The 144179-nt window shown below is 41.1% G+C and overlaps 5 protein-coding genes across 6 annotated transcripts; 1 reads left to right on the top strand and 4 right to left on the bottom strand.

Annotated features, from left to right (window-relative positions):
• Positions 1–42154: 42154 nt before the first annotated feature.
• opa1 (OPA1 mitochondrial dynamin like GTPase) lies at positions 42155–61302 on the bottom strand. Its single transcript, XM_070908438.1, has 29 exons — positions 61183–61302; positions 59770–60094; positions 59543–59639; positions 59239–59346; positions 58096–58149; positions 56387–56469; positions 54508–54663; positions 52610–52663; positions 52190–52294; positions 51893–51979; positions 51369–51482; positions 50989–51069; positions 50809–50883; positions 50644–50715; positions 50210–50309; positions 49834–49964; positions 49275–49347; positions 48903–48975; positions 48703–48818; positions 47592–47656; positions 47310–47386; positions 45397–45562; positions 44942–45094; positions 44571–44679; positions 43955–44034; positions 43580–43720; positions 43188–43304; positions 42983–43076; positions 42155–42300 (listed from the first exon to the last, which is right to left on the bottom strand). The coding sequence occupies exons 1-29, from the start codon at positions 61209–61211 to the stop codon at positions 42155–42157; spliced, it is 3081 nt and encodes a 1026-aa protein (XP_070764539.1). The 5' UTR covers positions 61212–61302.
• A 6199-nt stretch (positions 61303–67501) lies between these two features.
• On the bottom strand, positions 67502–96893 carry atp13a3 (ATPase 13A3). Its single transcript, XM_070908488.1, has 34 exons — positions 96808–96893; positions 89922–90002; positions 84819–84905; positions 84550–84723; positions 82930–83163; positions 82705–82775; positions 82392–82475; positions 81987–82056; positions 80430–80564; positions 79786–79858; positions 78829–78960; positions 78463–78645; positions 77728–77885; positions 76555–76743; positions 76325–76386; positions 75561–75711; positions 75207–75326; positions 74887–74904; positions 74526–74679; positions 74131–74251; positions 73740–73864; positions 72666–72826; positions 72351–72479; positions 72149–72228; positions 71881–71923; positions 71665–71774; positions 71157–71253; positions 71002–71074; positions 70687–70864; positions 70304–70482; positions 70107–70195; positions 69799–69879; positions 68931–69023; positions 67502–67699 (listed from the first exon to the last, which is right to left on the bottom strand). The coding sequence occupies exons 3-34, from the start codon at positions 84867–84869 to the stop codon at positions 67502–67504; spliced, it is 3816 nt and encodes a 1271-aa protein (XP_070764589.1). The 5' UTR covers positions 84870–84905; positions 89922–90002; positions 96808–96893.
• A 2232-nt stretch (positions 96894–99125) lies between these two features.
• On the bottom strand, positions 99126–105856 carry tmem44 (transmembrane protein 44). The gene is made up of 11 exons (XM_070908916.1): positions 105672–105856; positions 105461–105587; positions 105298–105388; positions 104910–105067; positions 104411–104497; positions 104121–104291; positions 103667–103824; positions 103210–103297; positions 102966–103103; positions 99627–99782; positions 99126–99302 (listed from the first exon to the last, which is right to left on the bottom strand). Exons 1-11 carry the CDS (start codon positions 105854–105856, stop codon positions 99126–99128), a joined length of 1536 nt encoding a protein of 511 aa, XP_070765017.1.
• A 1101-nt stretch (positions 105857–106957) lies between these two features.
• lsg1 (large 60S subunit nuclear export GTPase 1) lies at positions 106958–112047 on the bottom strand. The gene is made up of 14 exons (XM_070909108.1): positions 111840–112047; positions 111177–111303; positions 110811–110931; positions 110636–110722; positions 110350–110436; positions 110182–110242; positions 109664–109840; positions 109091–109423; positions 108745–108846; positions 108491–108634; positions 108194–108317; positions 107979–108058; positions 107707–107877; positions 106958–107552 (listed from the first exon to the last, which is right to left on the bottom strand). Exons 1-14 carry the CDS (start codon positions 111936–111938, stop codon positions 107373–107375), a joined length of 1893 nt encoding a protein of 630 aa, XP_070765209.1. The 5' UTR covers positions 111939–112047; the 3' UTR covers positions 106958–107372.
• A 1252-nt stretch (positions 112048–113299) lies between these two features.
• fam43a (family with sequence similarity 43 member A) lies at positions 113300–115256 on the top strand. Of its 2 annotated transcripts, none has more exons than XM_070908838.1 (2): positions 113300–113340; positions 113465–115256. In XM_070908838.1, exon 2 carries the CDS (start codon positions 113498–113500, stop codon positions 114536–114538), a length of 1041 nt encoding a protein of 346 aa, XP_070764939.1. In that variant the 5' UTR covers positions 113300–113340; positions 113465–113497; the 3' UTR covers positions 114539–115256. The 2 variants fall into 2 exon arrangements, with proteins under 2 accessions (XP_070764939.1, XP_070764938.1); XM_070908837.1 differs by having other exon boundaries at positions 113327–113340; positions 113462–115256.
• The last annotated feature ends 28923 nt before the right edge of the window (positions 115257–144179 follow it).

Here is a 144179-nt window from a genome sequence, read left to right as displayed (position 1 = left end):
TTTTTTTATCAAAACAATAGTTATCCTAGAGTTAAGATAATAAGAGTTGAGTGAGACGAAGTCAGTAGTCACAGAATTCAAGAACCAATTCAAGTACAAAAACTAAGTTTTTCAGCAACAGCCACAGGAAGTTGTTGCAATTTCATTCAATGGCACAAAGTAAAATAACAAGATTATGATAAATTATATTCTCAACTGTCAATGTAATGCATACAAAAATGTATACCTGATATGAAACACTCAACTTGTTGATGCTGATGACTATAACTTTTCACTTATACTCTAACGTATAACATCTTCTTCTATGAGCAGTGGAGTGTAACTGAGTACATTTACTCAATTACAATTTTGATGGGCTCGTACTTGAGTATTTTCCTCTTATGCAACATTATACTTCTATTCCACTATATTTCAGAGTGAAATATTAACTATTAAATAATATAAATACTTTTTCCTCTAAAATATATGATCCGCTAATAAAATATGATAACATTAACTAATTGTTAAACTTGACTTCTACCTTAAACTTCTGCTTAAACATGAATGCATCAGTAATAATAATACAGTGATACACTCTTAATCCTGCCATTTTGCATAAAGATTACTTTTACCTTTGATACATTAAGTACATTTTGCAAATACTTTTACTTCAGTCTGACTCTGACTTTTTCTTGTAACAGAGTATCTTTATACTGTAATATTCTATGGAAAAGATCTCAGAACTTATAGACTGAGAAATGTGAGTTAGCGAAGCTACAAAGTTATATATTTTTATATTGGATATATCATGTTTTCAGAAAAGGCAGCAACAGATGCTACAGATTTTAGATGTAAAAACATTCCCCAGAAAAGTTTTGCCAAACAGTTATTATTGATCTGACTCATCATTAATTGCACAGTTTTAAAAAAAGCGGCACAGTGATTCTATCCTCTTAGATCAACAGAGGCTCCGGCTCTTTTGCCGTTCAGCAGATTACCAGAGTCAAGTGTGGTATAGTTCTCAGCCCCAATGCCCACTCCTCTCCCAGCGAGAGAGACGCAAAGAGAAAACTGGAGTGAAGATGTTCTCTCAAGCGGCCGGTAGTGAAAGAGTGGAGACCCTCACTGCTAAATGCTGGGGGCCCTCTTCAGACAGATAGCAGCAGGACGTCTGCCTCCAACCCCCCAGTGATCAAGTTCACCCTCTCCACGAGCACCTGGCCCCTCAGTTTGAAGGCCTGTCACTCACAGCGGGTGAAAGAAGAGCAAAAGGTTGGGGGGGTATTGTGTCAGCCAAGAGAGAAGAGGCAAGAAGAAGAGAGGAGAGGAAAGGAGGGGAGAAGAGGGGAAAGCAAGGACATGGAGAGGAAATGAAAGGAAAGGAGAGGAAAGGAAAGGAGTGGAGAGAGGAGAGGAAAGCAAGGAAGTGGAGAGGAGAGGAAATGAAAGGAAAGGATGAGACACTCAGTATTCCTGTAGATGAAGTGAATGCTGGATGGACGGATTGTGTGCATTGCAAATGCAGCATTCACGTGCAAGAGTGTTTTATTCTTTTGCGCCTCCTCTCTCATTTTGAAGACCAGAGCTGAAAATTCTGAGTTGGGCTTACCAGCTGGGCGGCTCCTACAACCCAACAACCCCCTCAGCCCTCCTCAGCTCCCCATGTTTCCATGTTTCTCCCACTTCCCGTGTCACCATGTCTGCCCGTCCCGTGGGGCTGCAGGTTTCTGGTCCAGCAGCCTGGGACAAGGCCACCATTAACTGCAGGGCTGTGCAGAGGGCACGTGGGACAAAAGGCCCAACACGCCGTCCCTGCCCTCAGACAAGGCCTGAAACAAATGTTACAGGGCTGGCGCAGAAGGGAATCATCCGGCCGGTGTCACTGAATACATTTACCTACCTCAGAGCCTTTTCAGCCCTGTGCTTTGTTTTAGCCCAGGAAGAAGGGAAGGCGTCAATGGAGGGGCGGGAGGAGGTGGGGACTAGGGGGGATGTCAGTGTGTGTGTGTGTGTGTGTGTGTGTGTGTGTGTGTGTGTGTGTGTGTGTGTGTGTGTATGCAATGAGAGAAAAACGCAAGGAGGGAGGAAGGGAAGTGAACAAATGAAATGAACGAAAGAAGCTCCAGGTTTCCACAGTGACCGCCTGAGCTCCGAAAACACCACAGCGTTTGTAAGGGAATGGGAGGAGGTGTGTGTGTGTGTGAGTGTGTGTGTGTGTGTGTGTGTGTGTGTGTGTGTGTGTGTGTGTGTGTGTGTCCTCCCCCCGCAAGGACGCCAGGAGGTCTTGTTGATTGTTGTGTTTTGTTTTTCTTTTGGCCTCCCAGTCCCTTTTCTCCTCCTTTGTCTCTGCTATCCTTCCTGGGGTCTTTTTAGGCTAATTGGAGACCTGGAGAGCAGAGCAAACTCCAGACAAGACGTTCTCTAAGCTCCTCGACTCCAGTTTGGCCAAATAATTAACAGCAAGAGAGAAGCATTCGGTCAACAGGAGTGGAAGTCACAAAGTCACATTGCAGGTCTGAGTGGCTCGCTGTTGTTTCTCTCAAAGTGTTTGACTTAAGTTTGAATTCCTCACAAATCCAACAAGAAGGACTGGAGTACTCCAGAAGATACAGATCAGGAATTAGTATCAGCTGCACATTCAAAGCTTTGCCATGTTTGACTTGATTTTAAGAGGCTTCTGGATTTTAAATGGTTAAACAAAGATGAAGGCAAAGTTTTAATTTCAAAACATTGTGTATAAGGATCACTTTAAGGTTCAAAATGCAGCCAATGCCATTTATTCCTCCTCAAATATTTTTTGTGAGCAAGTGTCTTCAAAGAGACTTCAGAGTTTTCTAAATTGGTTTTGCTTTTCTGCTAGTTATCATTTTGTAAGAGTGTGTGTTACTTTTCATTATTTCATTTCATTTAATTTAAGTCTTGACCATTTGAAATGATAAAATTGAGAAAAGTAGCAAATCCTCACAAACGATAAGATGGATATAGGGGATGTTGGGGATTTTTGCTTGAAAAATAATCTAAATGAATTATTAAAATAGCTGCAGATTAATTTTCTGGCAACCGTTTAATTGACTAAAAAAGCTAAATCAAATCTTAGTCAATCAATCAAAGTTTGTTCGGCAGGTTTCCAATTTACAATTCGATGATGAACTTTAATTTGAAAAGAGTTTATGCACAATCTGCACTAGAGTACACTGAAATTTGAATAAAGAGAAGAAATTGTATCAGAAGTTATACACAAAATGTCCACTGAGTGCACACCTCCCTCCAATAAAAAATGTAAAAACTCAAACTCATCCCCTACCCCAACAGAAAGTAATTAGTGTGTCATTTCTCCCATAATCCCTTCAACTAATCTCCTCCAATCCACTGGGTTTGATTCAGTCATCTTTTCTCTCATATTCTAATCCATTTTGCCTTTGAGTTTTTGTGTGGGTCGCAGCGCGCCGCCCCGCTCACAAAGAGCAGTCACTGAGCTATGACATTAAAGGTATTGTTGAGCAGGCCTTGGCCCAGCAGCCCCCTTATATGGGCTCACTATGCAAGGAAGTACGTGTTTTCATCCTTGTTGTCATGGGGATGAACACACACACACACACACACACACACACACACACACACACGAGCACACAACCGCCTCCCCCTTCATCAGCCTTCCCTTGTACTGATTTTAGCTGACATAAATTCATTCTTTTGTGCGGGACATGCTGGCTCGTCTCCCACCATGTAGCTGCTTTCAGCACCTGAACTTTAAAATATGAACCAGGAAACTCTGTGTTTCTGTAGTATGAGGGCGGTGCGGGTGAAATATGCTTTATGAAGGTAAGACCTGGGGATGAGAGCAAGGTCTTATGTATAACTCAGGCTGTGCCACCGCAAACTGCCAGTGCTATTCATCAGGGCTTTCAAGGGAGTCTCAGAGAACAGATGAGAAACAGAGCTGACTGCAGCGTAGGGTTAAACATGACCTCGGGAAATCACCGGCTGTAACCACACACACATACTGTATATTATCTATGAACTGTGCATGGGAACATGTGGACATGGCGCAACATGTTCAAGCATTCAGTGAACACCCACGCATGCATGTGTGCTTATGAACATGGGAAAATAAAATATAAAGATAGAGACATACACTTGTGTATATGTGCTATATGTGTATATATGTGTACATGCGCACATGATTACACTCATAACTTTGGGATTAGGAGGAAAAGTTTTACTCTATATATAAATCTAACCTTTCTCTCTCAATACAGAGGTTTAATGTAGTATAAATACAGTATACTTTATATATTCTCTCAATACTGAGGTTTAATGTAGTATAAATACAGTATACCTTATATACTCTCTCAATAAAGAGGTTTAATACTGTATGAATACAGTATACTTTATATACTCTCGATAAAGAGGTACATAAGGTACACAAAAGAGGTACATAAATCCATAACAATACATCATATGTTTTGTATGTAAAAGTCCTGCAAAGTAACTCGTGACTACAGCTGTTAGATAGAGGTAATGGAGTAAAAAGTACAACAATTCCCTCTGAAGGGTTGTGAGGTACAATCATACTGCCTTGTCTCTTAAAAATTACATATAGATTATTCTAATAAATAGCTTACTGAGGTACTGTGACTTGAGTAAATGTACTTTCCACTGTTGCTGATGTATCTTTTTCCATCCCACTATCATTAGGAACTATTTTCTCACGTCAATACAAAATACAGTCGTTTTTTTCTACAAAAGGTAGAAAAGAGAGAAAACGTATCACAGTGTGTTTGCATTCCCAGGTCGTACGATACAGACACGCTTCGTCAAACCTGCTGGCATTTCAATAGACAGGCGAAAGACACCCTTTGACGACTGGTCTTTGGATTACCCAAAGGAGCCAGAACATTGTTTCTGGAAAGACATATTGCAGTTGAGTTTTCATTGTTTTGTATTGATTTGAGCACCAAATATTAAATCATATTTGTCTCCATTATCCTGGGTGGATTTTAAAGGTCTTAATGGCAGAAATCTCAAAACCATGTCATATAAAACCTAAGCTATCTGTATGGGAAGGTACCTGTGAGAATAAGTAATTTGGGTGAAATGACCCTTTAATGTTAGATGACATCAGATACAGAGAACCTTGTCCCAGTTTTTGACTCTGAGTTGACACTGTTGTATATATTATCCATCTGTCACTGTCATTATCACTGCCTTTCCCACTCTGCCTCTTCTTGGTTTTCTCTCCATCACTCTGTCTGTCTCTCAGTCTCAGACTGCCTCTAACCTGTCTGCCACTGTCTCAAAACCAACAAAGAAATATGTTTGCCATACATTCACCACGGCCATATGTCAAAATAGAGGTCCTATTGTCGCACGAGACACCTCCTTCAAATCTCCATGCTGGCTAATTGAGTTTGTCTATGAAGCGTTCATTCACTGTCAGACGTTTGACAGAAGAAGAGAGCCAAGTCCTCCCTCGTCAATCTTTTCCCGAAAGTCAACACTGGGCCAGACATGCACGCACACGCACAGAAACACACACACTACAATACAGCGCCGAGGGGTCTGGGACATCCCGCAGACAGCATCCTGTTCCCGCTGAATGGCTCTTGTGTCACAAAGGACAATTTGGCTTCTTTCTGGCCCGGCTACCTGCGTGGGATCTGAATGCCTCCCTGACTGACTTGTGGCCTCAGGTTTTTTGTGTTTTGTTTTGGGAACGTCTCTCCCTTCTTCCCTCTCTCCTCCTCCCTCCCTCACTCCCTCTCCTCTCTTTCTCTTCGTCTCAAGTGGTCTGCAGAGGGTGTCCTGGGAACCTGGCTGGCTGCCCCGCTGACAACTCGCACACTCACCCGGCCACCACCACCACCCACCCACCCCCATCCCTTCAGGACAGACCCCCTGAATTAGCCCTTATTAGCCCACTGTCTGACACCCAGGCTGGACACTCACTGACATGCACAAGCTTTACATACACACAATGACATATGAAGCAGACACATTAACACACAGGCACCCTGACATGCAAATACACACTGAAATGCAGACACACAGACGAACGCACAGTGCAGACAATGGCAGGGCCTAACAAGCAGTGTGCCAGAGAAAGGGAAAAAGGCATGTGAAAAGAGTAATTTACCAATTTTCACACACACACAGGGCAGAGTGTTGTCCTTATGTTTTCTTCAGGACTGAGATAGAACCAGTTCTTTCAGTTTGCAGCTCAGCATCTTATAACCTCTGACTCTGGACATCTATGGCCAATTTTCCCAAAGTAGAAAGCACTATAAAGACTGCTGCAGAGTTGTTATGAATGTTGGTATCTACAGTGTGTGTAGCATCTGCTTTGTGTACAGTTATAGGCCAAATGTATTTGTATGATGCAAAGTCAGTTATATACTATAAGACTTCACAACAATCCCCAAAGAGATCCTCAACAAGGACAAACTCACATTAAAACCTTATGAGGAAAAAAATAATTCTCTACACCTCATTTAAAACTTAATGCTTGGAGAAAAGTTGCTGGGGCCACTTGTATTTATATCTTCAATGAACACCACATAACTGGTGGCTTGTGAGCTTGCTTAGTCAGGTAAATATTACGTGACATTATTCAACACATTAAGTATGGTTTGTTCTGAATGGTTAAAATGGTGCTGGATGCAACTGCAGCCTCACACAGCAGCCAGTCAGAGCTGAAACCCATCCACGTTGTTGTCCATTGTCCCTTTACACTGTGTTTACGATGTGGTATGTCAGTGTGTACAGTGGGGCTCAAAAACCTTTCATTTTGCCCGTGCAATGTCATCCTGTATGATACAGCACTGTAATTGGTATTGGTGTTTCAAACTGAATCTGAAACTGCAGTTGTTCAGTAGAGTTTCTGCTGTGAGTCTACTATGCCCACGTGGTGTACATGGAGTGTGTGTCTGTGTGTGTGTGTGTGTGTGTGTGTGTGTGTGTGTGTGTGTGTGTGTGTGTGTGCGCGTGTGTGTGTGCAGGGAACGTGGCGGCAGGCAGCAATTCCCCCCTGAGGATCCTCGCTCATTACCCAGAGGTCACAGCCCACGCCTGGCCACTTCCTGCCTGACCTCCCTCAGGAGAGGAGAGCATGCTGGGCTGTGGATCACACGTGCTGGTCACAAACAATCCAACTTCCTGTCCCAGTTTGGGTTGGAGACACAGAGAGAGAAATAGAGAGAGAGACATAGAGAGGGAGAGAGAGAGTCCTGGCTTCTATCTGCCACTTGCTGTGCTCACTTCCTCCACTCTCACGCTCCCTCTCTGTCTCTTGCTCTTATTCATTAGCCTCCTGACTATTCACCCCAGCCCAGCCAGCCCAGCCCCAGAACTGGGAACAAAATACTCACTGGCCATCTTGTTCCAAACTTCCTCCCACACTCCTCCATATAAAGACATGAGTCATATGGGCCTGAATCAAGTTTGAATGAGGAGGTTTTTCAAATGTGGGACTTTCTCAGTGTATTGGGGGAAATTTGTGAACTGACTTAAATAAAGTCGTTGTGCTGTTCTACACTGTTGGGCCAAGCAACTTGTGCAACTTGTTAACGGTTTCTTATGATCACCACCAAACAAGAAGCGACTGGACTGTAGAAGAAAACCTAGAAAGTTATGAAGAGAGATCATTTTGTATGCTTCGTACAGCCTGACCAATACTGGGTGTTTGAGGCAAATACCAATATTGATATTTGAGACTTCAAAAAATGCAATAACAATATATCAACTGGTCATTTTTATTTTGAATAAGGATTCCTTCATTTTATTATTTAGAAGAATTTAACTGAGCGGGACATTTTACAGTTGAAAAAGAAACTGCCTCGCTGGTGTATGTACTGTAATGGCAGCACTGTTTGTAAATGACCTCTTTATGATGAGTAAGAAAGGCCAAATAATCAGCTAATGAAAGTCATTCTTGCATGATGTTACTCTGAGACAAGCATGCAGATGTTGAGCCTTTACTCCTTTCTTAATTTCTGTGAATATTGTATATTATATTTGTTATCTTCTTTTTTACTCTTGGTTGTCTTTTTTCTTTCACCTTGAAGCCAAAAAATGTCACTTTTGAATCTTGTCTGGGCCAACTTCAAAGTATTCCAAAGATTCAAAAGGCTATTGATCAACTTTGTGCGAGTCTTTTCACGCCTCCATGCAGAACAGCATGAAATCTTAAATCTAATAACAGATAGATTTCACATATGCTTACATCACGTCCAAAACTTTAGATCTATAGCATCTGTCACTTCATAAGTGTTAGCCAACACTCGGTATTGAGCATCCAGAGAGGACTTTGGCTGAAAAGCTGGGCAAAATGAAGACTGATGTGCTGAATAGCATCTCAGGACATCTTATTGATGCCAGATGGGCTTTGTGAGCACTAGATTGGCCCCAAGAAAGAGACCCTGCACAAACATTATTGTTTACCAGTGCCGAGCCATTGTTGGTCCAGCGTCTGTCGCTGACGCACCAGCATCCTGCCAAATTAGACTCCAGCGGCAGGGGTGCTGCTATCCCCTCGCTTTCAGGGCTCTTGCGGCCCCTTTGGCTTGATCACAAGTCCTTTTTATCATCGGTCAGCAGCCAATACAATGACCCTCCAGGAGACTGACCTCCTGACTCACCGCAGGGAGCCCTGCCAGGCTTGAGCAGGGTCAGGACAGTCATGGCTGGTGTGGAGGCCGGTCCAGGGTTGTTGACTCTGGGACCTGACCCTGGCCTGTTCTCCTCCCGCGGGGTCAGGCCTAGAGCTCAGAAGACCGAGGTCTCCTGCAGAGAACAGGGGATGAGCAGCTATTCACTGGAGCTGTGTCCGGCTCAGCGCTGACCACCGGGGACTGAGTAGGTCAGCCGGGCCAGGCTCCTGCTGCTGACCACAGATCAGAGAGTGAAAGCAGCCGTGCTCATTAGGGAAGGCATTCTGCTCCAGAGATATGTGTGAAATGTCCCAATTAGCTGGAATTAGGTTGCACGGTGCAGTGACGCCCCAATTTATCATATTGATCAGACTCCTGGTGTTCAGTCCCATTCCTCATATTCACAAAGGCGTGATGGCAAGCAGCAGCACAACCCATGCAGAACTAACACTAAAAAAATCCAGATGGTGGATAACATTAACATTACATATGCAACAATATCACTCCATGATAGGACCTGGATGGTGTTAACATTTACATGTAGAAAAAACAGATTCACACACTAACACAGATCTCCCTGAAGACCTACAGTGAGGCAGCATGTATGGTCAGGTCTCTGATCTGACATGATCTCTCAGGGTGATGGATGACATTGGTTGGCTCCTCTACCTGTTTGCTGTCTCAGATCACAGCTCACACATCGGGCTCTGAGCTCACTGCATTTGTGTGACAATATTGCAAGCTGTGTGGGTATTATATGCATCAAAGCCAGAGGTTTTCCCGATCAGAAAAAGTGAGAGTCTTACCCCAAATTACGTTTTGCTTCATATCATTACACTTTGTAAGACTTCTGTCAGTGGAGAAATTGGCGTCTGTGCCACTTACAGTGTTTTTCTGCCTGTATGGTGATATGAAATACTGGTGGAAAACCCCAGCTCCAGCTCTTTATCTATAGTTTTGCAGTAACTAATAAACAAGTCTGCAGCCCTGCTTAGGCTTAGGCACAGCAGTTTGAGCTGAATGCTAACATGCTGACAATGCTGACATGCTGATTTAGTTTAGGAGAAAATGTACCATTTTCATCATCTCAGTGTAGTGTGTTAGCATGCTAAAATGTGCTTATTAGCACTAAACACAAAGTTCAACTGAGACTGACGGGAATGTCATTAGTTTTGCAGGTATTTGGTGAAAAAATGACATTTACGTCCTGATGATCGCACAGGACAGAAAGTCAGGGGCTTCCCAGAATCATTAGGATTAATACTATGATTAATTCATGGTAACCATGAATGTCTGCACAAAAGTTTATGGCAATCTATCCTAAAGATGTTGAGATATTTGAGTCTGGACCAAAGTGGTGGGCCGACCCTCTGACAAACCCCCATTGCCATCCCTAGAGTACAAAACAAAATACACAACCAGACAAGTGAGCCAGCTATGCCCTCCTCATGCACCTCTGGTGTTCAGGCTCAATAGAGAGAAAAGGCAAAAAAGCGCAGCGGTCAGAAGGTGAACTGATAAGACACAAGGACAGGTTGTGCCTTGTTCCATAAGACTCCCCCATGTCTGTCTCCCCCTCATCCATCCATCCATCCACCTAACCGCACATCCATCTCTCTCTGTCGACACTGTGTGACTGAGCTCAGGCCTGGAGAGGAAGCCCCTGTCAAGATAGGGTCCTTATCACGACTAGGTCAGCCCCTCCTGTTCCCATCATCCGTCAGGCGGGCAGCCACCTGGACGACTGCTGACCCTCGCTACAACCTGATTGGACAGCCCGGCGGAGAGGACACACAGGAGTGGAAGAGATAAGATAGATAACAAGCCTCAGCACATTCTTGTAATTCAGCATTTTTTCTTCATGACATAGCGAGGTTTTGGAAGTCTATCATCCTTTTCTTTTCATCTTACATAAGAATGTTTTCATATTACGCGATAAATGACACTGTTAAAAAGAGTCAAAGAGAGGTCAAGACTGTCAAATCTAACCAGGAAGCCAATGCTCCTCTGGAGTTCAAGTCAAACTGCCCTCTTTCAAGTCGTCCTGGGCTGTATTTTCATGTGTGGAAAGCCCTCAGATATCCTCAGAGACATCCCCCCTCTCCCTCACTCTACTCCCCTCATCCTCTTCACCCCTTCCTCCTATTCTGTTTGTTTTGCTTGTATTAGTACCCCTGAGGGCCGAATTATGGATCAACAGAGGAACATCCATCTCCATCTCGCTTTAGCCTCCCGCTCGTGCTAAAATAAGTGGCCAATTAACTTGGCGGCGACCGTGTGTGCTTGTCCCCATCTGACTGTAGATTAATGACCGGCCAACGCTTTCCCTCCCCAGGCCCATTTATCAGAACCAGCAACTAGGTCACATGATGATTAAAGTCCAGACCGCCGCAGCCTCCTGGGGCTCAGGTCCCAACATTGCTGCAGACTCCAATTGGATTTAATTGCTGGCCTTTCTCTTAGCTGTGAGAAGAAAAAGAGACAAGTCCATTGGCAGGTCCCATTAGCCTGTGAAGCAACAAGAGCTGAGGAGTCTGGGATGTCGCACGTCCTGTGAGTGTGTGTTTGAAGAGGACTTGGAGTCCACTTCATTAAAACATACCCACTTAGGTGCAGTTGGACTTTACTCAGACTCGTCTTACATCAAAGACCTGACAACCTGTGATGAGTTGGTACAGTAGTGGAGAGGGAGGATGACTTCCAGTTTCATATAAGGGAAGAAATACAAGCCGTCAGACGATAATACAGGTTTTAAACAAATCCCCAGGCAAGTCAAAAGATGAAATGATTACACTAATTGTCCGTTGTAAACATCCAACACAGTTTACAGACTGATTTCTTGGTTCTAGGTTCAACTTTGACCAATCATACTTACCATAGCTGAGCAGACACAATGCCCCTGTTTACACCTGGCATTAACATGCAGGTGACAGGATGCACCCAAGACGCATTAAGGATTCAGAAGATAAGACCAAAAGTTTGACAAAAAAATCTTAACTCAAGGATCACATACTAGCTTTTACAGAGTTTTCAGCTCACAGTCTTCGTCAGCTGATGGAGTTTGTAAAGTTGTCCTAACATGACATGTATGTATTGTATGTACTTCAGTCATATGACAACTGGTGGTTGTATATGGGGGCACAAATATTAATTGCAAATATGAAACTCACAGTTTACACATATTCCAATATGGCCTGAAATCAATGGCTTCATTGTCTTGAACACATTTCATGATGATATTATATGATATTAACACAACATCTATCAAGCTCGTCAATAAAAATTCAAATCCACATTTCCATACCTCTTGTGAACAAACCTCTCTACCTGCTCTCCTTTGTCCCATATGCAGCCAAAATTCATCACATTGTAAATACATCAAACTTGTCAAGAGAATCAGATCATTTAGCACTCATCAGTAAAATGGCTCTTTATTCCCTCTCTGATCCTGAGGAATGTGTCTTAAAGAGAGGCTTGTGTTACTGCAGTCGCCCTGCGTGCTCCTACACCACTTCATCTCCCTGCCCACCTCATTGATCAGCATTACTTTGGCTGAAAATGTGCTTAGTGCATGTAAGTTAGCGAGAGGTGCTTGATGAAATTAGTCTGGCAGACGGTTGTAATAGAATTAACGTGTGTGGGTCAGTCTCTAAGGGCGGCCTGAAGACATCAGCAGCTGTGAAAGTCGAAGTGAATCAGGAGTCTGGCAACATCTTTTTATTAGCTGCTAATTGAGTCCTGAGTCAACAAGTGGAGTGTATGGAGTGTGTGTGTGTGTGTGTGTGTGTGTGGTGGGATGAGAGATGGCTAACCTGGAGAGCACGTTGGACTCCTGCAACACACCTGGAATCATTTTCATCTCCACCCACAGATTTTTGAAGGTCGAAATGAGCTTGTTTAACAGTGGATATTTTTGCTCCAATTGTTCTAATTTTAAGGGTATTTTTGGTTCTTTTGAACTTGTTTTAAGGCAGATGTTTGATATATTTTCTTCTGTTGCCAGATGCATTACACCGAAAGTGTCCACTGCTTTAGGCTGCTGTCTCAGTTGCTTTCTAATCAAAACATTTTCCTTGATTTAAACCCAGAGCACACTGGAAACAAACAGTTATACGTTTGTCCTTCCCACTGCTTATCTTCTGTAATTGATCACTTGTCGCTTGCAAGGAAATACAGAAACTCAGAGGACACAAAGAAAGGAAGTGAGGAAAGTGAATGAGACTAGAAAACACAGACGTCGTACAGCTCTTTACTTATATTGTCACAAAAATCCACTTAGTTTCTGGGTCACAAATGAAAGGAGGAGGAAGGGAGCAAAGAAGAGGCACTTTTAACAACATTTGAAATAATTTTCAAAATCAAGTTTGTCTTATACATTTTGACTTTTCCATTCTTAATGATTAGCTGATGCTCTCATCCAGAGCCCTATCATCCTCTGGTGATGGTCACGGCAGAAGTTGTCCATGGCTGGGTGCTCTGGATGCTCACCATGCAGAGCTGGACAGAGTGAAGGAGGGTATCGATGGCATTTGAAAGGCAACAGAGCGCTGCGGCCAGTCTGACCCTGTCCTGCCCCGGCCTTTCAGCACCGGGCCTTTCAGATGCGGCTGGACAATACCGACTGCTGTCCGGCCTCCAACTGGCCTCTGAGCCGATTAGGAACCGGACCTGCCACAGAGGGACAGAGCGATGGACACCACCCACATCCAACAACCACCCACCCCCTCGCTCCCCGTTACTGGGCCTCCAAAGGGGTCGCTTGGGGCCAAGGTCAGTGGCCAGGCTGACCTCTGATCTCCTGCCATGTTTGGACACATCCACACACAATGTGAGGCCCAAGGCAGCTGATTAGAATATGGACGGGATGAAAGAGAGCAAGAGGGCTCCGGACTGTTGCAGGCACTTGTTTGTGTGTGTGCATGTATGTTGTTGGCATGGCGACCTGGTCAGTGACTGTCGGACCACCGGACCTTCACTGAAACCCCCTCCCCTCCCCCAGATGTGCAGCTCTTGTCCCAGGTCTCTTTGTTGGGGGCCAGGAGGGAGGAATTACACCAGGGATGATCCCGTATTACTGGGCCTGCCTGCCTTTCAGGTTGGGCTTAGTTTTGTTGACTGGGTCTGGTCTTATCCTCCTCCCTGTGTTGCCACCACTGAGCTGATCCCTTTGATGTCCTCATACACTGACTACCACAATTTTCACATTTTGTCCCCTCTAAAAATGGGAGGCATTGTGTTGGATTTGGTGTAAAGATAATATGCAACACAGATGATGAAACAACTGCAGTTACATATAATAAGATGAAGAATTCCATTTCAATATGAGGTGAAACACACCTACTGTGACCAAAATATTGTTGTTCTTGTAATTACTTCAAAGGTCACAATTACAAAATACTGGCATCAGAAAAGATATATGTCCAAATAAATAAAGTTGAGCATCCTACAAAAAATGAAGGGTTGGTTCAAGGGTTTTACAATGATCCACAGAACACACCGTCAACAGTTTTCAAAGGGACTGTCCAAAGTATAAAGTAGTTTCGATTAAAAGTGTTGACAGCAAGTGTGGGATGAACTGGGACACTGACTCTGTAAAGGCAGAAAGTGTATTTTCAGAAAGTGCCACAAATTACATTCACCTCAATTGCATGAGGGTGCAGGTAAAAATCATAGTCTGATATCTCAAAATCCAGCCATATAAAAACATAATAGCCTGCATGACAAACACACAGTGAGCTAAAGACAAGGAGAAAGTCTAAGAGGGACTATATTTTCCATGATTTTTGTTCTGGAGTGAGAAAACAGGCTTCCATTTTGTCAACTTAACTGTATTGAACAGTAATATGGGAATAATACTGGATAACATTAACAGTAAGTGGATGTCCCACATCAGTGGGCGATTACGACCCCAGCCATGTTTATATTGATAAGGCTTATATTGATAGTGTTTAACAGCGGGGTGTTTGATTTTTCTTTTTATCCTCTCTGATCTTGTGTCCCATGTTCAATGATTTCTGTTGATGATAAGTAATAGAATGCAAGCAGTTCATTTGTATGATGCATTTTCTTTCCTTCTCTCCTCCCTCTGTCTTTCTACTTCCTTGATCTTTTCAATTGTCCTCGCCTCCTGTTTTCCTTCATTTAATCTACATTATTGAGGTGTGCTTTATAAGGTCAAAGACTGTTTCATTTATTTTAACATTTCTCTGTGTCCCACAATAAAACAAAGACCTTTTTGTGAAAATGAACCTCAATGCGAAAACACTTTTAGGAACTGAACCAACTGAGCTGCTCCTCGTCTCTACAGTGCCGCCTGCATCCTGCAGCTGTCCTGACTCCTGCCCATTTGGACTGTATTAACCTGCGACCCACAACTAACCCCTCACCTCCCAGCTGTGTGTGTGTGTGTGTGTGTGTGTGTGTGTGTGTGTGTGTGTGTGTATGTGTAGTGAGACGCCTTGTGTATGACCTGTGGTCCATACCTTTTTTACTGTTCAGTGTGCACAGCCAGAGGGTTTGTGGGTGTGTATGTTACTATAAATATGTGTGTGTGTGTGTGTGTGTGTGTGTGTGTGTGTGTGTGTGTGTGTGTGTGTGTGTGTGTCTCATGGTGGAGCAGGAATGGCCAGGGGTCTCGCTCTGACGCCCCTGTGTGTACTCATTCAGCACAGAGGTCGTGTGTCAGGGGTCAAAGGGTCTATGGGGGGAGTAAGAGGTGGTTGGTGGTGGTGACTTGGGTGGGGGGGGGTTGCACATGCCCCAGGGTAGGTAGACTATCTTAATTGGCCTCTGGAGACTTTGAGGAACGTGTTAAATGTATGTGAGTGTGTGTGTGTCTGTATGTAAAGATGAGCCTGTTGTATCTTCATGGATGTGATATGAGAGGATGATGATGATGATTGATAAAGTTCAGTAAACTGATCTTATATAAATCTGACAGGAAAGAACTTTAAGGTGAAACAGACTAGGGATGTCAGTTTCGGTTAATTTTGCTTTCAATAGCCCAACACCCATTAACTGGTACCTAACCGGTAAATTTTTAAGAAAAAACACAAAATGCATAACCAGTCCAAAATACTTGCGGTGGTTAACTGATTAACGGTTAACCGTTGGCATCTCTAAAACAGATGAACATGAAGAAAATGATAGAACCAGAGGAATCAGAATAAGCGAAAGAGCAGTTAGAAAGTCAACCAAAACAAAAAGAATAAGAAACAGTTGTGAAGTAAAAAAAGATACTTTTAAAGTTCATTATCAGTCAAAGAGTTTGTTATCTGTTTTCTGAGAAAACACTGCAGTTATTTCCTGGTTAAACCTTGCTAAATAAGGATAAGTACAGTGCAAGGTGATTCATTTAAACTATGCATCAGAAACACTGAGGAAGTGTTTGAATGTAAGGTTGTTGAAAGAATGAACACAATCATCTTTGAGATCCTCAAATCCTTAAAGAGCACTGAAAGCTGCTGGGCTGTGCTTGTGTGTGTGTGTGTGTGCATGTGAGAGATAAAGGATTAAACATTTTGTGTTAACGTTCTTTATATCTCCTCTTTAGTAGAGCTATGTGCCTGTGAGTGTGTGTGTGTGTGTGTGTGTTCAGGTTGCTATGCTCCTGTTTGCTCAGGGACAGTCAGTCTTGTGCCCTGCGACAACATTATCCACCTATTAAAGTCGTGCCATTATTTACCTTTCTCCTCTCAAAGGGACGGGCCATGTCCGCTTGATAAAAGGCTGCAGTGTGTTTCACTCGAGGCTGGAGAGACGACGACGACTACAGTCACTGAGTGTTGGCAGAGCAAACACTCCTGAGTACCCAGGATCACACACACACACACACACACACACACACACACACACAATGCAGAGGAAGGACATGCACATACAGCCAGGCAATAGTTCTGAGAAACAATCTTTTAATCTAAAGGAAACAATCTCATTAACACACAAAAACCCAAACACTCACACACATGCACATCGCTGATGCACATGATGGAAACCGAAAACATTCACTGATAATGGAGACAATAACTAATATAATAATAATAGTTTTTTTCAGAATGTAAACAAGAAATGAATGTGAACTTGACAAAAACAAAGCAAAATAAAGATGTAATGTCTTCATTGTTGTTTGTTTGTTTTCAGCAATCTTTCTCACGACCATTCACAATTTATTTTAAGTTGTTGCCGCATTGAGTAGCTCTTCTATTTTCCTTCTGCATTGCATTGTGGGTCAACTCCACACTGACCAATCAAGAGGATTTAGTACGCATACTGACTTTTTTAACAAGACTTAATTTTGTTGCTTTTTTTCAGCCTGAACACCCTACATACTGAAAATTGTTTAAATGAGTATCTAGTGTGGATTTGGGACATGATCATTTGGCTAAGCATTTATTGTACACTGTGCATACACTGTCTACACACTTAAGTGGGTTGCACTAAAAAGGATTAATCTAAAATAAGGGTTAAACATCCTAAAACAATAAATCCAGATTTGAATTTGAACTCAGTTATAAACTTTCAAACTGATTTAAAATTGAATAAAATTAGAAACTTTAAGTTAAAGCTGTCACATACTAGGGTGAACCAATGATCACTGTTGAAATGATAATATAAACATTTGGAGCGATAGGGCTGATGTTAATCTTAAGGGCTAAACTGAGACTTAAAGAAAGGTTTGAGATGAGCCTTGTTTACTTCAATACTAAGTTTAAAGTTTTTTTATTAAATACAGCAATAAGATAAACCACTGTTTAATGCAGGTTTAAACTTAATTCTGGTTGGTGCAGCCCACGCTCAAAGTCTCAAAAAGACAAACACACACACACACACACTCACACACACACACACACACACACACACACACACACACACACACACACACACACACACACACACACACACGGACATGCCCTGGCCTGCTGTTGTCCAGTGGTGGTAGAGCTGTTCTCTGGCAACAGTCAAACACTCAGTGGGCCGTAGAAAAAACCCTGACTGACTGGTTCAATATTTGCCGGTCCAGAGAGGAGGCGTGTGGAGGCTGCAGGGGGTCAGGAGGTCAGCGGGGAGAAGCGATGGCCTTTCAGGATGGACACGACTGACTAGCAGGTGAACAAACAGAGAGGCTGCAGCTGAGGAGGAGCACTATGATGACATGATAGGACGCCACGGAGATGGATTTCACTTTAAAAGTTAGGTTTAGTTTTACAATATGTGAGATGAACAATCAACCACACAAAAGCTTACAAGCTCACATTTTTTTAAAGTGCAGCTGTGTGACCAATGTTAGTAGACCAGAGTCAGGAATGAAGACACTGAAAGCTGCACGCTGATGACTACAAGATTTGACTTTCGATATTTATCTGGCTATTCATTCATTTTCACTCCTCCATGTGTGTTTCATGTCTACATCAGTAAATAAGGACAAGATGTTCTCTGGACAACGTGCATTGTCTTCATTTTCCCAAACTTCACCTTCTCAGAGCTGTTCGTCATTCAGTACATCTTAAATCTCTTATTATCTTGTTTTCAACTCTTATTTGTGCAAAGGTCATGTGTGTGTGAAGCAAATGTGCAAGAATTCCTGACGACACTGAATATGTAACTTGTCTTAATCTGATGCGATGTCAGGCAGGTTGAAATCGAAGTATTCTGGGAAAACACAGAACTACTCATTCGGATAAGCCTGTTTTACTGTTTAACTCCAAGAACACATGTAAAACAGGCTTGTTGGAAAATGCAAATCTAATTAAAAGCATAAGCTCGCTGAAAATCAGATCAGGACTCCCTGAAAAGAGACAAAAGCTCACGAACATGATCACTTTACCAAGCGCGTTGTCATTTCTGCTCCGCTTTAACACACGATGCTGTGAACGCTACAGAGCCTCGCCTCAAACATTGCCACTCAGGCTGACTGTGTGTTTGCTTTTGGTTTAAGCGCCTGCTAAGATACTATTGATGGCCAGTCAAGTAATGTCACCAGACCGTTTTTGGTCCGGCCTCGTTGTGGCACTTAGACGATGAAAGCCGGTCCTCAGTGCCCCCCATCCGGCAACAAGTGCAGCCCCCTGTCAGCGCCACCCTGCAGGAGGAGGCAGATCAGCCTGACTGACGTAAGTAGTGTGGACAGATACAATTTCAGCCTGGCAACGCAGCCAGGATCTGGCAACCCTTCTCTGTGTTTACCTAAAGGCTGAGGCAGCTGAGCCCAGACCTCACCTGCTGGCCTCAGTGGTTGCCATGAATGCTCACATAATCCCACTAAGTCCATGCAAACCCAGAGCCGCTTCTTGTGCTAAAAGCTCAGAGTCCCTCCCTCTCACTAAGACCTCCACTCGATTAAGAAACTGTTTGTGCGACGATCAGTTTTTCCATGGCAACTTTGCATAACTCTGCAGAGGAAAGTTCCCACCCCTCTGTTGTTGCACACACACGCGCACGCACACACACACACACACACACACACACAAACACACACACACACACACACAACCCTTTCATTTCTTCAACCACAGCATTTCATCACTCAGTCACACTTTACAGACCATCTTTGGAAGGCAGGTATACCTTCAATTGAATTTATTGAATTTCTCTAAGTGTCACAGTCTTTATGATAGCGTCCACACTGCAGACTCAATCGTTGTGGATATCTGATGTTTGTGGGATTGGATCAATATCAATATGAACTGATTTTTAGCAGACATGTCCACAGAGTAAGAATTTTAAATATGTACCCATACTTTTCCTGCTTGTTTCCAACACATTTCAGTGGCAAGACATTGAGGTGTTTAACCAAATGATCCGAATCAGCTATTTGGATTTGTTTTCATTTGTGCTTTGTTCTGTATGCTAACATTGGCTTAGCTAAGCTGGTGTGAGCGGCAGAAATGGCCACTGTTGCAGGTGAATTTTTTATCACATTCTAATTTGAGCATTCAGAGTAAAGATTTCTTTCTCTTTAGTATGAAAGTCTTGAGGGACAGGTTTGTTGGAGAAGCCACCTAATGGGACAAACGATATGAGAGGATCTTGCATTCTGTCTGTCTCTGAAGCTCAACTGGGACATTTTACTGACAAGCAGACAATGTTTTTGTTTTGTCAATACAATTTTGTACAGTATTTGTAATCAGTGTGTGGGCTCCATTCTTTGTGTATTAGAAAAATACAAGACAAATTGTTAGGATACATACTCCAATTCAGTAGTGCAGGTAGGAACTGCGGTGGTGGAGGAAGTATTAAGATCCTTTACTTAAGTAAAAGTACTAATACCACTGTAAAAATTTTAATTAAAAATGTTACTTAAGTAAAAGTATTTAAGTATAATAAGGAAAATGCACTTAAAGTATTACAAGTAAAAGTACTCAATGGCTCCTGTGACTGTTATACTATTATATATTATTACTCATATATTCATGTAAAAGCAGGATTTTACTGTTGTAGTTAGTTGAGGTGGAGCTCATTTTGTATCAGACTCATGATTATTTTCATTATGGATTAATCTGCTGATTATTTCTCAGTATTTGCTTTATTGTTTGGTTTGTGAAAATTCTGAAAATGGTGAGAAATGCCCTCAAAAAGTGACACGACAACAATGCTTGTTTTGTCCAACAATTAGCACAAACCTTTTAAATTATTAATGTAAATCTAAATATTTTCTATAAGAATAATTGGAAAAGCTGTGTGAAGCTCTAACCATGAAATGTTTCTACATGAAAAACGGCAAAATAGTTGCCAATTAATTCTGTCAATCAATTAATCGACTGTCATCATCATTTCAGCTGTACTTGTATAAACTGTTGGGTTTATAACAAAACATCATACTCTTTGAGCTCTTTTGTGTGCTAGTAACTAAAGCTGTCAGATAATTGTAGTGGAGTAAAAAGTAATATTTCCCTCTGAAGTGTGGTGGAGCAGAAGAAAAGAAAATACACTTAAAGTACCTCAAATTTGTACTTAAGTACAGTTCTTGAGTAAATGTACTTCCACCACTGAAGTCCTTCTGAAGTTTTGGCTACTGACTCTAATCACCGAACAATGGCTCAGATGTGAGTGTAAATCTCCACTGTGATATTCTAAGCAGCGGTGTGATGACAGTCCGGCTCCAGTGTTTGTTTGTTTTTGTTGCGTGGTGGGCGACCCTGTGTGTGAGCGGACACCCTGCATCTTTGGGGATTAGCAGGAAAATATAGATCCACCATCAGGGATTTATTAATGGAGGCTGTTTCCCTCCACAATGGGCTGATTCATTTATGACGTCCCGTGCCGCGAGACTATGAGGTCATTTTATGGATTCTTTCAGGGTGGACGTGAGACTTGAAGGGCGAGAACATGCAGTGGTCCTCTGCCCGGCCACCCCTGTGGAAACACACACACACACACACACACACACATATATAGATACAGGACCACCACAGGATTCACACGGTCGAGCCTCCTTCAATTCCTAAAATTTAAGCACTGCCATAATTTATAGCTCACACAGAATAAGAACAGGGCTCTCTGTATGTATGTGTGTGTGTTGGGGGTGTGACAAGAAGGGTCACTGACCTTTGTGACTTGGCTAAAATCCCCATGGGCCTAATTCAGCATTGGAATGGACCCCACAGCGCAATGGGAAGATGCCTCCAACATAATGAACACAAAGGCCAATTGTGACGCTATTCTCTGCGGGGCAGAAAGCAGCGGGCCCCAGGGACAGTAGAAGGTTTTGTTGGCTGAAACGGAGAAGGAAGCCTGTTGCTTCAACAAGCCTCTGATAAGATTCATCAGCAGTGACTCAACAGCAGCAGTTTGTCTCCCGGGGCGCAAAGTGTTAGATTTACATCCACTGTATTTATCTGCACTTGTTGACTGAAGTGCTGATAAGTGACTCTCACAGGCCAAATCAGCGTCTTTTATGTGTTATAGTGTCTCTTCTGTTTTAACAATGTACAGATTATTAGAAAGCAAACAGAGCAAAGGTTACTCTGGATTATCTTTTAGAGCCTAATAAATTCAGATTTTCTGAAAGGCGTCACTTCACTCCACTTTCTCTAATATATAAGAATAAATCTTTACCCTTCATGCTTGTTAGCTTCATGATGGGAGACCAATGAGAGACAATTTATCAAACAGCCTTTAAAGTGGCCTTAAACCGCTATAATTGGTAAATGTCTACCTGAGGATGCTTTATATCAGCTATGCAGTGCCAACCAGCCAATTTCAGCCAGGCTCCCATCAGTTGTCAGCCATATACGTTAATATTGTACGTTAATGCCTCTCCCACAACCTCACCCGACAGCTCAATAACAGAGGGAGAACAAAGCCAGCTTCGCCAACAAGAAGGCAAACAAATGCTAACACTGCTGCTACTGCCAAAAAACGCCCATCCCCACTATTTATTGCCCTTTTCTGAGACTTATTCAACGTTTTCATCATATACCGACCCACACCCCCTGCCAAAAGACCCAGAATGTGTCTGTGTGATGAGGTGGGGGATTAAAAAAAACGAAGCAACAAGATCTGCGCTTTCTTTTTCTTAAGAAAGACTAGAAATGAAGCTTTGTGCACGTCCGCTGCTGTGGCATATTTGAAAGGTCTGGCCCGGCTGCTTTTGTGTCACCAACATAAAGGGGATTGAGGGAAAACACAAACTGAACCACTGTGCCGTTGTGGCTCTGGCTATTAGTCAACGTGACGGCCTTTGCAGATGCTAATGGTGTATAGTGTGTCCCGGCCGGCCTCCCTCCTCCCAGAACGTGGCTATCTGGTAGCACAAAGGCCTTCAGCTGGAGGTTGACTTTTCCCCCTTTCTTTTCACGGCTGCTACAAAGTCATTAGGCTTTTTTCACTCCTTTCCCCTTGTTTTTAAGAAAACAGGGGAATATAATAGCCACACAGAAAACCAAAAGTTGACGTGAGGTTATCTCCATGTGTAAAGCCTCAGGTGATGGTTGTGAGGATGAGGCCTGCCCCCCCTGCATCCATCCCTCCCCACTGTGCTGCCCTTTGAGCAATGTGGAGATGAAGTAACAACCAGGCTCTTGTGAAAGAAGAGAGGATGCCCAGGAGTGGAGGACCTCTGGACTCTGACTTATTAATCAGTCAGGCCCTCAGTTGCCTGCCTGCCTGCCTCTCCCTAGCTGTTGCCTCGGGCTGCAACATGTCCTGCTCAGGGTTGAGATGATAGCCTGCAGAGTTAAATACTATGAGGGTTTGCCCAGACCTGGAGCAGAGGCCTCATCGCATTAGCACACAGGTCACTCCAACCAGAGGCAACCAGCTGTGGGAGAACAACAGACTATGTGATGGAAACACACAAACATGCAACACAACTCTCCAAGAATGAGAGTGAAAGGATGCATCAAAGGTGACAAGTGCCTGCAACTCGCCAGCTTCTTATGTACCTGAAACATCTAAACAACTCTTGATTTTTTGCCATGAAATGTTGAGCAGACATTCATCGTCCCAAGAGGAGGATTTGTGCAAGCTGTGGTGATCACTTAACCGTTCCTCTGGCGGCATCATCAGGTCCAATTTGTCCTGCAAAACTAATAACATCCCCATCAGCCTCAGCAGCACTTTATTTAGTGCTAATTAGCAAATGTTAGCATGCTAACACAAGATGAAGAACATGGTAAGCATTACAATATTGTAATTGTGAGCATGCTAGTATGCTTACGTTAGCATTTAGCTCAAAGCACTGCCTCACAGAGCCGCAAGCATGTCTGTAGACGGAGTCTTCTTTTATGAGTTTCAATGTTCATTCTTGACCTTAGAAACAGCAGTTGATTGCAATCTGTCCACATGTACATTTAGTAGTTGTTTTTGGTCTTTTCAGTCATTTCACATGATCTTCATCAGTAGATAGAGTCTGTGCAGTTGTCACAGAGATGTTCAAGTTTTCAACTTTTTGACTGCTCTCACCTTCAACTTGTTTAAGGTCAAGAATCATCTTTGAACATCAACTTTTAAGCTGACACGGACAAGAAGTCCTTAACATGCTCAGAAATAGATGGAACTTTGAAAACATCTCCATGGTAATTGGGCAAACTCCATCTGCTGATGAAGATAATACATGGATAGAAGCTCCACTAAGAGCTACTGAAAGGACCTTGAGATGAGACGGTTTCTTCATTTTATTTGAGCTTCTCACTGGCTAAAGGTTCAGGTAAATGGACACTGTTCAAGGAAACACTCAAAAAAAAAGAAGAAGTGCTGATATTGAGCTGACTGAAAATGCACTCAACAGCAGGTAATTTCAAATGTGCCAATGTATGCAGATTTAACTGACTGTGACTGGACAAGCGGACACATCATGAAAAGGGTCATTTTTATATATGTCAATTTTATTTTCTTTTAAACACAAATTTAATAAATAAAGCACATCTGATGGGGTACACCATGCAAACATTACTTTCTACAACATAAAACATTTCTTCGAACCAACTCACTGATGTTCTGTTACACGTGGCTCGCTCTGCATACACGTGCTGTACATGATAGTAGCTCAGTTACTTCCCATTAACTTTACCTGTACAGAATGCACTGCATGTTCTATATATATACCCATATACACATGAATGAATGAACAGGGCTAACACGGCCTCTCACCCCTTTTTCTGTGAAACATCAGACTGTTTTTCAAGCTAGAGTGGGTGGATGTCTACATGGGTGATGAAAAGAGTCAGAGTAGTCCAAACGATGACAGTGCAAAGAGAGTGGATGTGAGATAAAGGGGTTAAAGATGGGAATGAAGAAGAAGCACAAGATTGGGAACAGTGTGGAAACATCCAGCCCTGGACAGTGACAAAAGCATAAATCTTCAGTCCTTAGCCACCAGCATATTTTCACTTTTTCCTGCTAATTTACAAAGGGAGATAACTATTCTTCTTGGTTTTTGGGTGTTTGATCTCATCCCTGAAGCAGCAAGAGGAATAAGATCTTAATGACCATTCAATCACAGACGAGAGGAAAAGTGAAAAAGTACTTGTGCACCTGTGCTGTGCACATGTACATAGACATACCTGTCCCACCAAATAAACAAAAGGACATCAAACCTGGTGCAGATTGACAACCCACCTACCCCTGTGTAACTGGACCAACTGGTTCACGATGGACTGGATACTAGACCGGGACAGACTAAAGCCCAGGTCCAAAGTAGAGACGTGCAGTGTAACAACTGACAGATAGTGTCATTGTTTTTCAAAATAAAATAAAATGTACCTTTAAACTGATAGTTAATGTAATTTTAAACTGTTATGACAAACATCTTTAACTGATGTTGTAATATGGCTCTTAAACACTTAGTATAATCAGTTAAAAACTGCAGCACTTTAATAATTTAGGATTGAGAAACATTCTGAATGAATGTTTAACGTTTTCAATATATTAAGTGTTCTATAATTGTTTTGGAAGTTGTATCATTACCTGTCAGTTGCAACATGGAGAGAGCGTAGATGAAATGGAAGTGCAAACATCACACACACACACACACAGACAAAGACAGAAACAAAAAGGTAAGTTAGGTGCATTTGGCAGACATATAAAGATAGTACTGTCAAATAAACCCCATTATATCAAAATAATACAGACAAGAAAGAAATACAAGAAAATACATCTATACATAATATTGTTTCCAACACCTTCAGAGCTGATGATGTCCTATTAATGAGTGGTTGTTGTGGTGTTACAATGAAGAGATGATGGGAGGGAGGCTGAATATTGAACCAGGTCTTATAGATTTAAGGTGAGAACACAGTCTCGTCAGGGGTACATGTAGAGTAAATGTAGATTACAGCTGCAGCTTGGAGGGATAACGTAAGTGCTTTGGATCCTAAGTGCAACTTAAAAGAAGTGGTAAATGTTACATAGAAGCAAATTCCTGTGTACCAGGTAGGTATCATGGCGTATTTTAGGAGCACCAGGCGAGATGAAGGTTCGAAATTCAAGGCTATTTCACCCATCCGGAACAGCGCCTCTCTATACAGAGATCAGTGAAGATACACGCTCCTGAAATCACATATACACAGACACCATTAGCTGCAAAAAAAAAAACTAGGGAGATAAACATGTACACAATCCTCATTTATTGAAAATGAGTGGTCAGATGTCTGACGACACTGTGCAAGCTTCTCATTCTCCTCCTGATGTGACTGGGCTCCTGTGCAGAAGTCCCCCCGTTAACTCAAGACAGTTCGCGAGACAAAAGAAAGGGAAAAAAATTAAGGAAAATCAAAGAGAAAGCTTGGAAATTGTTCCTCCATCTTTAGGTCCGTCTTTTCATCAGCATCAAAGGGAGACAGGGAGCCAAGCGGTGGGTATTAAAATCAGGTGAGTGGTGGGACAGGGCCAGGGTCTGACGATGGTCATTTACAGATTTAGTTGTCTTTGTTCAGTGCATTTTCTCTGTTCTGATCCATAAATGTACTTTCAATACTTCTGTAAAGAAAAGGGGAGAAGGAACAACAGAACACATTACAGTAGTTTCCCGCTACAAGCACTGGTTTGGGATCTTGTTAAGACAATTATGACAAAATATGACAAACATTTACTATTATTATTATTCAATATTATTATTAATTACTATTAATTATTATTATTAATTAGTATAGTTAATTATTATTATTAATATTATTATTATATACTTTTTATAATATATTTGATATATTTTCATTTCATAATCCAATAATAATTCTATTGGTGAGCTTTGATTTGGCTGCATTACTGAAGATCATTTCGGTACAGGTAAATCTACCAGGGCTTTACTATACAGTACAGAGACAAATACCTGGTTCTCTTATTTTTCCTTGTGAAGAGCTTCTATGAAGGCTTCAAGTTTCTCCTGGATCTCACGAACTTTCTCTGCAAAAAAGCAAACGAAGCAGTTTGGTTAGTCAAATCCCTGATAAATACACAAAATACTGACACAAAACAAAAACACTGAAAATGTCAATTAATTGATTAGTCGACCAACAGAAAATTGGCAACAATTTTGATAATCAATTCAATGTTAAATGTCAGAAAGCAAGAATTTGCTTAAGTAGTTCCAGCTTTATAAATCCAGCTTTTCGCTGCTTTTCTGTGTTTTAAATGCTTGTAAACTGAATATCTTTTGGTTTTGGACTGTTGGTCGGTAGATATTTGATGACAACAGCTTAGCCTCTGGGAAACTGCAATGGGTATTTTTTTTTTTTACTATTTTATGATGTTTAATAGACTAAATGATCAAATTGATTAACTGAGAAAGGAATCCTTAGATAAATCAACAATGAAAATAATCATTGGTTGCAGTCCCAGTAAGACGAATGTCGTTTGGGTTCTGAAGACATCACATTGGGTTCATGGAAACAATCTTCTAACATTATACAGATATAGTGATTAATCGATCATCAGGAAAACAACTGGCAGGTTCATTAACAATGGACATAATTGTTAGTTGCAACATTTCCAATGACTTTTTAAGCATGAACTAGTTTCCTTCAGTGTGAGTCCGAATGCCTCGTGGTGTGTGTGTGTGTGTGTGTGTGTGTGTGTGTGTGTGTGTGTGTGTGTGTGTGTGTGTGTGTTTTCACTAAAACACAATGAGTATTACATGAAGCAACTTCACGATGGGTAGCAGGTCATAAATCTGCTCTTCAAACAGAGAAAACAATTAAACAATATTCTCATCTCTACCGTATATTTGTGCAGGTGGAAATACCCTCACAATTTTCACCAAAGCACCAGATGGTCCCCTCTGACAGTGACAGCCAAACCTCAAGGCAGACCTCCTTCACACATCTGATGATGAAGGCTTGTGTACCCTTTCCCAGTTAGCATAGACCACATCAAAGCTCTCACCCTCCCCTTTTCATGGTACGTACCTCACGGGCACGTTGCTAATGGACAAAAGGAGATACCATAACAACAACAACATTTCACATGAAAGGGGGGAATCTACTGGAAAAACAGTCAGTCACTTCTTTTCATGATTACGTTCCTATTGTCTGGAGACTGCATAAGACGAGCAATCCTTCCATCCAACATGTACTGTCACACGAGATGAGCGAGCCATCTAAAGCAGTCTTAATCGCTGATTAAACAGTGGCTGAAGGAAGTCTGTGGGCCAACACAGAGAAAAGGAAGCAGTGGCTCGCAATGCCAGCTGCACCTCCAGGCCTGGCTGGCTCTCCAGCTTCCCTGTCACCCTCGCTAATCTGTCTGGATCTCCCCCAAGCACAAACTCAAACACCGGCTCTGAAGAACAAACTAGCACTGCTCTATCTTGATCAATCAGCCACACGAGATCCATAGGCGACCTATTGTCGATTGTTTTCCTGCAAGGAGGCCCAATGGAAACAGTTTTAAAAAGACTTCGTTTTCAGGGAGATAAATCATTGTGGCTTGGACCTCAGAGCAACAGTGTCCTAAGTGTCCATTTCAGGTCGACACAAAGGTGATAACTGTGTGCGTGCTTTGGAGTGAAACTAAATATCGTACTCAGGGGCTTGTGTGCAGCCCCCTATTGATGGGAGCACGGCTGCCGAGGTATCCTTTTCCTGACGGATGAAAAGCACAAAGTTGTTAGGAGAGATTCAGGCACACCCCCACACACGTCTTGAAACACTGGCAGAGCTGAGAAGTGCTGGATAACACAAAAGCTGAAACACACACGCATGCACACACACACACACACACACGCAGGTAGGCAGAACTGAGACAAATTAACTGACAACCAGAAAAGCTTTGCCCTGAGAGACACACAGACACAACCACCCAAAAGTCTTGAAAACCAGCAAGAGCTGTACAGTCATGCCACCTCCACCTCTTTTCACCTTCCTACACATTCACCACTGGCAGGTGGCAAAAAAGAAAAAAAAATCCCCAGCCTTTGATACTGTGTTAACATTCTCAGGCAACTCAGGGCGTTAGGTGGAGATTACGACACCTAATGGAGGTATTAAGGGGGCCTGTCGAGGGGCACGCTGACAAGTCACTGCAGCAGGTGTGGGGTTGAATGAAACACAACCCTGTGGTACGCCATTCCCACACACAGCCCACCGCAGGGCACGGCTCAAAGGCAACTGACAGAGTACAGCCGTGTGGGCTGTGTGCCCTGACCACAGGACAACATAACTCAATCCAAGCCAATCAGAGCAGGATTACCAACATCTGTCCGACCTGAGGAAAAGAAGAGATGTGAGGTATGGGGAGGGGGGAGTTTTGGTTGGTGTGAGGAAAGGAGCGTACTGACTGTCAGAGCATCAAAACATGGGAAATCCCCCGTCTCAAGCTTCAAAGCTTTTAACTGGGTTTAGATGTGGCTGATGATAAGGTGCTCTATGGAGCCTCAGTGTTTCAGATGCAGACCGATTAACGCGGGTCAAACATTGAGGATCCTGCCAACTGTCGGGCAGAGACAAGAAAGCTCTGTTAAATCACTGGGGGCAGCGGTGGTCGAGCAGTTAGATTAGAGGGCTTGTGATAAGAAAAGACACAGGTTTGATTCCCCATATTGGCTGGGAAAGCTTACAGTGGGAGGCTGAAAATCACTCTCCTTTTCTTCAACACCTGCTGCTGAGGCAACTGAACCCCATCATTGATCCAGTGCTTCAGTGGAGCACAACACAGAACTGTGGTTGTACTGGGCAGCACTTGTTTATTTATTTTTTTCCTATACAGCCCAAAATCACATAGTTGCCACAGGAGGTTTTATACTCTTACATGTCACCCTTTATCCACTTTCAGGCTGACTTTAGCAAAAATCCTTCTTTATATTACTATAAACCTCTGAGCATAATCTCGATGGTACCTAAAACACCACATTTTTTCCTTACAGTTTCAACATCACCTCAATGCAAATTAGAAAAAACTCATACAAAAAACTTTGGAGTTTTACCTGTGCCTGGATACCTGTGCAATTAGAGCTCATGACATTTTGGAAAGAAGACTATATAGATCAGAACAGCAAAACCCATCAACCACTCTCTTACAGCGGGATGCTTAATGACTTTAAAATGAGTCTTCAGCAGCTTTTAGGGGCCCAGGAGGCCACTGGTGAATGTGAATGGCGTCTTTCAGAAAAGCCAATATTCTGTGGATAAAAAAAACTGTGAGAAACAGATATTTATTTCCCCCAGCACCATCTGTTTGCCACCAAAAGACAGCAGCAAGAGGAAGAAAAGGCCACAAACAAGGCTTTCTTTTCACGGTCCTGTAGAAATGCAACAAAAAAAAAAAAAAACAGTGGACAGAGTCACCATTGCCTGTTCCTCGCTGAGCAGAGGGAGTAGCGATCTAAGACTCCATTTAGGCCCCTGTTTACCTAAGAGATGAGCCCCAAAACACAGTCATTCAACCGCTCACCCCTTTATCTGGTCATGAATATTCTCATAATCCTCTGGCCTCTATCCCAGAGGCTCCTTCTTTAAGATGCTGGTGTTGTGTGGGTTGGCGAGGGTGGAGGGACTCTCGCCCATTGAGAGAGAGAGAGAGAGAGAGAGAGAGAGAGAGAGAGAGAGAGAGAGAGAGAGAGAGAGAGAGAGAGAGAGAGAGAGAGAGAGAGAGAGAGAGAGAGAGAGAGAGAGAGAGAGAGAGAGAGAGAGAGAGAGGGAGAGAGGAGCCTTTCCCCCCAATCCCCTCTTTCAAGGCCTTCTATCGGCTGATCTCCACATGAAATGATATCTCTTTCACTCGCACTCTGTGAGTCCCCTAAGCCTGCTACGGCCGAAGCGCTGGCAGAAGGAGGGCTGAGCCACAAAGCCTTTAATTGACCTGTAATTAGACTGTGAAACTGCGTGGCCCTGCTGGACAAGTAGCCAACACAGAGGAGAGGGAGAACAGAGGAGAGAAAAAGATGAGAGGGAGAGGACAGGGAGGCCTGCAACTTACTGTGAGATAGAAAAAAACACTAATCCTCTTACTGTGGGAGATGGCCACTCTCCTGTAAAGAAAGGGTGGCTGTTATGAAAAAGTGGCAATAGCGGATGAAGTTTGGTGCCAAGGTTGAGGCTACTTTAGCATGCTGCTCTCAAAATTTTTCTACTGACAACTGAGCAGCAGTTCACAGCATGGTCACTAGAGAGAGTGGGGCCGATGGTTTGGTTCCTGTCCCAACCTGTCATCATTCATGAAGAAACTTTTTATATCTCATGACTGCCAGGGTCACAGTGTAGGTGGGGACACTGAACGTTTAAACGCTCTGCTATTTCCGTCTTTGAAAGCCGATCTCCTAATGTAACAAACAGAAAAGCCTTTTTCCTCAGCATGCTGCTTGATTTGTCACTAAATCTGTATTGTCAAGCTATAAAAAACTGGGCCATGGGAGACGTGGACACGGGGAGAGCGGGGATGTCGACGGCCCTAACGCCATGTCAATGACAGAGCAATGAATCAGCCTCTCTTATCTAGAAAACAGATGCCTGGGAGAGAGCAGCCCAACCTGGGGAAAGACACACGTAGGTCTGAACGGGTCAAAGCTTGGGGTCAGCCAGAGGGCAGACTAAACACAAACAGCAAAATGCAGCGGAAAATCTTTTGAAAGAGCCAGGTGACGACTGTTGCTGGGCTATGTGGTACAGGTTTTATTGACAGGCACTGCTTGTACGTTTGAAGGGCCAGACATTTTAGAAGATTTTAATGCAGGGCGTTAGAAAAATGAGGATAGTAGAGACAAAAATCCGGTGGGTTTAGCTCTAGGCCTGATGGGTTTAACTGAGTGTAGAGCCACAACAGTAATTGTGAATGATGCTGATGCAACATATCATCTAAATTTAGAAGTAACCAGTCCCCATCAATCCCCATACTCATTCTTAAAAATGAACAGGTCTGAAACAGCAAGTCGACTCATGCCTCATGGTGTAAATCACACAAAGTCAGGGGTCTGAAGTTTTCTAAGATTCACCTTTGGCAGTCAAATGGAGCCCTGTGCTGAGGCTAAGTGGCAATCAATCTTTAGTAGCCACATGGGCCTGGGGATGCGAGGCTGACAAGTCTGCTTTAAATTGAGCTCGTGTCATGATCCCTCAGAGAAACGCCCCTCTGCTGAATCAACCACAGGTGTGTGGACCAAGATAACTAATGCTGAACTGAGTGAACAGAGTGAGCACACAAAACACACACACTCGGGTTTGAAAATGCATGCATGCATCGAGCCCTGTTGATACCTGGGCCTAAATGTTAAGAATCAGTTTTTAAACCACCTTCTCTCAGTCTCTTCTTGACATGGCACTGACCCCAAACCAGCCGATCAAACAAGACGACAGAGAGAGATAAGGCAGGACAGCTCTACTCTTCCCCCGGCTGCCCTCAGGTAAATACATGTTTCCAGCTGCTCTGGACCCCACACACCGTCACATCCACATAACGCTGAAGAGACAGCAAACGCACCTGGAATTCCTTTGAGCCTCTAGCAAAGGCCTGTTCAGGCCCATAGGCTGGAGTCACTGGACAGCAGGTGTTAGTAGTGCTGGTGCCTCAAAAACTAGAGTACACTATACTAAAGAAATCCAAGAACCAGTTCATCTCTTTCTTGACACTCAAAAACGGCAGCGTAAATAAAATCCATACTCATAAAATAGCCTACCCACACATACAATACTCTACATTAACCAGCATCACATTTTGAAAGACATTTTGGGCACCTGATGATTTGATATGTGCTTGTTTAGTTTAATTGGACAATTTTGCTGTAAGCAATCCAAAGTGAGTCTGGATTAACTTCATAATAGCGTTCAGGAAACACATTTTATAGTGTTTTCCCCTTCTTAAAATTAGTTTATTGGAAAGTTTGTCCTATCTGAACAATATATTCTTAACTACAGAATTATTCCATAAACAGGATCCAAAATGTCTATTAACTAGACAACAATAAATCAAGAAGAGGATTAAACCTCCCAGGGCAGTATGGTCATGACATGAGAAAATTCCAACCTAAAGTTTGCATTTTTTCACCTATAACAGAGACGGAGTATGGTTTTCCTATTACCTCATCTTAACCAGCATCTGATGTCAGGTCTTTGTGTGTGTGCATGTGTGTGAGTGACAGGAGGATCAGTGAGAATGGGTCCCTGGTGGCCACCCTACTCTGGAAACATGTGAACAGAAGCCCCGCTGAGATTCCCCTCCCATCACACACTTCCTTCTCTTTCCTAAGTTCCCACACTTGCTCTCTGTTGCTCCCCGAGGAGAAAGAAAAATGGCTTCGCAGTCTTCATAGTTTTATTTCTTTATCACCACCTCTATTATCGCCTCGATTGGTTGTCATCTAAAACACACAGCTCTTTTTCCTTGTTTCCTCAGTCCACTGGATTTATTTCCTGAGTTTCTAGGGAGGATATTCAGAAGAAACCACATCACCTGAAGATCAGCCAACTAAACCTGACTGTAAAACTGTAAATGGTGTTGGAGCAACATTGCTAACATGGGCAAAACAAATGTTATCAACAACTTTAAAGTTAGCCATTTGGTGGATGTTTAAATGCTGGAACCCTGGAGTACAAACACTAAGTGTGAGTGTCAAACCCACAGTTTTTGTTCTGTAAGCAACTATACAAAGACACATCTAAGCCTGTTTCAACAACTGATCATCCTGGCCAGTGATCAACAGCGGTTATCAAGAGCTTGTCAGATCAGATGCTGGATAGCTGCGTACAATATGTCTTTGTGTCAATATGTCTTAGAAATACAGTCCTGCTGGTTCTTGACATGAGAGGAAGGTATACCGGAGTGAAGAAAGGAAGCCCGTAAGAGAGACGGGGAGGGTATAAAGGGGAAGAGATGGATGATGGGAAAGTGGAAAGACTTTGGTAAATGGGGGCAGGTGGCTTGTTGCAGCCTTGGTGAAGTGAGGTGACAAGCAGAAGTAAAAAAGAGACAGCAAATTAGAAAATATTGACAGTGTAGAGCAGAGTATAACAGAGGAGCTGTGATAATGGGAGAGGAAGTGAATGCAGAGGACAACGAAAAGAGAGAGACGCCACATGTTTAACATCAGTCATGCTTCTTATGATCTGTCTCGTCAGGAGAGAGGGATCAAAGTTAGAAACAAGAGATGGTCAGAGATAGTGAGGCACAATTAAACAGTGGACAGTGAAGCAAGTATGACGGTGGAGCAATATTGGGTGGAAATCTAATGTAGGACCATTTCATAAACTATATAAAAGAAAACGTGACCTGGATGATCAAATTTCTGAAACTATATATGGACAGTATCAAAACAAGGGCAGCAGGAAACATAATATGGATATGAAAGCCCACTCTAGTAAACCAGATATGATGACAAAAATGTCTTTCATACTGTATTAACCTTGTTTTTCACTGATGTAGTAGGGGGCACAGTACAAAGAAAAATACTCAAGACATTTACAGATGTTTTAGGGTGCCTTGCACTAGAAAAGTAGTTACTGTTAACTTCGGAAGTCACTTTCACACAACATTAACAGAACAAGATTAGATAAAATACAGGAGGGGCAGCTTCATCTGTGCCAGTGTTATGACAACCGTGGATCTACTGTTTGTGTACTCAATGCTCCCGGGGAGAAAATGGATCATTTGGCAGCAACTCTGCAGCCTGAGGTGTCCTCCACCGTGGGAAAAAAACAAACTGATATTGTATCACTTCTAAGCCTTCTTAGTTTACAGTTCCACACTGAATTAAATAGATAGTTAGTGGGAATGAGTGTTAGAGAAAGAGCAAGAAAGGTGGAAAAAAAAGAGGGAGCAAAAGAAAAAGACAAGCAAAGCAGTGATGTGTGTGGAGAGTGAGAGACAGAAGTGTAGATGGAGAAACAAAACAACAGAGCAAATCATTCAAATTCATAAAAGGTCATATTGAAGAAAGAGAGCATGTAAAGACAATAGCCCCCAAAGTGCCAAAGAGCAGACAGTCTGCCCACTCTCACCCTGAACAGAACCACTCCCACGCTCCAAAATGCAGACCAGTTGACTCCGGCCATGTCTACAATGATGTGGATACATTTTAATTTCTTTCTCTCTCCGTTTTGGCTTTCCATCCATAGTAAGGTGGCAATTTTGACCCCTGAAACAGAGACTTTTTGAAAAACATTGTCTGCAGCGAACAGTAATTATGAAGACTAGATTGTGTTGTAGTGTGGATGAACTTTCTGTATTCACTCAGTTTGTTTGTAAACACAGCCAAACAGCTGTCTGACACACACACACACACACACACACACACACACACACACACACACACACACACACACACACACACACACACACACACACACACTGACATAAAATAATGATTAAATAATGATGAGAATAATGATATCTGTAGTCTCAATGCAGCAGGCCAGAAATTAGTGATCAAATCACTACTTTATACTCATGTAGTAGTCCATACTAGATGATTATGGTGATCCACAATTAAGTTCTTTGTCAATTGGAAGATGAAGTTTTTTGGTGAACTGGTGAAAGATCTGAAAACGTCAGTGTGGACAATGTGTGCCACAATGACACAGGAGAACATTTTGAACAACTGCGTTCAAAACGAGTGGGTGGATTGGTTGCATTTGTTGCTAGGGGTGTTTATACAGCTTACAGTTATCAATAACATCAAAACAATCTAGTTTCCAGAAGAACGGCCATTAAAACAACTGAAGCATTAATACCCAGAAGTGGAAACTTGTCCTCATGAAGCCACACAGAAAACCTGAACCAGCTGCAAGGTTTGTGCAAGAGCAACAACAGCGTGCCGACAGCCTATCCTTCTCTCCCCCTTGAGAGCAGCCACATGTGCACACAACACCTTAAGACGATACGTCATCCCTTACAGAGGAGCACTTCTCGTTGAGCCCACACTAATCACTCTGGAGGAAGCTGCTCAAAGGAGGAGGAGGGGGTAGGAGATGAAAGGAAACGAAGTGAGCGTGAGGCTGAGAGGGCATTCCGGTGAGCAAGCCCAGACAACCAGAGCTTTATTGTACTCTGCTTCCACAAAAAAGAAAGGAAAAGGAGAAAGTGACTGCATGTGCAAACATGAAAACACTTCACACATTATCACTGTGCTCAAGAGCACCTTCTGTTGACACCTTTAATTCCTCAACCCTGAAATAGCCTCAACACAAAAGCTGAAATCCATAATTTTCTCCAATTGTTGCATTAATCGGTGGCAACAAGCCTACAGTGAAGACGTTGAAGTTATTGTAAAAGGTTGCGAAATTGTAACTCTGCTTTGATGCACTGCCAGACACACTTGTTAACCTTTAATAGATATAGAGATACATCTACCTTATAGATATTGATCAGAGTAATGACGGCAATCTCCACTGTAACTGGATTTATTACTGCGAGGATCGCAAACTATGAATACCTTGACATCTGGCTCTATAAAAAAAAAAAAAAAAAAAAATTCTGATTGATTAACAAAAGACTGTTCTTACTGCAAGTGCAAGAGATAATGGAACAATGTGAAAAATCCCAAATAATCTGCCAAAGTTAATTTGATCCCAAACACTAAAGTAGATCTTTGAAGAATGGAGAAACTGCCATACTGGCATCACTCACTTGCATGGTCTCATAAGAATAAAAGAACAACAAAAAGGACACACACATTCATATAGGTATAAGCATAAGTGGACACACACACACACACCCATATATACTGTATATACTCCGTCATCGTCTCTCACATAACTTCTTTCCCATGACTAACATTTTACATTAGCAACTGACCTCAACTTCACACCGAAGAAAAGAGCTGATGTAATAATGTGTCAATAAAAGCCATAGTGTGTGTATGTGTTTGTGAGTGCATGCAGGTGCTCGTGCCAGTGCACGGTACACAAGCTCTTCATTAATCCGACAAGGCAGATAAAAAGCCACCAAGAGACAAGTGACAGCCGGGAACCGCTTTTTCCCCTTCATGGAAGGCCGATTCATGTGACGGAGTACAGAAAAGAACTATTACGGTGATTTACACAGCAATTTGCCAACACTGTAAGCAAAGTGAAAGGCTGTGGGTCACTGGTAGACAGAGAAATTCAGTATGCATTCATAGTCAAGGTAATTAGGAGTAAACTCAAAACTAATACTGTGGGAATACAAAGGTGGTCAAGAAATACCATAAGCCTTCAAGTTAACACAACTATCAAATACTACCAACAGCTCCTTTGAAAATGAGTTTATATGTTATAAATGACAAATGTTCCATATGACATAATTTGCTGACACAAACCTTTTAGCAAAATAGTGCAGTGATGATTTATGCTCATGAGTGTTAAGTGTCTGGAAGCTCACAATATTAATTATGACATGCAACAGAGTAGTAATTCTGGAAACACTCTGGTATATAGTGCACTTCCTAAAATCAGGCAACACGGTACCTTTTCCAGTACAACACACACACACACACACACACACACACACACACACACACACACACACACACACACACACACACACACACACACACACACACACACACACACACACACACACACACACACACACACACACAAAATTTCTATGAGGGGCAATGACGCAGCCAAGCGACATCCCAGTGGTCTCCTAAGAGGCCGGTGCAGGAACATTAGGCCTGGGCTTTGCTCCAGAGACGGCACTGTGCCATACAGCTGGTCTGGCACACGCTGACAAACACACACACCTCTTTGCAATGTACATTGTACCACTCATTAACGGTGCTTTTCACGCTCCCTCTCACTCACTGACGCACACACCTGACCTGCATTTGTAACCTGAGCAATGCTGAGCCTGCCTGCGAGTAGAGGCAAATAGAGCTTAACAACAAACTGCCTCTGGGAGCACATTTCTGCGCCTTTGTTAAGTGTGTTTATCCTTTCTCCCGCCTCCTATCTGTCCCTCTTTTCCCTCCTCTCTTCCCTCCTTTTCCTATAGCAGAGGTTGTCAGGTGAAGGTGGGGTCTTCACTCTTGTTTCTCATTCTTTTTCTCTCCCGCTCTGTCAAGGGGGAGTAAAGGGAGAGAGGTCAGTTGGACAGAATTTGACAGAGGTAGCGAAACAGTGACACAGAGATCCAGAGAGATGAAGAGGTGGAAAAGAAAGCTAGCTGGATCAAGTAGCCTGTGGTATTAGCTGGCTGACCTGTGGGGTCAGGCCATAGTTTGGGCCTGAGGCAATCTGAGCTTCTGTCTTTTTAAGGGCTGACGAATGGGGGCAACAGCTCTAAGGAATGATTATTTCATAATGCATCAAGTAAGGTTGCATTTCCTTGTTGAACATTAGGACATTACACGGCTGGAAAGAGCTGTGTGGCTCCTGTCAAGTGCCCTAAAAGGATGATTAAACTAAAAATTACTGTGGTAACAGGCTGGTGTTGAAGTTGCAAAGACACTTCTTTGACTGAAAGAATCTCTGCAGATACAACTTTTTGGTTCAAAAGACTTTTGAACCCTCAGAAACTCGCTTACTTTGTGCTTTGAGGCGTGTCACAGAGTCAGCCCATCAGCCATGCAGTTCAGTCTAGACTGATGAACCCACATACCCACGTCCACACACACGGGTCTAAGCTGCATTACACAGAAAGGTCTGTGCAAAGTGCCAGAAAGCTAATGACCCAGATCCTCCACTCACCCACTAACTCAACCTGACAGATTGACAAAGCTAAAACTTACATTTTCTGGGTAGGAGGAAAAGAGAAATCTGACATCACCGTAAAATTAGGGCTAAGTGATATGGGCATGCTGAGAGGTACATTCAAAGAATATTGCAATGTTGCAGTTAAAACAAAATAAGTGGTGTTACATTGTATAAAATATTTTTCAGGGCATTTTCATGCATCTACTGGAGTGTAGACAGTAGAGAGACAGGAAATGAGAAGAGAGGGGCATGAAATAACAAAGGTCCCCTGAAACGTTGGTCAGGAACGGTCAGCACCTTAAACCCCCAGGACACCAGGCCACCCAGAGTGGTGTAAGGTTGAGCATTCTTTGGTGGGAATTTTGTCCTCTTTATAAGCCATAATGGCATTAAACCAGCTGTATTTCAGTTGTTGCTTCCCATTCTATGAAAGTGAAAATGACTGAAAAACTGAGATTTACTAGAGAGCAAAGTTCACGTGTTCCCATGCTGGACCCCATGAGCCTGTGAGAGGGTATGGTGTGCATGCACAGGTGTGTTTTCTACCCTATAGATCTCATGACAGATTCCAACCACATTCCCACATCTATCACTGAGTGGAGTCTTTGGTGGTGGGAAGTGGGAATGTCATGCCTGTTTGGGAAAGTTTGGGATCAACTTGCCTTATAGGATTTGCAAGGCCAGGCAGGTCTGGGCATTCCTGACAGTGTGTGGAATGGAGAGGACTAGGACTGTGTGTGTGTGTGAGAGTGTGTGTGAGAGAGAGAGAGAGAGTCAGAGTGTGTGTGTGTGTGTTCGTTCTCTCCTCTCCCTTAGGCTGGTGTCACAGAAAACCTGACTCCACTGCAGAGGAAGTGAAAACTGTTCACTGCAAAAAAAGACTGTGTATTTCTATCTATTTTCTATGCGTCGCTCCATGTAGTTTGACTGTGCCTGTGTGTATAGGTATCCTTGGTGTGTGTGCGCATGTGACTGTGGATGTAAGTTACTCTGAATGTTTGTCTCCTCAAATGCACAGTGAAGTGTGTGTGTGTGCGTGTGCATGTGTGTGAGTTTTCTCAGGGCGATAACTGAGTCTTGGTCAACCAAACCGAACACACACACACACACACACACACACACACACACACACACACACACACACACAGAGATAAACCAACCACTCAAAGTCTTGCATCATTCATATGTGGGCCTTTACAACATGAGTCTCCTATCAGTAATCAGGAAGCCCATATGAAGAAGGGAAACAATAGGGATTGTGTGCACTTGTAAGAGTTTAAATAAATGTAGAACACTCTTACAGGGTTAATGTTTGAATGTTTGACGCCCCAGCAACACCCATCAATTAGGTTCTGTATATAAAAGCCAAGAATATCTGGCAGCAGGAAGTAGACTGCAGGATGAGATTTCTCAGGGCCAGAGGGCAAAGCACTGGCTATGTACTGACAGGATTCAATTGGCAGAATATAAATATACATGTCATAAGGTCAGGGTATCTGTAAGTTCTAAGTTTAACACTTTATAAGCTCTTTAAATTTCATGTGGAATTGGATTTGAGATAAATAAAAAAATTATGTGACTATTACGGATTGAGAATAGCCAATGAAAAGCCCTGAAAATACAAACCTTCAAGTTAAAGACAATATTGCCAGAAACCAGTCAGTCTGAAGTCATTCAGCCTAGTATTACTACAAATATAATCTAAAGAAAAATGTCAGTGAGACAAGATTACGGTAGCAAATTCCAATACACACAGACTTGTTGCCAAAGGATATAAATGATACATCCATTAATCGCATTTTTAATTACCTCCAATTGGTGTATTAAAGGCATTTTAATGTTCTTCATTTTCAGGGGTTTTAAGGATTCCTTGGTGTAAATGAGAGAATAGTGTTGTGTGTGTGCAACTTATACTTTGAGGTGGGTGTGTGTAAATTATGCTCGCCAGTGTTGTGTGCCTTTGTGGTGACAGGAACTATGATTATGTGTGTGTGTGTGTGTGTGTGTGTGTGTCATACAGAGAGTTCTGAAATGGCAGCAAATCTTGTGTGCCGCTTTGTGAATACAGACTTTGCTTAGCAAGCAGAGTTTTGCTGAGTAAGACCAAAGCAGGAGACGAGTCAACCCTCATTGTACTAGCTGTAGATAGAGCCTTCCCCAAGCAGACAGGTAAAAATTAGCAGATATGTAGGACCCACCCCCAAGAAAAGTCTTTCAAAACTTACTAACAGTGCAGATATAGTACATGTGCACTACACACACCACATACAGTAAATGCTTTTAACCAGTGTAAATAAGACAAATTCCTGTACATTTACTGATTTCCAACCTAGTATGCAAATGCACAGTCGCACATAGGCAAGAGTGCACACAAGTTTCCCACAGATCATGGAGGGGGGAAAGGAGGAGATTGGTCACCTGCTTTAACAGACTCTCTACAGAGGGTTTCTGGCCTGGCAAGAAATTCTCATGTATAACACTCCCAACAACCGCTGCCAGGGGGTGCTAGCCAGGAGTCTGTGTGCCTCAATCAACTCCCGGTAGATAAATCAAGATTTAGATATCCATGGAAACACCAGACAATATGTACAGGCCTGGTCATGTCACTGGTGGCACAGCCAAGACATGAATAATAGTCAACAACTAGAGGGGTAGTTTGTGTTGCGTTTGTGCCAAAAACTAAAGGAATCTTCTCCATCCATCTCTGGTTACCATTAACGCCAGGCACAAACTGAGACCAGAGCCATACTGGTGGTCTGACTCATAGAAGCTTCATCCCACCCGTACACTCAACAAATGAGCACGCCAGGCATTTCAATATTGTGTGCATGGGTCTGGTTCATGACCTTCGAAAACACACAGATTTTCCAAATTATGATTAATTTACTTTAAACAACTGTGCTACAGTATTTTCCAAAAAAGCCCCCAAAACAAAATACGCAAATAATTTAAATATTCTATTTATCTATTTATTTGTGCCTAAAACCTTATACATATTTAACATAATGCAACCAATAAAAAGGTGGCCAGCAGTGGGTGTCAATCATTTTAAGTTGAGGAGGAAGTCTGCAGGAACACCTACATGTAAGACTTCAATAGCATTTTAGATAGAATTTTCCAATATGAAGTGGCTTAAAAACATTTTACCAAGTTCAGAGAGACGCCATTTGGTAATATCAAAGAGGGTGTCATTATAACGTATGTATTGTTACTGACTAAGTAACAGTAACTGTACTCTGATGTGTATGTGTGTATCTGATGGAGGGGGAGAGAGAGAGAGAGAGCAAGTCTGGGCTTGTCCTTTAGGCATGTGGGCACTATATAGCACAATTCGCAAACTACAATTAAAAAGACTTTAAACATATGGTAAAAACACATATTTGCGTGTACGAGGGATGTCACCACGAACAGGTATGTGTCGTGTTTAGTCTCATGGGGCCATACATTACACACACGATATACACATATGTGGACGAGCATGGTGGGTTTAGGCTTGTTTGCAGGTGGACCGTAAAACGATAAACTTAGTTTCTAATTTTTACACTAACCCAACACCTCGTGAGACTAGTGCATACCAGTGCACACAACCCTGTTTAAAATGTTGCAGCATTACTGCTTTGTATGTCCGAGAGAACAACAACAGTAAATCTGCCCTAAAAAGAAGCTTAAAAGGCAAATGGACATTGCCAGTTGACATTTTAACTTGCCTGCACTGTAACAGTTTGATGTTTTAACTGAATGAAAACTGCTATATCAGACTAGTCAATACCATTTCGTTTAGCACTACTGCCACCTACTGACAACTTGAAGATTTCCTAGAAGAAAGAAGGCATTTACTAAATACAACACGCCACAAGTTGGTGTATGGAAGCAAGTGTATGAGTCACACTGGGGTAGTAGTTTGTGAAATTAAAATCACTTGTATGATCCCAACAACAACCAATGAGACAGGCTGACAGTGTTCTCTTGTGCTTTTACTGAACTTATAAACAGTCATTTTTTCTGCTGTAAGTATTTGTGTGTCTTACTGAGATCTTCGGCCAGCTGGACTCGGCGGCCAGTGATGAGCTGAGTCTTCTTCTCCATGTCTTCCCCGAAATCATCCAGCACCTCCTTCACGTTTTTCTCCAACCGACGCACTGAGAAAACAAATGGAGGAACAAACACACACACAAACAAAGTATAACAATCAATATTCAATCCAACAACAATGGATCAGATGTTTCTCTCTATGCTCCCGTTGAATCATATGATCAACACATTTTACCATCATTAAAATGGTTGAGAGAGGAATTGTCAATTCCCACAATAGGCGTTTTAGAGCAAGACCAATTTCATTATTGAATGGTTATCTATGATCTGGATACCTAGTAGAGGATCTCGGGTAAATTATATCACAAAGCTCAGGCGAGCAGTAACAGCCCCAGTCAACCATATTTAGACCACTTTGAACTATATGGTTCAGTCTGGTTGCTCATGGTATTCATCAAATAACAGAAAAAATTCTGTGTCCATTGAACTCCAGTGTTGAATCTTCCTCCTATACGATCTACCTGGTGCAACAGTGTACTCCTCAAAAGTCAAATCGTAAGTATGCCATAAAAATTCCTGCAATAACTTGTCAGCATTATAGAAAAAACTCACAAGATAAGTACCGGTATGAAACAGCCAAACCCAACTACATGACAATTAGACAATTTATCGAAACCTGAGAGGCAATGCAGGGCTGACTGGGTAGGTAAATATAAACAGTGACAGAGTTTTCATATATAATGAAAATGTGATTTCTCCTTTCATTTAAACTAAGTCCCCAATCCCTACCCTCAGTATTGGTGAGCTGCTGTCGGAGAGTGTTGGCTGTGATGACCAGCATCCTCTGGATCCTCCAGAACAGTACCACATCATTGCACTCCAACTGGAAAAAAAAAAAAAACATACACACAAAGCTTAGCTTTTCTCACATTGAATATTAAATATAGCTGAGAATAAGAGAGACAACTCAGGATTACTCATCCTCTCTCCTTACCTCAGAGTCAACAAAGTGTCTCTGGTAGTAGTAGAAACCTCTCTTACAGAGGTTACAGTGGCCCAGCGCGTTCTGTAAGAAGTGTCGGCGATACAGCTGATGCCACGTGTCCTTGATCTGGCCAGGTAAGGAAGTCAGTAACTCAGCAGTTAATAGATGGTAGACATAACAAGGGCACACATACAATGTATGCATGCTACAGCTGTTATGATTTTCATTGAAAAACAAGCTTATGTTTTAAATTAGTGAAGACAAAGATGATTCAAACTAGCAAATCAATTAATAAATAAATAAATAGAGAAATCATTTTCACTATCTCAGTATTCACAACATTAACATATTTGTCCTGTCTCTTATTTACAAGCTTAGAGACACAGATGTTTTGATCTCACCAACACAGGGTCCACTTCAACCCCTCGTCCCTCCAGATTCTTCCTTACTGTGGTGACCTCGTCATTGGCCAAGTAGGCTGTGTGGTCATCGTGTAGCTTCAGCAAGCGCTCCAGCTCATTTTTTGTTTCATTTCGAATGTGCTACAAGGTCAAAGAAAATGAAGTGAGCACTGTCCTCATGGTGGCAAATGGATGTTTAGATTTAGATGATGATTTAATGTTTTGTGTGCTGTACATTGGGATTGGCACTAATGTGGCAAGTGGTATTATACCAGCCTAACTAGTGCTTTATATTCCTTCCACTTTAAAAGTCTCTGCGGTGCCAAAAAACAGCAGTTATACCAAAGAATTTGGGGAGACCCCTCAAACTCTGACCTGATCTGGTGTGCGATTTGTCCAGTTAAACCACCTCTGCTTCCAGTCTGGACCCACCATATCTCTGATTACTGACTCAGCTACAAGAAAAGAGAAGCACAAAAGACAAAGAGAAAAGACATACAAAAAGAGAATTAAATGTATATTGTGAGTATGATTCTTACAGTAGTAGCCATTTCTATCCACAGTATTTCACACACCCATGAGATCATATGTCATGAGAATTCGTGGCGCCATAAAAACAGAGCTCCAACTGTGGCAGTAAAGCAGACTAGACAACATAGCACTGACGCATGACCACTTCTCACAAGCTGTCCACTTCCTAATGTAATGTGTGTGTCTGGGACTTGTTTAACAATTTACCCCAAAATGTGGCAAATGTGCCGAAGCAAATTTAAGAACCAACCATTCTCCTCACTGATGTACAATCTTTGTTTTAAACATCTGTGTTTGTTAAAACGTGACAATAAATTACCTTGAACTGTTTTAGTGCCATACTGATCTACACATCTACACAGGGCTTTGACACGTTTTGACAGTTAAGTTATCACAAGACGTGGAAGGGAGTCGACTTCCGGGTAAGCGACACTGCATGAGGCCAACATGGCAAACATACTGTCTTTGAGGCGTGACTGCAGGGTTTCCTCCATAAACTGGATGGCTGCATCCCACTGGGGCTTGTCTGTGATGGAACGGTCTTCTAGGGCATTGTGTTGGATCACCCTCTGACACACACACACACACACGGCAAGAAGAAAAATCACATTAACTGGTTGAGATGCAATGTAATCGCAATGCATATTAAGTCCTGTACCAGATGTGCCACATGTTAGCATCAATTGGTATTTGCACCAATGTTCGCAAGACCAGTTTATTTGTATTCATCGCACATTAGCATGAAATTGTGTCTGCTTAGGGAAGTGTCAACTAGTGCGTGTGCTCTCTGTATCGTGGCATCCAGGGTGAGTGGAGTTACTGTGTGTTTACCAGGCTGTCCATGGCCCTCTCATTCCACTTGTGCCTCTTGATGCTCTCGTCCTTCACAGCCTCCTTCAACTTGTCAAAAATGTCGTCCTGGTCTTTGCCTTTGTATTCAGCCATGAAGCGGGCAAACTCCTCCTGCAGCGTCTCCCAGGCAACCTAATGAGAGGCAACGTATAGTGGGGAAAGAGAAGGCTCATATTACCACAAGGCCAAGTAAAGAACAATGAGTATATTACAATGCTAAATTATAGAATTCAAATATCTGTAAAATGCCAAATCATTCAGTAATAACTCAAAACTCTACGAACTCATGACCTAATTTATATTTAAAAATGTCCTCATATCAGCAGAGGGTCAACTTAGAAGATCGAAGAAGTTTGATTTGATTTCATGTAATAGTCAACATCTCCCTTTAAACAGTCTGAATTACATAATGACCAGGTGACAGTCTGCGTTACCTCCAGTGCTTTGTGTGGAAGCTGCTTGTCGGTCCACTGCTTGAGCTTGATGTCTACAGTGGTGTTAAAGGTCCCTGAGTCCATTGTTTGAGCAGCAGGCAGATAGATATTCTCAATCACATGGGTGGAAACACGTTCCCACAGCTTCTTCTGCAAGATGGCCTCCCTGGGAGAGTAAAAGATAAGTCATGCCAACTTCCAGTAGCTGGAGGGAAGAAGATATGTTTTGATTGGCACTTTTAGCTGTTGTGATTTTGGTTCTCTTTGTTCTGACTTCTAGTTACATGCTGAAGGTGCTTAGACTTTCTTTTTAGATGCTGATCATTATTTTTTAGATTTAGATCAACAACCAAGAGTGTTTGTAACAAAGCTGCGTCTTGGTGTCCAGCTCAGTTAAATGACCCGGTGGGGTAAGAAAACAATGAGTGAAGTGGAATCGTTCTTGGCTGAGCTGCTTTCACTTGTGTAGTCAGTGCTGGCGCAATTGCACTTGACTGTAAACTCCAATACAGCTCCAGTCTGACCCTGTTAGCAGCTAACAGCCTTCACACTCTCCACATCTCTCCACGCCAGTGTGGCAATGGAACAAAACCCTCCCCAAGTTCCCCTTAGACCAGACCAGTGTTGTGCCTCTCTCATTTATCATAAACACACGCTCATATTTCATTAGGGTCCCCTTTTGTTCAAGCTAGCACTCCTCACTGTCAATAAAGGCTATCTCCAATAGTTCTGGCTGGCTGTTGGCTGGCTAACAGGGCCACCCCTGTTCCCATCCATGGGCCATTCATCAGAGTATTGATCTGGGAGAACTGATGGCACGCACACTGGGGACGGCCACAACACCATGCATACATCTCATTTAGCAAGGTTTTCCTCATTGGGGGTGAGGTATAACTATGCATTCATGCACAGATAAACACACCCAGCGATAGACCTGCTGTTTGCTCTAAAAATATCTTTCCACTCATGTCTGGTTGAGTGCTGAAATAGTGAAAACACATGATCTAATTGCCTTTTGGCAAAGACTTTTTAGACATTTCAGTCTTCATAAAAAGGTGGCAACTCATTGAGACGAATATTCTACACAGAGTGGAACAGTGACACTACTACTACTACTACTACTACTAACTAACAATAGTGAAATGATTACACTGGGGAACACAATTTTTGTTGAGTTAGGTCTGACAGCTGTTTTTAACTAATTTTTGGGTGCGGAATCCAAAACTGATCTCAGTTTTTCTCTATCACGTCAAGTTTTTGAACTATAGGATCCCCGTTTTCTTAAAAAATATGAAAAATACTGTACTTAACAGATATGTGTGTGATAGTACTGACCTATTGGGAGCTGCACACACCTCTCACCGCACTGTCTCAATTGTGACTGCACAAACAAGTTGCCACGTAGCTGTAGATGAGTCCAATCGTAATCAGCTGGCAAGTCTTACAACAGCTAATCAGTGGAATTTTGCTTATCTGGAGGGTAAGCTGTGGAGAAAAAACTTGACGTGCTAGAAAAAAACTGACTGCAATTTTGGAATCAGCATGCCAATTTTAGTTTTAATCAGCATAAAAAATCTAACTCAACAGAATTTTTTTTTCAAATTGTTCCCCAATGTTATCTATATTTAATGCTAGAATGACATCTGACCCAACTACAGGTCAAAGCACTCAAAACATTCTATAAATCCTGATAGGTTAAAAAAGGTTAAACTACAGTTTAAAATGTTTGCGCTTCTAAAAGGTATTTAAATAAATGAAGACATTTGATATAAAAATAGAAAATCTGATTGGACCTACAGATTTTTTCAGATTGTTTCCAGTATTTTGTATGTTCAAAATAAACATTGATAACAGCTTTTCTAAGATAGTAACCAGAATAATGGGCCTGAGATATTAGCTCATCATCAACTTACCAGTGTTGTGGGGTCACTTGACTCAAACTAATGACTTCATCCAAGATTTCATTTTTGGCCTTTTCAAAGAGTTCATTCTGCAAAAAGACAAAATAACATCTGTATCGTAAGTATACGCCTTTGGAAAACTTTCATTGTGTGAACTCGTTTTTATCTCATTTTTCCATAAACAACATTTGTGAAAACAGTGCCACCAATGAGTTACCACTTCTTTATTTCATACTTTGGTTTTTGTCGAGCCTCTATTAAAAAGCAATGTAAAAGTGTTGTTTAATTTCTCACCCTGTCCAGCTCTCTCAGACGAGGGTAGTTGTTCTTCCATTCTGTCTCCAGGTTGAAGCGAGATGCTGGGGTGAGAAGGAACAGTGAAAATTAACATTTGATTTAAACAAACCGTAACAATATCAAATGAACAATCTCTAATATTTTACGATTTTAATTGAATATCAATAGTAAACCCATTAAGCCTTGTTAGAAACTTAAACTGGTTCTTTAAAATTTCTAAATAAATTAACCTTAATATGTGTCATTTGGAAAGAGGTCATGCTCATGCCAGCACGAAACTCATCTTCTCCATGTTTCTATTGGTTTTACACCTTTGATGTTATACTCCATCAAACAGTAATTCTCTATAATCAACAGGCAATGACCATACGGGGATAGGGCCGGCTATGTTTTAACTTGGTATGACATAAAGGCAGCTTTCAGACTGCTAATGGTGCCTATCCTTTAAAAAAAAGTGGGTGAGGACACACTCACTCTCTTAACTGGTCCCTTAGGAGGAAAGGGGATGGGGCCAATCACACACTCTTTATCAAAAGTCACAATTTTTGTTCTCATATATGCACACACACACACACAGACACACAGACACACACATACACAGAAACACACACACACCAAGCCTCTTGTCCCTTTGCACAGCTCCCTATCCACAGTGGAGATTAGGCTAATTGCTGGTTTGTTGGCTGGTGGCGCCAAGCATGGAGGATCGAGGCCGGCTGTGTGTGATTTGATGGGATATGGATCGATACACCACACAATAGGCCTATGGGAACTGCAGTGTCACGGCCATAAATCTCCTGTGCTGTTAGCAATGGGCTTGTGATTGTCTAGACTAATTGCAGTAGGAAGGCAGATCTGTGGAAAGGTATGGCAGGGTGGGCTGAGTGAGGCCGATACAGGGAGGGGGGAAGAGTCAGAAGAGGAGCAGTAGTTGCACCTGTTCCCTGTGCAGTTAATGGATAAAAATCTACCATGTCCATTCACACTGTTTTAACATGCATGTAAAATCTTTGGATATAAACATTCACTAAATGGCACAAATAACAAGGCGTATGAATCAGTCAAGCCCCCCCTCTTGGAAAGTTTAGTCCTGCAAGTGCAGTCATACCTTTGAAGACATCAGCCTGTTGCTCAACAGACTCCCTAACCATCTTCCAGAAGCAGTCAGAGACGGCCAGACTCAAGTTCTTTGTGGTCACCTGGTGGGCCTTCAGCATGCCGTCCCTTGTTGCAAACACATTCATTGTCAACTTTAAATTAACATAATTTGATGAAGCATTTAAGTTTAGCGAATCAGGTGTAACTTGCCTCAGTAATCTGGAGTTCTGGAAGAAGTCTTCCTCATAGTCTTTAATGGAGTCTATGCTTTCACCAGTGCTCCCTGCACACAAGTCGACAGGTGAGAGAATTCAGTTAATACTGGATTTCATACAATAACAATAATAATAATAATAATAATACTGTCTAGAATAAAATACGAGACAAACGCTTTCCTACTGAGGTGTGTATGCAAACAAGAATAGAAAGTTGAAAAGTTGAATCTCCAACAAGCTCCCTGGTTACCACAAGAGGTGTCGTGAAACCAAGTTAGGGAATTAGGACATGATCATGACCTTTACTTATGAGTCCTCATTAAATAATGTGAAATTAAATGCAGCATGATGGATTACTCAGCAGTACCTTTTCCTGTCACCACAGCAAAGTAACCCAGGGCCTTCATGGGAAACAGCTTTCCTTCCACTATTTGCTGGATCTGAAAGAGAAAATGTAAAACAAAGGATTTTGATTCTTACGGTAGTCCACTTCATAGTACAAGTTTCTCCAACACTGGCTCACTGAAGGACCATCAAGTTCAAATAAAAGTGCTGAACTCCCTCTTGTGGAGCAGCTGCATATAGCTTCACTCACAGCGGCTGACACTTTATCCACTGGTTTGAAGAAATCTGCAAATGCAGCACTTAATTAAATTCAGCTTTGCAATTTCTGTGATCTTGATGCCATTCTACTGGGGACGATAATGATTATCGTTTATTTTATCAATTAAGAATTCATGAGTCAAGAATATGGCATTGCTGTCCTTCTTGATGATGTAAGTGAAGAGCCTGTAGACAGATCCATGCTGTCATCACAATCACTGTGATGAAATATGTGAATAAGTGCCATGGCGTCAACATAATCCTTTACAAATACAGTAACATTTTTGTTGTATTATATTTTTGGGAAAGCTAAGCTGTCTTACTCTGCTCGGGCTGGCCAGGTTCCTCTCAGCCAAGTCCACCTTGGTCAGGACAAAGATGGTCCTCTTCCCTTGGGGGTCCATCTGGCTAACCAAGTCTGTTACAATGCTCCGCTCTGCATCCACACTGCCATCTGGAGGGCAACAAGGAAGGTCACAGGAGAAATGATAATGGTGTACATATCATAACAATAAGGATGGCAAGGAGCATGAAAACGATGAAAGACTGAGATTTGGTGTTTTGCTTAAAAACACAACAATAGGACATAGGTGGAGGGTCTTTAAGTCAGACAGACCATCTCCCTGCTCACTATGACAAATGTGCCTTTATGTATGATTGTTACAACAGCGAACAGTATACTCATTACTCATGGCTCACCCTGAATACAGAGGATGATTGCATTGGGGTTCTGCATGTAGGCCTTGCTGATGCTGAAGATGGTTTCCTTAGTATCTGATGCCATGCCTGCAGTCACCGTCTTAAAGAGAAAAAAACTTTTAAAGACTGTATTTGTATTACTGCATTTGTCAAGAAGTTTGGTCTATTGGCTTTGATTTTACATGAGATGAAATTCAAAATAAAATAAGGATAATAATTCCACAAACACGTAACTTGTACGATGTAACTCATCTACAATACAACAATACAAGAAAAACTAATTATCTGAAACGGACATCCTGTAAAGAATAATATGAAAACATAAGGCAATAATGAGTGGAGTAATATAACACAAAAAAGGGTATACATTACAGAAAGTATTCAGTATAAAGTCAAATATTAATTTAAGAATTAATTTAAGAATGTATACTCACACTGATGACACCTGGTAAGTCAACAAGCACCATCCTCTGGATGCCGGGACCTTTGACACTCAAGGATATCGTCTGACATGCAAAAAATAAACATCATTATTCTCTGAAACATTACAGAAGTAAATCATCAAGTAGCAGCTTTGCTATCTGAATGAAATGTCCAACCTCAGAGCTGACTGTCTGTCCCTCCTTCACACTCTTCCTCATCCTCAGCTCAATCTCATGCCTCAGAGCAGCCAGCTGCAGGAAAGAGGAAGAACCACCAGATATAAATGGTGTAAACAGGAAAAATGTTGGTTCTAAAATTCATATTAGACGCATGGAGTGAATGACTTTGTGACTTACATCCTCCTCCTTGGTAAGGTCAAACTCTCTGCCACTGTCCTTAAACATGGCCACGTGGTGGGGGCCTTCGCTTAGTGTTACCTGCAGAAAGAAGATGATAATTGTCAAGGGCTCAGATAAATTACAGAAATCCATCAAAACTGTGTTCCTGTGTATTTTCCACTCCCAAAATAGATGAATTCCTTAATTGTCAATTCTGGCTGGCAATGGATGTAAATACTGTCATTTCATGGCCATTTCATGTCAACAAATTCTCACAATAGGGCTTTTCACACTGCATATCCTTATCCCAGGGCTAACTTCAGAGGAAATCCTTGGTGGAAATAGTTTTTTCTTAAAGGAATAACTACACAAACATCAGCCAATCTGGTCCCACATACCTTGACAGGAGAGCGGGTCATCATCTCCCCTGAGCCCCTGGGGAAGATCCTGGCCTGGGCTATCATCTCCAGCACACTAGTCTTTCCAGCACTCTGATCTCCGACCACAACCACCTGAAACAGAAGAGGAGGAAATGGGTGAGGGGTTGGACAAAATATAGATAAGTGGAGAGTAGACAGAAGAGGAGAAAGGAAGACCGCTAAACCAAATGGCGTGAGGACGAACTGTAAAAGGAAACAGGAAGAATTAAGTGATCAGGGTCCAAAAAATGTAAGATACAAGGTTATTGGTGTTTTGGTGTTGAGATGATTTATTTAAACTAAGATACCAATGCTTCATATTTATTTATTTTTGTATATTAATATGTTTCTTGCATCATTTGTATCAGAAACAAAAACCTGGTCGAAGAAGAAATCCCTTTAACATATTGTGAATGGAGGGAGAGCCAACAGATAAATAAAGCCTGTCTTTGACAGAAATCAATTTCCCATGAACAGTACAACTACATTTGACTGCTCCTTACCCTGGGTAAGTGGTCCTGGGTGTTGTAGTTGGCATCGTAGTCAGACAAGATGTCCAGGACTTCAGAATACAAGTCAATCAGGGATTTCTACATGAGAAACACAAAAGTAATAAACATTAATGATATGTATCTTTACATTGCAATTAGTTGATAATGACAGTAAGGATAATTGAAGGAAATATTCCTGTATCTGTAGAATGATAATGTTTGATAAAGCAAATCTGGCAAAATGCAAGCCTCAAGGGCAAACTTTAAAATGACATGTTAGTGTATATTGTGTGTATGTGAGCAACCCACCTTCACTTTCCTTTGGTGAATCCCCTTATCGTCTTTTTGCAGCACCACTTTCCTTAACTCTTTATTCTCCTTCTCCAGTCTCTCCAGCATGCGCTGATATTTTAGCTATGGGATAAACAACCAGCATCAGTAACATTTCACATCTAAAAGAATATTTTTGCCAAAACCTGGAGGCAATATTTGATCTCGTGATGCAATTGTGCGATTTACCACCTTTTTCAGCTATTTCAGGTTGAATAAAGATCTTTACCTATTTGACTTTTATTTTATACAATTTCATTTCACTGTGAAATGAGACATACAGTATTTAAAATATTGGAAAATAAAAGTTCTAAAAGATTTGGAAGACCTGCACGACACTCACATTCCTCATTCAAAGAAATTCAGTCTAGATTTTAAGTCAAACACAATCTACTGTACCTGCGTACGGAGCAGTTCTTCTTGAAGCTGGTCTACCTTTTCTTTGTCTGATGACTACAGGTTGAAGGAGAAAAAGCAACACATTGAGTTAATGCTTCCTTTCTGTTTTGAAAATGCTTCCTGTTACTCTCACTGCATGAAATCCCACCAGCACCACGAAGGTTGATTACGTGCACAGTGTATTACAGAGAGAACCAGTGTTGAGAGTCAAGTTAATGCATAAAGAGAGGAACAAAAATCTGATTTCAGCCAGACACAACTCATTCTGGTATTACTCCGCTTTGATCAGCAAGCTATTGATTCACAAACAGGCACAAATCACAGAGGGAGCCCTGAAAAATACAACTGAATATACATCACAAAATCATTTCGTCATTATAGCTTGATTTTTCATGATTGAGCAAAACTCATTTGATTACATCTCTTATGTACTTGCAACATGTTTGTAAGGACGAGAGAGAGACAGGACAGAAAGCAGGAGATACAACATACATGAACAAATGGGATTGGCAGCAGAAGAAAGGGAATTTAACATACAGACAGACACACCAAACTACTTTCTACACTACACAAGGACAAGAAGTGTGCTGTAAATTACCTTCCAGCGCCAACAGTGTATTAAAATGTTTTTAATTTCCTTAATTAATACTCACTTAGGCATTACAAAACTGCTCATAAGCTTAAGGCTTCTACCTTGCTGTTGACAGCATAGCCAAATCTCCATTCATGGTAGTTTCAGAAAGTGCAGCTCACACCATGCAGCGGGTTGCCACTCCACTCCATGCAGTGTTTCCGTACATGAATGGAGTGCTGCTGATGATTATCCATCCATTTGCATGAGAGAGTGAGACTGAGCTACGTCACTGTGCTTCTGGAACCAGCCTATGAAGGTCCATGCATGCCTTCTCCACAGCTGACCGGCAAAGCAAATCTGGGCACAGCCTGACAGACTATGGGGTGATACATGGAGGCTACTGTTTGGGTATTATAGGGGACAGACTTAAGTATTGACAGGCCACTTTATCTGCACTACAGATATTATAAATGATCTTAAAAGGTTACAAGAAATGAACGCCATGGAATAGACACAAAAACACCTGTAAAATATAATGCAATCCACTGCAATAGCAATGCAACAAATACATTTGTCAGATTTCTTTAATTTATGGTGGTGTTATACTATTTTAAGATGTTGCTGTATATGCTCTAGACAAAATAAACATTGAATTTCAAGAGAAATTGGACATTGTTGGCACAATAAACATTGCATTTACTGCATGGCCACAGCACTGGAGTGTATTATAGTGTTAATGCATTATTTTGCAGTTGTTGTGTCCTCCATCCTCTGTATATTAGGGAGTAAGAGAAAGCACTGCCACTAAAATTTTGATCTTCAATGCTTTTATAAAATGAGTCTTATTTGAATATTCAAATTGCAAGCTCTATTCTTACAAATTAAGTTAATTAAAGAGAAACTTAACATCAGCTGAAAATCTCGTTTCTGCTGACCTCCAGTGGTTTTCCCTCTCAACTTGCTGCAGTTTTCGTGGTTAGGTGTACTCCAAATTATCAGTCAGTACACTGGAACAGAATTGATGGGTGTGCCTTTCAGGCGCCGCAGAGCACACCTCTGAGCACATCCTACCACACCCATCAGTGATGCTGGTTGTGGTCAGAGGCGCAACAGACTTAAAACTTTTTATAAGAGAGGGCAGTGAAACACTGCTTTTCAGCCTGGTGTTAGATTACTGTTTTAATTAAACTACTACTTAATTATCATTTTGTCAAGGTGGCTGGTAGAAATGAAATTGTCCTACAATATAAATTCTGTTTCATCTCTGTATCTTTGAGGAGGCATTGGTGGGATAGGGCCAATCTAAGTGGGGTGAGACCTTCACCTTGCGTTTCTGTTGAGGGGGGCTGGGGTTCGGAGGCGGACTGGGAGCAGGCTCTGGCGGTGGGGGACGCGCATTACTGGCGGCTGCGGCCCGCCGGACCTCCTCCTCGTGCCGCTGGATCTGCTGCTGAATAAGAATGAGCTCGCCAAGCAGACCCTGCTGGGGTACGTCATGATGAGAGACAGGCAGGAGCAGCAACAAAGACAACAACCAGCCACTGGGCTGATCAGCCATAAAGGCAAATGCTGCATCCAAACACAGGGCGACAACAGACGAAACCTGGCCTGTGTCTCAGTCACTGGCATTGGTGCCGTTCAGGCTGGAGAATCATGATACAGTAAAAGCTCAAGTTTGCCAGAATCAAGGTCTTTGGGTATTGGTAATCTTGCCACCATCATCAGTGCAATCAAACAAAGTCAGTCTCTCTCAAACACAAAGGGGAGACGCCAAACTTTGCCAGACTGAATGCAGAGGAGGTGACTAATACCACAACCAGCACCTCTCCGCAAGTGGCAACAACAGTGACCCTGTTCTCTTTCCTCACCATCATGCACCTCTGTGGACTGTGCGTTCACCATGAATCAGACAACACCATAACTGATTTTCATACTTATACTTAGCAAAGGAAAATACAGTGAGGGGATGGAAATTCAGGTTTTACTGTAAAAGGTACAATAATGACCAAGTTCAGACCACAATGTTTTAATGCGCTGCAACACAATGATGTTTGGGGGTTCTTAACATAATGTCTGATGAAGCTGAAGATGATGATTAAACAAGCAAAGCAAGAACTGGGGTATTTCTCTATCAGGGGTGAAGCATGAAACATAATGGATAGCATTGCTTTAGTTCAGGGGTCCCCAACATGACATCATCATTTAACTTTGTGCTGTTTTTTGCTTCTTTCTGCTCTGTGAAATGCAGAATGTCATTTAAAAACATCAACTTTTAAGAGTTGTGTTGTGTTATATGTGCTCATGTTGGAGACCATGATTGTAGACTAAAAGCAGGGCGCAGGAGAGGAAAGAAAGAATCTTTTTTTTTTTTTTTTTTTTTAAAGGCTCTTCTTAATATTCATTGTCAAACCTTCACATCATGTTTTCATTGTTTAGACTTTGTACAGTGTTAAAAACACACAAAAACATAAAAAATAAAACAGAAGGTGAAACAGGTCACTTTGTGGAAAAGAAAAGAAAACAGAGAGAAACAGAGAGAACAGAAATGAAACAAATGTGCAGACAAAGTGTTCTGTCAGAGACTGCTGTACAACAGCTGAGAGGCATGACAAGGAGTAATGGTACTTTTGAAGCAATGACAAATATTAGTGTGCATAAACTCCCAGTTATACTCTGTCAATACCACACTTAAAAGCAAGCTCCTCTGTAGTGAGTCTGGCACTTACGTTTGCACAATGAACCATATTTTCAATCATACTGTTACTGTATGAATGCCATAAAATGGGAAGAGCCATTTTCTTACCACATGGCCACAAAAGCTTATCTTGATTATGCTGAAGGCATGCAGCCAGTGTGAAACTCACAATTCACATTCAGCAGAACTGATTGATTCAAACCCCACCCAAAAATATTATATTATACATTCATATAATTAGGAACTCGTTAAAGTGTAACTTTTAACAACTTATGCGAAGCGACATGAGGTGACAGTCAACACTAAAAGTCTCCTTAGTGCCTTAGGGCCCTTAAATTCTTTGGTTTTATGCCTTGAACAATACAAACTAGATTTTGATTAAATCCACTACAGTTATTGCCACTGAAGTGAAAGGTAGCCAAGCTGCAGACAGGAGCTGAGTGAGACAGAGCAGTGGTAGAGCAGAGGAGACAAAACTGAGGAGTGTCAACAGGTTTTATAAACTTGCCTTTTTGTATTGCTTGTCACTGCCATCTTGCGTGGCCGCAGCAGAAGAATCTGTGGCTTTTAGTGGAGGATCGCCTGAGTTTTCTACCAGAGGAGACACAACAACACAGAATGAAATTATTTATGAAAGTGTAAATCTTGACTATTGAGTGCTGAATATAAACAAGCTTAGGGAGAAAATAATGCCCATAGCGAAAAGATGCCAGATATCCATCGTTTAAAGCATGCCTACGATTAGAAAAATAAGAGTGATGAAATTACAAATGCTTGGAAAATGCTGAGAAAAACATATATACACTGTATATACACATATAAAATGTTTTCAGAAGTCTTTTTTCATAACAATAAGAATAAAGCAGTCCAATCAGGATGTTGACTCAAGTAATTGACTTATTTAGCAGTGACTTTACTATGGGGTTTGTTTGTTTTTATAAACTGCAGTACTATTTAAATAGCTCAGGCCAAAGCACAACATTAAGATTGTTTAAAGAATGCATTATTACTTATTATGTAATCAGTTCCAGTAAGAGTAAAAAACATATTCAAAACATTTAGTGCACCTGGAGTTCTTCCAGGTAACTTTAAAAATATGCCATAAAGGTTTAGAAAAGTGGTTATAGATGGTTCCATGTAGGTATAGGTTGAACACGGATTACTGAAATTTTGATTGGTGGACTTTTCTGGGGCAACGTGACTAGAGCTGAAAAAAACTCACAGCAGACATGTGGTCCGTTTGGCCTGAAAAGTCTCTGTATATGACTTTGGAGGATTAGGTCTTTCCATATACCACTGTACATGACCTTAATACATTTTAGGGTTACAATATTATCATTATTTTTTATTTATTATTTTACCTCTATTTAGCACAATTTAACAAAACAAACATTTAGTGTACATTTGCATACGTCAACATCTTGACATATTAAAACGTCAATGGATGTTCAATGTATTTTGTGTGCATTTTCCAAACATTTGACAGGAAATAACTAAAAGGCAGACTGAGATCGCCCCAAAGATTAGTGAATGTTAACGTAATTAAAAGAAAAACAGCCTGTACAGGCCAGGGGAGAGAGAGGGTGGAAGTCAAAGGAGGCAAAAACCACACAGGTAGGACAAAGTACAGCCAAGGACAGTCAGGTTAAAGAAAGTCAAAAGGGAAGAGGGGGACATACTAAAGGCGAACACGCTGGATCTGCATTTTAGAGCTTTACAGACCAGGAAAAAATGAACATCATGGCCCCCATTTAACACTTTTCTTTTACTGCACTTGTGCTTAGATATGAACGAGGGAATCGTGACCAAGTTCTCAAAGAATTTTAAAAGACTTCAGAAAAAGGAAGAGAAACTTAAAGAGTGAGGCCTTTATTGATTCTAGGTATCAACCACAGAGTATAACTGAATGTCTGCATAAATAAGCATACTCCACTGAAGACCCTGAGCCCAAGATGAGACCTTTTCACCATCCTAGTGACAGGTCATTCACTGAATACAGAACCTGCATTAACCATGAACACTGCCGTTGGCAGCAGCACTGGTCTGCAACCTGGAAGCCAACGTCCTGGGAAGATGCTCTGCTACCGCCTTTAGAGGCGAACCATGGCAAGTAGGAACCCACAACCATACCAATATTGTGGCAAGATGGTGGTCAAACAGCGGCAGAAAGAAAAGAGGGGAGTGGGCAGCGCTACTGAGTGCGGGGGGTTTACACACCTAACAAGAGATGCAGACCAGAAGCTCCTTTGACTTCACTACCCAAACTCACACCTGTGAAGAATGTTGAGGACAGGAGGGTAGGGGAGGGGGAGAAAGGAAGAACAACACAAGATAAAAATCATAAAAGACAGAAGCAGAGGGATGGTGGTCAAAGCAGGGACACAGCTACATGATGTGTATTAAAACAAAGCTGATGCTGTGCCGGAGCTTCGAGTGAAGTAGCCACTTTATGAGAAACTGTTAAAAGAGATAAGCACACCCCAAACTGGATCTGATCCTCAAGGACCCCAAAACCAGCCAATCGAGAGGTTGCGCTAATTAAAGGTATTTCCTCTATTGAGATTTGTAGGCAAAATGAGATTTCTTAATATTATCACTTCCTTTACCTTGTGACTAGATGCTAGTGGTTTTCCACACGACCAGAGAGGCATGGTTAAAGCTATTGCTTTCCTGGATAAGGAGTTTTCAGTTTCACCCTAATCGTAGTTAACCCCTTATACTGTACAATCAGGGATTTTCCAGCAAGATTTAACTAAGTGATTTTCAAAAGATGGCGCGTGGGGAAGATTTCAAGTCATGAGAGCTTTCATCTTATCAGAGAAATGGCAAAATTGCTTATTAAAAGCGATACAAAGCAGTTTGTGTGTTGTTAGGTGATGATTTTAAATAAATAGCAAAAAGAACTGAAAGAATGTACATAAAAACATTTAATTTGACAAAAGTCTACCCAGGACTGCTCAGCAATGTGCACCTGGTCCCATCTGAATAAATGACTTTTTGCAACATCATGTTGCAAAAAGTAGAATCCAGAAAAAGCAGCAATTCAGAGCATGAAGAGGTCTACTTCCGCATATCTTTTCATAACATATGAGCCTATGTTATCTCATTCTGCGAAGGTCACTTTGAGGTAGGAGAAACCACAAATACAATACTTTAAACATGGTATACTGTAGCCAAACAGTTGGTTTGGCTGCTCTACAGTATATATGATATATTATATAAAAGGTTTTAATTTGGTACAATTACCATTTTCTTCATTTGAAACCTGGACTAGACACTCTGATGTCTGCAAATAATGGTTTTATTTTTGTTATGATACAGTAACTTTATGAAGATATAGTTGAGATTTTGTTCACTCACCGGAGGACAGGAGGCTTTTGAGGAAAGTGAAGTTCTCGCCTATCTTGTCTAGGTCAGGTAGTAGTTTGGCTATTTCCTCTATCTCTGGTAGAGCTTTGGCCAGTTTATCTGGGGATACAAGAGACAATATGTCAAGTGGAGGAAAGGTTGGAGTCTTATCTCAAGATGCATAATGGTGCAACCATGCTTAAAGTATAACTGAGGAATAACTGACAGTACTGAAATCAGGGATCCTTTACAGGGAAGACAAAGCCAGGTATTAGGATATTGATTTGAATCATGATATTAAAATGAAAATACTTACCAAGATCAATTTGTTCACTCAGTTCCCAGACAAAATCAGGAATGACCCAGTTGTATTCACTAAAATCAGGTAGCATGTCCTTCCACTCTTCGTAGGTCTGGAGATAAAATGACAATATTATGTTATCTTATGTTTATCACCCAGCTCATTTGACAATTGTCTCTCTCTCTCAACTGTGCGATGATGAGATAACTGACAACTCTGAGTTGGAGACACTCAAAACTGACCTTTTTAGCTGTGTACCCTCCTCCCACTGCTGAGCCCAGCAGAATGTATCGGAGCTTTAGCAGACGGGCAGCGAGGCGGGCCACCCAGAAGTTGCGCTGCTGCTGGTGGTTACGGCCCCCAGACCCTGGGGGAGGCTTGGGAGGCCGCATGGGCAACCGTGACATGGAGGTAAAATAACGGGCTGCCGTGCGATGAGGGGGTCGCTGAGGGTTGGCGTTCCCCGAGTAGCGGTGGTGGATGGCACGGGAGAGAGGGTGCAGCTTCTGCAGCGGTACCCGAAATCTCACCCCCATGTTGTTGGAGACCAGGTTCCTGCAGGCCAAGCTGAGATGACAGTGAAATTGGACAATAAATAAATAATTAAATAAATTACACACACTCACCTTCCTGAAAATATAATCTCAATGGCAGCTACTGATAATGCCCACCCCCCAAATTCTAGCCCTGATGATGCAGGCACGGTCCAAAAATGAACAGAAAATCAAATTTTAGTCTCAAGAAACATTCTACCAGATAAAAATGTGACACTTTGAAACAAGGAAATCTAAAGCTTGTATTAGTACTACTGGTGGTGGTTGTTGTTGTTGTTGTTGTTGTTGTTGTTGTAACATTAGCAACAGCAATAGTAGGATTAAAGTAATAGAAGTAAAACTGAAATGTCTTCATTTCCAGCTGTTACTCTATCATCAGGAGGTAGCCTTGGAGTGGTGAATTGAACCAGCCGACGAGATACAGAACTGATACGTGTAATAGAGCTCGTAGCTAAAGCTTGCTGTACAAGTCTGTCATAACGTTAAAATGACAAGTTATCCATTTTGTGAGTGGTCCTTTTAGTACAACGTAGAACCACAAAAACATGCAGACAAAGAGAAGATATGGTAAGTTACATATTTTAAGCTAAAGTTAGTTTACAACGTTAACGTTAGCTTACCTGTCTGCAGAACATTCAAATACAATCTGTAATCGATCAAGTTTACGGCCCATTGCTACCATATACTTAGCTAAGCAAACAATATTGGAGAATAAAAGGTATGTCAACTCAAATCACCATAGTCTGTAAGCCAATTTGTTTTTCAAATAACACTTGTCAACCGTGTCCAGGCTGTAGGATAAACCACACTCCCTGCGTTAGCTAGCTAAGTAAGCTGGCTAAAGTAACGTAAAAATCCACAACACCGGCACAGGCCGGCTTCCAGCAGTTTATAATAAATTTCAGTGACTGTGTGTGGAGATATATTATGCATCTAGTTAGCTATGATATATTTATTTTAAATATATGTTTTTACAACGGCTATTTACACGAAGCAGGTAGCTAGCTTCGCTGTCCTCAGCTGTCAGAATGACCAGCTATGTGTGGTTTCCTCATACCTACTAGCTTCTGTTAACGTTACATTTATGAAATGGGAACTTACCAGGCGGCTTTACTACCGACACGCAACATCACAGCGGGTAAACGCAAATCTCTTCCAAATTCACTCTTTAGGTACGGTTTAATTCATCTTTCCAAAAGGTACACATTTGCTTGCCTGTTATGGCAACTAACTAGCTCATTAGCTAACAAGGACACAGCCAGAATGACAGTCCACTTCCTGTGAACGGTACCACCTTCAAATCAGCACGGGCAGAAAAGTGAATGCACTTCCACACTTAGTCTATCCACCATTTTTATAAATGTTTAAAATGTGGGCCAGGGGGATCATTTATGTCATCGGATGATAATAAAATAATCATACTGATACCTTCATAGGACAAAGAGACACTTGACATAGTGCTTGCTACAATGTACATGTAAAGTGAAAATGACATTGTCACCCCTGCTTTAACTTTCTAACATCAGAATGCTATGAATTGTGAGTAAATCCCTCAGTCAAAGTCTGCAAGCTTGCGGATGATACGGACTAATGGAAAGTGCTTATGTAGGCGTAAAAAAGTGGACACCGTCCTGAGTGCTACCTGTCACTTGGGACATTTAAATGGGCAATACTGATAACACGATTGATAAAGATGTAATTTGAATAAACAGGTGCAGCATAGACTAGAGTGCCATTGAAAGTAAATTGATGACTAACAGACGGCTGCCCAATTACATGATGAAATTATGTAAAGTCATGTCTGCAGTTAGCTGTCTGGACTTAGCTGAAAGCTGTCAATGTTGTTGCATTGAGACGATTTTGCATGTCACACAGGAGGATCCAGAAGTCAACATAAGATTTGTGGGTGTCAAACTTTCTCTTGGGTCTCATTTTTCAAACGATTTACAGTTAACAATTTTTCCTCCTGCCTCCTGATATACACAGGATCTGATGTAAGCTGCATTTGTATACTTTAGGGAGTGCCAACACCATTGAGAGGAAGAGCTGCTCAAGACTGGAGCTGTGCTGTACATCTCAGCAAAGTCCACATTTCTAGAATGAATGCATTAAAAATGTGCTGCCTGTCAAATTTCTGCTGCTAAATGAGATCTCTTGTCCCTGAATTGGGAGGACACAACCCGTGTAACATTTGCAGCCCTTGATATCCCACAATCCTATATGTGATGCTCAATTGTTTACATTTAGGTGATCCCTGTCAATTTGTGTATATCTTGTGTAAAATATCTTGTGACCACATCACATTAACCAGGTACTGCACTTTTACCGGCTCAGAAATACTATACTTTGAAAGTCTGCCTCTTGCAGCCTGCTAATCATTCTCTACATAGAACTGCATACTTTATACCTGTAGCATTATGGTATCCCATTCATGCCCAATGGAAACAAATTACTCGTTGACGTGATCATTTTGAGAACATTTATTGAAAAGAAAGAAATCAAGATAAATCTGAAATACAATCCTCAGGGAAAAAGAAATGAAAATAAATAAAAAATAAATTATAAAGTACAAAACTTTTCAAAAAATTTACATCTCTGCCAATACAAACAATACATATACCCAAGATGAGCCTCTTGCTGAGGCGTGGGAGCTGTAAATAAAAAGCACAGCAAATAAACTGAACTGAAGGAGGTGACATACAGATGTACTGTAATAAAACATTTTACCGACAGTATATTTTCATTCAGTTTGGGTATCAACTTTTATTATTTTTCTCTATTCATTACAAATAGACACATTTCCCTGAGGAAACAATATCCACGTGAGGCTTCTTAAACTCAGTGGCTGACTCAATCTAAATGCTGTTCGATAGGTTTGTTTAAAGTACATGATGTGAATAAGAGTCTAACTGTCAACCGTCTGTATATGTTGTACCTGTATAAGAGCATAGAGAGGTTTCAGCATAAAATCCATTGCTTTGACATAGCTGTGTCAGAATAAAAGGCAAAACTGTAGCGTAGAAGAAAAGCAACAGTAGTATTTACACTTTGCACGTCATTAAATTGATGAATTTTCTGTGTCAAGGTGCACAGTTATGACACAGCTAAATACTGCATCATTTTGTCCCGAGCGCAATATAATCACTTAATCTTAATCACAATAGCTGATATCGAGCAGCAATGCACATTCCTTTTTGCCAATTACATTGTAATTTTACATGGATGCAAAAGATTTAGAGTTCTAGACAAAGAAAGTAAAATATGTACATTTAATGATTGGACAGAAAAGTAACAAGATTGTCAGATGTTGCTCAAATTGCCAAATCATCACTACATCAGATGAATTCCCTTCTTGTGTCAGGTCCTTGGTTTTATACAAAAAACGATGCAAAAGAAAAGCTGAGAAGTAGATCTACTTCAGAAACCTGAAAAGACAAATCTTTCCACACAGGGTGGTTTAAGTTCAACTTTCTTCAAGCTCAATAGAAGCTCAAGCTGAAGTAGACATGTGCTGCATTATATTTACCCAAGACAGAACAAATATTGATCCAAGTCCCCCAATCATACGTCACAATAACTGATTCAAATTGTGAAATAAATGCCCAGAATTGATGCCCAAATAAGGAAGATCCAAGCTAATGCAACTCCATAACAAAAGTGAAAGTACAAATAAATCCAACGGACAGTACAAATCAAAAGTAGACAGACAACTGATTGTAACACAGTACCAAAATAGTAGAAAAAGACACACCAGCCCTTTGATAATCCAAAAACCATACATTTTTATAACTAAATCTTTTGACTTTTATGCACACACTAGAAATGTACATCTCATATATACAGATAGAATCCAACGTCTAATATTATCATCATCATCACCTCTTAAAGTCCACTTCTGCTGAGTCAAATCAGATTTGACAGAACTGAACACAGGCTTTAAACTAATTCAACTTTTCTTCTTTTTTTCTCTCTTTTTTCAAATAACCAATACAGATGTAATGAAAAGTCTTTGGGAATAGAATCAATAACCATTGTATTGCCTTGCATTACATTTTGTTCTTTACACAACATTCAATTCTAACCTCAGTAGGTATCTAGAAAAAAAATTAGACATTTTTTTGGACAACATATTAGAATATATCTGAAAATTGGCACAAGAATGTCCATTCGAGACGTGTTATACTTTTATCACCAGTTTCCCCCACTATATATCCTTCTTCTCACACTGACAGTTTACCCACATACTAAATACTCTAACAAAATACTCTAACTTTTCTCATCAAATAAACAATGTATCCGTTAAAACTATGGTCACACATCACATCTGAGCTTGTCATAAAAACAGTATGGATCCCAAGTTTCATATGCATTTGTAATATTATTATAAGTATCTCAATAGACTGGCTTTTAGGAACTGAGCAACGTCAGACTCTTATTATTACTGATATTAAGGAAATCTGTTATGATTTATATGAATAAAATCATTAATAATCAATGGATATGTAGACCATGTCTCATACCTTACCAGTATGAGAAATAATTTGCTTAAATTTTGTCCGAAAGGAAGAGTAATATTACATTTAGTTTGACATTCTTTTGACATGGTGTCTCACAACCACTGATTAGCACTCGAAAAAAGATAATAATCATCAATATTAAACCACACAATTCATGAAAGGCAGGCTGCTTTGCAGAGTATACAGATATACTGACATTGTGTGTTGGTGTCTTTGCTTTAAAGTGATACTCCACCCTAAATCTTTTGAGTATCAAACACCATCTCGGGTGGCTTTAAAGGTTGTTGTTTTCTCCTCATAGCAGCTGTGGTAAGCTTAAATTCAATCCAATGGTACCAATTTTAATGGCTGATAGTAAAGTAAGCTAATGCAAATGAAAACTTTTAGATTTAAACATTGTTACTAAAGAAGACCTTCAGAGTTTACAGAGAGCGAGTGAGTGTTTGACACTTAAACAATATATTTTGGGGAGTATCACTTTAAATGTCAAAGAAAGAGCAGTGAACACAAAATATAGCCCTTAACTCTATATGCAGGTAGCCTATGTGTAATACATGAATACAAAAAAAAGTGTATGGTAACCAGCATCCACCTTGTGCAGCGCGTGTCATTGCATGGATGTTTTGAATGTGCCAAGAACAGCGAGTTGATGAGATTCACAATGCCTTGCCTTGATTTACGATTACAGTTTGAATCAGTCTTCCATAGGAAGAAAATTTGTTTTAAAAAAAAATTAAAAAAAAGACAAAATGTAAGTAGTACTACTGGCTTTCTGGAGCCAAACTGACATGAGTTCGTTAATGTAAGATGCTTTGATCTATACGGTATCATGCATGTGATTAACTGTCCACGATAACCAGCCAGATTCATGCTGTTTCTTGTACAGAATTTTTAAAAATACAGAGATGTTAATGTAAATGTTTCTTACTTCTACAGTAATGCTGTATTTGTAGTAATATTTCTAGTATTGCAACCATCAAGTCTTCAGAAAATGACAATGGGGAGCTGGCTTCATGCAAGTCTTAGTATGCTGTCAGCCTGCTGTCTGGTGTCATTAGATGCTGACAGGAGTCTGCTGATGGCTCACAGATGCTTAACATACGCTTAGAGAATTTTAGCCACACTAGCAGTGTAATGGGGGTGCAATGCTCATTACACAGTAGAAAACAATTTTTTTATTGATGAAAAGTTTGCTGTTTTTACCACTAGTGGGGCAACAAAAAGTTTGGCCTGAGGGGAGCGCTAGAGGAAAGGCAATGTTGTTCCCTGACTTGTTAGCATGGTATGCTAACGCCTACACTCATGAACTGAAGAGTTGTTGACCAGTTGGTGTCATGACGTGAAAAATCAGGACAATGAATATGTGTCCAATTTCATGGCAATACATCAAGTAGTTGCAGAGATATTTCAGTCTGGACCGACAGACTAGTGGATCCACTACGGTAGCATGGCTAAAAAGCTGAGATGAAATATAATCTTTTGTTATCTTTTTTTCCCCATTTTTTATTTTTCTACATAACAATATCTATGTTAAAAACCCTCAAAGTAAACTCTGACAAACTGACAAACACAATGGAGATCCTGCCACAGGTCCCAGCCTATGGTTGAGACAAGATGAGCACATCCGTCTCCCTCACTGTTCTCTTTAAGTCCTTTACAAGCCATAATGTTTTGAATGTGTATGGAAGTCTGTAGTTTGTAGTTTCTATCATCAATCTGTGATGTGTAATGAACTGTGTTTTCTGCCTGGGGTGTGCAACGGAACAAGTTGACTGCAACCGTTCCAAGATTCCCAATCTTCTCTAGCTTACAGTGTGCTTGAGAGACTTTTTGAATACTGGTCTCAAATGGGTAATTTCAGCCATCCCTGGGGGTCAATGGTCAGCTTTAAGGCTTTTCTTTTTGGTTATGATTCTATGCTCTCTATTGAGTGCTTGCCAGGTGGTAATGAAAGCTCATTAAAATTACTCTATACATGTACATTAGCTGTATAAGACCACTACACAGTAGCAATCAGAGCCTGCAACGCCCACAGGTCAGACCTGTGACACAAGTTACATCCTATAAGTGAGGTGGTGGCTGCTCAGAAATATGAACATAGAGTGGACTTGCTGCTGCTTTTGAAAACTGACCAGATCATACAGAGTTGGCCAGTACAGCCACCTACCGCCATCTATCTGTCATCATCACTCCTAACACTTTTAATGGAATATCTCCATTTTAAAGTGAAACCTCTTTCTTCCGTCATCTTCCTCAAACTCTTCCAGACCTTTTCTTTAATCAACCAATTCTCTTACTTGCCGTTTCAGTCAGAGTAGGTTGTACTTTAGACGGCCAAAGTACAACCCCTCTTCTAGACTAGCACTTCTCCATATTCTATTTTTTTCAGTGATCATTCTGAAAGGTTCTGACATGATATTAATCTAATAATCTAACTGACATCTAGTACTGTGCCTGCTAATGAAATCTGAAGGCCTTGTTATTTTAAGCAGTTACACCTTCCATGACATTTCTGACAGCACATGTATGCCAGAAGCTAGCTCTGAAGTGGAGTGGGACTTTGGCTCTCTTTGCAATAAGGAACGGGAATTACATTTAATGTTACTCATGTTTAAAAGACATTTAAATAAACAAGGTAGACCTGAGAGCGTGAGTGGGCAAGCCAGAGAGAGCAGGAGTACTGAGGGAACTGAAACTGAACTTTATTTGGTACTTATGTGTAATGCTTTTGCAGTGATGTCTCTGGAACTACATTATTAGACGCAAGTCAACGGCGATGAAAAGCAATTATCCTGTGACAATTTCATTTGAATTGGCTGAATGTGCGTTCACTGAACACGTGTCACATGCATGCCTCCTGTATAAGAGGAATAGATTAGATAAGGGGAGGGGCCGGGGGGGTGCTAGGAATTGATCATGATTTGATAGGTGGAGCCATTTTCGGGGCGGGGCTTGGCTTCAGTGGTGGTGGTTGGCTTTGGAGGCCAGTCTGGGTCCCCACTGAGCTCCTGGGCGAGATGCATGTAGCGAGCCTTGGGTGTCATCTTGCGTGGGCAGCATAGCCAGGACAGACACTTGTACGCCCGCAGGTCAATGCCCCCCTGAAAATACCACAGCCCCAAAAATGAACAAATGAATAAAATAAAAATACCAGAGAAAGGAGAAAAAGGGAGGGATGAAAGGTTCCATGAACTTATTTTGTTCGGATTTTCTAAAACTTCTTCTACTGACAAATGCGAATCAGACAGTGCCATGCTGACATAACTGTTGCATGCAAAATTGAATTGAGTCATTTGCATGATTCGCAGGCATTTCTCTTTACACTGGTAAAGTGTGCATGCATGCAAGTCATTCAAAACAAAATTCAGCATGACAATAGTTTGAGAGAATTGGCAGAAGACAGCTTAAAGAGTGAGCCCACTAAAATTAAAAACAAGCTCATGGAGTCAAAGATCAAACAAAGGATTCCACAGCAGGTCTCTACAGATTCAAAAAACAAATGAGTGAAATTTCTCATTAACCTTATGTTGCAAAAGACATTTACGGCTAGCCTGCTTGGATTGTAAATATACTGTATTTGATAGTAATAGTAACCACTGACAGTAATGACTGACAGTTATCTAAGACATAATAAGAGATAAGTGCAGCAAGTAGAGCTTAGTAGGGCCAGTAGGCTGAAACTGGACGGAGGGAGAGGAGGTGGCAAGCAATCATACTTCAAAAAAAAAAAAAAAAAGTAATGGGAGATATCCAAGGCTTGGGAACGGCTTTAAGCAATTAACAAAAAATTAGTAATAATAGTGTCATGTTTTTATATGAATATGATGCGCATAAAAATATGTTGCCATCATATGTGTATGGCACACATTTGATGGCAACATATCACTGTAAGAGTGATTTGCGACCATATAAATTGTATGTTGACAGCTGAGCATGAAGGTTTTTGCCACCTTGCTAAAGTAAATGTGTTTAACAGTGACCACCAGTAGCTCCAACTTTGAAAATACAAGAAAGCAAGAATGTTATTAAGTATGATACTTGTCCTTAAGAGCAGTTATGAAGCTTATCTCAAAATGGAGCCAGAGAACAGAATGGTTTGCAGTAAAACAGCAACTGTTATCAAGCCCTGAACACAAGGCCCATTGGGGGGGGGCGAGAAGGAGAGGACAGATCAGGATGAGACTGATGTCTCGCACATGCATGTCTTGGTTAGAGGTTACAATAGAAAGGTGCGCTCTGTAGCATTAGAGCAAGAAGTGGGAACAGAGAGAGGGAAGACCACACAAGAGGAAAATGAAAGGGCTAAAGAAGAAGGTGTCAGATTTTCCCAACCTGTGGTGTCGGGGCGGCAGGAGTGACGCCAAAGCTGCCCTGTTTTTCTCGGCTGAACACAAGCTTCCATAAGACGATGTCAAGGATGAAGGTCTATGGAATAGCGCAGTGGGCAGGGGAAAGAATTAAAGAGAGGCTAATTTGATTTCACATTGTGTCTGCTATTGTTTTTTTGCACAGAGGTCTTCAATTGTTTTTGCAGAGCCACAATGTATCAAAGCTTTAAGTAATCATGTGTGGCAGGCTTTCATTAAGCTGTGCATTAATCGTGCGGTTAAAACTAAATGAAACAAATTAGTAACAAGAGAGTGCATGGATACTACTGTCTCAAAACTGTCATTTTTGATTCAATTAAAAAAGGTGAAAGAAATTTGCACTGGTAGTTTAGGAAATAGCATCATCTAGGGTGTCTGCTAAGCAGTGCATGTACGCTAAGGTAGCCATCTAAAAAGGAAGGCAGAGCAGTGATACTGCTCCAGAGTGGGGCAGGCCAGCATAAACTATCCATTGACATGCAGTTGTACAGCAATAAATTATTTTCTTAAAGGGCATCCGTCTATCCAGAAATGAGACAGGACAAACGTTTGCTGTTTGGAGGAATTTCAAAAGCCCCACAGATGCACACATTTCACCATGTTTAAAACGGTCACATACTTTAAGTGTGTATTATTATTTAAGTACAAATACCGTAGTTTGTCTCTTTAAAGACAAGAACGTTTTCACTTTACAATATAATTTCTTCTCACAACACAAGATTGATCCTGCTGTCCAGCTAAATGAGACAAAGATGAGCACAATGCATGACAAAGAAAAAACTGAACATGAGAAAAACATCTACTGTCACCATGTGTTTAAGTGTGTGTCTTACCTCCACCAAAACAGACACAGCAGCATTGACTAAGATGATGAGGAAGAGTTTTACCCTCCATTCAAATGGGACACAGACAATCTGTTCAGAGAAAGAGAGAGAAAGAGAACCTCCAACACTGATCATCAGTGATTATTAGCAAGACAAACTAATTTTAAGGCTATATGCGTGTGCAACACTTCAGTTAGGCACATCTTAATAGACTGGGCCTTTATATTATATCACAATATTAAAAGAGTATAGAGCTCGGCATGATAAAACAGGCTACACCAGAGCTGAGTGAAGTGTATGTTTCAGGTGTTTCTTACCTCTAGAAACTCATCAATGCTTTCGACAGGGTGGAACATGATGAACAGCAGGAAAACATACAAACTCAAGGCAGACAGCATAAAAGGCCCTGGGGAGAGGACACATAAGCACAAACACACACAAACAAACTTTGTAACTATTTTAGGGCAGATTTATCATTATTAATCATATTAGTGTTGAGAAGCGAGTTTCTTACAATTCTTGTAGCTAGGCTGCCTGAAAGGTTTGCCCTTTGAGAAAACGATTGCAACAATGAGATACTGGAAGCAGGAGACATAGAAGAGGCTGGTGTTCTCGAAGTTTTGGATGTTGTGGTCGTCCACTTCTGTGTCGTTGTGGTCAGACACGTTAATGTGTGATGACCGGTTGCAGACACTGGGTGAGAAGAGAGTTCGATTCAAGAACAATCAAATAACATTTTCAGTCTGTGGTCAAAATACAGAAATCTGTCTGCATATGACATTATCATTACTATTTCAAAACGTATTATGAAATTATTCTCAAATCATATCTAGTTAACAATTATGTTGTGTATTTTTGTTTGGCTGAGGTACATCAGCAATGATAGCTGGTACTCACTCTGTAAGTGGAGTCCAGACTGTGTACCAGGGCTGCTGTCGGACCCAGAGGAATGTAATGGTCTGGAAGCCCAAGCAGATGAGGATCTGGGTCAGCACAGAGAACAGCAGAGACCCTGAGATCAGACCTGATGGGGGACGACGTGACACCAGTTCTTTCCAGGCTGGGTTCAGACTCACTGAGGAGGGGCGGGGGAGAAATGATGAAGATAGGCAGAAAACAGACATTGAGGGCGAGGAGAAAAGGCAGGAAGTAAAGATATAGGTTAAGAAATAACCATGGTAAAAAACACATCACCATATCATATATACTTACTAGTAAAGACAATGAGGAGTATGATGGCAATATCGATGAAGAGGAACTGGAAGTCTCCAAGGTTACTGAGAATCTGAAAAACAAAAACAACAGACACAGATCAGAGACAGATCAGAGACACAGCTACTTTTGATTGTGGAAGCAGCATTACATACAGAGTAGAGGAGGGTGACACTGATGTACTGGATGATGCTGTAGAGAGCCATGAACTTGAACACACAGAAGGAGGTGATGAGAGCAGCACGCCCCTCCCTGTAACAGCAAGCAAACACTGCGTCATCTCTCTATCCAACATATAACCAACAAGTAACATTATGTCATGTAGCTATAAAAACAATTTGATATGAAAAGCCATTTTAAGCACTATGAATTTGGTGAATTTAATTCATTGTTAAAATAGGTGAATTTAAAATGCATGGGGTGGTTTTGTTGTGTTAAAGTGTAAGAAGTTAATTATCTTTAATTCAAAGTTCAATACTCAAAAACTACACCAAATGAAGGAGAAACTAACTGATAAATCAGCAGCATTTTCCAATCACTATATCAATAGCCTATGCGTCATTACCACAACTACAAAATAGCATGTAATGACAACAACACTCTCCATCGTTTATGTATTCATTGATTGGTTGTGTGGCACACAAATAAAAAAAAAAGACAAACCTAATGAGGCTGGGGACACAGGAGATGTTAGGGGTCCTGGAGGTGAAGGGAGAGGCTACCGAGGCCTCGAGCTCTGACAGAGAGATGCCACCATGAGCCCTCTTCAGAGCCTGGGTGAGCAAACTCAGAAATATAAAAAGGTACGTCCAGACTGCAATCTATTAATGTTATTGTTGTTAATGTTAATGTCACATAGATTATTTTAGCTGTACATACCCCACAGTCGTTTGCACCATCTCCGCACATCCCCACAAAATAGCTGTGAGCAAATAATAAAGAGCAGTGACTCTGTGCTCAATGTTACCACTTTTTCCTTGAAAAGTCAATAAGATATATATATATAATTTTTACAGTTCTGACTGAAGGCTGATTCTATTGCTGCTGATTATTCAACAGATTATCACAGTGATACGCAGCATATATTGTGGATGTAATACTATATTTCTTTTTGTAGCTTTATCATGTGTCTGACTTCAATACTCACTCTACGTCCTGCAGCGCCTCGATGAGCTGTGTCTTCTGGTCTGGGGCCATTCTGGCAAACACCGTCCCATGCAGCACCAGCTACGAGGCAGAACATACCATCGTAACAGAAACATTAGGTTATGATGGAGATAATTGTACCTAAAGAATAGTAGGAGCACACGGTTGGAGTGATGTCCACTCTCATTTAAAAGACCTCATACCTTTTGAAGCATGTCAGGGAAATGCTCCTCGATGACGGCAAACGATTTTCCGTTCATAGCAAAGTGGTACAGCTCTTGTCTTTTGGGTTCATCTATGTGACACACGTCCTCCAGACTGATATTCACTTCCTTAAAAGTTAAAGTAATGAAAGTATGGATTAGAGGATGGAAGATACCAATATAAGGTAGCCTCAATAATTACTATAGAATTGAACCAACTTCTCAGACTGAGTCAATAAATATTAAAAATGTTATGTTTTGGTCATATTCCATTATTTAGCTGTATTCGTGTTAGCATTAGCCCCATCGCCTCACCTCAAGGCGAGATGTCTTGCTCGGCTTGTCAGCGTATCTCCAGGTGATCTTGGCAGCATGTCCATTATGGGGAGGGAGGGCATCAGCAATGATGACTGTGTCTTGGGGAGGGATCATTCCACAGTCCCGGGCCACAGAGATGGCTGTCAGCATGTTGTCACCTGGAATGTGAATACAGTACACGTTTCTTATTTTGCTTTTTTTAAGCAAAAATAAGATGTTATGGTTAGAGTGATGGTGAGTCATTGTCCTTTGACCATGTTGCCTTAATATTAAAAGCAACGCAGTAAAAAGCTCAAATCTAAAACTTCTAAACTACTCAACAGGAGCTACAGTATTATAGATGGACAGGGATATTAATAGTGTCTAGCTGAGACACACTCATTTTTTTCATTGAAAAGTTCTTTGTTTTATGTCACTCTGTTATATCCTCTCATGCTCTACCTTTCTCACAAATACACATGCAATAAAACTTTGAGATTTTCTCTGGTCAATTCCTCCACAACACATATTCGTATTTATACATTAGTATGGGGCAGAGGGTCTGTGACTGATGGTGGGATGGTAAATGAAAACAGGAACCCTTCATATCAAGGTTTGTTTGGAGACATATGGAGTAAGAGGAGCTACTAAATTCATTTTCAGCTTAAAAGACTGTCTTTCCTTTTAGGACCTGTATAACCTTCAGAAGACAAAAATCCAGATACTTGAACTAGTTTGTGCCAGTTACACTGAGCAGCTAGAAAATGTTATTAGTTGAGATTACAGGTACAGCTGAATAAATACCAGAGGGATTAAATCTTTTGAGTGCCAATACACAAGATTACCAAACTCATTATGCTTCCTGCATCACAGCAATACAAAAGCTTTAACCAACAACAGACAGAGAGAAAAATGAAAGGAAGATTGTGTGTTATGTTATGTCCACTGTATGTTTTCATTTGTATATCTGTTTATGTGTGTGAGTTCTCTTTAGTGACTATACTGATGCCATTACTGGCTTAGTTGAGGCCTGTGTGTGTGTGTGTGTGCGTGTGCGTGTGTGTGTGTGTGCGTATGCGTGCACAGTCTCACCAGTAACCATGACAGTGCGGATGTGTGCTCGGTGCAGGTCCTGCAGCACCCCTGGGGTTTCTGCCTTGAGTTTGTTCTGCATGATGATCAGACCCAGGAACTCCATGTTTGCCTCTACATGATCCCTAAAATACAATATACATTTGTACGTATGTGCCAAAATACCTAAAATACAAGGGGGACTCACATAAATTTGCTACCAGTAATTTACTTTTATTTTCAACATTTTGAGAACACAAGGGTTATTTGACTAGACAGACTAGAGGAGTGCTGGCGTGACAGTGTGAAGTAGCATGCTAAAAAAGCATCAGTAATCCTCAGATTGAGGTTATCTGGATATGTTTAAAATGAAGGTCAAAAGCACCAATATCAACAATATACAGTATGCTACCTGCTGATGTTCTGGACTTTGTGCCAGGTGAGTTTGGATTCAAGTCGTCGATGAGCCAGAGCTATGACCCTGAAACCCTGCTTGGTGTAGCCCTCCAAAACCTCTGCAAAGCTTTCTGGCACTGCAAAGAGACAGAGAGACATTGAAGAAATAAGTAACGTCAGAGAGAGACAGAGACAGCAAGAAGAAGACAGATCAAATTTCTGTGGCTTGTTAGCTCAGGTCAGGGGTCAGAGGCTACCTACTGGAATTTGCAAGCACTTGTTTGTCATATCAAAAAACAAGGGAACAATTTTGGGGGTTACAGTATCCATCCAGCCAATATATCATGCATAATAACAATATTTTCCAATGCTGTTCACCCCGATAGCAGTTACAGTAATAAGACACCTCACCTGTCTCTTTCTTGCAGAGACTAGCCACCACCTCTGGCGCTCCCTTCACATAGGCATCCATACGTTTCTCCCCCAACAGACGAGCCACCACACTCATCCTCTGGAGTGCTGAGGAAAAAGGAAACTGGCGCACGATACCGATCTCATACGCCGACTGTACATGCACACCCCACACAGACACAAGAATAACAGCTTTTATTATTTATGTCAAGGAGATGATGAAAACTAAAAACAAAATGTCCATCTGCTGTAATGAAAAGGGTTAGGGCCAACATTAGTAATACAAGGCCGCTATTTATGCTCAGTTTTACTGCTCTTTAAAAGATTTGATGAGAACATTTTCAAAAAGAAAGCTACTTACCGAGAGTTCATACAGTTCCTAAAACAAGAAAAAGAGCAGAGTGGGATGAGTCTGTGCGAAACAAACAAACATTCAGAGTAAAAATAATGTTGCTGTGATTGTTGTGTCTAATTATGTTACATGAACAATAAAATACTAGTTTTAATTACAGCCAATATACTGTGGATTTAGGCATCTTAAATCAACTTGTATAAGGCTGACTCGTGAAGTCTCGAGACCACACTACAGCTGTAATATTTCATTAATATCATTAGATTGATAGATCTGTATATATTTCAAAGTTTATGTTTGCATTGATAAGCTACTGTTATTGTTCATACCATGTCCTGCTCTGGTAATGCGGCAGGCTCTGGGGGCAACAGCTGTTTTGGGGGTTGGACCACAGTGGGCATGATACGGTTGTGAAGAGATGTTTCCTCCTCAGTGGCCTCCTCCAGTATCTGGGCAGACAAAGTTTTGAGAGAAAATAAAGCTCAGAAAAATAGAACAAGATATCAAGAATGAGTAAACACAATTGACATAATAAATATCTTTCTCTTTCGTCACACACTGGCCTACACATACAATGGATTACAAGTGGCTATTTGTCCCCACACACCTTTTTAAGGGTGGTCTGACTAATCTGTGCTGCCCTGACCAGCATTATGCTTTTGGATAGACACAGAACAACTCACCCATCCTGTAGCCTCAAACATTTTGAGGTCCAGTGGGTCTCCAGAAAGTTGGCCCTCTATTTTGGTAAGAGAGTGGCAGGTGGCCATACAAGCCACAAACTGGGACTTGACAAGACTTTCCTTGTAGGCATTTTCCTCTGACAAGTGGAAACTGGAGAGGCGTGAGAAAAAGAAGGTGGACGAAGAAAGAAAGACACAATTTACTGAGATATATAAATGGAAACGAGATTACTTATTTTAATGATGTGAAAAATATATTTCATGATGTGAATGAAGACTAGTATAGTAACAGCGCATGATGATGGATATATTTATACCATTAATTCATGCTTCTAAGCATCAGAACCACACAATAAATAACTATTAGTCTAAATTTTGGGAAATAAATAATCCCAATATTCCTGCACATTACAATATCTGACGAAAAACTGTAAGAATTACTGTGCAACCCAACACAACACATTTCCTAAGTGTTTTTTGTGTGTGGATGTGTTCAGGTATCTAAATAATTTAACACAATCATCCCCTTGCTCCGTGACATTTCAGCTTTTAAAAGGGATTTGAAATGAGGGAAATGAGACCTTCAGAAAAAGATATTCATTATATTCCATATCCTTTCTACCAGGTAATCAGCAAAGCAATACCACCTCTGCAACGGCTAAAGGAAGACAAAGACTTGAGATTTTTCAGGCTTATTTGGGATGCTGCCAAAATGCATTGAAACAGTGGTAGTTCCATGTTTGACAAATAGTTAACCAGCTTACCTGCCATTCTCAACCCTCTGGACTCCCCATAAATCTAATCCATCTTCGGTCAGAGTTCCAGTCTGTAAGTAGAAAGAGCAAAAGTAGAATTTAACTGACTTTGAATGAATCAAATCAAATAGAATGAAATACATCTTTACAGCAGTAGTTTCAAGGTGTGTACTTTCTTGCTAGCCTACAGACAATGGAGTAAGAGCAAAAACAACAGTCATACGACAACTAGTACTCACCTTGTCAAAGCAGACCAGATTGATTTGCCCGCAGATATTGATCCTCTGTGGGCTGATGCAGAAAATGCCAATGTGTTTGAGGCGTCGCTGGGCATACACAATTCCAGCTGTCATGGCAGCTGGCAGCGCCGGTGGCACAGTGATGGTGATGATGTCCAGGGACTCAATGATGATGGTCTTAGCTGGCACCTGGGTCAGGCAAAAAGGAAAAAGTCAGGAAACCTTTGCATTTTTGATAATCACTTGTCTCTACCACCTCTCCAGCTATAAATCAGCACTCCTAAACCTGGTAAGGATTCACAGTTCACCCACACTCATTTGTTGAAGAGGCTGCTAAAATCCAGGTTTTGGAATCGAATATGTGGCGTTTTCCAATATAAGCTGTCAAGAGTCCCTCTAGAACTGAACAGTGTGGAACTGTTAAGTCTCTCTGAGGAATGTTTCGCCTCTGATTGTTCATGTTAACAACAAATCCAAAGCAAGGACCCAAAATGGCTGATCCTCTAAGTCTGACACTAATCCTACAACAACCCTATAATCATACAACAAGCGTTACAGAGAAGGGAAAACTAATGTCTCAAACAGTTCATGTTCTGCAGCACACAGTAATTCAGAAATGTATTACCAAGCTGTTTGTTGGTGGAAAAACCTTTGCACAATGCTGCACCAAGGTAAGGAAGGGCTGAAAACACCAGTCAGTGAGTATCAGACTGACGAGAAAGACGACTCCTCAAGTAGGCTGATGTGCAATTCTTTGCTAATATGTCATCAAAAAAAACGTAATTAACTAATGGAGCTCCCTAGTGGGCAAACATGTCTTTTGTTAAATTTTTGAGCTTCAGCCACAGTGAGCTGGTCAACAGTCAACAAATGGAACTGTGCTTGTACTGGCCAGCTCACAAGTGTGTCTATGTGCAACTATATGACTAAGTTCTGCTGTGATACAGTGATACAAGCCAATACAGAATGTTATAGATTATGTTTTTTTTTTTTTTTATTGTACATTAACAGAAAGACCGAGCCAGTGAATGCTCCATGGGACAGTATAAGATTAGATTTTCTTACAGTTACAGTGCACTCTCATTTTCACCCCCCTTTACTTCTAAAACTCTGAATGTAACTCAAAAGCAGAACATTGCATTCGTTTAATCTGCTCGTCACCTCCTAGATTACCTTGTTCATTATGCTGAGGACGATGGAGTAGACAAAGCCAATTCCAGCCACAGCCACCAGACACAACAAGAAGAGGTAGGCATCACGGTACAGTTTGAAGTCGGTGGGTTTTGGGTAAAGAATGGAGCGCACCAGCTGGCCTTTGGCTGTGCCGAAACCTGTGTGAAGAAGTTTGGGTGAAATGTTTTTCAATATTTGATCTTAACACTGCATACAGACAGGGGCTCAGGTCTCTGAACTGTGATGAACAAGGACGAAAGTGTGACAGAAATCTTCTAGCAATGGCTCAAATGTGTATTTGACACATATTTGGTGCAGGTATTATGTTGGCTTCCTGAATGAAAGGGATATTTCTAACCTCTGAAACGCTGCATTACTCTTGTAATGAGCAGCAGGAGAATCTGTGAGTTATGCGTCTTTAGACCAGTTAGACTCTAGACGAGTACGTCTTTTCATTGTTAGTCTGAAGAAAACCCTCATATTTCCATCAACTTTATGGAAATAGCATCTCCAGCAAGAGACTTAAGTATGTACACATGGGGTCAGCATATATGGGATTAATCAGAGATGCAATTCCCATGAAGTGAGTAGTGTCTCAATATATAAAATCACGTTTGAATATCTCAGTTTTAGTACCAAAGTTTCTACACAAAGCATTGAAGAACAGTACACCCATTTACATATCCTCCAATTTTTAACACTTTTAAATACAAATCCACAGACACACACAGCTACCTGTGCGGACCACCACAGCCTTGACCAGTTCTCCTGTGTAGAAGCGGGTCTGGATGACGTTGGTGCCACAGAAGAGTGTGTGTCTCTTATGCTCCTCTGTGTTGTAGGCACTGTCAGCCTCCTCCCCGCTCTCCCCTGGCACTGGGTTTGGGAGGTTGGTCTTTGTCACAGGAACGCTCTCACCTGATGGGGGGAGGGGGTAGACTGATATTAGGACTGGCTGCTGCGAGATTTACAGGAAGAGCATTTGGCTGTTTGGAGTCTCCTGTGGTCGGTTGTTAAGTTTATCTACAGATATATCAAATACTCCAACAGTCTCACACTGTGACTGTTATCAGACTTCAATTTTCAGATTTCGGCTCTAACCTGTGAGCATGCTTTCATTGACGATGCAGGTGCCGCTGACCAGCACGGCGTCACATGGCATGATGGTCCCATTGCTGGGGATGATCATCACATCACCGGGCACCAGATCAGTAGACAAAGTCTCTTCGATTTCTGGGTGTTATGGAGGAAAGGAGAAGGTAAATGTGTGCATTAAATACATACAGGTGGAGAGCGGTGTGGGTAACAAAGTAGAAGATAGAAAATGATGAGTGTGGAGAAAGGTGAAAAGTGTGTAAATGAGCCGACAGTAGCAGATGGTGGATGGGGTGAGGGGAGGTGAGAAAGGAGATATTTTGTGTGTCAGAGCCCCAGAGTCTTGTTCAGCATATCTCTCATTACTCACGCCTCTCTAGGCAACAGGAAAAAAGCTGAGGCATCACAAGCAAGGGTCAGTGCAGTAGATGAATGCATAAACAAAAATATAAGTGGTGTACAAACTTCCACAGCAATGTTTGTAACTGATTCTGAACATTAGTTTTTTTTTTTTTTTCTGTTGGCCAACTCAGGGAATTCATTTTAATTTGCATCAGCTGTCAGCTGACACCTGATGATGCTTATGCATCACCCCTGCAGACACAATCACCTATTTTAAAAGGCATGCAGACATTCAGATGCATGTGCAGAACCATTAAGGAGTGCTTTTAACTGTATACATATGCTATGCCCACTGTCTAACATACACACTCTCTCTCTCTCACTCTCTCTCTAAGTCTGGATTGTCCCACCCCAGCAGCCATCTGGAGGACAGCCAAAGCAGGGTGACTGTGTAACTGAGTGTGGCCCAAAAAAAAAAGTCTAGTGTAAGGTTTGGTTTGGAAAGCACTCTTCAGAAAAGCATGAAACTGAACAGAATACATGCTGTGTACTACTATTAAACTGACTCTACAGAGGGCATATGCCAAAAAAAAAGACACAAAAAAAAAAGAATTGACAAACCATTGTTGGCTCGGCATACGGACACACGGACAATACTGTGAGCTGCCACCATGTCGTGAAGCATGACGTATTGCTGGAAAAAAAGAACAAAGAAAACAGATGGAATAACAGCTTCTTGATTGCCATAACCTCCTGTGTGACTGCGAGGGTGTTTTCGTCTGAGTTCGTGAACTATGAAGCCAGGGGCAGCAGACCATGTGCAGATGAGCCAGAATGTGCTTCGACCTTCACACTAACATAACGTAGTGTGAAGTTACAGTAGTGTGTGTATGTAACGGGGGGGGGATCCCACAACTGTCTGAGCAGCAGATATGACAATTTAAGATAATATAAGATATGATAAGATAGAACTTTATTCATCCCAAGGGAAACTGTTGTGCAGCAGTACAAAGTAGGAAAGAGTGCAAATATTAAATATAAAAATATCAATGAGGTACAAATCTATAATATACACAATGCCAAAAATATAAACAGGTTAATGGTAAGGATCCTAAAATATAAACTGGTAAACAGTTAGGATCATTATTGGTGGGTTGCATATAGACATGTATGAGAAGTGACATTTAACCAGGTCTTGCCATAGCTATGTAGTCAGATAAATGGCTCTGGATTGATAAAGAGTCCCAACATTTTTCGGAGCTCACCTTTTTGATGGTGTACAGAGAGGTAGCTATGGATATGACCGACATGAAAACAATGGCCACAGCATAGTAGTAATACTCATCGGCACTCCACAGGATCACACTGAAGAGCTGGAAGATGTAGAAAGGGTTGAGGACCTGCAAGAGGAGACACAGAGAGACATTAGTAAGGCACATGCAGAGGTGAGAGCATGAAGATACAACTACAATGAATCTAAAAACAGAGATGTCTACTAGAGGACATAACCAAGACACTACCAAGACGTATTTATTTATGTAGGTTGAGATACTGCCGTTACATTTTGTACACATGCTTTAGTAGTGTTTAAGGTGTAAGGGAATGAGATACCACAAGTAAACTAAGTTTTAAATAAAATGTGCCAATGAGGCAGTGTGGGACTTGGTACACATGTCCATTGGGTAATCTTACCCAAGTTGTTTGAATGTGAGTGGTGACCCACATTACTGTGTTTGTCTGCAGGGTGCATTAGTGTCGTATTTACCCACACACAGTACTCCTCTTGTAGAAATATAGAAAGTAGATATCCCAAATAGTTTTCTTTAACAAGTATACACATAAATGGACTCTATATATACTAGCTGAGAGAGAGTAAAAATTAGATTAAGTTGAAAATGTAACATAAACCTGGTAAAAAGAGTAATAATAAGGATAATGTAGTCTCAGAGGAACAGGTGTGCCCTTAAGTACATTAAGTACACGAGTAGCTGGTTGCTAATATAGAACCTGTTTGTAGTTCAAGTGACTAATGCCTTGCAGAAATAACATTTATCATATAAATGTGTCTTTCTTGAGGCATTTCTACAGTAAACACAGCGTTGGTTTGACATGTTTGCTATTGTCTCTACACCCTTTAGGCATGCTGCCTCTTGGAAGTAGAGCTGCAACTAACAACTATTTTTCATTAAAATTAATTAAAAAGATTATTTTCTCAATCAATCGATTAATCATTTGGTATATAAAATGTAAAATATATAAAATTGTGAAAATTGCCATCCTAATTTAAGCTCAAATTGAAATATTCCAACAGCTTGTTTTGTCCGACGAGCAGCTCAAAAGATATTCAGTTTATATTCGTAGAAGAAAAAACAGCAAAAATTCTTATTTGAGAAGCTGGGATGAGTTATTTTTTTGGCTTTGTTAATTACAAATGACTTAAACAATCATGTGATTATCAAAATGGTTGCAGATTCATTTTCTGTTGATCAACTAATCGAATTATTGACTTATCATTTCAGCGCTACTTGGAAGCCCATTATGAAACATGCAAAAGTGGCAGCCAATATCACAAAAAGTCATCACTTAAAATGACTAAATGTGAAATGAAATAATTGAATAAAGGGCATGTACTGATTGTTTGTATCCTTCACAAATAATCAATATTTCTTCCAAAGCTAGTACAAATTGGTAGCATACAATCAGAGATCTACACATTTTAAACAGTGTGTATGAGTCGTAACATCATTTTATAATTTCATAATTCATATTTGGCATATGAAACCTGCAAAAACAGTGGGATGAGCATATAAGGCGGGCCCTACCTCTTTGATAAGCAGCTTGAAAACAGAAGGCACTTTCACTGCAATTTCATTCACTCCGAAGAACAGTCTCCTGACAAGAGATGAGAGGCATTCATGAGTTAAGTGTGAACTAGACCTTCATATCTCAACACACACACACACAAACATACACAGTATATAGCAGAGACACACATAAATGTACCATTAAAAGGTTAAGGGTATGCAGGGTTTCATTCTAAACAATATTAATAGATTATTTCAAAGATTAATCTCTCCGTTTTGCTGAAGGGCTTTTAATCATTGAAATTATCTGGGCTCTGTACAGAATAAATTGTCATTTTAACATGTCCGACTTCCCCTGGCCCCCTCCTCCTGTCTGGCTGTCTAAAATTGTGCGACCTATCCTTCAGACAGGTACGATGTTACCTGTACTCCTGCTGGTTCCTGGTCAGGCCTGCACTGTGCTCCAAGTGGAGGGTGGAGCAGCTGACCTGTAGATCCTCCAGGCCACTATAGGGTTAAAATAGGTCAAAGCAGGGGACAAAGTCGACGCTTTTAATTAGAGTGCCAGCAATACAAGTCTAATGTTTAATGTAAATGCAGAGGCTTTTTTACAGCTCTTTATGACTTAACAAACAGGGCTGCTGTGTATTACTGTACACATACTGCTGTAAGGGAAAGTGCAAACTTGTATAAAAATAGCCCATAAAATGTCTGTAGATAATCAAAGAATGCTTACGTTAAAACTTCAAAGTTCTGCAACTCGTCGTTCCAATAATACTTTGTGCTATGGAAGGTAAAATAGCGAATCTGAGGGAAAAAGAATGGGGGACGAGCAGAGGGAAGAAGCAAAATTACCTTAGACTTTTATTTGACCCATGGCAGCCGGTTTATGGTTGCCATTGTTGGTGTGTGTGTGTGTGTGTGTGTGTAAGTACAGCATATTACGGAGACGGGCCCCTACCTGTGTGGGCTGGTAGTCGGCAAATCTTCTGATGAGCTCCTGAGCGGGGCTGCCATCGGAGGGGTGGGGGGTATGTCCGTTGGCCAGAGGGGGGGAGGCAGGGGAGGAGAAGGGGCAGGTGGGAGAGGATGGGGAGGAGGGGGAGGTGGTCTGGGTCTCCAGGCTGTGGAAGGGGTTGCTCCCTGGGGCCAGCATCACTCGCACCCTGGCCAGGAACCAGCGCCGGAACTCATCCTAGTCAAACAAATACACACACAGTTGTAGGACAGGACTTTTAAGGGCCTTCATTAATAAACCATTACTAACTAATCTTAACACTTATTCTGCTGTCTATAGTAAATTTCTGTCAAGGCAGCCTGTCTAAAAAGCTTTATGAGGCCAGACATAGTCTTGCTTGGCAGGTGTTATTTTCACACCCCACCTAATCCTAACTCTAACCTTAACCCTAAACCAAATTCCTATTTCTGAACAAGCCTCCTTAAAAAGTGAGCAGTAGCATAATGTTTACACTTGAAGGTTGTTCCTATCGCTTTAACTTTCATGAGGCCATTTAAAATTCAATCAACACCCACAATCAGACATTTGGATTCATACACTGATGGTCAAGCATGAATGCAAACACAGGCACACAGAGAGAGGAATGCAGACACACATGGACAAGCATACAAACACAAAAGCACACGTGAACGTTATGAACACACTGTTGGACACATGGTAAATTATCTGCGCATTCCTGCTGGTGTGACTGTCCGTAGGAATCAGCCAGGCTCAGTGTATTTACTGTTGCTACTATAATACATCAGTTGTACTCACTCACAGCTTTAAAACCACATGAGCTTGAGGTTTATATCTCTCGTATAACCCATATGCTGAGCTGTGCCTGACAGCGTTTGGACTTGACTCTCCTGTGGCAAACTGGTTTGAAAAAATAAAGAACCCTATGTTTCTAAAAAAACACAAACTGTATCAAATGACAACTGTATGATTTCAATTGATTGTTTAAAAGTAACATAAAAATGTAATTATGCTTGGCAGATGTCTGATAATGCACTATTTAGACAGTCGAAACAGGCCTGCAAATTAAGTTATATAAAATAATCTAAATTGCACCATCCAGCATGCTCTTACATCGGGAAACACCTTAACCTTTGTGTCTTTTATACTAGTGACAGTGGATGGTAAATGGCATGGATGGATGGAAACATCTACTTTAAACAATTTAAATAGTTTAAATGTAAATATAAAACCTCAGTGCTTAGCTTGCTACATGGGCTGCAACTAACAATTATTTTCATTATAGATTCATTTCATAGATTATTTTCTCAATTAATTGTTTAGTCTACAAAATGTAAAATATTATGAAAAGGTCTCTAAGCCCACTGTGATGTCTTCAATTAGCTTGTTTTGTCAAGCTAACAGTCCAAAACCTAATTGTATTCAATTTACTTTCATATTTGACAAAGCAGGTAATCCTCACAATTGAGAAGCTGAAGCGAGAGAATCTTTGGCCTTTTTGCTTGAAAAATGTCTGAAATGCTTAATCGATATCCAAGTAGTTTCGGACTCATTTTCTGTTGATCGACTGATCGATTAATCCTTACAGCTCTACTTGCAACCTACCGTGGAGCGCAGCAAAACCACTTCGGCATCACGGGCTGTGGTACGGGTGCAGGTGGATTTGACGCACCACTCTGGCATCCAGTAGAGCAGCAGGAGGAGGAAGCCCCCTGTACACAGCACCCCGAGGCCCACCAGGGCCAGCCGCCAACGACACAGACGGTAGCCCTGCAGCTCCTAAAGCGTGGAAGGAGAAAAGGGGGTGCAGTCTGATAAGTTGAAAAGCAAGAATTCTGACATTGGCACTGACATAAAATGAAAAAGAGGCATACCATCTCCTCCTCTTCCCCTTTGTTGAGGACCTTTAGGTCTTCCTTCTCCATGCTGCAGAACAGTTTGCCAAGCCCCTCCCTTAATCACTGCAAACACAACAGACAAAATGTCAGGGTGAACAGTGTGGAAAAACATTTCAGCTCCACAACAGGGTCAGACACCCCAGGCTTGGTCACAAGATGCTTTCTAGGGATATGATGCAAAAGAGCATTGTGGGGAGAATGCTGTGTATTTGTCATCAACACATTTATCACATCTATATTAGCTTCCTCCATTTTATAATGATGCAAAATAACCTGAAAATAGAAAAACTCAGATCATCATTCACTGTTTTTATTTTATACAGTTAACTCCGTATTTCTGTGGTTACAAAATCAGTCATTCAATTCACATAACTTCAAAGTTGGGGTTTATAAAGTGAAAGGATAGGGAACCATTACTGTGCAGCCAATTAACTTTTAATCTGGTATCAAAATCTAGCGGTACAGTGATGCTGCAGAACCAAAGAGCTAACTGGTAACCCTGGAAATCGGATTAGCCAGCCTTGCTCCCCCCCAAACACATCACTGGCAAAGTATTATTGGAACGACGAGTTGCAGAACTTTGAAGTTTTAACGTAAGCATTCTTTGATTATCTACAGACATTTTATGGGCTATTTTTATACAAGTTTGCACTTTCCCTTACAGCAGTATGTGTACAGTAATACACAGCAGCCCTGTTTGTTAAGTCATAAAGAGCTGTAAAAAAGCCTCTGCATTTACATTAAACATTAGACTTGTATTGCTGGCACTCTAATTAAAAGTGTCGACTTTGTCCCCTGCTTTGACCTATTTTAACCCTATAGTGGCCTGGAGGATCTACAGGTCAGCTGCTCCACCCTCCACTTGGAGCACAGTGCAGGCCTGACCAGGAACCAGCAGGAGTACAGGTAACATCGTACCTGTCTGAAGGATAGGTCGCACAATTTTAGACAGCCAGACAGGAGGAGGGTACTCAGGCTTGCTGGCCAGATCATTCTACTGTGTGAGTTACAGTTGCTAGTGTGGCCAGGGGAAGTCGGACATGTTAAAATGACAATTTATTCTGTACAGAGCCCAGATAATTTCAATGATTAAAAGCCCCTCAGCAAAACGGAGAGACTAATCTTTGAAATAATCTATTAATATTGTTTAGAATGAAACCCTGCATACCCTTAACCTTTTAATGGTACATTTATGTGTGTCTCTGCTATATACTGTGTATGTTTGTGTGTGTGTGTTGAGATATGAAGGTCTAGTTCACACTTAACTCATGAATGCCTCTCATCTCTTGTCAGGAGACTGTTCTTCGGAGTGAATGAAATTGCAGTGAAAGTGCCTTCTGTTTTCAAGCTGCTTATCAAAGAGGTAGGGCCCGCCTTATATGCTCATCCCACTGTTTTTGCAGGTTTCATATGCCAAATATGAATTATGAAATTATAAAATGATGTTACGACTCACACACACTGTTTAAAATGTGTAGATCTCTGATTGTATGCTACCAATTTGTACTAGCTTTGGAAGAAATATTGATTATTTGTGAAGGATACAAACAATCAGTACATGCCCTTTATTCAATTATTTCATTTCACATTTAGTCATTTTAAGTGATGACTTTTTGTGAAATTGGCTGCCACTTTTGCATGTTTCATAATGGGCTTCCAAGTAGCGCTGAAATGATAAGTCAATAATTCGATTAGTTGATCAACAGAAAATGAATCTGCAACCATTTTGATAATCACATGATTGTTTAAGTCATTTGTAATTAACAAAGCCAAAAAAATAACTCATCCCAGCTTCTCAAATAAGAATTTTTGCTGTTTTTTCTTCTACGAATATAAACTGAATATCTTTTGAGCTGCTCGTCGGACAAAACAAGCTGTTGGAATATTTCAATTTGAGTTTAAATTAGGATGGCAATTTTTCACAATTTTATATATTTTACATTTTATATACCAAATGATTAATCGATTGATTGAGAAAATAATCTTTTTAATTTTTTATTTAGGTAACACTAAACACTAACACACTGGAACGATCTAAACATAAGACTGCATTAATTCAAGTAACCAAAGCAACTGTGATTTCTTTCTTTCTTTTTGTGCCTATTTCAGGATACAGACCAAATAAAGATCTGAACAAACAAGTTCTCATCATTCATCATTTACTCATCAATTCAATATTAAGAGACTTAACTGACATGATACTTCAATAATATATTTGAATTTGAAGATGGCAGACATGAGCAAGATCAATTTTGTAGTGTTTGGCATAGTACATAGTGGCTAAATTGTGATGGATTAACATAGGGATTCATTTGAACTGGGTCCTTTGGGTGCACTGGGGGCACTATGAAGGCATGATGTCCTGGCAAAGGAGGTGCCTTGACGGTGCAGGTAAGTGGCACGTAGTGGACAGTGAGTGGTGCAATGGAGAGGCAACAGATGAAGAAGACTGTGACAGACTTGGAAACAAATTATGTATAAGATTATAACAATGATTCTCAACTAATTTGATATGCTAGATTGGTGTCACCATTCAATATATTTTCAATACGGCTGAGGCGACCTGTGCTGTTGCTTCTTCAGCAGTGTTCTTCTAATTCACCTCACCGTTTGGTTGACAGGTCAGTCATCAGTGCCTTCTGGGAGCACCTGGGCACACTCGGTGTTCCCAGCCTATAAAATCCAGGCTCTGATGCTCTCTCTCTCCCCCTGCAGGCACTCCTCAGGTTATGTGGCAGCGTTAGTTCCCCCTCAGTCCCCTTGCATTGAACACCCCACACTATGGGTGTACACATCCCATGCATTTTGATGTTATGTATACAATTCAGTTACGTTTGTTAAATAAATTACTTTTGTCTAAGCTTTGAAACTGTGTCTCCTACTTTGTCATGGCCTTAGGAGCCAGGTTGCAACAACAGAAAAGATATGGGATTGTCTAAGCCTTACAATTCCATAATCAATGTATTTGACAACTTCAGAAAAAGTACAATAATTCAGGTTTGAGTTTGGCCTAATCCATTTAAAGTGGCTTCTCAGCAGTATACAGGATAAATCACAAATCACAGGCAGTGTTTTATTGTAAACAAGTGAATGATACTGCAATGCATCCAACCAATTTTACTCAACCTTAGGCATATCAAACTTTTCCAATGTTACTTATATCTACGTGAATAACAAACTGACGACTTCTACCCTATACAGGACTTTTGAAACAAGTACATGAGGCAGTACACACTGAGGAAATATTCAATAACACATGAAGTTGAGTGAGGAACAGGGTGAGCAGGGATCAAAATGTTTTTCTCAACTCTGGCAAATCCTATTTAACCCAACGTGAACTCTTGAACTCTCTGTGGGAAAAGATCTCTAACGAAGGAAGATACTACCGTCTGTGGACACAGAGTGCAGGAACACTAACAGAGGTCAGCAGTTCATTGGAGCACATGGGACACGCTCCAACTACAAGAATGCAACGCACTTCCCAGGCAGCTGCTTGACCCCAGAACACCTGAGATTATCTCTTAAGAGTGTCATCACACCCACACCCAGACCAACTGGGTCATCAGATATGTGTGTTACCCAATATCAAGCTCGTCCCTCTTTCCTCCTCTCAGTTGTCCCTGAGGACTAGCAAGCTGGCAAGGAAGGCACACTGTCACTTTATGAGAGTGTGTGCGTGTGTGTGTGTGTGTGTGTGAGTGTGTGTGTGTGTGTGCGCGTGAATTCTGCATTGATATTGATAGAGAGGGGCATCTAGGTAAAAGATGAACAGGCCCTTGGAAATACCAGTTAGGCTGCAAACAATCTGTCTATGTGGCTAAAAGCAGAATCAGCCTCCAGCTGGTTACTTTTTGTTGCTCATGCATTGTATTGAGTTACAGAGAGAAAAAGTGAAGCTGAATGTGTGTGGAGTCAAACTGGGTAAGTAGTATGGCAGAGAGGTTAATTAGGCTACTGGCTTCAAGGTCAGGAGTTGGTAATCAATTAGTCAATCAGGTACACTCAGGATTTCACTGGGGCCTCTGGGGGACCTGGAAACAGACATGCCTTTGGCAGGGCATGTTCTTACACATACACAAACAAAACAAATTACAAAAAGCATGTGAAGTGACACAAACACAGGCAGGGTTAGAACACTCAGGAGCGCTGGCATGGTGCATCAGGGCACGGTGCGTCAGGGCACGGTGACCATAGGGCCACTCAGCTACTGCCCCCACTACCCGACAACGCCCACTGATCCTGTATCACAGCCCCCCACACTCAGATTTTATCTGCCAGCTGCACCCGGGTGGACTTTTTCTCTGGCATACCGCGGGATATTTTGCTTAGGACCAAGCCCTTCCTAGTATTTTACAATAGCAGTCCCCGGGCCGGCGCTGGGCAGTGGGTGCAGCACAACAAGAACATTCCCTCCCAAATCTCTGCTGAAACCAGTGCATCATGGACACACTCTTTTACAAGATTGCTGTCCTGGCATGGGGACTCACAGAGAACAACACACCAATGAAAACAGCACCCAAAAAGGATTTAAAAAGGCATCAGGCTTATGTGGTTACTGTGACCAGTGATTGTTACACAGTCTGTTATGTTGGAATCATCTGGTTAGATAACAAAGGGCTGTAACCTCAGAAAACATACAGGGTTCCTTAATTACAGGCTCCAAACAGACAAGAGGCCAAAGTTGAAACTTGGTGGCTGAGAAGCCAGTCATGTTAACCCTGTTTATGACTCAAGTACCAATATGTTACATGTTAACTCAGTGAAGTTACACTTTCATTTAAGTGAACTTGGATAGGGAAATTAAATAAACCAACTGTGTTAGGTTTGAGGTGCTGCAAAATTTACTTCACAATGCTAGTCTGATTAATACAATGTCTGTGAACACTTTTGGGAATAAAAGAAAATTGGCTCAAACTCAGTAAGAGACTTAGAGATTGGAGAAGCTTCTGAGCAATTTTATGAATGTCCCACTGGGTCACACTGAAGCTGTTGCACATGCACATTTCAACAATGTCTGTAATTTAGTCAGTAAGGAACATTCACTCACTAAATGTTTGTAGTTGATTGGTGTGCTCCTACCTTGAGAGCCAGGGACACGATGCCCCTGGCAGTCCTCCTCCCCGCAATTAGCTTGCTCTCTCACCACACCAACCTGGAACCCTGGGGGGGACAAAAAAAAAATAAATGCACAATACAAACTAATTAAAAATTCAGGTCTTTCCACTAAATTGACTATGATAAACTGGAGGTTAACTGTGAGAGAGACTTTCATAAAACAGTAACATATAGGAAAAACAATAATGGTTAATGTGTACTGAGCTGTAGTAGAATTTTCTCAAACCTAGTAGTAATATAAAAGCACATGCCAAGGTGTTCACTGGTGTGCATTTTTAGATATATTCATCTTATGTATGTATTTGGCAAGTACAGGATAGGACCCCCTTGTAAATCTGAACTTTCAGAGGAAGTCTAAAGCACATCATCTTGCCGAATCCATATTTAAATCATCCTGTTCCCACAAGCACCGGTGGACTTCTGTTGTTGCTAATCTTGTCCCATGCTGACCCTGCTCATTTTACTCGTCATTCCCAGTAATTATTTCCCACAGTGACTTAAGAACCTGGGTACTGTCAGTGTCAACATGATGAGCAATGCTTTGAGCAAATAATCATGACCTCATGCTGAAATATCTGCAGTATATGAAAGAACTGTCAGGTGGTTCCTCCTGACTCTCATCCACTCACGAGGCTCGGCGTTCCTGTCCCATCAAAATCTCACACCTTTTCCCCTCTAGAAACAGTAATGAAAACAACAACAACAACAACAACAACAACAACAACAACAACAACAGAGTCATGCCTCCTGTTGTTAATACGAGGATGACCGGAGAAACCAGTGTTTTTACTGAAGAACAGAGGACCCTGGTAGGGCCTCTAAGAGTCAGAATGACTTCAGAGATATTTATAGATTCCTCCAGCCCAGCCTAAAGCCACATTGTTGTCGCTCATTTGATTAGTCTGCTATTGTATTAATAAGCAAAGCTGGCTTGGGGGAAAAAAAACACTCGAGGCAGCTGTTGATCTTTTTTCAAACTACAAGATTAAACATGACAACCATCAGTGTTCCTGGAAAAAAAGTGTATCAAACTACCACAGAGGTAGAAACATGAACAGCTATTTGAGTCCAAAAGCAGATCTGGTTCTACAAGCAAGCACAGCTTTTACACAACTCAATGGCACAGAAATAATTATCATAATATATGACTGTGCTGTGAGCTCTCTGACTCTCCAAATCCTAACCCAAAAATTAATATGTCAACAGAAGCACTGTTTGTACAACTATGGGACTAGGGCTACAACTAACAATTATTTTCTTCACGGTTTAATCTGCTGCTTATTTTTTTATCAATCAATACATTATTTGGTCTATAAAAGGTTAGAAACATTGAACAATATCTCAAAAACCCAAGGTGTCATCTCCAAATTGCTTGTTTTGTCAGTACTCCAAAATCCAGAGATATTTAGTTTAGTGTCACACAAGAAAAAGAAAAGCAGCAAATGCTCTCATTTGAGAAGGTAGATCTGGAAAATGTTTGGCAACTTTACTTGAAAATGACAAATGATTAATAGATTATCATATAGTCATCGATATCTGTTGATCAACTCATCTGTAAAACTACTTGTTGTTTCAGCTCTGTGGGACTTAATTCAAAATGTCACATTGTGTCTTTAGAGTTTAGTTTAGTCTTAAAAAGCTCACAGTCATGCATCACCCTATGTCAACAGTGGCATACGCCTACAGTCATAAGTCCTGTGCTTGCATGATATGAGGATGAACAACGTGTCTCAATCTCATCATTTGCCAAATATCATCTGTATAAAGTTTTTTAGCTTTTGATTGAGGCTGCTCAGACACTTTACATATCTTTTACAAGAACTAGAAGAAATAAATAACTCCAGGATACTAAGACTAGACATATTCTCCTTTCCCTTTCTATCCTGTTCTTCAACACATAGACAAAAAGGAAAAAGTGAACAATGAGCCATGACCTAATGACAGAGGTCTATAATTCATGGAAGCATTTGGAGGAAAAAGTGTTTTGTTGCCATCATGCTCTGCACTCAATGTGCTTTCTTTATCACTTCCCCTCCTACTCATGGGGTATTATAGCCAAGCTTTGTTCCCCATCATAGGCCAATCAAGCTGCTTATCATTGTGGCCACTGGCCTTACTAAAAATCTATGACCACCTGCCCTTCCTCTACTGTCTGAACGGCTAAAAACTCTTCCACAGCCAGTTTTAGGAGCCCACCACCACTGACAAACATAATTAACTTGCCAAAAAACTTGCCAAACGCAAAAACATACTTGTAAATAACATTTTATTCTACATTCATGCAAACAGAGCAGATGTAACAAGGCAACAAGCACGCAACTACTTCAGTGGGGACATGTCTATGTAAAAAGCTAACAGGGCAGACACACAATTAACTATAAAGAGCGTCCTGCTTCTCAAACTCAGTTCAAGCTTATTGAAATATGAATCATCTAGTCAAACTCACCTCTAATCCCGAGCATCAGCCTCAAAATGCATCATAGATACAGTTTCACTCTGTTTCAAGATGGCATACACACACTTTAGATCACAACCAAGTGAGAAAGAATTGTCGACATTACTATGATCGATGGAGAGGGAAAGGGGAGTTAACATGGTTGAGATCAGGGAGTGGAGGAGGACAAAAAGAGATCTACAAGGACTGTGTGTCCTGGGAAAAAGAAAAATGGAGGGAAAGGGCTGGGGAAAAAAACAATAATCCCACTGATCAAAAGTGTGCTGAGTGTTAAGTCTGACCACATGCTCTTGGATTAACGGTGGCATTGCTTGACTGTCTATGAAAAACTACCACTGTGCAAGAGATCAAAACACGTTTTTACTTAACTGAGCAGTTAATGACCCTGGGAGAGAAATTTCTAAATGGATGTAACAGATTATTGAATTATAAGATTCCTTATTTCAAGAGCAAAATTAAGGTGTAAATGTCATCTCTGTATTACGTCTAACCAAGATGAAAGATGAAATTGAACACAAACATACATATGAGAAATAGGTGAGGAAAATAATAATTCAAACAGTGCCCTCACTGCCTGATCTCAGTCTAGACAGTTAATGTTCCTGTCAAGCCCCACACAGACTTGAAATGTAGTCAGACAGAGATTATCTTTGGGCTGCTTGTGCCTGGCGAATGGTGGGTGCTGTGATACCATCTACAAGCTAATAGAGCAAATTGAAGTCTTCAGTTATTTTCAAAGCAAACGTGTGCTTTCCAGTTGTTTTTTTTGATGCGTCAGAGTTTCATATGTCCACCGAGCATAAGAGTCAGATTTTCAGCAGTTGCATCTTGCCACACAGCATCTCATACAGTTTTGCAAAAGCAAAACGAACCACTGTGGGCCTCAGCACAAGTGTGTGGCTGAATCACTATTTTAAAGCCAGATGGATTAGTGGTATTGTTATCTGTTTCGCAGTTTTACCAGATGTGTGAAAGGGATGTAAAAATGGCTGCTATAGTCTAATCTCTTTAGCTGCTCCATGATCATCATCATCATCATCATCAGAAATAGCATTTTAAAGAGGGATCTATCCAGAGCTAACGACTGCTGATAAGGATGAGCCAGTCCCAACAGCACCTGACAACCGACAGTCAGCATCCTTAGGGATGCAGTCAAGACGTTCCTGCACGAGGACTGCAGACTGCATGCAGATTTGTAAGGGATTAAAAATTCAAATTTTTAGGGGCCAGGCTATGCAAAGCCTTGATAGTCCTCAGTAAAATCTTAAAATAAATTCTAAAATAAAAAAGTATCGAAGTTGCTGGACAGTCCTGATTTACACTATAATATAAATCAGTGAAGGAATTTCGATCAGCAATGAACTCAGTCCATCTGAATGCCCGATATATTTATTCAATTGTACAACTTTATTCTCAGGTTTGCGTTACTGTGTTAAATTTCACAGTTGTTTCTATTTTCATTTGAAGTGTTTCATCTCACTTCCACTGATGCGGGCTGCTGGTTTGTCCTAGTCTTGTTGGAGGCAAACCGCTTTATCGGCACTAGAAAGATCAGTTTCTCTATAATGCTGCTCTGGGGCTCCCACACCAAACAGTGCTGGGCTGCTGAGAGGACTTTTACCATGTCAGGATATTTCTCATCTCCACTCTGAGTCAACACTGGCAGGCCTTCCATCACAGGCTGCTGTCTTAAAGCTCACCTGTGAAAAGTCTTGAGGCTTTGGCTCAAAGGCCTGTGAAATATTGGCGCCTCATTTCTTAAACTGAGACTAAACTGCTTCCAACTTCAGGTTGGACAAGACCTCAAGATCTCTCACAGAGAGGAAGAAAGTTCAAATGTGAAAAGGGCAAGTTCAAGTCCTTGATTCCAGGAATCCAAATGATCACAGATGTGTGACATTGACTAAGCAAGTTAAACTTGGCCCTCAATGATACTCACATGACGCCAGACACAGTAACAAGGTTTTTTCTAACAATTAAGAAGCTCATCTAGTAACTTACACAAATCAAAATTTCTACCCTTGTCCTAAGACAAGTATAAAGCAAAACCAAAGCATTAATACAGACTGTATGTCTATGCTATCTGGTCCTTGGACAAGTCGTACTGAATGAAGCAACCACAATAAAAAGCGCATAGACACAGATCTTAAAACAATCCTGCTAATCTCTTAGGGAGCCTTAAACTAAGTGGTAGAGCTGAAATGATTAGGTGATGAATCGTTCAGTTGATAGGCAGAAAAAGAAAAGCAACTACTTTGATAATCGTCATTTTTCAAATAAATAAACCGAATATTCTCTGGTTCCAGCTTCTCATTTGTGAGGATTTGACACTTTTCCCTGTTTTATATAATTGTAAATTGAACATCTTGGACTGTTGGTCAGACAAAGCAAAGCATTTTGAAGACAGGACCGACATTTTTCACTATTTTCTGACATTTTATAGACTAAAGAATTAATAAATAATGAAAAAAATAATCATTAGTTGAAGCCCTACTAAGTAGCATATTTATCTCCCTAACCCCTGCAATGGAAAATGGCTAACTAAAAACAAAATCATGTTAAGCTAAAAACTACAGTTCAAGGGAGAATATGATCATATCATGTTCCTTTTCTAAAAATGCATCAATCCACACTAACTCAATTGACAAATCAAGCGAATCCTTACTTCAGCTCTAGTTTTAACTGTGAAGCTTTTGAAAGACACTCGTCAGTGAAATTCAGTGGATAGTCTGCTTATTTACAAATTGTGAAATGTGAGGACTTGTTGACTCATCAGTTGGGCATCTCTCTGACTGTTGTTCATACACAGCTTGAGTGTATCACAAATGTTGCTAAATCATGTTAAAAAATGACTTATTTTCCCCCTTTAAATGATGAATAGACAAACAATTCATCATAGACTATTGAATTTATCTGGAGACATTTCATTCAGGTAGTGGTTCCAGCTCATCCCAATCTTCAGTCTGGGTATCACCTCTGAATCCTTATGTGTGTGAGCGGGAAGATTTTCTTCGTAAGGACTGTAGGAACAACAACAAAACACTGTGTGTAGATATCATTCCTGTCAACTCAAAGGTCACATTCTCATTAAAGCCACACAAACTAATTATCTCCTAAGCCTCTCTGTGGCAGCATAAAAGTCATGTGCCAGCAAGCACATGAACATATCTGTATGATTGGTATTTGTGCTACACAAATAAACCTGAAATCGATCAAGACATGGATTATGGCACAGATATAAGACCCTCAAAAATTCAGTGTTGGGGTAAGAAGGCCAGCTGTGAGGGAGTCCACCACGAGGCCTAGGGCACCTCTAAAGGAGCAACAGGAAGGAGCTACTGTGAAGGATCACAGACATTGTGCACACAACAGCTGTTACCCTAGAGCTTCAGCAATCACAGCTATAGGGTAGACTGTCAAAGAGAAAGCCACAGTTGAGAAAATAACAATACCTCGGCTACTGTTTGTGGAGGTACAACATTTTATGTTGTAAAAATATCAAACAAGGGTATAGTCTTGTATGCGAAGGAGCTATTTGTTTTGCATAAGGTACATTACATGTCCCCATTCACTTAAGTCCTGGCAGCTGTTATTAAATAGGTGTATGATGAAATTCAGAGTTTTCCAAGCTATGTATTAGAGATTTCATTAAGCTAGCTAGCTTGTGTACAGTACATCCTTGACTGTTACTGGAGACCGGCCAGAAAGACAGGTGTTTAGGAGGAATGAGGCAAAGCTAACAGAAAGGACGTGTGTTGGCCAAATGGTTTACAGCTTCAACAATGGTATTATTTAGGTATTGCAAAGACTGCCTACACTGAATGAAAATTAACTCCTATAATTAGCAACAACCACCCCCAACGATAGAAGTCTTAAGCCAATTAAGAACTAAAGAAACAATCTCACATCTATGTCATGCTACCATGGGTCTATATTGTAACAGGGTAAAGGTTTTCATTGGTTTAGGTTTAGGTTTATCTTCCACTAACTAGATAATGTTAACGAAATGCCTAATGACATTCGCTAACAATAAATGCCCAATTGCTGACCACGAATCATGGCTACAAACCCCAGGCAGCCAGGGAAGTGCTTCATCGAGAAGACATCGCTGGACGCTGGCTAGCTGGCTAACGTTAGCAAAGCTTCATTGTTATCCAGCTCCTTAGTGACCATATTGATAACAACGTCCATGTGTCTTCCACTGGTGATCTTGCTTTCTGTTTCAGACACTGTTGGGAGCGAAACGGCGTTTCAATGGCAGCCCTGACCGGTTTTCCGCACACGCCATCAGCTAGCTAACGGTAGCTTTAGCCTCGCTAGGTAGCAACTGACACATGGGTGATGATGACAGCGATGTAGGCAAACCGCAAACATATTTCAGAATAACACACTCACCCAGAACCACCTGGACACTCTGAAGATCACCTTCGAGTCATAGTGAGACGAGAGCAGCTGTTATCTGAAGGAAAACGTCGTTGAAGAGAAAAATGGACTAAGTTTAATAGAAAAATGTTGTCGCAACAGACAGGCAGAGTGGATTGTTGCTGTGTGTTGACAGCTCAGTGGGACAGACTGAGTACTACATCAGTAGTGAACTGGCCTGAACTGGCTGTCTGACGGCAGGAAGTGACATGGTGTGACATCACGGGTGGAGAATACGCAAGGTGAATAACGCGCCCATCGACCCTAAAGTAAATATTATTACTGCCATAAAATGTGTCACAGCTTTGAATCACCACAAAATGGCACATGATGGTGAGGTAATAATGAAGTAATGATCCGTTATTAGTACCAGCTCAGTATGATGCAGGGACAAAAATAGTACATTATAAGGAAGTTCTGATTTTTATTGGTTTACTGCGATTTTGCACCAGATTCACAGTTAATTAAGAACAATTGATTATAAAAGGGGTCATCATTAAGGCTAGATTACCAAATGGGCAAAGCAGGCAACAGCCCCAGGGCCCCGGACTTCTGCTGACCGCATGTCAATTTTGGTAATTCGGTTTCGGTAATTTGTCACAAATTTGCACCACTGAAGCACAATATTACCTTAGGCTGGTCCGGCATTGTTAGCTAATCATGCGACCCTGTCTTGTAGAGGGAGCCTTTTAAGACATGTATTCTTTTAGTAAATATTGTGCTCACATGATGCATATTACTACATAAAGTTGTGTTAAATCAAATTACCGTTACCTAGTTGTAGTAATCCATAAAGTTGAGGGACTTGCAAGAGACAGAGCAAAAGCAGCAGAGGCCAAAATATAATTTTCGACTTTTAGTAGCTAGTGTGAGTCAAGCTTTATAATCACTAGAGCCTACATTTCCAATAATGCAACCAAAAGTGTGTGGTGCCTACAGGTTTTAAACTCCATGTCCCATGTGTGTAATGCAGACTTTCTATAAGAAATTCACAAGTTGAGATCATCAGGGTCATTTCTTCTTCCAGAGCCACAGAAGACATTATACAACTGTTACGACCTGTGACCAGAAAACCTATCTTTATGTCAAATCAGTGTTCTCAGGTTCTCACGCAACTCACTGTTACATAATCTTAGTTATTCAGTAACAACTAGGTTACTGTTGCGTTCAGTTTCTGATTTCTTCCTTGCTCATTCACCGCTATAAGTATTCAGGAATTTGTGTTACTCCTGAACAATAGCCCCTCTCCCCCTGTGGCCAACATGCAAGGTGAACAAAATGTGCTGCAGGCTCAAATCATCCAGCATCTTCCATGTCCTCTGCAGTGGAGCGATCACTGACGTACGGGCCAAGAAAAACAGAAAGGCCCGTTACCCACTGCTGCTTCAGATGTGCTAATCCGTGCTCTTCATCACTTCTGCAAACAGAATTCCACCTTTTTTGTGGGACACACAGTTTGTTTTCCTTTAGCCCAGTCTCAGAAGGGACAGAGATGAGGCCCAGAGACAGAGCAATGCTAGCTCAGCATTCAAAATGACATCAGACGCCAGACGGCATTAATGTAGAACAAACAACATCATTCTTTCCTTTAGTTTATTGGATCTATTTGGAAATACAGATGAAAAACAGCAATGTGTGTTTTGATCTATTTCCAAGATGGTTAACAGTTGAAGTTCTCAGGTGTACAACAACCAAACAGATAAACCTATTACAAATATAATGCCCCCAGTAAAGTTGAGGAGACATATATGTTGCAATAAGAGCTGCAGTTAAACATCCACTATGTGTGTAATGATTGATCTTATTCAGCATCTCAGGTTTCAGGCCTCTTCACCAAGCTATACACATGGGATACATTCCTACTCATCAGCAACATTAGATCGGCCTCAGCAGCAGGAAGCACTGCACAGCTTTTCATTGTGGGTTCATTAGTCACATCCAGAATGTATTAAAGACAAAATGGTTATACAAATAAATAGATATTATATATAAGACAGAATTAAAGATCTCAAAAGTATTTCCACTCATCAGAAGGGCTGGACAATTAATAGGTATTAATAGGGATTTTATGACATGACAAAACAATCAAACAGATGTTGAAAGCAATACAAGATCAAGATCATCTCGATATGATGTATTCATAATATTATTGGTTTATCTCCATGTGTACAGGCCAAACAACATATGACAGATATATCACTTGAGGAAATGTAACAGGGAGGAGTAAAATGTGCTTCGTAACTTTGCTCTAATCTGTGTATTGTTCAGTTATCAGGTTTTAGGAAGTCCCTTCAGTTAAAAATGCCCTGCTCTGTTGCTCCAGCATCATCGTCTAAAAACCACGGAGGAGGCAGATGGACAGAGGTCGGAGGGATGATGGAGAGGACGGAGGGGCCCTGGCCGTCTAGTCTGGTGCTTATCTGCTCCGCCGGGCCTTTTCCCAGTCCAGCCCTGATAACCTGGGTCGACTAGCAAAATACAGGATGTGACCCAATAACCTTACATGGCAACAAGGGGCGCGATATTGTTTTATTAGGGGAGGTCTTTTCTGTAAGCCCTCCTAACAGATCTCAGTTCTCAGAGGGCTTGATGAATGCAGTCAGGACAGAGTTTTGAAACAGTCGAGGTGATGAGAAAGACGCAGTATATTACACACACATTAGCTAAACAGTAAAACAAGACAGATAACAGGTCAGAGTTTACACCTTTTATTACCCCTCAAGTGAATGCACCAGATGTGTATCACATCACTAATTGAGAGCGACATTTCTTTGCCATTTTGCTGAGCTTGCAGAAGGAGGAGTTTTCTGTGGGAGTCCAGACATGGCACAGGTGCAGATGCTAAAGGGTTTGGGGTTTGTTGGCCACTTTTGCATTGGAAACTCATCCCCCTCCTGTAGTTTTGCTGTTGGTTCACTCCACTGGGCATTTGCCTCTTCAAAATCCCACTGGAAAATATGGACAGGTCGAGATATTATAACAGTCAAAGGATTATATATCATATTCTATGACACTTAGAAGAATCATAATACCTTAGTAGCTAATTAATCGTACCCGTAGCTATTCACTTATTCTATTATGTGTCTTAGTAGACAATTTAGAAATTATTGCTCTATAAAGACGATATTAGGGCCTCAGAGGGGTATGTTTTGGGGTCAGACATCTCATAGTGGTTTGCGTTTGCTGACACCACATCAACTGTATCTGGGCTGCAATTAGCCTTCATCGAGCACTTCTTCATCTTGCCTTATCATTTCTAGTGCACAGGAATATTTGTTATTACTTTTTCTGAGGCCTTCATTCTTTGTCTCCAAACGCTTGCGTATAGTTTCTATTGTGTTTATTCTAGTTTTTATATACCTGTTATTTATTATTTTACCTCGATACTTATCTGTAGTTATTGCAGACAAGTACCAAGGTGTCATTGTGCTGCTGCAACAACAGAATGGGATCAACAAATGTCTATCTTATCTATTCTTATCTCATTTAACACTGGTTATTTGTAATGTTAGAGATCCTGAAATGAAAGTAAATTATACTTCCTTATGACTCATGTTGTGTGAGAGAGGCAGCTAAATGCCAAGAATGCTCTGTTCACACAGAGAGTTAAGTCCCGGCCAGCAGGCATCACACAAGAGACCATAAACATCTCCCAAAATAGCCGAGGGTAACACTGGCCCCCTATAGACAAGGCAAGCATTTTGCACGACTTCCTAGGCAGACAGGCCCAACCCAGTGCTGGTCTTTAATCAAAGATCCTTTACAACAGAACAATTGGGCCACAAGGCAAATCCCAAACAATTCCACCCCTCACTGTGCCCCTCAGCACCCCCCACCTCCACCTCCACCTCCACCTCAGTCTCACCCCAGCGAAGAACCGGCGCTCAGCAGAAATGTGCAAGAAACACACATATCACAATAGACAATTCAAGCTGACTGCAGTGAGCTCTGACTGCTCGGTTTCTGCAGGCAGCATTTGAGGTTTTATCATGATCAGTGATTATGGTGATATCATGTAAAGCTGACATTTTACGGTTGGGCAACCTCTGGGTTTAATGTAGTGGAAAGGTTTTGCAACCAAATAAATTGTCATGGAGCAGTCTTGAACTCATCTGGAGTTCTGTGTATTTGTGGATTAAACATTAGACATTGTGCCAACTTGTATGGAAACCATCTTTCCATTAAATCACAAAGTAAACAGCGTCTGTTAATTCTAACTAGCAAGTGGAAAAAATGCAAGAGAGGGAGTGACTGAGCTATGAATTTACCTGCTGCGGTCTTTGTTCAGAAAGACTACAGACTAGAGATTTGTTCAGCGCTGGTCAGCAAAGATTAGCTGTTATTATCAGGAGTTTACAGATTTACAGACTCGCAGACTAATCTGAGCTGCCCCCAAAACACTGAATATTTGGAAGCTCCTGTAGCATTCTGGGCTAACAGACCAAATAGTTTTCACACAGCCAAATAAAAGTTTTATGCTTCACCACATTCAACATGCACACACAGTACATTTTGAATACTGCGTTACTTCTCTAACACACCAACGGTGCTAAAGGCATTCACGTCATTTGCTTTTTCCTGTTTGGTGAGCAGTATCAAGCTGCAATTGTTTGTGAGCACACCATTTGCCTTTGTTTCTGATTAAATGACATCCTCCATAGCTTGGCTCTCTACAGCAGCGCAGTAAGGGAGTTTCTCTTGTGGCTGTAAGCGTCAAGGGCCTGAAAAGGAAAAAGCTTGTAATTTCATTCTCCCTGCAAACTCAAACTATGGCTTTTCAAAGAGGGGAGATTATATAAATGTGAACTGTCCTCTAAAACAAGACTATTTTTTGCTACATAGACAATATTTAACTCTGGGCACAATTGTATGCTGCAGATTGAAGCCACATTCCACTTTATTTAAAATCACTAGTTAAAATACAAACCCTTCTCATGCTCACAAATATTCTCTCCATGCACTTTTACCCACACGGGTCTCTCTATAGAGTTTGACTCATCAATCCTACAAGAATATGCTGACTGTTGTCTTCTTACAAGAACCTCTGATGACTGTCTGACTCACTTCTGTCTGACTTCCCTCAGAGTCACATGTGAAAAGCACAAAGCTAGGTTTGCAGCAGCTCAAAACACTGTCCTGAGTGGGTTACTTCTTCTTATGAGCTCCTCTGAGGACTGGATTTCCATTGGCTCATTGTAACTTCTAACATTAACATGTGAGGAATTTAATCTAATGTAATCTTTCAGAGACAGACACACATACAGAGGCATATACATCTGAAGGTACTTGTGGTAAATTTGGCTCAAAGATGGACAGAAGACCAAATAGTGCTGTTTCAGCCCTTTAAGTAGTAGTAGTCATTCATTCAAGAAATTGCCATGTCATTGAAACTAAAGTCTGTGGGCATATCCACAACAGCAATTTCAACTAAGCACGCTCCATGTGTGTATTTTTATTATCAAGGCACAGAAATCACATCCAGCTCTGTGAGACTGCGTGGTATCCAATTTTACTTCAGTTTATTACTCCAAGAGAAACACACAAAGTCCTTAACTTCAAGCAGCAGATTTCTTCAGTTAGTCAAACATTCATCAGACAGCATCAGTCTCAACTTTCACCTCCTCATGAAACTTCAGTGCTGTGTTGTGCGGGGGGAAAACCGGTTACATAAGCACAAATAAAAAGGCAATAAACTGAACACATTCAGGTCACCACAGCAGTTCAGACAAGGTGATATAACACGAGTTAACAACAGTCGAACACCCTGTTATATTCATTCACACTCTCACAGCAGTCGTGCACGACCCATTATGTCGACATGCTGTCACCACCTACAGGCTCACTATGAGAAGTACACTTCATAGCTTTATTTATTGACCGACTTCAGTCTACAGCGAACAGATATTTGAGTCAATGTTGCTACACTGCTGATTGAAATAAAATGAAGGTGAAATATTATTTACAGGTTATTACTGGCTAAACATTAAATCAGAGGGGTTAATAAGATTGTTGATAATTGCTGATTTTTTTGTGTAGTTGCAGACTATCAGTACTCATCATACTGCTCAGATTGGTCACCAACGGAGCTAAAAGATTACTTAAAAGGATTTTACTCGAGTAATCCGACCCACCTCCAGATCAGAACTCACTAGTGAAGAGTCATAGGATGTATCTGAGGAGCAGAAACTGTCCACTCTGATCACTCGCACCGTGCCGTTGAGAGGCTGGTCCTCCTCCTCCTTGGACAACATCACCTCCTTAAGGCATATCTGCAAAATAAAAAAAAGGGAGATTTCAACTGCAGTGAAGATTTCATATCAGGAGTGCACTGCTGTTATTGTTATAAGTCTGTGCCACAACAGATTATTTGCTTACTTTTCTTGCAGGTTGAACACTGACGTCCATATAACGGCCCATCTCAGTCATCTTCTGGACATTTTTTGTCTTTGAAGAAGAGGTTGAATCATACCGATGTTCAAACCAAGACATTAGTAAAAATAAAATAAAAAAAGCATTATTAGCATTCATTTAATGAATATGACTCTAATCTGGCAGAGGAATGACTACATACTGTCTTCCTTTTACTTTTACGCACATTTAAGCTGAAACATCCAGATAAATCAACGAGTGAAGTGGCACAGTAAGTAAAATTTCTATATTGTCAAAACTCAATATACAACAATTGGTTAGACTGTGCTTTATTTAGAGATCAAGAATCAATATCTCTTAATTAACACTTTAAGGAATGCAAGCAGTAATCTTTTCCATGCAATACATTATTCCTACAGTTTAGGAAAACAAATAGGACCTAAAACATAAAATATGAAAACTTACTTTTGTTTGTGCTGATGAATGAACTTGCTGTTTTCTCTGTCTCTTCATGATATCCCTAGTGGGGACGCGTGAGCCACCTAAAAGGCTCTCTGTGTCTGGAGAAAAACTGGTACACTGCCGTCTGGTTCCTCTCTTGCACCAATGGATAACGAGAATCTGATGATGGATTAAAGGTCCACTGAAGCAACTCAAGGCATCATTTAAATCCAATTGTTCTGTGCGTTAATTCCCAGAGATCAAACATCGTGGGTAGTATTGTGATGTTCTTCTGATGGATTTTGTACTGATGACATTTGGGTTTCTGTTTGTGGTGCTCTTCTCTTTCTCTCTGTTCAGTCATGGTGTCTATCGCTGCTGTTTCTACTAATATTAAAAACAAACTCCTGAGAATATTTACCAGATAGAGTTTAGATCATGAAAAGGCTAGGTCACACTGCACTATGTAAGGATACAAGAAGGTCCAGGGTGACACAGCATATTGCTGACAGCAGCCATGGCATGACTCTTAAAAGAAACCCAAACTGGGTGTCGTAGAGGAATATGGCAGCAGAGTAGAGGGCACCAGCCAGTGAGCACAGCAGTCCAGAGAACATGTGGGCCCGGGTCAACATCTGTCCTCTGTACTGAAGGGAAAAAATAAATGTCATTCCCTTAAAAGCGACTTAACACTGAGAACAATTTGGGGAAAGCAAAGAGAAGTGGCTCTGACACCAAAAACACTTGTGTACTGTTCGTCACTTACTGCTCTGCAGAGCGCAGGGAACCTGGAGGTGCAGGCGATGACAAAGGACAGCAGGCCAAGTGTGTAACCCAGGATTTCAGTGTTGTCCTGTTAGAAGAACAGTTTTAAGTTATTATAATGTCAGATACAATTTGAGGTAAGGACATTTATTCTAAATAGACTTTAAGAACATGAATATGAATATCCATCCACACTGCAGAAGTTGAAGATGCTGTGAAATATATAAACTGCTGAGTATTTAAAACTACAGGGCACCACATAAGAAAAAAACTGTCAGCACCAAGGTGGAAGCCAGCGGATACACGTTTTAAGCACAAGTCAATATTGTTCAGTGTGAGTAAAGTGTAGATGTACATACACAAATTTAATACACTGGCAGATTATCTCAGTAGATTTCTCCTATCACCACACATGAAATGCAAATGTATTTGTCTATGGATCTACATTCAGTCATATCATTAAAGGACTACAACTAGCCACAGTGGTAGTGTATGCTGACTTGGAGGGTGACGTGCAGCAGCCTCCTCCCACTGAGAGGTCTGTCTGCAGGGCGGTGGGTGACCCTGGACTTCAGAAAACCTCCTGCAACCACCATCAGGACACACACTGCTAGGAGGTGCTGCCTCCTCCGCCCCCTCTTCATCCTCAGCCTCCTTTCTGAGGGAGAACACACACACACGGAGAGTTTTTGCAGCTGGAAACAGTTGTAACACATTGCCTATTCGTGTGTTTGGTTATCTGTATAGCGTCTTTGATAAGTCCTTACTGCTTTGACTAAAGGGTTTGGCCAGTGCTACCTTCCTCCACTTTGTTTGAACATTGTACAGTAGTTAGATTGTCTGAGAATGATAAGGCTTTAAAGAGATATGGCATTTCTCTAAACTTACCTGCCTTTGAGTCCCAGCACAATAGCACTGGGAGGCAGCAAGAAATACAAAGGACAGCATCCACAGCAGCAGCAAAAGCACCCATTAAAATCTACAGAGGAGGGAGCAGATATAAGTTATCACTGCCTGCAAAAGATGACAAGTACCATGATTACTGTGTTACCTGAATATGCAGCTGTCTGGACAGAATGGCTCCAACTGTGCTGCACATGTTACCGAGGAGGCTGTAGATGAAGGTGATGGTTTGTGCCGGATTTACTCGCCGAAATCTGCACCTCTGATACACGAGCCTTGACCAGTGAACACGGGGTTTAAAGCCAGAATCTCAATTTCAATAAATTAATGGAACAAATGCTGAATCCAAAACTACTTACAGAAAGCACGAGAGCAGTAAAAGCAGCGCAGACAGACAGCTGAGACCGACGGGGACGCAAAGTTTGTCTGCGTCCTGTGAAAAACAGGTAGCGACTGAATCCACGCAGAATTCAACCAGTCCGGAGAGGAAAGTGTTCAGTTTACCTTTTGTCGGGTCCTCCAGGGTCAATGCACGTCCCCCCATATTAATTGCAAATATGTTTACATGTCATTTTACTAGAAGAAAATCCATGCAGCAGCCATGCAGCCGATGTGCAAACTCGCGCGTCAAACGCACGAGAACATAATGGAAAGGGGCCTGCATATTTTAGGGAGGAGCTCACCTGTGGAACACCTCAAACACTGTATGTTGTGGGAAATTAACGACACAAGTCTCACTTTTGAAGGCAGATTTGAAACTAACGCATCTATTCTTCTCACGAAGTTGAAACACAGGTTCTGTTTCATCATCTATTTGGAGATGAACCTGTGACATTTGCCTCTAATGATCAGGATCACGGTCCCGCCCACCTGCGAGGAGCTAGATCCCGTCTCAGGTACTGAATCCTCCAAAAGATGAGGCCCACGGAGGTGATCCTGATGATGACGGGAAGTTCTAGTCAACTTTTTACGCCCATAACGTGTTGGAGAGATCCATGTTCCCAGGTTCTTAAAGGAGAGCATGCAGTTAATGGTTACTGATGGTTACTTACTTAGACCTCCCCTCATTTATTGTGGCCTTTTAAATACTTACCATTATTAAGGCCTAATGAGACCCTAGTTCTTTCTTTTGACATGGAGCTGTGATGTGAAGGGTGTATCAGAAGCCATCCTCCCCTCTGGGGCAGACTTCTCTTGATGGCTTGAAAGCCTCTCAGCTGTGAGCTCACATTGTTTATTTATCTCAATAAATCAAGAGTCAACTTCCATATGCTAGTCTGGGTGCTAAATTCCCCGTAAACAGAAAGGTCTAAACAAAAATCAACATTCAGATGAAATCTAGATGTTTTAGAGCTGCCCATCTCTTAGTTTTTCATCAGCTATCTTAGGGATTTTAGATAGTCTTCTGAATTCATGAGATTTGGTAAAATAAGCTTAATTTACAATATGGGTGACCCTTTTCACATTACCTTGACAATTCATTAAATGCTGATTTCAAAATATTGGTTAATGTATGTTTCTATACTCCTAAATTATTATTTTCCTTTCCACCACTGCACTGTGTAGCATTAACCAAAGATAACCTCATTGAAATGGAGTAAAGATAAAGAAGTGACACACCAACATGAAAACAATCAATGTATTTTATAATCCATTTTAGTTACATTAATCACAACTGTATATGGATAAAAGCGGTGTCCAACATACAGTCATCTATCTGGTTAATGAAGAATATTTTATAAAATTCACACCCTCTGGATGTTGAGTCCATTTCCGAACACTGTGGTGAGATCTGGTGCATGAACTGGTGACCCATTTGATGGAATGCATTGCACCAATATGATCTTCTAACCAGAGCAGCACATGACAGATTATGCACCTCATTTGTTAATATCAAGACAGCTTAACCTTTCCATACTCTCGGGATTAAGGGGCCTGAATCTAGCTACAGATACTGTTCAGCGTTAATTCCTTTGGAATCACATGTGAATTGTACTTTAGGGGGTTTCATTCCTGCTGAAATGATCTGTAATTAAAAGTGCTTTGATTTCAGATCATCCTCAGGCGTCCAGGTGCTTGTTGAGGCGGCGTACTTTCTCCTTCTTGTTCTTGTTGCCGTGTTTCTTCCAGGGTTTTCCCACCACCACCTCTGATCCAGCTTTTGCTGGGCCGACTGGTCCGCTGCCCGGTTTGTAGCCCATGACAGACTGAACCCCCTTGGAGAGCGCCCGCACATTCTCCTGAAGACAGACATCCCACCAATAGTCATTTCATGTCACAATATACAGCCTCTCTGCTGCAGCCATACTTAAACATATTTTTGATTTTCTGACAACTAATAACTGCTGTTCAGGCATTTTTCTTACTATTAAGAAGACAATAGATGTGTTGTACCTGATGGAAGAAGTTCTTGTCAACCACATTTTCAATTCTCCTGATTTTCTGTTTGTTTGTTGTTGCGGAGAGGTCACAGCTGTCTGAGTCTCTATTCAGGAACTTGTTGTGCTGAGGTTGGAAGTCTTCGACATTGATACGAGGAGGAGGATGGCAGTACAGAAGCTTGCCCTGTCAACAAAGTCAACATTTCTCATACTTAGTCAATGATTATGTGATACAAAACAATGTTACTCAAATACACAACTATAAGGCTCAGGTCTGGCACTTACGCTGACATAATCCTTCAGGATGTACCGGGACGATCTGGACTGATCAGGCTGGCCGTGTGACGTCATAAAGCCTCTCATGTCTAACAAGAGGGAAACACAATAATAAACTTTATACAGCTCTTATTTAAAGGCAGAGTTGCATGGTGACGAGTACATTTTTGGCCTACTGTTAATCTATTCTCTATAGAAACACTATAAATGTCCAGTATTCTCACATCCATAAGCCATCAACAGCTCCTCGTAGGAGGGAGGCCTGTCAGGGTCTTCATCTTCTCGTGGTCGGATGATGTTGATGCCGTAGGTGCCTTCTAACACATGCCGAGGGATTGTCTGACATATGTGACAAATCAGTTAAGGACTTAACTTAAAGTTGGAGGTGCTGTGAGCCTCATGTCCAAATTGAAGATTCTAGGCATAACATTTCAAAACATCAACATATCATTGTCAAATACATTTTGGTTATTTATATTATATTTGTGCAGATGCTGTGCCAGAAAGTATAGAAAGGATATAAGAGAGACTGCAGGAACGTGATCTCTCATCTGGTCAATGGGCAGGATCCCAGAGCAGATCATCTCAGCTTTGGTAGAAACAAAGGAGGGCATGACCAGACCTGGGCAGTCACAGAGACACAAGCCTGGCTCCACATACAGAGTCTGTGATACATGTCAAGAAAAGGCAACAAAAACAATCGCACTTTAGGCTTTCTGCTGATGGAATGAAAGACTTGAATTCATACAGAGAGGTTTAAAGAGTCGACCTGTACCTGAAAGTGCTTTGTGTGTCCGGGAGTGGCTGAAACTGACACCTTCTTGTTCCTCAGGATAGTGTTGATGGTGGAACTCTTTCCCACATTAGGATACCCAACCTGTTGAATTCATACACGATACAAATTGGAATTACTTTACAATCGTTTAGAACAGTAGATAGGGCCCGTAAGTGTGAAGATAGGAGTGTCAGGTCCTTCAGTAATAACAAATGCAAAAAACATTCCTGGGGAAGCTTGCAATGGATTACAATGCCCTTACTCTACACAGTATATGCCAAGTGAAAATGAGCAAGTGATCAGAAAACTCTCTTTTGCTGTTGTAGACTGTTAACTTTTTACCCACCAGTCCCACTGTCAGTTGTCCGTCTTTCCACCTGGGCCCGTTGTGAACAGCCTTAAACATCTCCAGCAGCTCATCCTTGTGCAGCAGACGGCTGGAGTTGTGGAAGGATTCACTGGATGAACCAGCAGTCCCTTCCTCGTCATCACCCTCATCTTCTGTGCAGGTGTGCCAGTCCTCCTCGTCTACAGTTATCTTTTCCTGCTGCTCTTCCTCTGAACCACTCTCTTCTCCCTCCCCTCCATCTGCCCCGTTTTGGGTCAAGTCTTCATTGTCTGGCTGTCCTTCCTCTTCTGGGTCACTCTCTCCACACTCTTGATCCTCCACTTCCATGCCCTGCGAGAAGAGGAGGTTTGCACTTTGATGCTGGGTTTAAAGGCAGCAGCAAGTCTGATGGCGCTAAAGAGTAAGAATATGTTTCTCTAAAACAATCTGAAATTACAAACTGATAACATCCACCTCCCCATGATGAGGGAATGCGGATATGCACAGATATCTGCTCCCAAGAAATAAATGTATTAACGCATATATGATAATTCAGAGGTGATGTTGCTTCTCAAACCTCCACCTCCTCACCTTTTCCTCTGCTTCCAGTCTGTCACTCTCAGCCAGGGCAGACCAGAACACCGCCCTCAGCCCCTCTTTCTGGAAGTGTCTAGCCCAGGCTCGCCTCTGCTCCCGGGTCAGCAGGTCTGCCTTATTCACCAACAGCATGTTCACCTTATGCTCTGACACTTCCTTTACGTACAACTCCTGGCAGCACACAACACAAACATGATGCAGAATAAAATAGGAGTGAAATGTTGGGTTCACCTTTACACAATATTTCTGCTGGTTATAGGCAGTTTAATTCCTTTTTGGTTTATTAAATTATTAACTACAGTAAGTACGAATGTTAGACACATCTTTGAGGAACTCAAGATGAAAGATTACAGCACAAAAGAAATCAAAACTCTACAAGAGACTAAACAACATAAAAGGTGACAGAAAAACAGATTTTGAATATGTATGTGTATCCTAATGCAGGGATAACTGTCATTGAAAAACAGCAGTGCATGCACCTTCCCTTTCCCGCTAATGCTTAATGTACTCACCAGGTCAGGACATCTGAACAGCAAAGGATTTCTGGCATCAACAATTTGAACGACGACGTCGCTACAGGAAAACACAAAAACAGTTTTGCCATTAGTATTACATAAGAAGAACAGTTCCTCATTAAAGACAGGTATGAGCTGAGCGCTGTATACAGCTTTAGTTTTTACCTCCTCTCGATCACTCTCCACAGTTGTCTCCAGAACTCCAGGTTCCTCTCAAATGGGGTGAGAATTAATTTCTGCTCCTCTTCTAGTCTACAGAGGAAACACTTACAGTTAGATGGCTGACAGTGATAAACCTACACTGTTGTAACATAAACCACATATTACAAATGCTGTTCTTGATTTTGGACAGAACGTTTTAGACAACAAACATGCAACAATGATAATACTTCTTATAAGAACACAGTCTTTGTGAGAGCATAGGTGTCTTAGTTTACTGAATATTACTCACTGTGCAAGCTCTCGTCTCCACTCCAAGAAGCTGTCTTTCTCTGCTTGTTGAAGCGCATCTGGGCTGGTACTGTCATCCCAGTGGGGGCTTAAAATTGGGAGAAAAATGTCACAAAAATTGCAAAAGAAATACAGTACAGCAATTTCATAAAATTAACTAGATCTGTTGTACTTACCGTCGAGGAATTCTGAGGAAATGCTTGTTGTCTTCATGCAGCTTCTGCAGCCTCTTTCTCTCATCAGCTGTTAATAAGCCTGCTCTGGCTTCCGCTGGCACAAACTTGATGTTGAGTTTCTCTAATAAAAAGAAACAAGAAAACAGTCAGAGACAGCAGTTGGACCAAATGACAGAGGAGCAGTGGATAACACAATAACATCCATTTTATAGCTACAAAACAGAGTGGCAACAATTACCATCTATATCCATATTCAGTTGTATATGTTTATATACAACAACCGTGTAAGAGAACAGCATGTATTGGGGCTATGAGTACATCTTGCCATGCATACAACCCTCATGAGTTGAGCGAGGTATTATTTACCTGCAACAAACTCTGTTCCTGCCAATTCGGCAGTGGCCAGAAAGTCATCCATGGAACTCTGTTCTGTCACTGACTGCAGGTTCAGACGTCCCCAGTCATAGCCATCGTTCAGCTCACTGGTGTGGAGCTGCAAATGTGAAACAAGGGTCGAATAAAACCCATATCAATACAAACCACATATTAGTCTAGGGTTAGAGTGAGTTCTTTGAACAAAAAGCATCTACTGACAGTCACACTGACTGCCATGTGGACATACTTTAACTCGGTTGTCTTCCGCCAAAATAGCTCTCCCGGTAGTTTGTTTTGCCATTATTGTCTTACATGAAAACATACTGTGAGTAACAGCGGTAGGGCCTATATAAAATGCCGAATTTGCAACAGAAACCTAATTATTACGAACAGATATTGATTTATAGACTTCACGTTCCCAGTATGCAAAGCTGCAATAACATTACATTTTCTTAAGGGAGTTTGGCGCGAGCAACAAACCATACTATTCAGAACTATTGACAGCTCCTTCGTGTAGCCAAGTAGTTGAGTGACACTTCAAACAGGGCCAAACAGTGAAGTTGAACTTGATAATTTATTATCAACAGTAAGTTAACTATCCTCTATGATTTGTTTAAACATGTTTAAAATAAGCTAGTTGTTGCCATGACATACCCACGAGTCGCCCCTCTTGTTTCCTCGGCCTGCCTGGAGTCTCTCCTTTATCAGAGATCTACCCAGTGCGCCTCCTCCGCCTGCCTTCTTCTTACCCATACTAACTTCTGATGTTGTCACTCCTCACAAAATACTGAAATATAATATATCTAAAGGGTGCAAAAACGATATTTATCACTGGCTACTGTTCCCCATGTGCACTACGTTGTTGTCGTAAAAACCGGATATGGTACAAACCAACCGAGTCTCATATCCGGACGAATCGACTTCAGCTACTTGGAGATATTAATTAATATATTTTATTTAAGTTGTTAGGAATTCACATATCATATCTTAAAAATGCATCCCTAAAATGTCGAGATAATATCTGCTATATTGTAAGCATCTCTCTATAGTGATGTAGCTGTGGTACAGTCCACTTCTCTGTCCAGCTATCAAAGGTGCACTGAAGAAAATGGGACAGTAACAAATTCGTTCCTCATGCCTACCCGCAGTCAGTTTTACAGTCAAACAAACATAAATTCAGTCCTCATAAATGTAGTTCTAAAGTACTAATAAATTAAAAAACACAAATCAAAAGTTAGTATTGTACCAAGTAAATCATCTTCTATCATCACACAAACACAACAAACGCACTTCTGATGTAAACCAAAAGATGGCAGCAGAGAACAGCAGTATCAGAAACTCTCCTTACTTTCACATATACCAACATGATGAACTGACTGGCATAGTAACTATTTCTCAATTTCACGTAAAAGCAACGCGTTTTATTCTCACCACTTTATGTTTTGTTTTTTTATGTTGATAGTGATTCTGATGTTTTCATCTCAGAAGCAGACAACACACCTTACACACAAGTTACATTTTTAGGAAATATAGCAAATCTAGCTTGAAAAATGTGAGAGACAATGTGAACACATTTACAAACAAACCTTGATTTTGGTGAGGTGGAAATATAGCAGCCTAATTATGCTGAAAAAAAAAAAAAAGTAGCCTAATTGTAAATAAAGACTCAGTTACATTGCACTCAGCGGTGATTTAATATTTATATTTAAAAAAACAACAATGTTTCTTATGTTTTAATCTCTTGTAATTTCACTACAATGGTCCCATAGAAATTCAGAAGATATATGGCTTCTAGTTACCTCATGTAACAAGGAATGTTAATAAGGTTATGCTAAGAAATGTCATTGTGTACTTGTAATTAGTCAATGTTTGTGCCTGTAATCGTAATAATGAACATTAACAGTATACAAAATCATACTGCTGCCATTTGGAAACAGCAGGCAAACGTGAGAGTTTTGTACCGAGGAACACAGTCAACACAAACAGGTCTATTCTTATTTGGTTCAGTCCCCCCTACAGTCACACTCAAATGGTTTCTCCCTGTATATAACCCGTGAAGCTCGTCTCCGTACGGTAGTTTGTAGTCTGCCCTACATCGAGAAAGGACGGCGGGCATCACAATGGACCAGAGCACTTTAGAGGATGAACAGATGAAGTACGGTGTCTTTGCGTTCAGTTCCCATAGAGTAGCTCATAAATGACCTGACAGGGAAATAAACACTTCTAGGATTTAGTAGTAGCCTAATACAAAGTTTATTGTTTTCTTCCTTTCTCAGTAGACTTTGTTGCCGTTTACTGGAAACAGCAATAAAATGCTGCCTTGGAAGAAGAATAAGTTCGACCTGATTGAGGAAGACAAGCAGTCCAAGCAGAAGGGCTATGCGGTGAGTCTCAACTACTCTGCGCTCACCTCCTTCGCCAAGTCCTGCCCCGAGAGCGCACTCAACAGGGTGGGCAGCATGTTCAAGTCCAAGAGGAAAAAGGTGAAGATCACCAGCGAGGACCCCACATACACGGTGCTCTACCTGGGGAATGCCACCACCATCCAGTCCAAAGGGGACGGGTGCACGGACGTGGCGGTGAGCAAGATCTGGGGCAAAAGCGAAATGGGCAAGAACGGCACCAAGATGAGGCTGACCATCAGCTCGCAGGGCATCCGGATGGTGCATGTGGACGATAAGGCCAGGAGGCCGGGACACTTGTACTTGCTGCACCGGATAACCTACTGCGTCGCGGACCCGAGGCTGCCCAAGGTTTTCGCCTGGATTTACAGGCACGAGATGAAGCACAAGGCCGTGATGCTACGCTGCCACGCAGTGCTGGTGTCCAAGCCGGAGAAGGCGAAGGCCATGGCGCTGCTGCTTTACCAGACCTCGGCCACGGCCCTGGCTGAGTTCAAAAGACTAAAACGGAGGGACGATGCCAGGCACCAGCAGCAGCAGCTCATAGGGGAACAGACCATCCCGTTGGTCCCCCTCAGGAAGCTGCTGAACGGACAGTGTTACTACAAACCCCCGGTGGAGCGCAGCCGGAGCGCGCCCAAGCTGGGCTCCATCACAGAGGACTTGGTCGGGGAGGAGGAGGAGGAGAAAGCGATGCACTTTGAGTGTGAGGACATTCTGGACACGGACGATGATTGTGTTGCTAACGGTAAACAGGAGTTGACTCAGATTATTAATGATTTGGGAGAGATGAGCATAGGCAACGACGTACAGACACTGAAAGCTGATCTCAGAGTCACCAGACTTCTCTCTGGAGAGAGCACGGGGAGCGAATCCTCCATAGAGAGCAACCAGGAGCCCCCTGCGCTCATTAATGGCTTTGAGGAGGTAAAGGTGCAGGAAATTGCCTGAATAATTTTAGGCATTTCTGGGCGCCTCTGACGCATTGTTTTGTAGTGCCACGATGTCTCCACATGAAACATTTCCTCTGTCGTCAACCGTGTGGTGGAGAGTGTTTGTCTAATCTGTGCCTCCACGACTAATTGAGAGGATCCAGAAAAGATCCTCCAAGGTTCTGGGACAATTACCGCACGTGGATAACAATTAGGCTACTGAATGATATTTTAAGATTGTGTAAACACAAGTGCATGCCCATTTGAGAGATAACTGGTTGAACCGACAAAATCCCAGTGCGCCTCAGGTGCACGGCACTAATTCCATCCTTTTATTTAAGAGGATTTGTTGTAGCCTCAAGCTTGTTTACCTTAAGTTTTTTTTCTCTCTTGAAATGGCATTTTTTGTTGTTGAAAAATGCTCACCAAGATCCAAAAAACAATCTGTTTTTAAAGCACGTTTTTTTCCCAAGTGGTTCAGTGGGTCTAAACAGGCATCCTTACTTTTCCTGTCAGGGTGCTTTTCATTTATTCTATTTTGCACTGTTGTAGAATTCAAGTATTATGTTGACTACATGTACATAATATTTGTTGGTATGTTGTCTGAAACATAAATGCCATATCTTTGCTGTGCAAAAGGAAAAACAACCATTATGTATTAAGATGTAAAGTAAGATGTTTTAAGTATAAATATGTTATTTTTTAAAGAATAAACAAATGTGGTTTGTTATGTGAACCTCAGAATTATCAATAAAAAATGATAATGAAAATGATATAAAGTTGTTGAAGTACATTTGTCTTGGAAAAGAAGTAGGCCATGTTTTCCTTTGGTGCTCTTTAATGTGAGTGGGGATTTACCTTGAAAGTCTCATATTGAGGTCAGATTTGAACTGTTGAATAAAACTCACATTGAGGCAGGATACAGAGAAAGACATTTCTCAGAGGGATAGGCTGTAGGTGTTATCAGCGTCACTGGAGTGTTTGCGTTGTTGTATACATACATTTCATTTGATAGTCTTGGCTGATCATACCCTTTTCCATCAAATTGCTTTCAGGGAACAGGCTGTAGAGGTTATTGAGTTAAGGTACTGAAGGCCCATTCATTCTGACTGGCCTGAGGGAATCCAGGCCACACAGGAGGACGTCACCACAAGCACAAGCAGTTAAAGCATCACATGGGTCCTTTAATGACAAGGCAACAGAAGCACCAGAGGCCTTCTAATACCATACTGAATGGTTTTTATTTGCTATTACATCCTGTCCTCATTTGGTGAGACACTACAGAGAATCTCGTAAGAGTGAAAACAAATACCATAAATCTAAGTTGTATGTGTTACATGTGTACAGAATCATATTCGAGCCAGCAGGTACGTTTGATTCACATTTGCCCTTATTGCATTAGTAGTGTCATGTGTTAGTTTAACTTCACCAAAATATCAGTTAATAAACGGAAGTAACACTGATGAAAGATTATATTACTTCCTTCTATTGAATGCCAGATGATCAGACTTAATATCTGACACCTACAGTAGCAAAGAGACAGAATCGTCTTGCATGCCAGCAGCACCTGTAGTCAGCGAGGGATGTGAGCAGTGACACCACTTCTCCTGCTGCTCTAAATGTGGAAGACCTGCCACTGTCACTTCCTTTTCTCACACAGCAACAGGCCTAAGCAAAACGCTACACAGTTCTCGCCAGTGATTTGGCCTGTGACAGATATAACACTATCAGCTAGGACACACAGATATTGATGTATTGATGTGTGTAAGTCATTAGTGTTTTAATGCGTCTGTCTGCCAGGGCTGCACCCTAAAGCCCACAGCATGCAGGGATACTCCTCCAGAGCCAGGCACAATCTCACTAACACCACCAGCACGGCACACTAACAGAGCAGAATAAGACATGAGGAGGGAGAAAAGAGGCCTGCTGCTGCCCAGAGGAGGTGGATATGGGAATTGTTATCTGGGCAGACTGTGCTTCACCAGCTGACACAATCCCATTGGCCATGCTGAGGTATTCACTGAAAACAAAAACACTCCCACCATGGATTTAGAATAAAATCCAGAGACAGAGGGTTAATGTATTTCAGCCAGCGGTTGGTGAGTCTTATAAAAAGCTTCACAGCGGTTCATTATGAATTGATGTGCTTTCAGGAGGCACACACACACACACACATACACACACACACACACATACACACACACACACACACTAAATCGAGACTGTTGTTGCTGTATTTGTGTCTTGTCAAATGGTAAACGTGCATGAGAGCTGAAATAGAAACTGGAGCTCAGAAAACCACACAGTCAGTTTCTCTTCCTCATGTGGTGTGATGGAAGACAGCATGACATCATCAGCATGTGCCCAGCTTAATGTAATTAGTGGACAGCCAGCGTTTGTACCGCATCAACCTGAAGACAGAGCAACATGCCATTTGTGTGCTGTTCCTGCTCTTTACAGCTTCTGACGCATTTATAGTCCACTAGCTCTCCTTGACCTACATTCTCATGCAGCCTTTCCACCTCTGCAAAAGCAATCGAGGTCTCGTAATCTTCCAGGGCTACCTGGATATCAGCCACATGTGTAGCCTGTCCACCCACACAATTAAAGGTCTGAAAGTGTTTGCTGATAAAAAGTGGTTGTAGAACACGTTTCAAGCTGCCAAGAGAGAGCAAAGTTTCTGGCTGACAAGAGAGAATAAAAAAATAAGAGGCTTTTTGATATTCACATGTCACGTTCGCTGTTCCCTTGAACAAACACTCAGGTGTTTGCTTTACCTATTGTCAGGCATGTGTGAGTCACAGGGAGAAAGGCGACACATTCAGCAGGAAAATTGTCTGTCAGTCACAGAAGCCAAGTGTGTGGCTCATTTGTTAATACTGATATTAAACGTGCCATCCAGGAATGAAAAGAAGAATTCTTATTGTTTCAGTGATGGACGATCATACATTATTAAAAAGATATCATGTCTCTTTTAAGAATTTCAAGGCTTTAGAGGTAATAAAACATAATAACTTTTTTTGGTTTAGTTTAAGGCAGCAACAAATAATTCTTGTTGAGTAATCTGCAGATTAATCGGTCCATATCGTCCTTCAAGTTGCTTGTTTTCTCTGAACAACAGTCCAAAACCCAAAGATCTTCAGTTAACTGTCACATAAGACAAAGAAAAGCAGCAAATCTTCAATACTGAGAAGTTGGAACTAGGAAACGTTTGGCCTTTTTGCTTTGAAAAGGACCTGTTAGCAAGTTTAATCTATAAAATGCATCATATTTTCAGATGATTATTTGTATTATATATAAAGTCTTCATCTGCAAAACAATTAGTAACTATAGCTGTCAGGTTCAGTATTCTCTGGGTATTTGCTACACATAAAAACCCTTAATCACACTATAATTCACTGATTTTAACTTCACTTAACCATCCTCTGACACAGAAGCAGAAGAGCAGAGTTCCCTAATTATCTGCTAGTGGAATGCCGCCGTGGGCCATCACTGTACCAGATCCTCACCAGTGCCAGGAGGACACACAGCTTCAGTTTGAACCACACTAGTTTGTCTATAATGTATGAGGAAGGCTGGGAAAGCACCAGAGCCGTTAGTTACTGCGCCTGGATCTGATTACACCAGCGGCACTAAGATGTCAGAGGGGTTGAATCAGAGTGCGGTGACCTTCTCTTGGCTGTGGAAACATATAAACGAATATCTAGGAATAGTAGCAGAGAGCAACATGTCCCAGCATGCCCTCAGATCATAATTAGATGCGTAGACAGTGTTTCAGAACTTAGGGCAGGTGAGGAGGAGATGGATGCAACGCTGCTATTTGTAGCAGGAAGGTGTGTAATTAACACACTCTTCAACTACAGAAATTTTACACACAACATAGAATTAGAGGTGCAGCAGACCTTATAGGCGAAGTTGTGAAGAACGGTGTATCTTGACCCTGTGCTTCACAGGCAGACAGTGTCAGTCCACCTGTGACTATGAATGTGAGAAAGACAGTGACAGACAGACAGACAGACAGCGAGAAAAAAAATCCATTATGGCTTCAACCTCAACTCTCATTAGTTTGAATCTGATAGCTATGCCCCGGGAGTTGTGTGTGTGTGTGAGTGTGTGTATGCATGTAAGCACACTATGTCTGTAGGTACAGGTCATTTTCATGCTCGACTGTTCTACGTAACATTTCATCCGCGCCGGCTGAAGTGGAGGACAGATACATCAACGGGGAAAGACAGACGTGCTTTAATTAATTATTGAGAAAGTGCATCCATTAAGAGCGACTGTGTCTGCAAAACATTCAGTTAGATGTCAGTGATTTTATGCACCGGTGGCTGGCAAGCTAGGTTATGTAATCAAAAATGAACAACTTTGAATGAAAAAATGCATTCATAGGGAAAACAAGACTGAGAGAAGCTCTGTGAGGCTTAAGACACTGCGGTGCTTTGAGCTAAATGCTAACATCAGCATGCTCACTGTGACAATGCTAACATGCAGTGTGTACCATGGTTGGTTTAGTGTGTTATAAGTACAGCTGAGGCTGGTGGGGATGTCATTTGTTTTGCAGAAAATAAAAGTTTTGACCTAAAGGTATCACTACATGAAAAGTTAGTTGATCAGGATTTCACAGGATGAGTGAAAACATTGAGCTGCTAGTGGTGCAAAATGAAAAGTCAGGTGATCACAGACACCATTGAGATTCATTCTCTGGACACTATCGATGTCTGCACAAAATTTCAGAAAGTTCTTGTGATATTTTAGTCTGGACCAGGCGAGGGAAGAAGCTGAAATGAGAACAGATGTGTGGGAGAGAAGGTTTTATGGGATTCAACATTAGTTTCCCTCAGCTGGGATCATAACATCTCCTGCATCAGTTCAACACATACACTGTTGCAGGTACTTACAGAATATTTCATCAGTGTGCACTCAGCCATCATTCAGCTTCAGACAAGAGTCCAGCCTACAATTTCCCCCCTGAATCATACATGCTGAGCGTCTCACACGACACTTTTCAGTTGGTCTCCATACAGTCTGCTCATGTAATGAGCCGTGTCCTTCTCTATAGACCGAGCCCCATGAGGCCGTGAAACTCTAGCTCTCGCAGTGTCCCATTCAGCCACTGCTCCTCTTGTTTTCCACTTGCTCCGACACAAAAGCTCTGCCCCTGGAGAGCCATAGATTTCAGCCGGGTTATTTCAGTCTTTCCGTTCACGGGGAGGAAATGGAATAATAACAGAGGAGAGAGAGAAAATCACGGCGTGACCCTCGGACAGACCTGCTGTCTGAGCAGAATGCACAGTCCAAAATGGGATTTGTGAGGCTTTTTAACAAGATACCCATCAGCATGTTTTGTGTAGGAGAGACTCTTGAGATACATCCATGCCCCCAAAACACTCTTTGCTTTTATTGTTCAGAGTCAGAGTAGGTTTTGAGCGACGTTATTCACCAGATACTGTGGCCTACTTTTCAGATCTGTCCCAATATGAGGAAACTATGGTGAAATCCACATGTGTAATTTTCCTGTTTCAAATACAGACAGGAAACAGATGCAATGTCCAACACCTCAGGTCTTAGGCATGTCCCATAGGATGCACATGTTTCTCTTTGTGTGAATGAGTGTTAGGAGGTAGGTGCTTTTATGTGGTGACAGGAAGGCTTGGGGCACCAGTGCTACGTCCGAGGAGCAAAATACAAATATGTCGCCAATCTGAGAAAACCTTTACCAAAAAGCAAAAAGTTTTACTCTACTATGAAAATTAAATTCCTTTGTTATGTTTATCTGCTTTGCACCCAGCTGTGGTTTTATGACGGCTGTTATCTCAACACATGACATTTTATTATCAAAGCTCTGAAGGCTGCACTTTGTGCTGAGAGTGTTTGTGTTTTGAGACATCAGTCAGGCTCCTCTGATTTTGAACACAATGACATATTTACTGAGAGACTCCTAGAGTTCAGGGGCATTGATTACACTAATCAAATCTCAATTTTCCATTGGCCACATGACCTGTAACAGAAAGACCTGGCCACTGACCACTATGTTTAAATCAATTATGTACAGGGCATTGTGTACAAGCATGCTGCCGCCTCATATCGACGCACTGTCGCTGTGAGAAGGGATCAGAGTCATAGCATTTTGCCAGCATGTCGTCAGCTGACATCCACGAATAGGTGTCCTATTGACAACCCAGCTCAAAGTTGGCTGGGTGCTGTCACCTATAAAAGTATAGAAAATACAGTTTCCAGTTTACAACCATTTAGTCAGTACTTTGGTCTAGTGAAATCTGTAGAGTAGATGACAAGATAATGATGTCACAAAAGAAATGACATGATGCTATTTTACTGCTTTTATGTGTATATATAATACAGTATCTAGTATGGGGGTCCATATTAGGTGAGAACTCAGATTTCAAGAGCAGAGAAAAATTTGTTCCGAGTTTTATCACCATGCTTAAGAGGTCATTTTCTCAGCCGAGAGTAGATCATGTAATCATGTAATCAGAGTTTGAAGGTTTTCACGTTACAAATTGACTACATACACAAAAAACAGCGGGGAAGGGCTGACCCCATGTGGCTCAGTAATGACCCATAATGGGTCAGATGTAACATGAAAAAAAGTAGTGGTAGTAGTAAATATATAAAATTGAGGGAACTTTATATGTATGGCACAAAAGCTCAGACTGGCAGCTACTCTGGATTGCAATGTGTTTCAAGCTTGCTGCTCTTCCTCAGGGGTTACCTCAGGTGGTTTAAAAGTAACTTAGGAACAAAAATATGTACTGCGCACGCTTGGCACCAATATGATTTCCCTCTGCACAAGGTGAATACTGTACGCCCAATTTCGCTCCATTGCCAGTTTATTGCACCAAGTTAAAAAAAATGCAGTCTACTACAACAGCCCTGCAATAAATCCTACCTTCATGAAGGTTATAATGTTCAGTTTTTGTTTGTTTTTGATTCACATATTTGGTCATTTGGAGGCTGTAGTTTGTGCTGTTGTTGAAACATATTGCTTTATACTGAGAGGTGTTTCTAATATTTTGTGCACCTTATTTGTATCAATGAGGGTGTGCAAAATGTTTGAAAACATCTATTTGGCATTATTTACAGTAAGATACAATAATCTGTAAGATACAGTTTAGACTGTGTAGGTGCATCATTCCTTGTGTATCAGACATTTTTTATTTTTTATTTTTTACATATTTTCTTCTGAAAACCTAAAATTCTTTAAACTGTGTTACTTAGACAGTGTTTGATAAAAAGTTTTGCTCTTTTTCAGCAGCACTCTGTCGAGTCATTTTAGCAGTTTACTAACAGTCTTCTTTTGTTGGCCACAGAGCATCCCCACTGGGGGCTGCATACCTTGCTCATGGGCATTTTCTAAATGTTTGCTTTTTCCTTGATAGTTTTACGTCAGTGTCAGACTGGAAAATCAGAAGAAACCACATGAAGAGAGCAAAGCAGCATTCAGTGCTCCAGGCAGACAGTCCAAACCATGTGTTTCCCTGCAAGGGAAATGTAAAAAAGTCTAAGAACAACTTCTTAGAGTCACACCACAAAGTGTAAAAACATGCGGTAGGTGCATGGATCTCAGCTGACAGTGTTTACACTGCACTTCACTATTGTGTAGCCGCTGATGTTGGTTTTAAAGACTGATGCCAGAATGTGACATTCCTAATTAGACTATGTCTACTTGAGTCACTGAATGAGTCTGACTTATGGTCTGCATGACTGACAGGAGAGCTGTAATTGTATAGTTAAAACAGATGAAACAGCTTTAGGAAGACAAAATAAACTGTTTGTGAGCCGTGTAGGCCTTTGACAGACCAGAGCAGACTGGGTGAAGGTTGTGTGGCGGCATGTTTGTGCACTGTACTTGACACAGATGTGGTGTGTGCGAAACTGTAAATATCCACATCCAATATCCAAAATCCCTGTTGTAAAAACCAAATCACTGCAGAGGTACATGTAATAGGTGATGCAACATAGCAACATCTCCAGTGGACTGCTGCTGCTTAATATTTGTTCATACTCAGAAGCCAATACATAATTATTTTGTTAATTTTAAAGATGGTTTGCATGATGAAGGGCAACCCTGTCTCCAGATTTTACATTTTTATAGTGTTGATTTGTTTGTAATCTCTGTCTTGTCTTCAAGTCTCTGTGGACTTTATGTTAAACAAAGACAGCGATCTCCCCCCAACTTCAACCAAGTGCTGTGACTTCCTAAACTAAAACATAAAAATGTTGAATAATGTTTTAGTTGCTGCAAGCAAATACTGTATTGCAGGAGTGAATATTGTAGCAAAACAAATGAAATATGTTGTTATGTTGATAAAAATGTAATCCGGGTAACATTATGTTTCCTACAAAAGGTAACTTCTGTTGTAAATTTGTTTTATATGAATGTAATTTTCAAGGAGACAAGGTTGAGAATGGAAATTGATTGGAAATCATGTAAACATGTTCAACCATTTCAGCTTGTAACCCCCTTAAGACTGAATGACTCTATACAAAATAGTGAACTCTCACACACATTGAATTATTACTGGAAGAAGCCAAGGCTGCACAGCAACACAGCAACACTTAGAAATAAAACTCTAGTGGTGACGAGTCTGACTGGTATTTCTTTACTCAGTGTCACTGAGACTTAGTTAAAAACACAGTTTGCAATGTGCAAGTGTAAATCACACAAAAAGGAGCTATAACAAAAATAAAACATAATTAATTTGCATACTAGACAGATTTCAAATGAAAACATGTTTTAGATAAAAGAACTCTTCACATTCTTTTAATCATCTTGCACCATGCCTCCACAATGCATCACATCAGCGGTGTCAACATTTTCCCGACCATGTGTGACTGGCTCTTCAGGATTTAGCCAGATGGCAGCTCATCTCTTCCAAGCCTCTCAAAGCCTCTTAAGACACAGGCCATGAGCTCCAGGAAACAACAGAGCAACCTTGTTGGACTTCCACTGCCAGACTGTAATCTACAACGCTGTCTCCATGGAGTTAGCATGTCATCAGGTCTCATGAGCTGCACACCGTTTAGGAAATGCACACTGTCCTTGGCTGTTGCTACGCCCACTTTGTCGCCTGGCTTACCTGAAGATCAACGTTAAAGTGACAGCACATGAGTGTGATCTTTGATTTGTGTTCATTTCTGATAAACATAGATTTTATGGTTTTTCTTTGCTGCAGATTGCATGTTTCTTCGCTGAAGTTTGAGTTTAGTCAGGGTTGTTTTTGCATGTCATACCAACTACAAAGTTTTTCTTCATTCGATCCCCCGTTGCTGCTGCCAGGAACATAAAACACATCACTTCCTGTTCACCGGGGGATTTTTGCTGTGAAAGAGTAACCTTACACTGTATGCTTAGACAAGCAGGTTTTCATGAAATGGGTGGACTTTGCGTTAAATTAACTATTAGCAGAGAGCAGATTTGTCTTTATAAAAACATTACTGATAAAGAGATTTATGTTGCTGTATTAGAAAATAAACTCAGCAGTTATCATTGGGAATCTCTCTCATAGAAGCTCACTCAAAATGTCTTTAGTTGCCTTTAGTTTATTTGTCCTGAGCTTTTATTTGGTACCAAATATCCACGTGGCACAAAATGAACTGCCATTATATCACAGACTGTAGTGTACTGTGTGTGATTTGTGCCACACCCACATGATTACAAGCATAATTGCGTCCTTAACACACACACACACACACACACACACACACACACACACACACACACACACACACACACACAGTCTGACTCACGGACACATAAAAGCAAACATGCACACTGGACCAGCAAGTGTATGCTCAAACAGAGCACAGAGCATAGAAACATAAAGGCTGTAACCACAGAAATGGACACACACACACACACGCACACACACACACACACACACACACACACACACACACAAACACACACATGCATTTCCGCCAAAACACACACACACACACACACACACACACACACACACACACACACACACACACACAAACTAAAACAAGATGTCACCTTTGTATCAAATATGAAATGCTCATAAGCCCAAGGGGGGAAACATTGTTTGTCCCTGTTATAGGAATGAAGAAAACCCTTTCTGGAGGCGATCTTTTCACAGAACAGACAAACTGAATCAAAACAACATTGTTCAGCTGTAAGATGAGATTGTTCCAAAAGAACACAAACTTCTTCAGCACATCAAAAGTGCCTGTGTGTATGTGTGCTCATACATACGCAGAGTTATGCACACATTTGTGTAAAAATATGCGATAACAAACATGACAATGACATTCTTGCAGTGACCTCTGACCTTCCTGTCTTGTTTTTGTGTCGGCCTTTGCAGATGAATCATGTTTGGCCCCCTGAGCACCTGAATGTAAAAAGAAATATTCTTAAATCAGTGTAGCTTTTCTGTGATTTGCATTTTAGCTGCTAATGCTGCTGATCTGGCCCTCCAGACTGGTTAAAATAAAAACAATAGGAAACGTCTCCCAGTACCCGTTTGATCCAGGCCTGTCGTGTTGTGGCTGCGACGGTGATGTTTGTGTCGCGAGCTCCAGCTTGCTGCCCTGTGGGTTATCAGTAAGGAAGAACTGGCTTCCTGCACCGTCTCACTCTCAAGTTAATGTGCGTGAAAGCTTTATTTGGCCACTGCTCAGCCGACAAATGTGCAATAATCATTTTATTCGAGCATGATTTACCTGCTCCGGCCCATGAATGTCTCGTTCGAGAGCTTAATTTCAAAAAGAGGCAAAATAGGATGCTGGCTTTTACAAAATGAGAGCTGAATGAAAGGAAAAATTATAGAAGTTATCAGCAGTTATGAGCTTTCTGCTGAGGAAGTGGTATAACTCGTATGAATGCAAAGTAAGAGTGTGTTATATTAGTGTTGAACAGCTGGCATTTAACTTTTCCTGTGCACTCAAGTCAGGTTTGTCTTTTTAAAATATTTTTCTCACTTCTTTGTGTGTCAACATCTTTCTCTCTGTCTTTCCTTATTTCTCTTTCAGTCTGTCTGCAGTCGATTACTCTTTTCTTCCCGCTCTCGGAGTCTGTCCTCTTTCTCTCTCTCTATTCTCCAAGTTCAGTATTTTCCATCCTGTGTCTCAGATCCTGTGTACCAGAGTTTTCATCACAGTCACAACAACAACATACTGTGTGTGTGTGTGTGTGTGTGTGTGTCCAAGTTTCCATACAGGACGACAAAGAGAGAGTGGCAGTTTTGCAGTTTCAGAGAGCAAGCCTTCGTCATTTCCTTCCCGTTTCCTTCACTTCATTCTCCGGTCCTCTGCTGCAAACTGCCCCCTCTTTCCTCCACCTGGAAACACTCTCTCACATGCACACACAAAGATTCATGCACATACTTTTGAACACACACACACACACACACACACGCACACACACACACACACACACACACACAAAAGCAAGCAAATACAATGCAGGTGCATCGACAGGGTTTTGACAAAAACAAAGCAACAGTGATCCAGCCCAGCAGCAAATGTCCACTCATAAACATATCCGTATTCATGAATGTGCTTCTACATGAAAATCATTTTTACCAGCTGATGTGTGTGCATGTGTGTGTTTTTTAAGGGTTTGTGATAAAATTGTGTGCATGTGTGTCCATGTTTGTATATATGTAAGCACTTATGCATGCACAACTGCTTATATTGTTACACTTTGTAATAATTCATCAGGTGCAGTCACTGGGTTCACTACACTATATCAGCATATAGTTGTGATTGACACAGCAATGCAGACTTTCCACTGCAGCAGGTTATTAAAATGGAGGTCTGAACAGAGGCTTCTCTGTTACTTTAGCATTAATATCTAAGAGAGGGCTCTTTAATGTGAATAATGGCACTATGGTGACACAGGGCCAGCTTAGAGATGCTGTCAGCAAAGTGCCTTTAAACAATAACAAGAACCCTCTTCTGTGGTTTTAATGCTAACCTCATGGTATCATAATATGTGTACAACCGTTTCCGTTGCATGTGTAGGGAGAGAGTTTATGTAGCAGCCAATAAAACACGTTCAGCTCTACTCGCTGGGAAAGATCAGCAGGGTTTGAATCCATCTGACAATCAGTTTTGCTAAACTCACATACAACGTGGTGCCTATCGGACGTGGGAAAGCAGAGGAGCTGCAGTGCGCTGGACTGGATACAGAGGATAAGCACATCGCTCTGTAATCTTTCAGCTTATGAAAATGAAATTGACAGATACCATTGTTTGCTCTAATAAGCAAATCGTACTAACTCTGTGCGACAGGAATGCTCCCAGTCAGGATTCTTGTGATTAAATGGGATTGTACTTTGTGTGTGTGTGCGTGAGTGTGTGCATACTTCACAACCCAAGGGTGAAAGGGACACAGCTTTGTGTGACTGTGTGTGTGTGTGTATTCATGAGCTTGCTTTGTCAAAAGAATCCAGCACAAACCAAACTTATAAACAACCTGTAAATCCCTGTAAAACTCTGTACAACCCAATAACCACACTATCACAACAGGCAAATATGTTTAGGAGGAACTTTAACACCACCCGGATTATGCTCTGGTCAGTGTAATAAGGAAAAATGTATACTGTACATATGTGCAAAGTGTTCCTGCTGAACATATTTGCAAAATACGTCAAAAAATATTTCAAAGGTTGCCATGTTTTATGGTGAAGTTTAGGAAATTTAAAGCACTTGAATATGGTTAGGGAAAGATCGTTGATTTGGTTATCCATTTAAAAAAGATAATTTAACTGGCACAGTCCATGATTTGCTGACAGAAAAGCACAGAGATTTGTTTATAATAAATGCTTAAGACGCTCTACGATGGAAAGGCTTCTATTCACAGCTCGGGACACCACAACATGACTAAACTGTGCTGTGATCAGGTATTAAGGGGGCATAAGAAACGGAGAGCATGAGAAACTGAAATCCTCCAGTGAGACGAGGTGAGGCTGGGGCTGGAGGGAGGGAATGGGGGCAGAGGTGGATTCCTCTGGGTCTTGTTCCCATCTGTCACCAGAGGAGTCACGTGCCTCCACCCGCCCTTCTAACCTGTCCATCACGACACAGCAGAGCAGACTGGAATGCAGTGCCGCTCATATCTGGCCTCTCCGAAGAACTTTGGCATTCCTCCAATAGCTTGAGACAAAGGGAGATGAAAGAAGAAAAGAAATGAGAAAGAAGTTCAAAGAGAGGGAGGAGAGAGAGCAAGGTAGAGACTGGGTGGAGTGAGAGAGAGCAAGGTACACAGAGAAATATAAGTTAAGTGATCAGACAACCTCATCTCCTGTGTGTACAGTTTACTGTAAGGGAGCGGTGAAACACAGAATTTTCTTTTATCCATACACTGTCATTATGTTGCACTGTTGCTGAGTGACAGAAGGGTGCAATCATTTATTGCCAAGGTTCATAAAAATAGTGCTGACAGGTTATAAATGTAAATCATTCAAAATGGAGAGAGACGACGAAAAACTGGAGCCACAGAATCATGTAGAAAATTTAAATAAATGTCTTTCAACATATTGTACATTGAAAAAAATATCCATACATATTGTTGCCTTGTAGGTCAAAAAAGTGAAATATATTTATGAAGCTGTGAAGTTTCTTTATTTACTTTATGCTGCATTTTGTTGACAGAGAAGAAAAGGTTTTGTAAAAGTCCGTTTATATGAATTAAGCAGCAGCTAGTGAAGTGTGATGCTAAAGTGGGCTTCGTGCTTGATTTTCAATGTGTGAAAAATACAAACGCGGTGTGAAATGCGTCGCTTTCTCTGTGATGCCTTTGGCTGGAACAGACTTGACTGGCTTTTGGACCCAACGTGTGACCCAACAAGTATGGACAATACCTCTGTCCAAATACGCCTGTTTGTGGTTTATGGTTACGTTCGCTCATAGTGGCATCTGGCTATGCAAATAGATCAGTTTTATCTGCTGAGGTTTTGAATGCCAGCACCTCAATACAATACGGATGACTGGAATTTCATTTATTGTGCTCCAGACACTGAAACACACCACAGCAGCTTGTCTCTCTATAAACAATGTGCTGGTTACTGTGGGTAATCCACAAAACCTCACTGTGAACCCATCATCTGCATGGTGAGAAAATATGTTATTATTGCATTTGGCTTCTGTCGGCACATGTTGTCCATACATTTTCATCAAGTTATACTAGTTTTAGTTAAACACCATGTTTTGTCCTTCTTCTGATCCTGTGAGTGTACTGTATTTGCTTGCAGCTGCCTGAGAGCATGCCAGATTTGATTTACGTTAGTTTGAAGTATTTCCAATCTTGGCCAGTAACCAACCTTCTGACAAATCCCTGTTCGATGTATCCCTACCAGCACCAAAGCTGCTGTTGTGTACTTGTGATGTGTGGAGCAGAACAGGAGCAAAGTGAAACATCCCTTCAGTTAAAGTGAGACTGGAACACGTGAGCCTGTCCAACGTGCTGCGTTTGCAAGCTGCAGTTAGACAGGCGTTGCCTTTGTTTCAGACTCACCGGATAGATGGTGGACAAGAGGCTTTAAATCAAATGAAATGGGTTTGAATAATCCTATATAATCTGTACATTGCAGAGCTAAGAGGATTTCAGCGGAAATCATTATTGTCATTTCCAGCGATGGGGCTGATAATTATAATTAACAAGCAAATTGGGGAAAATATGCACTAGTACATGAGTTTAAAAGTGACTTTTGAAGACAAAATCAGACATTGTGCATGACAAACTACATTAGCAACATTGGCCTTTAGCTGAAAAGAGCTATAGTGCATCAAACAAGGGAAACATATTGTACTATACATATTATTACCCATGCAAACTCCACCACAATGGTTCTACGTTGTTATGACTTTTTCAAAAGAGAACATCTGCAGCTTTTGGCACGTTAGATCACAAGCTATCAGTGCAACTCCCTCTACGTTTAACCTGCTGAAACACAACTCAATAACACACACACACGGCATGACTTTTATTAGGTTTTCAAGGAATGTCCTTAATCTTTATTCACAGTTTCAGTCGCTTGCCAAATTCCTCACATTTTGTTGTCGCCACCTTTCTCTTTCCATCGAACCTGAAAGAGAGAGAGAGGCAGATGAATGAAGTGGGAAAAAACAGGAGGTGAAAGTAGGTCAGAAAAGCCTAACTATGTCTAGTGTTGCATGTGAATTAACGCAATTGAAAACAGCTGCAGCAGCAACAACAACAACAACAACCTGGTGGGATGAGATTCAGCTCAGCAATGAGGGCGTCCTCCCCTGAGAGCGAAGGTTTCCGCTGCTGTCGCTGGTTTGGTGTCACTCATCACACCTTTAATAAACACTTTTGGGTCTGAAGAAAGAAGTGGCAAAGAGCATGAGCGTGAATGTGAGTATGCTTTCTGTGTGTCTGCAGGCATGAGTTTGCCTGTACTCATGTATTATTCATGCTTGTGTGCCAGTCTATGCTCATTTAATGGTTTTCTGTTTGCTTGTGTTGTTGAACAGATTGAATGATTATTATTATTAAAGAGGGTGTAAAAGTTACATTTAGATGATTTTCCACCCCGACATAAATAACATTCTGTGGAAAATGAATCATCAAGGTAAATTTTTCTGAATGGAAAAATACTTGATATCAAGCAGCTTCTGTCTAAAAATAATAATCAAACCCCAACATTGCAAGTGTGCTCATTTGTTTATGTGTGTGTGTGTGTGTGTGTGGGAGAGAATATGCACACACACACACACACACACACACACACACGTTTACAGAGAGAGAGAGAGAAAGAATGTGTGTGTTTGTTTTGCATGTGTCTGAGCTCTGTGTGTCTTCAGCAGGGTTCATTGTTGTGCAGAGGCTGCCTGTCTGCACGAATAACAGAAACTCTCTTATCTCCGCGGCTGGATGGGAAACATGGGTTTACAGCATTTGTGTTGCAAAAGCCAGAGCTCAGCGCTAAGAAACACACGAAGCTGACTCTGCCCATACACAAGCATGTGGTTAAAAATAGATACCCAACACAGGGTATCTGAAGCAGCCTGTCGCTGAGCTTCTGCCTTCATGGCTGCTGTGTGGGAAAAAGGAAGAAGGGGGAGGTTTGGGGTTGTGGTTGGAGGAGATTAATAGATGTTGTTTAGGTGTGAGGGTGATCCCCTCTCTGTCTGTGTCTCCACTTTCACTCAAAAACCCCAGTGTTGACTTAACAATAGTCTCTGGTCATTGCTGTACACACTACCGGCCCAGGTCTTTCACTACTAAACCACTACAAGCATATCATATATTCTGCTAAAAACAACAGCATTCAGTCAATGGTAAATAGATATAGATAGCATTCATATAGCGGTGGCCGAGCTACCCTGTGAGCCTCTAACCATTGAATAATTTGGGGTTCAGCGTATTGCTCAAGGACACTTCGATTATTATTAAGTAAAAGCTACAACCTGCATATTTTCACGTGTCTTTGAGATTTAAAAGATTAGCTTTGTGGTTGAGAAAGCTACTACAGTATTACAAGGTTATCGAAATCCCATAATAATTCTATAGTAAATATATAGTAATTCTGTAGTTAATTTATAGAAATGCAGAGTTGTGGAGGAATTATTCAGATCCTTTACTTAAGTATAAGTACTAATACCACACTGTAAAAATATTCTGTAACAAGTAAAAGTCCTGCATTGAAAATTATGCTTAAGTAAAAGTACTCAATGCAGAAAAATGGCCCCATGTGACTGTTTTACTATTATATATTATCACTCATAATGGTTCCGGGCCAGATAGGAACCTCAAGAACGTGCAGTTACATGGTGTGTGACTTCAACTGAGCCACCAGAACAACACAAGTTCAACACATCCCAAATCCAAGAATGTATGCAAATCCTAAAATGCAAAACAGTAGGCATTGCTGGTTCAGTTTGCATATAAAGATAATTTCACTGCCCATTCCATATTGCATAATATCTGAATAAAAAAGTTTCAAACAATTACTTCTACTTGAGCTTTCCCTCGGAGCTGTCAAAATGCAGACTTTCCATGTGTATTCTGAGAAAGCTGGATGGAGCCAGAAGACCTGTCACTCAGAAGAAATTTAGTTTTGAGTTGCGCACATTTTACAGGCGTCATGAAAATGATTTCTGATTGGGTGACAGCCTCCTTTCATAAACACAGAGCTCCCACAGCCACCCAGAGCTGCCACTCCATGAAATTGCCTGGTGCTAAGTTACAGTAACTTTGAAGTGATAATAAGTGTATGAACAGAGTATGTGGGTATAAACCTTTACTATCATTAAAAGAAACTAATCAGAACATATGCAAACCTGAATCACATTTATGGAAGTTATCACATACAGTATATTTCAATTATGTATGTATTTGTTTTATTTCAGATTCGTTTGTGATTTATGTGATTCCACTTGCTATGATCTATGCTATAATCTAAATAACTTTAGAAGCATTACCAGTTTGTGAGCGACATGCCTGTGGTGAGTTGCAGTACTTTTAAGTGCTAAAAATGTCCAATTAACGGCATAACGCATTTGCTAAGTTAGCTAGCTACCCTCTGACCTAAAATAATTTGCTGATCTTTTGTAGTGTGCTGTGTGTGTGAGCTGCCTGAAACGAGCCAGCTAAAAGACTGACCAGTACATTTTGTATTCCTGTCCAGACAATAAACTGCGGCATAAAAAGACAATAGAGCCTCCCGTTCATCATTCTCAACACAACGCAGAGTCGAGGGTTGATTGAACCAACCAGTTACAGTGAAGTGTAGCTGAGCACGGTTACATATACACATATGTACGGTACAAACTGTGTAAAATACAAAAAACATTATTGGGAATGACCATATAGACCGACTTTACTTTGAATTCTATTAATAACTGCATTGTTTTGCGTGTAAATATATTAGCATCTATGCAAATGCCAACATGTGTATACTTTATGTGCATGCCTGGTTTTGTATTCTACACCTTCAGTAGCTGGTAGCAGGTTAGGGTTTTTGTTGTTTCTTGACTTAATGTGTTATTGTGCGTGTACAAGTGTGTGTGTGTGTGTGTGTGTGTGTGTGTGTTTGGGTCTCTCATCCCTGGTTGTTTGTCCTCTCAGTTCTTCTCTTTACACAATAGAAATGTTCGAACATTGCAGCCTCGCGGGTCTGAACTGACACATTCACAAAGCTGTGATTTATCAGTTGGAATGTTTGTGTGTGTGTGTGTGTGTGTGTGTGTGTGTGTGTGTGACTGAGACAAGCAGGGGCATGAAAAACAGATGCAGAAGGGGGGTAGAGACTGAGCAACATGCACATACAAAACAAAACACATAAAGATTTAGATAAAAATGGTCAAACATGCAAGGACACACACACACACACACACACACACACACACACACACACACACACACACACACAAGCTGTCCAGCATACACACACAGGAAGTGTGATGGATGAACAGGCGTCATGGCGGAAGGCAGCGGGGCCAGAGCAGACTGCTGCACTGAAATGTTTTCCTTGATTCAGAGACATGCACTCTTCAACCTCCCTCATCACCTTTAACCCTCCTCCAAATATAGAGTGAGGACGTTTTCCTTTTTTCTGTTTTCAACGTCTGTTGTCAGAAAAAAAAGACAGAAAAAACAATGAACCTCAGCCAATCCCTGCATGAAGGCTGAGTAGAGATAATGTTCTCAGACAGTAAGTACCTACACATTTATTTGAGTGACCTAGAAAATGATATACATTGTTGTTTTGTGATTATACAGTAAGCAGTTGCTGATTACTAGAGGAATGTCCTTGAAGGAAGCGCTAAACAGAGATCCGTCTTAGTTCAATAATTTGGGACATATTTTTCACTTTCTTTGTGAGAGTTTTCATGTCATGTCCACTTTCATGTCTGTATGGTAAATATGAAGCTACAGCCAGCAGTTGGGTAGCTTAGCTTAGCACAAAGACTGGAAACAGGAGGAAACAGCTAGCCGGGCTGTTTCTTGGCAGTAACTTTCCAGAGTTTGAGGACAATTGAAATATATCTGAATTTGATTCAAATTCAACAACAAACAGGAAATGGATAAGAAATGACAGTTGTTTGACTATCTCCTAAGTGTGTTGTCAGTCTAAATGGCTGCTCTCTTAACTTAACTCTGTTCTATTGTTAAAGTTGAAGGCCTTGCTTCATACATCTAGAGGACAAAAATAGCCATTGCAATGCTGTAAACAGGAAACAGGACAGAAGTTTCGACTATGTGTGTTTTGAGTGAGTGAGTGAGTGAGTGAGTGTGTGTGTGTGTGTGTGGGTGTATGTGTGTGTGCATGTGTGTTTTTAACTGTGTTTTTCTAACCTTGCCTTGTCATCTGCCACCCCTCTCTTTCTTTGTCACTCTTTGTCCAGTTCGTTCACCATCTCTCACACACTGGCTGCACTCACTCAGTGCTGATAAAGAAGCCCCACTGGACTGTGTGTTGGTGTTGGTATCTGAGTGTGTGTGTGTGTGTGTGTGTCAACCTCCTTCCCTCAAACAGGATCAGCTGACCTCACACACACTCTGGACTGCAGCATCAGCTGGAGGTGGCGCCATATTCTTCGGAAATTTAAAAAGTGAACTTCCACTCACATTGTGCTGCGCAGACTTGGTACAGTCAACAAGATAAGACAATGGCTCTTGGGAGATAATTAACTGATTTTGAGGAGTATTACAAGGAACACCTCTGAAAATATTTGCCCAAACGCAAAAACAGAGTTGAGAATCCCGGAGAGCAGCCAGTAGGGAAGTGCGAAGGAGCTCCAAACGCTGGCCTCCACTGTTTACTTTTAATCAGTTAGCTGACAGTCTTATCCACAGTGATTTACTAAGAAGGCTGCAGTGGAATACGCTCCAGTTCTCTTATCATATCTGACATGCAGGAAGACAAATGAAGAGATGATGCAGTGTGCCCTCCAAAAGCTTGGGCTAGTTAGTAATACTCTAAAAATACAATGCTGAAATGCCACAATCCATCAAATTGAACCCAAATCTGAGTGTTGTCTGAGATATGAAATGAACAAAGAGAATAGACACTGGAAAAATAGATTAATCAGAATGAGATAAATTCCCAGTAAGAGCAATAAAAACGTCCCTAAAATCCCTCAGAAATCACAGACTTTTAAAGGTGCCCTGTGGAGTTTTCTTGTAAACAAACAAAAGTTATGTTTAAACCATCCATTTAAAGGAATAGTTCAACATTTTTCAAAAGAATTAGATGAGAAGACCAATACCACGTTTATGTCTGTACAGTAAATATGAAGCTACCACCAGCAGTCAGTTAGCTTAATTTAGCACAACGAGAAACAGGTGGAAACAGCTACTCTGGCTCTGTCAAACAGTAATATCTGAACAAAAGTTATGTTTACATTCAGTTTTACTCACCAAAACACATTGTGTGTATCCTTGAGCTTTAACAACTTGTTGATTCTTTAAGTATTTTAAATCCTGCATTGTTTACACCCATGTGTACTAGCTTTAAGGTCTTCATCAGTCAAATTAGCAGATTGTATTCAGCACAACTTGCATCTGTATGCATATTTATATCCTCTTACTAACACAAGTACCAAAAAGTACACAAAGCACTTTATGGTCTTTCTTGGATCTCAAGAGTCTTGTGCAATATGAACATAAAAATGTTTCTGATGTCAAATCTATTATTATGCTCTAGTGTCTGTCATGAAATCCTTTTGAAATTATTCACCTTTCAAATAACTGGCCAAACGAAATAATGTAGTTTGACAAGAAAAACAAAGACATCTTCATTTTGTGTCATTATGAATACAACAAGGTTCTAAAGTAGACGTGTTTGGAAATTGCAAATCGTAAAAGCGTCAAACTGTTTGCATTCGACAGTCCGCTTGCCAGAAATTCATTAAGAACAAAATCTCCCCTGAAATCAGAAACCAAAGAAGTAAGACAAAAGCATCTGATGTCCTCAGGAAGTGCTGATTGAACTGTCACAGAATGGGAACCTGATATTGCTGCAAGTATTTCTCCTTGAGCAAAACTGCAAGTAGAAATACAGAGCATACAGTACAGTCATCTGGTGGAAGGAAATGTCTAAAAATAGTTTCCCTTTTAAAAAGCTGAAGAGTACACGTTCAGTACCTTCAGATTTGATTGTTAGGAGGAGAAAGGAGCTCAGAGATAAAAGGTCAGTTAGTTTGCGGAGCTCTGCACTTTAATTCGCTGCAGACAGATGATGTGTTTGTATGTTCAAATGTTTTTTGATTCATTTAGCGAGTGCAGGTGGTGAAAGAGGAAGAGAAACTGAAAGTGAAATGAACTGAAATGAACGTCTTGATTCCACTACTAATCAGTCTGATTGCTTTGCTAATGGAAATGTTGTGAGTGAATGGGTGGGGAAACACGCAGTGGAGTCTAATTCCAATATAATGAGCATCAGGAGGAAAGTACACAGTGTAGGTGTTAGTAATGTTTATGGGTTGCTATGACACTGATTGAAAGAGTGATTGAATCCATACGACGCCGTGCTGTGATGATTTTAAGTTTGAGTGCAGCCAGGATTTAAGGTGGATGGAACTTGAGGTACTGTTGTAGCTTGTCGAGGTGGAGCTTGTTTTATCTACTTTATAGGTTGTTCACTGCAGTTCTGCTGCAAACGTTTGTATTCCCTTTTCTTTTTGCTTTTCTCTAAAATGTGGTGAAATACCGGATAATTTGGGTCTTGAACAATTAATTAAATGAAACCCTCTGAGAAGTTTAGAGTGGGAAACATGAGGCCCCAACTTGACACAGTTTGTAAGGGATCACAAGCCATAAAGGTTAAAAAAACAATGTTATAAGATTGTTATATGTCTTTTGGCAAAGTAACAATTATAGCTATGAAATAATATGTATTGGAGTAAAAAGTACAATATTTCCCTCTGAAATGTAGTGCAGTAGCAGTAAGTAAAGTACAGGTACCTCAAACTTGTACTTACTCTAAGTACAGTACTTGAGTAAATGTACATATTTACTTTCCACCTCTGGATTAAGTTGTGTGGAAGATGAGAGAATCCAAGTTGAATCGTGCCACTCCCTTGTCTCCTGTCGACACACACGCACATATTCAAAGTTACTCATACGCATTTGCGTACAGGGAAGCATGCATGCACACCCACATCTACACCCACATGTTTCCACACATGCACACTGCTGTCGCCTGCTGCACCCAGCAGAGGCTGATCTGTGTCTGGCTCCTGTCCTGCATCCTCCTCTGTCTCTGCTGATTAGCGGCACGGCTGAATAAGTCTTACAGGAGACGACACCAACAGGGCTCTGCTCTGACTTGGCCTGCATGTCTGGGCTATTTCCAGCCGCCGCCGCCCGGCCTCAGGATGCAACCCAGAGGAAGAAGAAAGAGAGCAGAAGATCCTGACCCTCATCTACTCCTGGCTCTGGCTCGTGTCCTCGGTGGCTCCGGAAAAAGCCCTCCAGAGGTGTTTAAATCAGCGCGGCCTCTGAAGACAACAACCTGGTCGTGAACCCCAGAGCTTTGTTTAAAATGGGACAGTAAAGGATCACTCTTTTTGATCAAACTCAACACAAAGGGCCATTGATGTTTCAGGATGTTTTGCTCATTGCGATGCTGTTGGCAGTGCAGCTGACTCAGCATCTTTTTTGTTGGACTAACATGGAAAGTTTGTAGCTGTGATGAGGTCTATTTAAGCTCTTGTTTTGTAAATCTGCTCTGTTTAACATTCACACTCAGAGTCTCAAGGACACCTCAGCAGGTGTTGTCCTGGAGGGAGAAGTGTTTCTTCCAAACCTCCAGTCACCCTGATGTGCCCTTGCCACCGGCAGATTACATCATGTCTGTGTCATTCAGACATCTCTCTGCTGCTGTCATTAGTGGTGGCATTCACAGCAACCAACAATTTTACAAGAACCTACTCTTATTCCAGGGAAATGTGTGCGTGTGTTAAGTGGTGTGGCTGTGAGGGTTGTGTCTCTAGGTAGCGTGTGTGGACTTTACATATGGTATTTTCAGCAGCAGCCAGGTTTAAGTAGAGGACTAAGAGTCAAACATAATCACAGGGGTCCTGACTTCACTTAGTCTAAACCGCAACTCCAGAAATAAACCTTTAGAGATTGAGTTAGAAACCGTCAAGCCCCTGAAGACAGTGACCTGATTTGAACCTACAAGTTTTAGAGTGCACTCAGAATGGGTGATGTTTCCCCACATTTTCAAAAAAGATCAGTCTGAATGTTTTCTGATGCTTTGAAACATGACATCTGTGAGACTGATGTTGCCACCCGGGAGAGAGATAATCTCTACGCCACTTCACTATTTCGCACACATATTTTAGGAACTGATACTGTTATCAGCATAACCTTGAGCGAGCAGGTGGGGGTTCAGTTTCTGTTTCCAGGTCAAACCTGAACATTGTGTCTGAACACTCGGTCATCCTTCTACTCACTGTAATGTATGTACTTCTTGCATAACACCACTGACTTCATATGAATTTATGTTCACAATGTTTGAGTTTTGTACTCTACGTGAAGCTCTGTTCTCTGTCTACCGCTGCTCATGCTTCTTATTCTGTCTGATCCAAAGAAATAAAAAACAATAAAACAATTTTTTGCACCTGGAATTTTTCTGGGAAAGTCATACAGCACCAGGCACAGTATTATTGTCAGAGATTAGCTAATCAACTCAATATAGGCTAAATCACTATTTCATCACAAAGTAGAACTTTACTGGTATAAAAATGTTACAAATTATAACTTAAATTTAATTTAAGAATTTTTTTCTTTATTCTAGGCCCTCTGGTGATTTTTTGCCAGCTGTCCTTCCTGCATTTGGCAGCTGCAGCTGTGATGCTTTTACCCTGGATGATGTGTTAAACTTATTTGTATTTGTCCATTTGTCTGTTGTATTTGCTGCAAATCCCGCCCCTTTCATGTGAACACGCTCGTGCCTAGATTGGGAAACGCTGGGTTGACTAACCACCGTCATGTGACCGCTTAGCGTGATCGCGGTTGTTAGGCTTAGTGAAGCCAGACAACGAAAAGACATCTTGGGTATGTTGAACTTGCTTCGTTGTACAGACCTCTGGACAGTGTATGTGTGATTGACTCAAAATAAACATGTTCATCGTAAAGAAGAAACATGTCACCCCGTGCAACAGTGTGCCTCGTGGTTTTTAACAGTTTTTGTACAATTATGCAGCTCTATGGCACAGAGTAATAAGTTATATCAGGCTTTGGCGACGTACTGTTGGTTTTGTTCTTTTCATGGGATTTGTTAACAATAAGAAAGATATAGAATATGACAAGCCTGAAATCTGTATTACCAAATTCCTGCTCATGAAGCAGTGATGATACTAATATTATGCTCTGTCTGTCATAAAAATACACAGAGAATTTCTGGCACCACTGAATAAAACAGTTTTCATGTGTTAGTCTTCAGCTGGCTACAGCACGGCCTGCTGACTGTAAGAAGACTTACAGAGCCTGTAATCAATGTGAGCGGCTTGATTCTGTGCCAGCTGACTTGCGGGGTGCCGCATGTTTGCTGCACAGTAACATGCTGGTGGCAGCACAATGACACTGGAAGCTGTATATGCGTTCCTCACAACACACTCATTGCATCAGTTATTGAGAGCATGGCTTCAGTAATATGGGTTACACAGTCACGCATTGATTGATACACACTTTGCAGAAGACAGATGATTGTCCCAGTAAGATTGACAGTGAAACCTTCTTCTCACTTAATCCATGACTCACTGTCTTGTGATAATAAACATGCCCCTTCTGCAAATTCCAGCTTGCTTCAACTGGAACTGGACACGTTATGATTTTCAAGTAAACTGATGTGTAATCTCTGCTGCGCTGCACGTCTTTACTTGTCTACTCTGCACAGTAACCCCAGTATAACCCAACAAGAGGTGACAAATACAGAAACAGGATTTCAACATACCACATCTGTTTTTTGTGCTGCACTTGTGATGATCCCACTTGTTTGCAACACATTTCAGGTTGATTCACTTTACAGGCAGCAAGATACATTCACCTGTGTGTCTGTAGAGCACGATGTAGTCAAGCCTTTAAGACTTTGTTTTCTGAAACCTTTGATCAACTTAACCCTTTGTCTTATAACCCCGTGTTCCCTGCGCAACAGGGCCCCACCCTTTGCCCTAGTTGTAATTTTCTTGTTGCATTTTGATGAGGACATGGTCTTTTTGTTTCCTGCACTGTAAGTCTGTTTTACTGTAATTCGGATTCACTTTTCACTTTTTCATGTACTGTACAATGGGTACTTGCTCTTCCTCATGTGGTATTCTTGGTACACCCCCAAATGAATATTTTATATTGGAAAACCTATATTTTTCTTCTTCAATTTAATGGCCTGGAACCTGCCAGGCTGCATTTTGAGTGGTCTTGACCACATAAACAGTAAATGTTCTTTTCTACAAACATTTCAGAAAGAAGAAAATAAGAAGACTGTAGTTTCACAACACACTGTAAAAGTTGTGAGCACAAATAAGGACCTGCATATTTATACATGACTGAAAAGTAATGCTTTGCAACATAATACACTTGTTTTCACAGCAACAGTCCTTAAAATGTGATTGTTAGAAACAGTTATGATTCTGCTGTACCATATCATGTTTTTGGTCCACAGCCATAGACCTTTCTCAATCTTTAAAAAAATGCCATGACTCATGCACTCCTTTTGAAAAACCCATCAATGACGAGGACGTACGCAGTTCCCAACTGGTAAGAACAGGTGGTTCTGACTTCAGTAGCATGTCATTACCCTGCTCTTGATCCCAGATGAGGGCAGTTTCACTGTGTAAACACAGAAAACTGTCAGGATGCAGTTCTTCTGAATGTACCACAGACTTTGTATAAAGGGAGTGTACCAGTGCCTGAAGGATCTGAACTGAACTCTGTGGGATCATCAGTCCATCCTGACACTAAGTCTTAGTGACTAAGATCTCATCTTCCCTCCAGCACACACACAAACTCTGACTCTGTCTGTCTGTAGGGATCATAGGACTCAGGTTGATCATTTATTGATTTATTTTATGTCTTTTCTTGATCTGGACTTTTTAAAACTTTTTGGACTAGGCCTCTCTGTTCCATATGCTGCGAACACACACACACACACACACACACACACACACACACACACACACACACACACACACACACACACTCACTGTGCTGCTTATCCATACTATATTTTTGAGGATCCTCACTGACCTAGGGTTTTCCCAAGTCAGTAAGCCTACCCTTCACCAACACCAACTATTTCCTGACCTTAAACCTAAAAATAAGTATCCTACTCAGGTTTAAGGATGAAAACTGATTCTCATTGACCACATTTTAAAAATGTTATGTCGCTATGCAGTATTCACATTTAAACTGGAAGTTGACTTCATTTGGGTGATACTACAAAAAAGAATCAATGTACAAATAATTATTGAGTTTATCATGAGTCACAGTTCCAAAGAGTTGAATGGATGAATAATGAACAATTCCCATGTGAAAACTCGACAAAGTTGTCAGCAAAGACACAAGCAGGAAGTGACACGTGGTCAGAGGGTAGACCAGTCCTCTGTGCCTTTGTGAGTTGCTTGTTTTTCTGAATTGCTGCTTGCTGGTATAACTAATGTTTTACGCTGTGTGTTCGTCATAGAGGATAATTATAGATGCAAACACATTTCTTTTGACATCAATTGAAGATGAACAATGTACCAAAATGACGTAACATTCTCACTTTCTTTGCTTTTTCAGACAGTCCACCTATGAAAATCTATTTTGGTTTCCTAAACAAAATCCTTCTTTTGTCCAAATGGGATAGAGAAATCAACAAAACAAGGCATTAACTGGCCTCAGAGCCGGGGTCCATTCATACATCTGTTAACTATGATTATGTAACAGCAGGTGAAAACAACACAGACTCTCTCTTTCATTGGGCTTTTAGAGCATTGCCCCTCGCAGTAATTGTTCGAGGAGGGATTTAATGGTGCTTCGTTGCTACTTATCCTCAGGCCTTACACAGAACTGATGTCACTTACAGATGAAGATGAGCCATAATGAGAATTGCACAACAGGAGACGGTGTCGTCTGCCTGCGGAAGTGAAAACCTTTCAATGATTGATTTGTCGTGTGTCGATCAGTGTGTGGTTGGATGTGTGTGTTTATAATTAGCATGCTTGGTGTAAAAAAAAAAAAGCCTTTAAACAAACAGAAATATAAAACCTTTCTTATTATGTCTACATAAAACTTCTTACAGTAATAAAATAATCACTATCTGTTAATAATTTATATCGTATTTCAAATAAAACATTCCATTAAATGAATTACAGTAGATGTAAAACACTAGTGGTTGTGGCTACATATTTTACTCGTCTGGCATATTAACATTTTTATATTTGATCGATCTAAGTCAGTGCCAAAAAAATCTAAATGAAAGCAGTCAACTTGAACATTTTCTTCCAACATCAAGAGTTTGTGTGAGAGGACTGAAACATAAACAGTATATTTAGTAATACTTTCGTTAAAATACGAGCGATTGGAACATACTGAGCACATGGATGGACAGTGGAGAAGTGGATTATAGTGCAGGAGTAGTAGTAGTAGAAGTTTCTTTGTATATTTTAGTGTAGTTTTTCTCCATGAAAGTGGGTCACTGTTCCATTGCAACTGAAACCAAGCTGACTATAGCCGCAAAGAAGCAAGCTGCACCTTTCAAGTCTGCAGGGGAGTGAGTGTTTGATGCTCAAAAGAAGGAGCGGCATGCAGCACTGTGTTCAAAAGTCTTTGAAAACACATTACATTTGATTTTGTTTGGAGTATAATGTGACCCTGAGTTTTCCACACTGTGAGAGACGGGTCATATTATGAAGCCCACTCACACTAATGACGGCTCTGCTGCTCTGTCCACTGAGCCGTTCTGGGGGGAAGCTCATATTCTAGGTAAGCATGGTGTGGAACAGGCAGCTACAGTAGCAAGGCTTTGTTAATCTCCGTCCAGGCAAGTTTTATCACCCATATCTTCATGTGTCTGACAAGCAGAGGTCCATCTACCACCAACCTCTTCCACTGACTTGATGAACAGTCAGCAGACGTTATGTTACCCATGGGACGGACACATCAACTCCAGGAAAGATTGAAAACTTGGAGGCCTTCTTTTGAAAAAAAAAAAAAGGTTTAACCTGCTTGATTGAACCGTGGGACAGACACAAGAGTAGATTGTGAGGGTTATCACGGCAGGTGATAAAGAAGAAGAAGCAGGAGGAGGCAGATAGAGGTTTCATTTTAGTTTGAGCTCCCTGTTGCCAGGGACAAGACGTAACTCTACTGATATGTCCTATCCTATATATATACTGCCTGGCCTATAGACTGAGCAGCAGTTATCTACTGTACTATACCTCCCCCACACTGTTTACTGTTGTGTAAAAAAGAAATAGACACACAGACCAAGGACACCGTGTTAACCTTAAAACAGTTGGTGTGCAAAGACAGTGAGTGTGTAACCAAGCACGCTTGATAAGTGTCATTAATGTTAATTGGAGGGTGTGGTGGTCAGTAATTATCTTCCCAGGCACATTGATCATCTCAGACCTTTTATACAACTGTTGTATAGCACAGTACATGACGAAACCAGCTCGCCCAATGGAGAGGAGAACGCAGACCAGCTTCTCAAAGTACAAAAATAACACCACTGTTCTCTGGGTGTGAATGACAAGGCGTGAACATACAACACTAAGAATAAACCCTGAGATGAACATCGAGAAAAGGGATGTGGGATGAGGGATGTTTTGGTCCAGGAGTGGCCACTGCACCCTAACAAGCCTCAATTTTTATTACTGAATTATTTAATTAATGATTCAGAATTATTGAGTGTGAAAGTGTCAAAATCTTCAGTAAAATTATACAAATATGTAGTTTCAAAATATGCAGATGTGCATATGTGACAAATATATCAGAAAATCACACACAGTTTGTAGCCTCTTTGGTTGTATGCAGTGATACTTCAGTAAAAACTGCACACATTGTTCAGTCTCTCTGTTTATAGTATATGTTTATGTTGTTTCGATTGCAGAAAAATCTGATTTTTCACACAGTGGATCTTCTTAGTGAAACAAAATCAAGGAGTAAGTGCATGGGATTATTCATCATCTGGATACAAACAAAGGAAGTGGGAAAGGACAAAGTGGTGAAGATATTTTCACACCCTGTGTGGTATTTAACTACAATCTTGTCTTTCAAATGACATCTCAAACATCCCTGTCTGTTAAGCAGACTGTCTCATACTGCTAGTCTCTGCAGCAGACCTGGAAGACCCACCGGTGCTGTACCTGTCACCCACACAACACACTGCACATACAAATCCCCCCTCTCTCTCTCTGTCTCTCTTTCACACACACACACACACACACACACACACACACACACACTGGCTTCGCCTGATGCAATCTGCTGAAATCAACTTGCTTCACAAATTACCTGAGGAACCCCAACAGGTCAGGAAGTGGGAACAAAAAGGTGGAACAACTGCATTTTGGAGGAAGTGGGTACAGTACATAAAAGTTTCAAAATATAGAGGAGACTCTGCATCTTCACACTCCTGAACTATTCAGAGGGCTTTTTGCAATGCCTGTAGTTCACAGTGTGTAGATTGTGAAACAATGTAAAAGCTAAATAA

The sequence above is a fragment of the Enoplosus armatus genome, chromosome 7, assembly GCF_043641665.1.
Source record: "Enoplosus armatus isolate fEnoArm2 chromosome 7, fEnoArm2.hap1, whole genome shotgun sequence".
Taxonomy (NCBI): Eukaryota; Metazoa; Chordata; class Actinopteri; order Centrarchiformes; family Enoplosidae; genus Enoplosus; species Enoplosus armatus.
The sequence above is the reverse complement of the archived record's forward strand: the minus strand, read 5'-3'. Positions and strand labels throughout refer to the sequence as shown.

Excerpts from the sequence above, each read along its gene's own strand:
- opa1 (XM_070908438.1), bottom strand. The coding sequence starts at position 61,211 with ATGTTGCGTGTCGGTAGTAAAGCCGCCTG. Across the intron at positions 50,310-50,643 it reads ACTTACCAGGTGTCATCAGT|ACGGTGACTGCAGGCATGGC; the intron begins GTGAGTATACAT and ends TTTCTCTTTAAG. Across the intron at positions 47,387-47,591 it reads GTCTGAGAGAGCTGGACAGG|AATGAACTCTTTGAAAAGGC; the intron begins GTGAGAAATTAA and ends GTCTTTTTGCAG.
- atp13a3 (XM_070908488.1), bottom strand. The coding sequence starts at position 84,869 with ATGGAGAAGGAAGACCTAAAGGTCCTCAACAAAGGGGAAGAGGAGGAG. Across the intron at positions 78,646-78,828 it reads CAATGAAAGCATGCTCACAG|GTGAGAGCGTTCCTGTGACA; the intron begins GTTAGAGCCGAA and ends TCCCCCCATCAG. Across the intron at positions 67,700-68,930 it reads CTGCCGCCCCGACACCACAG|GGGGGCATTGACCTGCGGGC; the intron begins GTTGGGAAAATC and ends TGGTATTTTCAG.
- tmem44 (XM_070908916.1), bottom strand. The coding sequence starts at position 105,856 with ATGGGGGGACGTGCATTGACCCTGGAGGACCCGACAAAAGGTAAACTG. Across the intron at positions 105,588-105,671 it reads TTACTGCTCTCGTGCTTTCT|GCTCGTGTATCAGAGGTGCA; the intron begins GTAAGTAGTTTT and ends TCACTGGTCAAG. Across the intron at positions 103,298-103,666 it reads TCATCAGCACAAACAAAAGT|TTCAACCTCTTCTTCAAAGA; the intron begins AAGTTTTCATAT and ends ACATCGGTATGA.
- lsg1 (XM_070909108.1), bottom strand. The coding sequence starts at position 111,938 with ATGGGTAAGAAGAAGGCAGGCGGAGGAGGCGCACTGGGTAGATCTCTG. Across the intron at positions 110,243-110,349 it reads TGGAGAGTGATCGAGAGGAG|CGACGTCGTCGTTCAAATTG; the intron begins GTAAAAACTAAA and ends GTTTTCCTGTAG. Across the intron at positions 109,841-110,181 it reads TGTTCAGATGTCCTGACCTG|GAGTTGTACGTAAAGGAAGT; the intron begins GTGAGTACATTA and ends GTGTGCTGCCAG.
- fam43a (XM_070908838.1), top strand. The coding sequence starts at position 113,498 with ATGCTGCCTTGGAAGAAGAATAAGTTCGACCTGATTGAGGAAGACAAG.